The following is a 144,179-nucleotide window of genomic DNA, read 5'->3' as shown; positions in this document are numbered from 1 at the left end:
GGGATCACTGCATTAGAATGACCATGCAACTAAGACTTTCAGGTCTAAATACAAAACTGATTCCACCCACTTAAGTTTTCCTTCAATAACTTCATTACACATCCAACACATTCAAACACAGAAACATAAATTACCATCCCAAAATACTGAAAGAGCTGGCACATGAGATTGCTAGTCCAATAGCAAGGCATTTAATAAATCCATCTGTTCAGGGGTAGCACAATATGACTGAAGAGTAGCTAATGTCATACCTATATTTAAGAAAGGGAAAAAAGGTGATCTGGGCAATTACAGACCTGTTAGTATGACCTCAGTAATATGGAAGGCTTTAGCCCTTCCATATTACTGAGGTCATACTAACAGGTCTGTAATTGTGAAGGAAAGCAGCATAGTTAAATTAATGCAGGTAAATGGGAAAGGGGATATAATGCAACGTGGGTTTACCAAAGGTAGATCATACCACATTAACCTGATTTACTTCTTTGAGAAAATAATTGATTTTTTTACATAAGGGAAATTCAGTAGATTGAATATTCCTGGACTTTAATAAAACGTTGAACATGGTACCACATAAGAAATTATTAGTTAAATTAGAGAACATGGGATTAATACAAGAATTATAAATTGGATAAGGAGCTGTCTAAAGAGGCAAAGGCAATAGGATGTGGTGAATGGTGAACTATCAGACTGGAGGGAGGTTACTAGTGGAATTCCTCAAGGATAGGTCTTATTCAATATTTTTATTAATGATTTTGACACAAAAAGTCAGAGTGTGCTAATGAAATTTGCTGATGATACAAAGGTGGGAGGCATTGTCAACACAGAGGAGGATCGGAATATTACACAAAAAGATCTGGACGATCTTGCAGACTGGAGTGACAGAAATGGGATAAAATGCAATAGTGTAAAGTGCAAGGTCATGCACGTAGGGTCTAATAATAAGAATTTCCGCTACAAGCTGGGGGCTCATCAGTTGGAAGCGACAGAGGACGAGAGAGACTTGGGTGTGTTGGTTGATCACCATTGTTATGTAGCTCTGAAAAAAAGGCAAATGTGATTTTAGGATGTATCAGGAAAGGCATTACCAGTAGAGATAGAGACGAATTAATGCCATTGATAATCATAATGGTCCCTTCTGACCTTAAAGTCTATGATTCTATGTCATCTGGAATACTGTGCACAATTCTGGTCACTCAAGTTCAGGAAAAAGAAGTTACTTACATTTACAGTAAAGATGATTCTTCGAGATGTGTGTCTCTAGGGTGCTCCACTGTAGGTGTGCTTGCATTCTTGAGATGCTAATCGGAGAACTTCTATAGTAGTGTCCATTAGGCCCACATTGGCTGACCCCCCTCAGCTCCTTCTCTACTGCAGAGCCATTGACAAGAACTCTGAAGTAGAGGGGAGGAGGGTGTGTTGTGAAGTACCCATAGGGACACACAACTCGAGGAACCATCATTACTGCACAAGGTGAGTAACTTCTTCTTCGAGTAGTGTCCCTATGGGTGTTCCACTGTAGGAGACTCCCGAGCAGTATCCCTATTGGTGGGTTGGGACTTCAGAGTCAGATCAGTTACAGATGGCAGTTCTCTGGAGCTGAAGATGGCATCTGAGGTGGAGTCCACAGTGATCACATAGTGTTCTCTGAAGGTGTGGACTGACACTCACATTGCCGCTCCACAGCTTTCTGAGATAGGGACATTCTTGAAGGACGAGGAGAGTGGAGTGTGTGCAAATAGTATCTAGAGAGCTCATATTACAAACTTGATAAAACATTGTCTAATGCAGTTCGAGACCCTATTGGAGAGTCTTTGGGCTGACATAGCTGAACCCTTGGATCTCTCCGTAACTGAGAGGAAAAGTTTAGGACATCCTGAAAACCTTCATCCTATCCAAATAAAAGGCTAGGGCTCTTCTGACATCTAGTGTATGTAATATAGCCTCCTTATTGTCTCAATGAGGCTTGGGGTAGAAGGTTGGAAGGTGAATTAATTGGTTCACGTGAAATGGGGATGTTACCTTAGGGATGAATTTTGGGTGAGGCCTTGGCATAACCTTATCCCGAAAGAATACCATGTAGGGGGGATGTGCCATCAGGATCGCTATTTCCCCTATTCTCCTAGCTGAGATATTTGCTATCAGGAAGGCCATTTTCATTGAGAGGTATGTAAGCAAATAGGTGACGATGGGTTTGAAAGGAGGTCAGGTCAGTCCTTTCAATACCAGGTTTGGGTCCTATGTAGGAGTAGGAAGTTGAGGTTTTGGGAAGAGGTTTATTATAGCCTTAGGAAACCTTTTTGTGGTCAGATATGATAGTGCTGAGTATCCCTCTTCTGGTTGGTGGAAGGCTGTTATAGCCGGTCGACTTTGAGAGAGCTTAGAGATAGTCCCGATCTTTTTAGGGTCAGAGCATAGTCTAAGATATGTGGAAGAGTCACGAATGTCAGGCAGGTTTGTTGGGAAGTACACCAAATCTGAAACCTGGACCATTTTTGCAGGTAAGTATGTTGTGTCGAGGACTTTCTACTGTGTAATAATACCTCTTGCACCTCTGCTAAAAAGGAGCTTTCTAGGTGTTGGAACTAAGAAGGAGAATCTCCTGGCTGGGATGTAGGGTACATCCACTGTTCTGTGAAAGGAGATTGGAGTGGCTGGGAGAGGGATTGGCGGGCATGTTACGAGCTGTGACAGATACATAAGAACATAAGAACGGCCATACTGGGTCATACCCACCACCTCTCTGTGTATTCTCTTTTTTTTGTCTCCTTCCTTTGAAGAACCATAGATGGCCATGGCTGGATAGGGGGCAGTAGATAGGGAGGGCCAGGAGTCTGAGATGGCACCGAGCATTCTCTCTCTCAGATGTTTGGCAGGCTGGTTCTTGCTCACATGTTCAGCGTGTAACTGATCACCATATGTGGGGTTGGGAAGGAATTTTCCCCCAGGTCAGATTGGCAGTAATCGGGGGGTGGGAGGAGGTGTTACCTTTCTCTGCAGTAGAGTGACCAGATAGCAAGTGTGAAAAATCGGGATGGGGAGGTGGAGGGTAATAGGAGCCCATATAAAAAAAGCCCCAAATATTGGGACTGTCCCTATAAAATCGGGACATCTGGTCACCCTACTCTGCAGTGTGGGATGTGAGTAACTTGCCAGGATTATCTGGGTGTGTTTTACTTAATCACTTCCCTGCCATTGCAGGGGACTGGGCATGGTGCACCCGAGTCCCTCCTATTCTCTCCCTGTGGCACATAATAGCCTAGTCTCCTGTGGGCTGTCATACTTTTGTCTAATTTCAGTTGTTAGCAGTGTTGGTGGCTTGTGATATGCAGGAGGTCAGACTAGATGATTTGGTGGTTCCTTTTGGCCTTAAACTTTATGACTTTATAAACAAGCAAACAAAGAAAAAACTGAAAATATTCATGTATTTCTCCTACAGGCTGAAAAGGAAGGAAGACAGTATTTTTGTTGTGTGTATGTTTAAATAGATGGGAGGTATTTAGATCCTGGTGATTAAGGCAGACAGTGAGATAGTGTGATTTCACAAGGACTGGGACGAAATTACCAGAAGGATTGTGAGATGTCAGGTCCTCTAAGATAGTGTCAATCAAGGCACCACTATGTTGCTTCTTCCATATTTGTGTGTCTATTAGGTCTCTCTCTTATGTAAAACAAAATCAGAAACCCTAGAAAAATAGTGGTGAAAAACAAGACGAGCTAGAAGAAGGGTCTTCAAGTAACAAGGGAGAGGGGTTTCCAGAGATGCACCATATCATAGAATCATAGAATATCAGGGTTGGAAGGGACCTCAGGATCTAGTCCAACCCCCTGCTCAAAGCAGGATCGATCCCCAATTAAATCATCCCAGCCAGGGCTTTGTCAAGCTTGACCTTAAAAACTTCTAAGGAAGGAGATTCCACCACCTCCCTAGGTAACACATTCCAGTGTTTCACCACCCTCCTAGTGAAAAAGTTTTTCCTAATATCCAGCCTAAACCTCCCCCACTGCAACTTGAGACCATTACTCCTTGTTCTGTCATCTGCTACCACTGAGAACAGTCTAGAGCCATCCTCTTTGGAACCCCCTTTCAGGTAGTTGAAAGCAGCTATCAAATCCCCCCTCATTCTTCTCTTCCGTAGACTAAACATCCCCAGTTCCCTCAGCCTCTCCTCATAACTCATGTGTTCCAGTTCCCTAATCATTTTTGTTGCCCTCCGCTGGACTCTTTCCAATTTTTCCGCATCCTTCTTGTAGTGTGGGGCCCATACCAGTAATGGCAGTGGCCAGAGGCAGAGCAGAATGTATCCATGGATGCTGCGGGCAGTGTGCTGAAAAGTGGTTCATATGCTTCCTTTCAGATGTGTTGCAGAGAATCACCTTAAAGCTCCAACCTTGAACCAGTAGCCCCTGTGCAGGGGAACTGGATCAAGACAACCCTACAGCCTGTTATGCAGGAGACTAGATTAGATCAGTGGTTCTCAACCTATTTACCATTGTGAGTCGCATATGCAGCTGTCTATGTATTATGTGGGCTGCATCCACATGATATATATACTACCTGTACATCTACAAAAGGAAGAAAGAAAAATAAAGCAGGTCAGATATTACAGATTTTTTCTTTAATAAACAGCTATTTTAAACCTTGGTATTAATGGAGTCACAGATTCCAAGGCTATTCCATCAGACTAGACACCTTTGTGATCACCTACAGCAGTGGTGGGCAACCTGCGGCCTGTGGGCCGCACGTGGCCCGTCAGGGTAATTCACTGACACGCCTCCAGACAGTTTGTTTACATTTGCATGGCCACCCACAGCTCCCAGTGGCCACGGTTCGCTGTTCCTGGCCAATGGGAGCTGCGGGAAGTGGCAGCCAGCACGTCCCTGCTGCCCGTGCTGCTTCCTGCAGCTCCCATTGGCTGGGAACGGCAAACTGCGGCCACTGGGAGCTGTGGGCAGCCGTGCAAATATAAACAAACTGTCTGGCGACCCACCAGCGGATTACCCTGACAGGCCACATGCGGGCGCAGGTTGCCCACCACTGATCTAGAGTCTAGCCTTGTACTTTTCTGCCTTCTACTACCAAACTGGGATGCTTCTTTCCTTCATATTCCTTTTATCTTTCATCGGTTTCTGAAGCTTCCAATGGTCATTTCTCTCCGCGAACAACAAAGTGATGGGTTGCCAGATTTCTACAGCATTAATAACCCAAAGTGACTTAAAAAACTAGCCCCAAAGTAGCCAGTCTATTTATTGAAATGAAGGGTTTTTTTGATTAACACATTGGTCTGTAGAGGTGTGGCTGAGTGAGTGTGCATGTGTATGAGAATGAGCAATAAGTGTGTATAAGTGCATGTGTATAAGTGAAAGTTGTGTGAAACAGGCGGGAAGTGTGTGAGAGCCAGTGTGTGTGTGAGTCATGGGAGACAGACAGTACCAGTGCCCATGATGAATCAATCAGTGTCTGTACAATAGTCAGGATTGTGTTGATCACTGCACAATAATTGTGAATCCCCGAGCTCTGTGATTAAAGTGGCCTGGAAAAATCGTGTGTGTGTGTGGGTCTATGATAATCCCAGCTGAAATAAATGTTCATGAACTTGGTAGGGCAGCGCTTAAGGAGCACCCCTCAGTGACCCGACTCCATTTTTAATTCTTTTTTGCCAGGACTGTGACCCCTTATGACTCTGCCCATTTTAAGCCTTGCCTGAGCTGGACCCACCAAACAGCTGCAGTGTCAGCTGTGTCAGTTCTCCCCCGGGCTGCTGTGCTGTAGTGCCAGGGGCAGCGTGCATGGCATGTGGCACACACTAGCTCTGTGCCCTGGGTGCCTCTCACCTGGAGCTCATCTGAGACGGGGGCAGAGCCCTGCTGGAGGCTGCCCAGCTGCTGTCTCTGTGCGTGGGTGAGCGGGCACTGATCTCTGATTGGCAGTCGTGCCTATGGAGGGAGTGCAGCGGGGATGGAGAGGGCTGCTCCGAGCTCCGCTCAGTGCAGCAGGCACCAGGAGTGTGTACTCAGACCCATGTGGGGGTCAACACTGGGGAGCTGTCCAGGCCAGAGAGGGTCACTGCTGCCAAGGGCATTAGAGCCCTGGAGCAGAGATTGCACGGGAGGAGGAGTGGGAGAGGGCTCCTCCCCACCCTGCCTGCTGTGGTTGCCTGGTCATGCATATGTCCCTCCCCGGCTGCTCCCAGACAGTCAGCGGCAGGGGTGATCCCACCCACTGAGCCATGGGGAATCCTACCTGGGAAGCCATTGGACAAATTTGCACCCCGCTCCAGCTCTCCCCCCCAGAGACGGGACTTGGAAGGCAGCCTCCTGCTCTGGCTGTGAGCTCCGGGTCTGGATATGGCCAGGAGGGGACGGCCAGCCCAGGGCTGGGCCAATACAGGGAGTGCTGCAGCCCAGAGCATGCGCATCTCCCTAGGCAGGGCAGGGAGTGAACATAAGAACGGCCATACTGGGTCAGGCCAAAAGTCCATCTAGCCCAGTTTCCTGTCTTCTGACAGTGGCCAATGCCAGGTGCCCCAGAGGGAATGAACAGAGCAGGTAATCATCAAGTTCCCCTGTCACCCATTCCCAGCTTCTGATAAGAACAGGGCTTTGTGGTGCTGCCTCCCCCTCAGCCAGCCCTGACCCTGCCAGGACCCAGGAGTGAGGCAATCTGAGTGGCAGTCTTTAAATTATTTTAGCAAGAAGTCACGTGGGCCACAGCTGTGTGCTGAGTGGGCTGCAAGCAGGCTGCAGGTTGAGAACCACTGGACTACAGAATCACAGTGGTCCTTTCTGGCCTTAGAATCATTGAACGTTTTGAGGATATATCTGCCGCCACTTCTATCCCTTGCACACCTCTACAAGAGCAGCTAGATCCTGCCCTAAAATTATAAAGAGCTCTCTCTCTCTCTCTCTGTATATATATATGTAAGAACAGTGGTTTTGTTTTTGCAACTATATAACACACACATGAAAAAAAGATTTAATTGTTTACCATTTCAGCAACATAATGAGGGGCATACCATGCAGGGGACTAATTAATCATATATGAGACATGGCCAGCCTGTGAAATATCACAGAAGAAAAAATGGGCCTCTTTATGTCTGCTTATCCATTAACCTATTATTTTCCCGTTTCTGTCTGTAGCTACAAAACATTGTTTTTCCTGCTTGCTTATTGTGCCTTGATACTGTGCATATAATTCTATCAGTGCTCTAAAGTTTGGCAAGTCTCCAACAATACTCATGTCATCTTTAAGAAATTCAAACACATTAAGGGTGTACATGTTATCTTCTGAAGTGATGATATGATTCATTATTCTGCAGCCCTTGTTAACCACATGAGTATAAGAAATTAGTATTATGTAGAAATTCAACTATTTAGTAGTTTGTCCATAGAGAATATTAGTTTGAAGTTAATAATGCAGACCTCTTCCATCTTTTCTCCCCGATCTCTCCCCACGCTTTTTATTTACTGATTGCCCTGTATGAAATAGAAGACACTGTACCTTTCATTTCTGCTACCCGAAAAGTATAGATTTAACTGAAATCTTCAGCAAATAGAACAGATCCCAGTGTATTCTTTCAGGTGAAATTCACAGCTGTGTAGATAGCTAGCACAAGGAGTATGAGAAACATAAATCCCACACAAGTCCTCAATGTAGGGCATAACTGGGGTCTTCATCTAGTGCCCCCTGTTTACATGGGAGCGAGTATATTAGGCCAGGGGAGGCTAAAGCTCCCCTACCCAGGCCCTGGCCCTGTCCATGCTCCACCCTCTCCCCTGACGCCAGTGGGGGATCAGCTCTGGCCAGAGGTCAGCAGGCGGCTGGGCCAGCGGGCCAGGCCAGCGGCCCGGCTGGCGCTGCGGCTGGTTGGCGGCCCAGTACGGGTGCTGGTCGGTGGCCTGGGGCAGTTCGGCCAAGGGTCTTCTGGCTGGGGAGTGGGGGGAGGTGTCTGTGTGTTTGGGGCTCAGGCGGATGAAGGGGGGCGGCAGAGGCAGGGCCTGGGGTGGAAGGGGCGGGGCTGAGTGGCTGGCCTCCCCAAAGGGAGGGCTCATGCATCACCCAGGCCTTTTTATCTCTTCTTTGGCTTCCTGATGTCCGGTTTCTATATTTCTGTCTACGTCTACCATGGTCCAGTCTTCCAGCCAGGTCATCTCTTAAGGTCACTCACCTTCCAGACAAAAGTCCAACTGAAAATCTGAATAAACATCAAAATTAAGGTTCTTCTGCCCATTTAGGGCTACCCTGAAGTTCCATGCTCATTGCCCCCACTCCGAGACCCTGCAGAGTTCCTCTGTGCTACTTAAGCTGAGCACTGCCTCCCAGAGCTCTTCCCCTGGAGTTCCTCTTTTTCAGCAGGTTTTCCCCACTTCCTCCCCTCTGTAGGGATCCTGGCAACTTCTCCCAAGGACCAATCTGCTTCTTACAGGATCTACTTCAGGGCCTCCCATAGGCACCTACCCTGTGAACCCTCTTCAGCCTGCCTTCACCAGGTCTTTGCCAGAGGAAGGGAGCTTCCGAGCTCCTCTCTTCTGAATCTCCCTTGGGACTAGGATTGTCAACCCTAGAGGATTGGCCTGGAGTCACCCAGAATTGACATCAATCTTCTGCTGACTATTGAAAGCAATCCAGGAGATTTTAATAGGATATTTTAAGAAAATGACATTACATCATGTTGGGGAAAAAAATCTCTCGGAATAGCTTCAGTCAGAGTTGGCAACCCTACTTGTGACTGAATTGTTCTCGCTCTATCTTTGACCCTTTTCACAGCCAGGATCACTAGTTGTAATTAAGTCACTAGATAAAGATCAGCTGGGGGGTAGCTGCAGTGTCACAGGCAAGGCAGAGCCTAACTCTCTTTAAAGGACTAGCCAGCTTGTGACACCTCATACAGATGCAATTATACTGGCAGAAACGTGTTCTTATCGGTAAAGCTTATTTCATTCAGTGAACGAGTCTAACCTATACCAACTGTTTTACTAGTATAGTCACATCTAGACTGAGAGGGTTTGCTGGTATAGTTAGACCTGTATAGTACAGCTGGCCAGGAAATGAGTTCTCTGTCATGCATTCATTTTTTAGAAGTTGAATAATTTTCTTCTCCCAAGTTAGGACAAAAAGTCAAAACGTACATTTTTTTTCAAATTGAAAATCCCCCCCCAAATTCAGTTCTGGTCAATTGTCATGTTTTATTATTTTCATAATTTTGACACACTTCAAGTTCAACCATTTTTTATTTTTTGTAAATATAATTAGCTTAAATTCCTAAAAAAAAAAAAATCATTTCAAGCTGGATAAACCAGAATTTTTCATTTTGAAAATATCAAAACAAAATGTTTTAATAATTTTGAAATTTACTATCCCAAAACTGTTTTTGAGTCAAAAATTAGTCAGAACCAATCTTTCCCTGTAAACATTGAATTGTTTTAACAAAAAAATGTGTTGTCAAAAAAATTCTGACCAGCTCTACTGTATAGCCTTTTCTAAGGTAGACTCAGAATATTCAAGCAAGTGAGAGTTACATGTGTGAATAAGGGTTGCAGGACTGGCATATTTTTACAGGACTAGCTGTTTAGTATTTTGATAAGCCTTGTTTTCTTCTTTATCTGTTGGAGTTGGATGTTACATTTTCTTTTTTGATAATATAGGGGCCCATATTTGCAGACATTACTCACATGAATTGGATTCAGTACTGTTGCTCCCATTTATACATATACATATTCTGGATAGGACGGTATTCAGAGTTTTGGAAGATAGACGGTTGGAAGGTTAGTTGGCTTGAAAAAAAAACCTGAAAAAATCCCTTTTTAGTGGTGTATTGTTGTTGAAGTACAAAATTTCTACAAAAATTCAGAAGTTTGAGTTCAGAAACATTTTGAACATTTTGACCAGCTTTAGTGGTATATAATCATCTTGATCTACAGTGTGGTTTATTCTGATATACGTAAATATGCACCACAACTTAAAAACGGCCCTACTGGGTCAGACCAAAGGTCCACCTAGCCCAGTATCCTGTCTTCCGACAGTGGCCAATGCCAGGTGCCCCTGAGGGAATGAACAGAACAGGTAATAATTACATGATCCACCCCCTGTCATCCATTCCCAGCTTCTGGCAAACAGAGGCTAGGGACATCATCCCTGACCATCCTGGCTAATAGCCACTGAGGGACCTATCCTCCCTGAATTTATCTAGTTCTTTTTTGAACCCTGTTATAGTCTTGGCCTTCACAACAGCCTCCAGCAACGAGTTCCACAGCTTGACTGTGTGTTGTGTAAAGAAATATTTCCTTTTGTTGTTTAACCCCTGCTCCCTATTAATTTCATTTGGTGACCCCTAGTTCTTGTGTTATGGGGAGTAAATAATATTTATTTACTTTCTCCACACCTGTCATGATTTTATAGACCTCAATCATATCCCCCCTTAATCGTCTCTTTTCCAAACTGAAGAGTCCCAGTGTTGTTAATCTCTCCTTGTATGGAAACTGTTTGATACCCCTAACCATCTTTGTTTCCCTTTTCTGAACCTTTTCCAATTCCAATATTTTTTTTTTGAGATGGGGCGACCACATCTGCATGCCGTATTCAAGATGTGGGCGTACCATGGATTCATAAAGTGGCAATATGATATTATCTGTCTTATGATCTAGCCCTTTCTTAATGATTTCCAACATTCTATTAGCTTTTTTGATTGCGGCTGCACATTGCGCCGTTGCTATTTGGAGATTGTGAGTTAAGTTTGGAACAACTGCTCAATCACCATTGATGAAAGCATTTTGCCTGAGCGTGGGGCCATCACAAAAAATATTCTCTTGGAAACATTAGACATCACTCTCTGTATCTGGCTGTGAAACACTTGTTCCTATATGCACATTGGTAGAATTTCTGTAGTATTATATTAATGAATGTTACTATTAACCCTAATTGAACCCTATTATAATCTACGCTTCAGGTTCCTTAGCTCTTGTTTTATAACTGCTAAACTCAAATTACATTACAAGCTGAAGAGAGAATCTTGGGGTCATTTTGTTCTCTGATCCTTAATGTTATATTATATACATATAGAAATTATGTTAGCTAAAATCTCCGCTGAAGTCATGGGCAGCCTATTGTTTAACAGGGTCTGCGAATGATCAGATGTGGCCACATGGCAGGTCACTGCAGTCAGAGCAAATGACTGGTGCAATTCAAAAGAGATTATTTGAAAGGTATATTAAAATATTTTCTGAAGAGAAAGATATTAAAAATCTCATGACCATTAATAAACCTTTCTTATGGAAACAACTTTGAAAACATCTCTACAAAAAGAGATGGGCCCAACCCACAAAATACACAACTAGATTTTGAAATTTGGGATATTTGGATCTGAAGTTTTGCTTCTGCCAATTATAAAAAAAAGGGTTCATTTGCAAAATTCAAAGCTAGAGCTTGGTTTGGATTTGAAATTAACATAAAGTATGGGTGTGTTTGCATCCAGACAGTTTGGTTCAAACCCATCTCTAACTATTGTTCAGATTGGTGAGGCTTTTATTGCTAGTACATGTCATTCAGGAACTCTCTACCAAGTCAATTCATGTATATTTTTTGCAGAGTTTTTATTTTACCAGATTCAAAGCAAATGCAACTCTTGCAGTGAGAATTGAGTTGGCCATAAAGAATGTAAAATTACTATTTTAAAGTCTAAAGGGTTTGGTTCTTCATGCAGTCAAAAGGACTTACCCCTATAATAGCCTTGTTATGACTGGAAAATAGTGCAACATAAGCCCATTTTAAATCTGAATAAACTGTAATTACTAGAGCAGGGCAAATTTCAACATTTTTGCTTGGCTCCGGTTTATGTGACCATTACCTTCTGTTTTGGCCCTTGTTGGTTTGCACTTTTCAGAGTTTGCTTTATGTTGTGAGTGCAAATGACCCTAACACTAGAAGTGAAGTTTAACTCAAATCACCAAATTTCAACTGGTTTTATGTCAAAGCAGGAGCTGGTTGAATTGTGGAGATAATTATTAGCAAACAGGTTTCTGAAATATGAATCGTGTCCACCAGACCATCTTTTCTATTTACTTTTCCACTAATGTCTACTTTTACTCATACAAGTGTTTGGGGGAGGAACTCTAATTCATGTGAATGGGGTATAAACAGGAAAAAACTGCAACTGATCAAGCAAATTCAGACTGTTTTCTCAGCCACCGCAGCTACAGGGAAGGAATGTGTCAAGAGAAACTTAAAGGTGAAATCTTCTAGGACGCCAGTAAATGTGGTTTACATCATCCCTCCTCAGATAAAAAAAGAATTCAGCTAATTTTAAGTCTGAAGTTCATGTATGTAGGAACATTGGCACTGCTGTAGTGGATCAGAGCTGTGGTCTGTCTCGTCCAGCACCCTGTCTCTGAGAGTTACAAGATCCTTCAGAGGAAGTTGCAGTAGGCCTATAGGTGGGATAATCTGCCCCACCTTCATGCTCATCTCTAACAGTGAAAAATTGGCTTAAATCTTGGAGCCCTGAGGTTTAATATGTCGCCCAGTATACTGATCATCCTTGTGCAAAAGAGGACAGAAAAAGAATAGTTTTCAAAAACGCTTAATGTTGGACTGAGCTGAGTTTTTTTGAAAGCTCCACCACAAACAGCCTAACATTCTGCATGCGTGCTTATCTCCAGCTACGGGAGTACCATTATGGTCTCAGGTTTTCTTGCAAACATTTCATACCATACACCTTCAGGTTAGGTATATTTATAATCTCGAGATCATACAGTTTCAGATCATTTGTATAAGCCCCCTCCTTGCCCAAGAAAAAGGTACTATCTAAAACCTTTATAAAATAATTATACATTGTACAGAGGCTGTGGAATCTCTAGGTTTTTAAGAACAGGTTAGACAAACACCTGTCAGGAGTGGTCTGGTTATAACATAGTCCTACCTTGAGTGCAGGGGACCAAACAAGATGACCTATTTAGATCCATTCCAGTCCTACACTTTCTATGATTCCATGAATCCTTCAAGCCTTTGCCAAGTAATGTAATACTGAATGACCACTGGGTGGCCACAGTGCCCTTGATATATGGGTCCTTGATCCATTCCTGCCATCCCAATATATATTTGTTAACATAAGTGATGGGAGGATACACCCAATAATCTGGAATCATTCAAAAACCAGAATGTACCACCAATCTCATATTTGTGCAGTATGACTCATCGCCTTGTATTTTGAAAAAGTACACTGCTATAGGAAAACATCATCAAACAGCAATAAACATACAGCATAGAAAGGGGAATAGAGAGAGAATTAGGAATAAAGAAAGCATATTTTGCAAGTGTAGCATGTTAATCTCCATGTCCTATCCACATTCCAATTTGGGTAATTCAGCTTGCCTACCCTAGTTGTTCTCACCATTTCCCATCCTCCAACACCTTTTCCATCCCAGAATCAGCCCAGGACTCTCCTTCCATTAAGTCAGATCTGACCAGGATTCTCCTTCCATTTTGCAATCAGGGAAAGGGAGTTTGGCCATAATCCCCTGACACATGTTCACAACCCTACTTAAGTATCCCCAGCAATTTCAGTTAGATAAGTCTTCCTCTTCACTTTGTCTCCTAGTTCCAGGCATGATCCTGCAAACACTTGCTACTCAGGAAACCTCTGCAAATCAGCTCGGTGAACAGCCTCCATGCTTCACCCCAGAAACACCTGCATTTCAGTAGACGTAAATGTATGTGAAATGATCAGTCTATATAGTTTGCATATCAGTCTAAGGGCTGACTCCTTCAAAGACTTTTTTCTGTTATAAGCTCTTTAGGGCAAGGCCCTTCTTTTTGGTCCATGTCCATACAGCAGCTACCATAATGGGGTCCATGTGCATGAGTGGGTTCTAGGAACTATTGCAATACAAATAATAATAAATAAATACATCATTTATATTATTTATGAACATTTATTTTTATTTGTCATTAAGACTGAATACTGCGGACTGCCATAAGCAGCCTCATTGAAAGCGGTGGGAGCTTTCAGGATGAAATGTAAATTCCATATGAATATATGTTAGTAGACCACATCCTGGGAGGTGTTGACCACTGGGAATCCCCATTGCGGCAAACTGGTTCTTAGCATCTCCTATGTTTTGTCCCATTTTATGAAGCAAGAATGGAGAAAGAGCTAGAAACATCCTGCTGAACCAAGTAGATTTTTATTAAAAACAAGCATTGCCTTTACACAGAGAAGATTATCTTGAAAACAGAACAAGACGAAATGTTTTGGAATTGCCAGATCTCAAATTAAAATTAAAGCCAGCCAGCAGACAATGCAAGTCATCCATATAAACCCAATGAATGGACAGATGTGCTAGGGAAATGCTGCCAGTCAACATAAAACCAGCAGACATATTTTCTATTATGGCTGATAAAGCTCAAGATAATGAGAAAAAGAAAAGGAACAGCTGGCAGCCTGTATATGTTACATTAACCAAAGGGGGGCAAAATTTATAGAATTTAATACACTGGGCAAGTTTAATCAAGTATGACTAGTATGAAAGAGGAATGCCAGGATAAAAAATAACATTGGTCAGTTACCATGTCCTGTGCAGTCCTGCCATGGCGGATCATTCCTGTGTGGCTATGTGCGTGGGGCACAAGCTCTTCATGTTTATGCCCGGGTGTGTGTTGGAACTTCCTGGTGTATTAAGTACTACACACGTTGAGCTGCAGAGGCTAAAGATTTATTCCAGTCTCTCGAATCCATGCATGCTCTCCTTGGTGTCTCCAAGAAAGAAAGGACATTTAGAATGTGTTGATTAAAGGCACTGCCACTGACCGATTTTCTCCAGTCCTGCATTAACTTGTGAAAGCTTCTGTCTCAGAGGTCATTAGTATTTTGCTGTCCCTCAGTTGATGTTTAAAATATTTCTTGGGCAAGTCATTTAACCCCTCTGTACCTAAATTTTCCTGAGTTGCAGAATAAGGATAATGATTCCACCCTTGTAAAGTGCTTCGAGGTAACTGAATGAAAAGGGCTACTTAAATACCAAGTCCTATTATTAGAGAACTGCAGTCTGTCCATACCAGATGCAAATATTTAATGCTACAAAGCTATCATTTCAATAAACATTGATACTTCCAGGATAAAAGCCTGAGTGCTGAGGGATGCAGACTCTGAGTTACCAATGTCCCGTCCAGCTTCTACTCCTATTGGAATAGTGCATATTGAAGACATGGAAAATATTATTTCTTGCCTCCTCCATGCTTCTTCATTGATCTTCTTTGCTTTTTCATCTATTAAATGAAGCAAATCTTAAAAAGAGGTCAATTTTTTTTTTTAGTTTTGAACCCAAGAATCTCCCAAGTTCACACGACAAGTAAGAGCAGTGCCAGAATGCTTCAGCTGTGCACCACATGTGTAGGGGGACGGAACATGTGATTGTGAAGAGTGTGATGACATGTGAGTCGATAAAACATTCGGCCCAAGGTGCACTGGTGTATCTGTTACATATTGAGGTATTTTCCTTTACCAGAGGACTTAGAGCAATTTAAAGCATAAAACCATAAAAGGAGAAAAGATCATAAAGAATTGTGATGAGGAATGACTGCAGTGGAGGGGAGTGCTTATCATGAGCAACAGCGATGAAAAGACTGGGAAGTATATAAATGGACTGCAACCATTCTAAAATTCTCCCTCTTGCACATAAAATACACTAAGAATTGCTGGCTTTTCAAAGACATTTTTATTACTAGAATTATTTGTTGGTTGCCTCTTAATCCCAGTAACAATCCTTTTGTTCACATTTTTTCTCCCTCTTTCTATATCTCACAATCCTCCCTCAAGAGCACCTTCTAAAAATGGCACCAAGTGAGCATGACACTTAAACGGACCAGCTCAAGATATCCAAGAAGACAGACGCAAGTAGCCCTGCATAAAATAAACCTCTCTCTCCCTTTACCACTTTTTCTCTCAGGGTGAAATTCACCTCTGTGCAGAGGGCCATCAAAAAGCCTATTCACCACTTGATTCCTACTTTAAACCCTCCTAATAAGACTTGACTGGGCCGTAAGTGGTGCGTAGGCATTGTGCTGGCCCTTTGCATATATTGAATTTCATTCTCAGTGCATCTCTTTGGACATTTAGAGAAAACAGTTGCTTTTGCTAGGTTCTTTAAGAAGTGGTACTGATCAGCTTCCTGTGTAATCTTGACTTCCTCAGCTCAGCTCTGATGATTATTGCTTGCTATAGTGGAGTTCAGTATTTCATGCATGCTCCAGGCACTTTACATGATATCCTGTGCAAAAAGAGCCTAACTGGAATTGGTAGACAATGGGTCTTTTGCCACCTTGATTTTCCGCTACAACTTATTTTGGGAATATGATGGTTCTGGGTGTTTGGGTTATAGGAGGGGTTTGAGGGAGTTATTTATTTAGTCATTTGTTATTTACTTTTTGCGAACAGTAACATGGATCATGGCCAATATTTGTTTAACCAAGAAAATAACTTCTTTCCAAGAGCAGCTTTCGGGGGATTTAGGAGACCAGTGATGAAGGTTTAATAGCAAATTGAAAATATCAGATAATTGACTGAATACTCAACAATTAATGGTTCAGAAACAATCTAGAGCTCAAATAAGTTCATAAAAATTATGCATTTAAATTTGAAACAAACTTCTTAAAATCATGATCTCTTTGCAGATAGTTCACAAACAAAAAGATCGCAAATGCAATTAATACATTGTTTGCAATGAACACTTTGATCTGTGTAATAATAATAAGAAAACCGAAGAATATTACATCCAACTGAAATTTCAGAAGGAATTTGAGTGTGTAGAATATTCTGTGTTGAAGATATTCCCCCAGAAAGTCTTCCTGTGTACTTTTCAGATCCCTGATAGTTTCTAGTGAGTGTCTTTTTGAGAAACAAAGGTCTGTGTGATCACCAAGAAAATCCTGGTATCATAATAGGATTATATATTTTTATTCAACATAGTTTAATACTGTCATAATGCCAGACATAAAAGTCTGAGATAGCACATCAGCCAGTGGTGCTTCATCCTTTACTAGCCATAGTGAAATATACGAATTTGTACTGCTACAGTAAAACTTAATTGGCTGTTGCTTACTCTCAGAACCTCATCAGTTTTAAGAATCAGCATGTCCCCAGTTTTAAGAATGGATCCATAAGGACATATTTCATTGATAATGGCCTGAGGAAGACTCTGAGATAGACTTTTAGTGAAAGATTAAAAACTTTTCCAGAATAATTTATGGACTTCCTATATTTGTAAAGGTTACTTCATGCGTTACTAGTCAAATGTAATTAATGTACCATTACAATGTACAGTGGTGAAATAAAAATGGATCAAAATTTCATATTAAATATATAGTACGCATATATAAGAAAAGATATTGAATCTGTTTTGAACCAAAAGTGCCTGATTAAGTACTCAAGCTTCTTGTTGGCCAAAACTATTGTGTTGTACATTTTACAAAGTTTTACACTTTTGTTTGCTATTAAAATAAATAAATGTATTAAAATACTATAGTTTCATAATAATGCTAAGTACTTATTTAATATTCCTAGCATATCACCATCATCAAAAAGCCTTTGTGAAGGAGGTAGATATTATTATTCCTATTTGACATCTGGAAAAAATAAAGGCAAGAGGTTTACAGGACTTGCTTAAAGTTGCACATCAAGTGAGTATCCAAGTCAATGAAACCCTGAATTCCTGATTTCCAGAACTTTGTTCCAACCACTGCATGCCATTGTTTCTCCCCAACTAGAGTGATGTGGTTAGAGGAGTTGAGATATACCACTTTTATTTTAAATATTTCATACATCTTCCTTTTTGAAATATTTCTGAAGTTAGGAACCATCCTGCAACATGTTGCATGAGGACAGACTGCTAAGCCCTTCCCGAATACCAGTGATGGCAACAGAGCTCTATGAGGGTGAGGCAGTCCCTGCAAATGCAATGACTTGAAGAATTAGGTCTTTTGAGAAGACTGTTATTATAGGCTTGATGTCTGTAGAATTTAAGCTTAAATCTTGGCATTTATACAAGTTGAGCTTGTAACTAATATTATTTAATTAGGGTTTGGAATGTCACAGGCAGCCAAAATTAGTCTTTCCTCGTAACAAACCTTTAAGCCTTCAATCTTATTAAGTAGGGGAGAGTAAAATCAAACATTTACCAGTCAATACACCACTGATAGCAATGCTATATTTAAGTGAAGTTCAGAAAATTGTGATGGAGAAGCAATTTTTATTAAATAAAACTGCTGTAATAGGAATTCCTTAACAAAATCCAGGTATTTAACTATTCCCTTGGAATGAGAGCTGACAAATATAACAGGGCACTTACTGCTAAAGCCGTGCAAAAACTATCATTAGACAACACAATACTACAAGAAATGTAGACTCCAAAATTGAAAACAATTATGGTTAGATTTAAATGCAAGTAAACCCATAAATGTCAGTGACATTGTTCATGTGCATAAAGTTAAGCACATGTCTAGTTTTTTTCCAGAATCGGACCATATTTTTTTCTACTGGTTGTTTTGTTTTTACTGTAAATGTGAATTCAGCTCCACTTTATCACAAGGCTCGTGAGCCTTTTGATAATTGGGGGCCCAGTTTTGGGTACAGAAGGGACCAAACCAAAATCCTGGATCTGAACATTTCTGAACTTTGCACGTGGTTGATCAGTTGGGCCTCTCTCTCAAAAATATAAATGGGCTGAACCAAAATCACAGATCCAAACGTCTCTGATCTTCTGGAAAAAATCATGTCACAATATTGCAGCTCAGACCCATCTAATTTTGTGTGAATCTAAGCCCACTTTGAGAGAATCCTGGCCAATTTGTGGATATATGCTGAAATTATGCAAAACTGGTTTCAGCATGAAAGCAAGTAAACACAAAAGTTTCAGTTTGAGCTTTTGGTTTACTCTAAATGCAAAACTTGAAGGATATGAATTTAGCTGAATTGAAGCTGAAGAAAATGTCTGCACAGCTTTTCCTGTATCTTTTGGACTTTTATTTTGAGAATTGCAGATTATTGTCCCTGATCCTCCAAACACTTAAGCATGTGCTTAATTTTGTGCACTCACATTGATCCATTGAACTCCTGGGGACTACTCCTGTGTGCTGTTTGTAGCACTGTGACATATTTACTTTGTGTAATCAAAGATGACACAAATAGAAGTTGAGGATTTCACATTCTAAGAATAAAAAGGCAAATTCTCCTCTTGGGTGCATATATTAGATCTCAATTGCCATGTTCTCCTCTTCCTCAGCAATACAGTCAGCCCAACCTCCAGCTGGTACAGGTGACTCTAGGGCAGCACATGTGTACAAACTGTCATGGCCCATTCTGTACCTTTTCTGTGGTAAAATGGAGGACTTCAATCTCCAGGGCAAACCAGCACCTTTTATTCACATTAAATTCTTGTCAGAAAATGCCCTGGAGTGGTTGTCAGAAGCTGGAATCACACACAGGACTTCTAGATCTAAAACCATAACTACACTGTGTAAGCATGGTTTACCTTAATGTAGGGTGACCATATGTCTCGTTTCAGCCAGGACAGTCCCCCTTTTAAGCTCTGTGCCAGACATCATGACTTTTTTGGCAAAACTGAGCATTTGTTCCATTTGCTCTTGCCCTAAGGAGCTGTGGAGGAACATCCAGGAAAGTGCAAACAGGACAAATGCCCAGTTTTGCCAAAAAAGTTGCAATATCCATGACGTTGGCTCGGGCCAGCCCCACACGGTGAGCCACCTGGCATCCCCACTTACCCAGTGTCCTGTTTTCAGTTAGGAAAATATGGTCCTTATTACCTTCATGTAATATTTTAAAATTATTATTATACAAAAGAGTACAAACAAACAAAAAATTCTATGCTGATTGCTACATCTGTGGACACTAGGCAAGCTGTGACTCTAAACAAACCACATTGATAAATATCCTTCTTACACTGCTAAAACCCCACTTGTTTAAATAACTGCTGTTTGTTATTAAAGCTTTGTCCAGTAGAAGGTAGCATTTGTTATAGATAGAAGTGAAGCTTTTAATTAAAATAAATTCTTAGAATGTTTCATTTGATAAAGAACACTGCAGATAACTTCATTCCTCAATGGGGCAGTTCTGTCAATTCTGTATTAATCCAATGGATTTCTGTTACTTAAAAGAAAAAAAGAAAAGAAAAAAAGAGAAAAGCTATAAAGGTTTGATTGTCCTTTTATCTTTATTCCATTTGCCTTTGGCTTCATTTTAAAAAATAATTTCCTTGTCCATGCCACAGCCTTTGTCTCAGTCTTTATCAAAGAAGTGTTTCTTGCTTGATGCTATCAGCATTAGTACATTTGCTGAAGTTAAATTATATGTGTTGACTAGAAAGTGTTACTTTGCTGGTTCTAAACTTAAAAGAAAAGAAACAAAATATCTTGATGAACTGCTTATTAAACCATGTCTGGTTTAACTTAGCATTCTTAGCTAGAAAGAGTGTAACATTAAAGGTGAACTAAAAAACTAACCTGAAAATTGAGGTTGTCCCAGAATTACATTGTAGCCTGTTCTTCTGAACCAGTTCCCCCATTTTGACACTAACAGTGCCCTTTTGCCAAACAGTAGCAGATGTATAGGGTCTTTCAAGTCAGCTTCCTAGTGAAGGAGAAATCAGTGATACAGTTTGGGTATAATTGAAGAGTAACTTGTTCCTTTTGCACCAATTCTGGAACAGAGGTGGTCAATCAGCATGCAGACAATCCTTTTTTTCAGAAGTCTGAGCCCAACTCCAGTGCACGGTTCCCCAGGGACAACTTTCCATCAAGAAATTATTTAAGTCAGAGAACAAGGTAGAGAACAAACTCTTTGGCTGCTAACACTGCTCTCTCTTCAAGGACCACTGCTTCTACACAGAACTGGGTATAATGAAAAAGAAACACACTATGTTTTCCCAAGACTGAACAATTGCTCACATGCAAAGAAAAGGAACTCAGAAGACTAGTGTAACAGTGCCATCTAGTGACATCTGCCATAACAATAGCATGAACTTCCTCACAGAGGTCCTGATGCTGCCCTGAACTCAAAGCAAGCAGACTCTGATCAATGGGATACATAGCATAACTCAGTGAAGGATCAGAGACTAATCAGGACTCTGTAAAATCAGGGGCCTTTCAGGATTGAGCTGCTTGAAGGACTGGGAACTGTGGGAATAATTCAGCATAGAAATATGTTTTTAACATTTAAAAAAATGGAAAATTCTTTGCCCTCCATGAAACCCACTGGCACTTGCAGACTAGAATGCATCATTCTGTCACATCATCTGTCATAAACATAAAGAGAAGGGTAAACCCCTTTAAAATCCCTCCTGGCCAGAGGAAAAATCCTCTCACCTGTAAAGGGTTAAGAAGCTAAAGGCAACCTCGCTGGCACCTGACCAAAATGACCAATGAGGAGACAAGATACTTTCAAAAGCTGGGAGGAGGGAGAGAAACAAAGGGTCTGTGTCTGTTGGTATGCTGCTTTTGCCGGGGATAGAACAGGAATGGAGTCTTAGAACTTTAGTAAGTAATCTAGCCAGGTATGCGTTAGATTGTGATTTTTTTAAATGGCTGAGAAAAGAATTGTGCTGAATAGAATGACTATTTCTGTCTGTGTGTCTTTTTTGTAACTTAAGGTTTTGCCTAGAGGGATTCTCTATGTTTTGAATCTAATTACCCTGTAAGGTATCTACCATCCTGATTTTACAGGGGTGATTCCTTTACTTCTATTTACTTCTATTTCTATTAAAAGTCTTCTTGTAAGAAAACTGAATGCTTTTTCATTGTTCTCAGATCCAAGGGTTTGGGTCTGTGGTCACCTATGCAAATTGGTGAGGATTTTTACCAAACCTTTCCCAGGAAGTGGGGTGCAAGGGTTGGGAGGATTTTTTGGGGGGAAAGACGTGTCCAGACTGTTTCCCAGTAAACCCAGTTAGAGTTTGGTGGTGGCAGTGGTTATTCCAAGGACAAAGGATAAAATTAATTTGTACCTTGGGGAAGTTTTAACCTAAGCTGGTAAAAGTAAGCTTAGGAAGTTTTCATGTAGGTCCCCACATCTGTACCCTAGAGTTCAGAGTCGGGGAGGAACCTTGACATCATCAATACAAGTAGACTCATGGCATCTGCTGATGTATTCCCCATCATTTTCAGCAAACCTGGAAATCCTGGCACATTTCATAGAGGGGAATAGGAAGTAATTGGAGGTTCTATGCAAAGTGTGGTACATCTCCCTAGAAGAGACATCCACTCCCTTCCCTGGTCCATGCCCAACTGAGCTACAAGGCCCTCCCTTTATACTTCCCGTCCCGCCCCAGTACTTTTGGTGAGTCGTGTGGGGTGGGTAGTGGTCTCTCCCCCTCAGGTGCAGAGGAGGCCACTCTGCCTCACTACACTGTCCCTCAGCAGATAAGCCCTTGCCATGATTGAATTTAGGGATACTCCAATAAAGTCTAAAGTCTGCTTTGGAGTCAGGACAGATTTTTGTGAGTTTACACTGACCCAGGGAAGATAGGAGTAGAAACATTGACAAAGTTGACTCATAGGCTTCTTGATGTGTCTTGGCAACAAGAAGCTAGTCATGGAGATAGTGGAAAACAGGGTAGCCACCACACCTGATATGGGCTGCTACTTCAGAAAATACCTTGGTAAAGACCCTGGGGGGGGGTAGCAAGTCCAAATGAGAGCACTATGTATTGAAAGTGGTCAGAGCCCATCATGAATCTGAGAGAACGTCCATGTGAATGTCCATGTTAAAGTGTGCATCCTTCATGTTGAGAGCTTTTCTAAGGATGACCTTTTCTAAGGATGGGATCATAGATGCCTATGTGACCATGTGAAACTTCAGTTTGCGAATAAAATGGTTGAGATGGCAGTGATTAAGATTGGGTATCCAGCTGCCTTTCTTCTTGGGTACTAGGAAATAAGTTGAGTAAAAACCCTTTGCCTGGTACTGTGGAGGCACCTGCAATATTGGTCCTCAATGCAAGAGGGATTCTCCTTTTTGTTTGAGAATTTCTTCATGTGAATCGTCCCTGAAAATGGGGATAGGTGTTTTGGAGGGGGCAAGGAGGAAAACTAGATCATATAACCAGAACAGATGATGCTTAGTATCCACTTGTCCATTCTTATTCCATTCCAGATGCGGAAAAATGAGTGCTAGACAAAGGGTGTGGGGGAATCAGCAGGTGGTTTGCAGCTCTTGAGCACCCATCAAAAATGACACTTGGCCCAGGGCTAGGGTGATGATTCTGCCACAGAAGGTGCAGGGAAATGGGACTTCTGAACTCTTTGCCTCTTCCGGGGGGCCCATAAGGTCTCTGGTGGTAGAATTGTTGAGCCATTGGCCTAGCCCAGTATGAGTGCCTATAGAATTTCCTCTTTGGGGCAGATGTATATATTCCCAGGGAGTGGAAGGTGGCCCTGATATACTTCCGGGTGTGTAAAGACTCATCTGTCTTTTGATTAAGCAAATGAGTTTAATCTAAGGTCAAGTCCTCCACAGTGTTCTGGACCTCTCTGGGAAACCCTGAAGTGTGAAGCCATGATTCTGGGCACATTACAATGCAGTAGCCATTGCTCTCAAAGATGTATCCACTGTGTCCACCACTGATTGAAGAGTAGTCCTGACAACCATCTTGACTTATTCTATGAGAGTCTGAAATTGAGCTCTGACCTGATGAGGAAGCTTGTTAATAAAGTCCACAAATTTAGAATAGTTCAGGTAATCATACTTAGCTTGGTAGCTATCTATCCTGAAGAGTGGTAGAAAAGAAAACCTTCCTTTCTAATAAATTGAACTGCTTGCCTTTGTTGACAAATGGAGTAGATCTAAGTTGTTGCTGTCTCCATATCTCTGTGGCAGCCTGGACAACCAAGGAATTAGAACGAAGATGGGAAAAAGAAATTCTGCCCCATTGGTTGGGACAAATGTTTTTCTGTCCTCTTAGGGGTAAGGGCGCAAGTGGATGGTGTATGCCAGTCTGTTCTGGCTGGCTGTAGTCTGGCTTTGTCAATAGGAAATGCTATTCTGCTTGAACTGGAGGATTGAGGGATATCCAGGAGCTTATGTTGAGGATCCTGAACTTCCTCAAGACAAATGTGTAACTCCCCTGCAATTCAACATAACAGATCCTGGAACTGCTTATGGTCATGAGTGGGAGATGGAGGCATCTGAGCCACTGCTTCATCTGGAGAAGAAGAGGACAATCTTGTTAGTACTGGCAGAATTTCTGGATCCAGCACACAATCCTCCTCTTCAATGAGATCAGGAGGAAGCTCTGGCTGACCTCTTGGAGGGGAGGGATGGATAGACTCCCTAGCTGATCAACCCCATGTGGGATGGAATGAGTCCCACAGTCCCCAGTAGGGCCAGTAAGATGAGTCAAATGGAATACCAATGGCTCTGAAGTGGATGTTGAGATGGAGGTTGGTCCCAAACTAGTCCAGGTCGCTTGTTGGGAAACATGCCTCAGAGGAGGAAACATTATTCAGGTAGTTCAGAGTCTCCCAATGAAGAAAAAGCTGATTACAAATCCATTGGAAGTACCCATGGTCCCTCTGGAGGAAAATCATAAGCAGAGGATGGAATGGGAGACAGACACCTCCTATAAGTCGCATCTCCCAGTGGAGTCAGGATCTCCGTCATGAGGGAGGGACCTGATGGAAAAGGAGACTGAGGATCCATGAGAGCAAAAATGTCCTCAGGTGGAGTGTAAGACTCAGATCTCCCCGGTGTGTGAGGGGTCCTGTCCACCCTGGATTGACAGAGCCAGAATAGTTATAGTCTTTGCAACAGTTGTGCAAGACGGAGTTGGTACCATCAGCAGTCAAGGCTCTTGATGGTTGACTTTTATTGATAGTGCTGTATCCTGGAGTTTATCCTTGGATGGTACCAGAGGCACTGTGGTTGCTGGATCATCATGATCAGGTACCAATGGAGCTCTAGATTTATGGACTTTCTTGTCATCCCCTTGAGACTTAGGAAATTCTTGAGCTTGAAGACTTGCTCATTTTAGGCAGGGTTGTATCCAACTTCTTCAAAGTGGATTTGGACGAGGATTGACTCTCATGTTTATGAGAGTGCTCCCTGCCTTCTGACAAGACATCGATGAGGGATCTATGGGGATAGACTCCCTCGCTCCTGATTTGGACTTTCTGGCAGGAGGGACACTTCCTTCTGAGTCAGGCCAATGTACAGTGTGGGGAGGTCCCCTGACTTGGGTCTGACTGTGGCCTCATGGCCTTTCCATTAGGTGCTTCTAAAGGCCATCACAGGTATGATTGGGGAATGAGCAGCAGATACTTCTTCACCTTGCTGTTATGTGGGCTTCCCCAAGGCAATACAGGCAGCATTGATACTCATTGCTGACTGAGAAGGAACATGGACAACAAGCACAAATCCTAAAACCCAGAGCCCTGGGCATAGGCCAGTACCCAACATGAGGCATGGGGGGAGAGAGGGCTCCCCAGGATGGGGAAGCTAACTAAAAAGTCTAAGGAAAACAAGTAAAACTAAAATTCTAAAAACTATTTGTAAATAAGTATTTACAGATAAACAGATAAAGAAGACAAAGCTCTTGACACTGGAGGTTCCAACCTGGGCCATCTGGTGGTAATAAGGAACTGGAGAGGTGGTTCGTCTGCCCCGCACTTTATCTCCTCGGTTGGAGGCACAAGGAGAACAAGGGTGCATGTGCAGACCAACAGATCTGCTTTCAGGATTCTCCAGTTATGAGCGCGTGGAGCACATGTGTATCCATAGTGGAATACACATAAGGACCAGCACTCAAAGAAGAAAAACTTGTTATATTTTCAAATTAGCTCTTTTAAAAATTTCAGTGCTGAATACTCTCTCCAGTATCTTTAGGGAGTCATTTTAGCTTTCCTGGATATGTTAGTAGTAATATAGCCCTTTTCCACTATTCTTCTTGGAGGGTCATGTCATTCTTTTTGGAACTTGAATTATAAATCAGATATTTGTGTTCTCTTGCATGTGATAATAATAAAGAAATAACTTTACTTGTACTTATGTCACTCTTGCTCTAGGCGCTGATCCAGTAAATTGCTTTACCTTGGAGGGACTACTGTACTCAAACAGATTCTAATGGAAAGGCCAGGCACTTTAGAACAGTAAAAGCAAATTATAGTTTCAAGCCTTTGATTGGATAATGCTGTAATTTTCCATGACTGAGCCTTATTCAAATAAACCCACAAAACTGAAACCACCTCAGTAGTAAGAATCTATAGCACATCTACACAATAATGAAAGCTGAGACTAGAATGATGAAAATCTTCCTCAAGACCCAGCACAGAACTGCACAAACTGAACTCTCACATATAAACAAGACACATATGAAAATGCACCCACTCCTTTAGAACAAACAAACAAACAAAAAGGAAAACATAACCAGAATTCAGAATTCCACCTGTAGGAAATGGAAATGCAGCAGCCATTTGTAAAGTGGCCACTTTAGGGCTGGATCTGCTTGCCTCTACCAAATGCAATGGGCCCAAAAGGCATGCTGGGAAATAATTCTTATAAGAGGCAAACCTCCAGTGTTGAGACTCAGTAAGGACCAGGCAGTTATAAAGGAAGGTGCTAGGGGAAAGGGTTGCTTTTGTGTACCATCTGTAGATCAGAACTGGTATTAACTAGAATTAAGCTTTTCTGGGACAATACTAGATATGTTGGCTAGTGCCTCCAGTTCAATGGTCAACTTATCCTTTTGTATGTGTAAGGGGACTGTTGCCCCCTTACTAACATTCAGTGGGGGTGTTTTAGTTTCTAGCTCCCAGTACTCAAAGGGGAAGGGTCAATGAGGAATCAGGACCCTGAGACTGACAGTCCCCAGTAACAATGGGGAAAGGCCAATGCTCCAAGTCAGCCTGAATAACAGGGCGGGCAGGCTAATCAGGGAGTCACGAGGCCAGGGAGGTCTCGTCCTCCATGTGAGCTGGAATTGCCTGGGTCCGACAGAGTGGGGCCGAGATAAGAAGAAAGCAGGGGCCCGAGCTGAGCTGGGGAGCAGAGCTGTGCCAGGGCCAGAGGGACCAGAAATGCAGCCCAGAGAGAGCAGACCCTGTCCTGGAAGCAGAGCTGCAGCCCCAAAGCCAGAGGCACAGCCCAGAGAGAGCAGACTTGCCCTGGGAGCAGAGCTGCAGCAACCAGAGCCAGAGGGGCCAGAGAAGCAGCCCAGGGAGCTGGAGGCAGAGCAGCAGCTGTGCGGAGGTAGTGTGGAGCTGGAGCTAAGACAGAGTGGAGCTGGAGCTGGAGCTAGAGCTGGGCCCGGAACAGTCCGGGGCCAGGTGTCGTGAGCAGCTGGGGAGAGCAAGGCGGGACCCTGGGCAGTGGGCCCAGCACAGGGAGATGCCTCAGCCAGGAGGCTCTGCAGGCCACACTCGAAGGGGGATTGGTAACCCCGACAGGGCGGGAGCAATGCTGGGAAGAAGGGCCCTGCCACCTAGAGCCTGTGGCCACCATCAGAGCGAGTGTCCAACCCACAGCATCCCTGCAGCACAGCCAGAGCCTGAGAAGGAGGCCTGGGATTTACGAGGAACAGACTGTGAACTGCCCGGACATTCCAGAGACTGTTTGTGATGTTCCCTGCCACAGAGCAGGGTGATGTGTTGCCTTTAACCTTTCCCATTTCCCCTTATTCTTTTTAAAATTAATTGTTGATTAAATAACTTGCATTTGCTTCAAATTGTATGTAATAATCAGTGGGTCAGAGAAGTGCCCAGTGCAGAGAGAGTACCCCGGAGTGGGGACACCCTAGCCCCTGTCCTAGGTGACCGCAGCAGGGTTGGGGGGTCGAGCCCCCCAGGAATCCTGGGCCCAGCCTCATTGGGGTTACGAGGACTCTGCCAGACAGGAGAGTGGAAGGGGAGTCCTCAAGGGCAGGGAGGCCACTGGGTAAAGAAAGTGGGAGCGAGGACTCAGATCCTTTCGCTAGCCCACTTTCACTGGGGTAGTGCAGAAGCCAGGAAAGTTCCCCACAATAGCGGGACTATTCCCCCGCTTACATATGCAAGATAATTAATTTTGCTACTAGATGAGAAAAATAATTCATTTGGTTTAGAAACATAAACAGTTTGCAAAAAGACCAATTCTTAGGGATTTACAATCAAGTAATTAACACTGGAAAAAACCCAACTGTGCCCACTTAAGATGTCACAGCAGTAACGAATAGGAGCAACCATAGTCAATCTGGGACATCATGCGCAGTGGAGACAGAACTAGAGTTAGTGGAAAAATAGGACAATTTTCCACAAACATTTTGTGGATTTGTCCCCTCCCCTACTCCGTTTTCTTTTGGTCGGCCAGTTTGAAATGTGAAACTTTTCTACCAGCTCTACATAGAGCACAGATCCGCATGCTCCAAAGCTAGTGTGTGTACCTCTGGAGCTACCAGCGAATCCCCATTCAGTGGTGTTAGCCGTAAAACGGTTGAGAAATTTGCATTCCATCCAGCAGAAGTCAGTCACAGATATGAACCAGTTCATTACACAGTTAACCAGAGCTGTAGAAATCTTGGTGGTTTCCTTTCACAGGAGTCTGGCCCCAGTCCAGGATGATATCAACATCAGTGCAAGTGCAGTACCAGAAGTGGAGTTCAGAGCTCTCCTTATGACGTACAGTGAAGTGAGCCTAGGTAAGGTGAGGTGACCCCTATCTCCGCAATGATGATTCTTGATAGGAGAGTAGGGAGAGAGAGAATGGGTCTACCTTGCTGAGGAAGGTGGGAAGCAGGCAAGACAGCTGCCACTGAAGAGCAGAAGAAGTGGAAATAAGCTAACTGGAGACAAGATGGTTGGGAGTTGGTTAGGGAAAGAGAGTGGGAATGGGCTGAAAGGAGGCTGGATAGGTGAGTCAGGGGGTTTACACAGAACCTTTGAAGTGAGAGTGGAGAGCTTGAATCTCAAGTGAAAAGAGATGGAGCAAATGAAGGAATTTCAGGACAGAGAGAGACAGGAGAGGAAGACGACTTTAGCGGCGATATTTATAAAGGCTGTAAGAGAGGTAGGTGATGAGGAAACGCTGGAAAGGGAAAAGCTAATACAGGTGAGAGGGGACCATGGTGAGGACAAGGGTTTTATCAAGGGAGAAAGGGGCAGGTGTTTGAGATATTAAAGAAGAATAATTGACTGGATTTAGCAACAGATGTCAAAATGGGAATAAAAGTAGTATACTCTCCCAAGCTCTGTCTACAAGACTCAGCCCCCGCAGCTTAAAGGGCTGCTAAACGTAGTTCACTGGTACTAATACTCCATCATTTTAAGTCTTTAATACAAGATTGGATAACATTCTAAAATATGACTCAAACAGATGTTAGGGGATTGATGCAGAAATTACTGGGTGAAATTCCATGCGTCATGCAGGTGGTCAGACCAGATCATCATAAAGGTGCCTTCGTGTCTTGAAATCAATGAATCTAGGAAAATCAAATGTCTTTCACAGGTGGTTGTGCAGATGTTCAAAATATGATACTCAGGCTCTGTTGGATTTCTCAGGCTTGGTTTTTCAGCAGGTTTCAGGTATATCCAGGTTTCAGAGTAGCAGCTGTGTTAGTCTGTATCTGCAAAAAGAAAAGGAGTACTTGTGGCACCTTAGAGACTAACAAATTTATATGAGCATAAGCTTTTGTGAGCTACAGCTCACTTCATCGGATGCATTCAGTGGAAAATACATTTATATACACAGAGATTTATATACACAGAGAACATGAAACAATGGGTGTTACCATACAGACTGTAACAAGAGTGATCAGGTAAGGTGAGCTATTACCAGCAGGAGGGGGGGGACCTTTTGTAGTGATAATCAAGGTGGGCCATTTCCAGCAGTGGACAAGAATGTCTGAGGAACAGTGTGGGGAGGGGGGGCAGAGGGGGAATAAACATGGGGAAATAGTTTTACTTTCTGTAATGACCCATCCACTCCCAGTCTTTATTCAAGCCTAAGTTAATTATATCCAGTTTGCAAATTAATTCCAATTCAGCAGTCTCTCGCTGGAGTCTATTTTTGAAGTTTTGTTGTTGAAGTATTGCCACTTTTAGGTCTGTAATCGAGTGACCAAAGAGATTGAAGTGTTCTCCGACTGATTTTTGAATGTTACAATTCTTGATGTCTGATTTGTGTCCATTTATTCTTTTACGTAGAGGCTGTCCAGTTTGGCCAATGTACATGGCAGAGGGGCATTGCTGGCACATGATGGCATATATCACATTGGTAGATGTGCAGGTGAATGGGCCTCTGATAGTGTGGCTGATGTGATTAGGCCCTGTGATGGTGTCCCCTGAATAGATATCTGGACACAGTTGGCAACGGGCTTTGTTGCAAGGATAGGTTCCTGGGTTAGTGGTTCTGTTGTGTGGTGTGTGGTTGCTGGTGAGTATTTGCTTCAGGTTGGGGGGCTGTCGGTAAGCAAGGACTGGCCTGTCTCCCAAGATCTGTGAGAGTGATGGGTCGTCCTTCAGGGTAGGTTGTAGATCCTTGATGATGCACTGGAAAGGTTTTAGTTGAGGGCTGAAGGTGATGGCTAATGGCGTTCTGTTATTTTCTTTGTTGGGCCTGTCCTGTAGTAGGTAACTTCTGGGTACTCTTCTGGCTCTGTCAATCTGTTTCTTCACTTCAGCAGGTGGGTACTGTAGTTGTAAGAATGCTTGATAGAGATCTTGTAGGTGTTTGTCTCTGTCTGAGGGGTTGGAGCAAATGCGGTTGTATCGTAGAGCTTGGCTGTAGACAATGGATCGTGTGGTGTGGTCTGGATGAAAGCTGGAGGCATGTAGGTAGGAATAGCAGTCAGTAGGTTTCCAGTATAGGGTGGTGTTTATGTGACCATCTCTTATTAGCACTGTAGAGTCCAGGAAGTGGATCTCTTGTGTGGACTGGTCCAGGCTGAGGTTGATGGTGGGATGGAAATTGTTGAAATCAGGGTGGAATTCTTCAAGGGCTTCTTTTCCATGGGTCCAGATGATGAAGCTGTCATCAATGTAGCGCAAGTAGAGTAGGGGCATTAGGGGACGAGAGCTGAGGAAGCGTTGTTCTAAGTCAGCCATAAAAATGTTGGCATACTGTGGGGCCATGCGGGTACCGATAGCAGTGCCGCTGATTTGAAGGTATACATTGTCCGCAAATGTGAAATAGTTATGGGTGAGGACAAAGTTCAGCCACCAGGTTTGCCGTGACATTATCGGAGATACTGTTCCTGACGGCTTGTAGTCCATCTTTGTGTGGAATGTTGGTGTAGAGGGCTTCTACACCATTAGTGGCTAGGATGGTATATCCATGCATATATCCATCCATCAAGGCACAACCACGATGGGCACAGGCTTTGAACACTGGTTCCCAGAGTCACGTGATAATGAAAGGATCAGAGCTTTCATTAAAAAAAATATCTTGCTAGCTTTCATGGTGGCAAGGAAAAGCTTGAAAATGTGAACCAAGTATAGCTGATGCAGAGATGTCTGCCTGAGTCTGCAGAAAACCTCAGTCAAGAAGAGCAGCAGCAGCCAGTGGAGCCAAGGAGGAAATGCTAGACCCATGAGCATTGCAAAATCCAATTCCTAGGTGCCCTGCCACCCATCGGAATTCACAGCCCTGATTTAGGCACCCAGGCTCCCCAGACAATGTCTGGACAGTTGGGCCCCGAGGAAAGGGATTCACAGAAGCGAACAAACTAAGCTAAACTGGGTGCCTAAGCTAACCAGTCGGAAATGCTGAGAAGAGGGGTGGGGTTTAAACGTACATTAAATTCAAATGTAATTGGGTGCCTGGGTCTGGGCCAGAGCAAGGTGCACCCTGGCGCTCATGATTCACAACAGTGAACCTTCTCCTGGACTTAGGCACCTAAGCCAGGTCAGCCACTTAGGTAGCCCATGCCCTAGCAAATGAAACACAGACACTTAAAGAGAGATTCACCCCAGACTAGCTAATAGCTAAGTGGACAGGACTCCCTCCTGTGATGTAGGACACCTCTTTTCAATCTCTGGTTTGGAGCCAAGCCTTAAACCTGGGTCACCCACCGTTCGGGAAAGTGCACTAATCACCCAGGCACTGGAGTAGGTTTCTATCATTCTCTCTTATTGGAGCAGTTCCATTTGTAAAAATGATTAAATATCCATTGGGCCAGAGAAAGAGAGAGAGTGACCCTATCACCTTTTGGTTAGGTCACTGAATTGGAACATGGGAGCATCAGGTCCAAGTCCTTGCTCCAAGGAATATTTAATTACTCGTATAAAGTGGAACAGTTCCAACAGCAGAGAGACCCTCCCCCAATCCTGCATATTCTCTGGCCTGGTGGTTAGGGGGCTTACCTGGGAGGTGGGTGACAGAGGTTCTACTCCTATCAGTCAGTTCCCCACATCCCAATTGAGTGCCCTAACCACTGAGCTCTTGGGTAGACTAGGGCACCCAATAGCTCTCTCGCTTTATTTCTCAATGTGTTAGCCCCATTTTGTGTGGGTTAGCCATGCTCTGCTCAGAGCATGCCTACTGGATCAGGATCCACAGGTGAGAAAGGCAGGGGAACGCCTACCTTGAGAATCCTGCAGAGGTTTAGGTGCTAGCTAGGGCACCAAGCTGCTCAGCTTCGGCAGGATTGGGGTGGTTTTGCAAGTATGCACAAGCAGAAACTTAGGCACTTAGGGAATTTAGGAGCCTCCTGAGTAGGCAGCAACTGAGAAGGGATTCTGAGGTTCTCAGTGGTATATAAATGTTAGATTTACATGCCTAATGTGGCAGTCCCTTTGTGGATCTAGCCCAAAAGCACTTGGTCCTAGACCACCCATCTCTAGAGTAGACTAGGCCCATATAGGACTTTGAATCATCACAAACCTCAGCAAATCCTTAAGTGAATCTAGTCCAAGTTTTTGGTTCATAACTAAGGGTTTTGTTACGAAAACTTTCAAAATACTAATATTAACTTCTTAGTCATTAATAGAACTTGTAGTAGCCATTTTTTCTTGGAGTCTGGTATTTGAGAAATACTTGTCACAATCATATAAGATAAGGAAAGATGGTTGTTTAGGATAAATTCCAATTCAATGAAAGTATCTTTCCAAAAAGCTGTACATTTTGGACACACCCAAACATCTCAATAAAGGAACCCCATGAGGGACTTCAAGTGCCAAAAAATGTGGTTCTTTGAGAGTCAGGCTGAAAATATTTTCTCAGGAGTCCAATATATTTGAAAGATAATTTTTGGTGGATAAGAGCTGAATTACGTATCTACAAATGAGTTATTAATATTTTAAAATACATAGCTCTGGATTGTCTCAGAAGGAACCTAATATTTGCCTCTTCAGATCTATATTGCAACATTTTCTAGTTTTCTTTGGTTACATTATTGTTATGAAATATTTTAGTGGCTGGAACATAGCTCAATTTCTTTTTATTTTGTAAAACATAATTTTTATTGTATATAAAATCAAAATGGAACAGAAACATAGCGAGATTAAACAATCTGTTTATGGTCGCATAGGGAGGCTCTGGAAGAACCAGGAAATGAACCTAATTTTCTTTGTGCCTTAATCAGAAGACCTTCCTTCTTTTTTTCTCTCTGTTTATCTAAGGTGCCTATCACCTTAGTGCCTAAGGTAGCCTTCTCTACTTTGTTAACCTCAGGAGATCAGGGAAGGGTAGAAAGATCTTGCCACAAAAGTGTGAGAGAGGGCTTTGACAACTGGGGTTGGGTGTGAAATTGGGGGCCCTTCTAACCAATTTGGCAGCTCTTCCTTCTCCTTGGTCTATGGAGACAATGTCCAGGAATGTAGAACCTCCCCAGTTGTATGGTCTGATGCATCTGCACATGCCTAAACCCAACCCTGCAATAACAAATAAATTACACAAACTATTCTGTTATCTATAAATCTAAATCTATAAAACCCTTGAGCCCAATATAACCCACAATGGAATCCAAATACGTATCAATCTTATGTCTGAGTAAGGTTAGCAAAAGGGAAAATAACCATTAAAAAAAATCTTAAGCCAATTTGTGTGAGAATAACAAATATCTTTCTTGAAGTTCAGGAAAAAAAAGATCTTGGACCACTCTGAAATGTGGCATTATCTCAAGCTAAGAAATAGGGTGATGAATTTGTTGGGATACTCGCTAGAGAAACCCCTTGATTGCAATCTGGCCTCTGTCTTAAAGAAAATAAAAATTGTTCTCATCAGGCAACCAGCCTGTTTAAGTTAATGTGCTTTAATAATAGCACCTCATTACATTTTAAAAAAACTGCCTGGGAAATAAATGCTGGACATACAGTGGAAAGCTCCATGGGACCATAGTTACAAAGCAAAGATAACACAGTCAATATTACAGCATTTCAAAATAATGCACACACCATGTTCGATACCACACAGAATTCAGAGACTGGGGTTAAGGCCAAGTAAGCTTCATTGAATGGTTGTCCAAAGCAGATGGGAGACCTGACTCATGTTCTGGAATAAAAAAAGATTTTTGGGAAAAGGTGTTTGGGAAGAATGTTCTAAAAATACCAGGGTATTAGGCTTGGCAGCCATGTATGTCTTATAAGAATAGTGTGGTCACCGTTAAAAAGTCAGCATTTCCCCAGAATGAATTACCTGGCTCTGGTAGCCAAGATACCACACTTATTTCTTCTGGATTTACAATACCACAGTGCAGTAACTGTTGACAAATGTTTATATTATTTTTAAAATGATGATCATTGTGTTTATGAACTTGGAGGTATTTGTCCCACCCCTGGCCCCACCAGCTATTAATCAATTTAGTGGTGATTTAGTGAGACACTAGCAGGACAACACCAGCAGAAGGCATTTCTGAATAGATAACTTCACTGACCCAAATAGCTTTGCATGAGAACACCAAGTAGATTATGGGACAGAATTTATTTTTACTCTGTAGGCAACTATTAATGCACCATGTGCTCAATTCTGCAAAATGCAGAAGTCATTGGGAGTTAAGTATGCTCAGCACTGACCAGGAGATGCTCAGTACATTGTAGGATCTCATCTGACCCATTATTCACAATGGTATCAATATATTTTATTAGTAGATACAATAGACCAATTTGCCACTTCCAATTTTAGAGTGGGGATGTAGCCGATGGTACCCCTCAATATTTACCCACCTCTTAATTCCTTTAGGAAGTGGGCAAGTCTTACCTCTATTCTACTCGAATGATGCTCCCATGTGAGTTTCTGACATCAGCTGTCAATGTGGAGGACAACTCATGAACTAATGATGGCTGACTATATTAATTGTCAATTTAATAGATTCAAAAAGTGATGAACTCAAACCAGAGCAGACTCCCTTGAATGTTGGACAAGTCACTATTAGCCCAGTTTTGGCCTCAGTTACTGTGAAGGGGCACACCCTCACTCTGGTGGAGAGGAGACTAATGAGCTCTTTTGGGTTTGTATAACACCAACGAAGCACACCTGCAAGGCTTGTTCTGCCTGGGGAAGGGAGGAGCTTAACAGGGAACACCTTTCACAGGAAGGGCCAGTGAACAGGAAAAAGGCTGCCTCACCTCAGACAAGAGACATGCCTGCTAAGAGGGAGACAGTGGCAGACCTCAGTGCTTCCCAAGTGCATGACCCAGGCTCAAAGTAGTATACACCAAGATAAGTGGCTGGAGGTAGACCCCATTTTAGACTAAGCCCAAAGGGCTGACCCAGGAAGACTGCCTAATGTCCAGATCATCCTTGCCTCTCTTGGTTTTCTCATGGACTCCCCTCTTTCATAAGGGAAGGAAGAAAGGAGAGGACTTTCTTTTGTTTGTTTATTTGCTGTAAGGTGTCTCAGGCATCCACCCGAGAGGGAAAAATACATGATAAAGGACTGGACGTAGAATCTGGAGGGGACTTGAGGGAGCCTCTGTCCTTCCCTCCCCCTCTCCACAGTTACAACAATAACTCCTGTTGAAGTCAACTGAGGACAGAGTTATGCCCTGAAGCTGTAAGCTTTTGGAAGGTAGGGTTCATGTCTCCTTTGGGTTCAGTAAAACACTGAGGGGAATGTCAGTATAATAGTATAGAATGATATTATATAACTATAATAATATAGTTCTAATCTGGATCCAAACTTCTCAGCTTGCACCATTCCATCTAAGATGGCTATGAACTGGAACATTGATCAGAAACCCCTTGAACTTTGGAGGAATTTTGGTTTTGGATCTAAAGCATGAATTCAGCTGTGTGTGTGTTGAAAGAAGGACTTTCAGTTAAAAGAGAAACATAGAAGGAAATCCTTTCGGATTATTTTTGTAATATCTTGGAGAAAATAGCATAGAAATATGCTTAAATTGTTTGTGATTTGTAGTCTAATGTCCCATAATTATCTTAAAATATAAAGAAAAAATATGGAACAGGCTCATATGAATACATTTCAACTACTATTTCACATAATTTTTAACTGGAGAAAAAATCTTTACAACACCACCTGCTGTTCTGCTGGTTTTGACCTGACCCCTTTCTCCTTTTCTTGTTATTATAAACAGTGAGCTCTTTAAGTGAGAGCTGTTTAAAGGGTAGGGGGCTGTAAGTGTTCCATCCTAGATCCCAGATGCAGTGGGAGACTGATGGGCTTTTGATCTTTATTTTATGAGTGCCTGATATATTGCCTCTGGCACCTGGCAACTGAAATTTCACTATCTGAAAACTAACCCTTATGTCAAACAATTTGGCCAGTCTCACAGTCTGAGTTGAAGAGCGGCATGTATTTAAGTACAGGATGTTTTCCAACATTTAGTACAGTATGCAGTAAAATCCCACACCACATATTATTATTATTATTAGACAGTCCTCAGCTGATGTAAATTGACATAGCCCTATTGAAGTCAAAGGAGTTACACCAATTCACACAAGCCGGAGACCGAGCCCAAAATGTAAATTATATGCTTTTTAGTTTAAACTAGAATTTGTACATGATCCTTCAAAAGTTGGTATTGCTGTGTTAGTCTAATACATTTCTCTTTGGCCTCTGTTTTAGGTTTACATAGCAAGTCAAATACAACCACAGAATATAAGAGAACAGCATTATGTTCAACTGTGTTTTTTAAGAGGAGAACTGAATTCTCAGAGGATTAGAAGAGTGACAGAAAGCCTTTCACCCCTGAGTCATTGGCTCAACTGTGGCCCAGACCAGTAATGACCAAGTCTCATTACTATCTGAAGACTTGTTGATAGCCCATGTGAGAGAGTTGGTGGCCTTGATTCAGCTCCTAGCACACAGGTGTCCATTACAGAAAAAAACTAGCACTGATTGATGTCATCATTGAAAGTATCAGTGATAGAAACTACCTTTCCCATGATGTAACATGGTCACAGAACTCCCAGACAGAGGCACTTCAGTCAGAGGGGAGTCTACGGTGCATCATGGGAGATGTAGTCTGGCCAGGGCGCGTAACCAAGAAGGCCAAAGGCATTTTGGGATGTATACGTAGGGGCATTGCCAGCAGATCGAGGGATGTGATCGTTCCCCTCTATTCAACACTGGTGAGGCCTCATCTGGAGTACTGTGTCCAGTTTTGGGCCCCACACTACAAGAAGGATGTGGAAAAATTGGAAAACGTCCAGCGGAGGGCAACAAAAATGATTAGAGGACTGGAACACATGACTTATGAGGAGAGGCTGAGGGAACTGGGATTGTTTAGTCTGAGGAAGAAAAGAATGAGGGGGGATTTGATAGCTGCTTTCAACTGCCTGAAAGGGGGTTCCAAAGAGGATGGATCTAGACTGTTCTCAGTGGTAGCTGATGACAGAACAAGGAGTAATGGTCTCAAGTTGCAGTGGGGGAGGTTTAGGTTGGATATTAGGAAAAACTTTTTCACTAAGAGGGTGGTGAAACACTGGAATGCGTTACCTAGGGCGGTGGTAGAATCTCCTTCCTTAGAGGTTTTTAAGGCTCGGCTTGACAAAGCCCTGGCTGGGATGATTTAGTTGGGGATTGGTCCTGCTTTGAGTAGGGGGTTGGACTAGATGACCTCCTGAGGTCCCTTCCAACCCTGATATTCTATGATTCTATGATTCTAACCCATAGGGGTGAATGGGAGCAAGCAGCAACCCAACAGCAACTCCCATGAGCCACTTTGATAGCTCAGGCCGACACGGATTAATATTGATCTGCCCTGACACTAAACATTTTGATTCAGTTTGAGAAACCGAATGTTTCAGTTAATGATGACCTGACCTGAAACTAAATACTTCACTTTCTCATGAAAAATCTCAATTTTGCAGAAAGCACATTTTCCAAAAAAACACCACAAAACATTTTGATAGGGAATTCCCAAATATTAATCATCAGCTGGGAGACCAAAGACTCAGTGGATGTGAAAAATTACCCAATCATGTTTAGAGGTGATTCCCTTAGAGCTGTACTAAATTACATTGCCAGGGCAGCAAGGGAAAGAGTTTTCTCTCTCTTCCACTTGCTCAGCCTAAGGATAGACATTTATTCTGACAGCATAACTGAGCACTAAATTGACTTTAATCCCAAAAATACAAAAGGCTGTGTGGACACTCTTAAACTGTAACAAGCCTGTTTTAAACCAATATAACATAAATCAACTAAGAAGGGGTTTAAACTAAACTCAAATTATCCAATCATAAAGTAAAATAAGTATGTACACACAGGAGTTTGCAGCAGTTTAACTAAACTCATACAAGCTTGTGTGCAGACAAGGCCTTAAAATCCCTGCTGAGGAGTTGGTAGCAAAGCAGGATACTGAGTTTGGAGGGGGAGCTGAGCTCTGTTAATCCACTCCTGAAGAAGCTGAGAACCAGCATTCCTTCTGAAGTGTCTTAATTTTTTCACTGGAGAAGGAAAAATGTGGAAAATGTAAAAGGATAAATGTCAAAGTTAAACCTGAAAGGAAGAAAGAACAGTTAACTGGAGAGCCTGATCATATGCTGCAGGCTTCAATGCAGAGTCCTTCTTGAATGGTAGTATATACTTCCTGTGCTCTGCTTCCTACCTCACGCCTATACTCCAGCATAACTTGAATGTCCTCAATGTATCCCCATTGAGGATGTTTCAAGTATTAAATTTTTACCAAAAAAAAAAAAAATCTAATTATACTACAGTGTTGCTTAGGCATTTTTAATTGGTTTTACTATTCAGCTTTCCTTAGTGCCATAGAATGATTGAATGTTTTACTGGACTTGGTAAAATCTCCTAGTTATTCTGCAAAAAGAACAAGGAGTACTTGTGGCACCTTAGAGACTAACACATTTATTTGGGCATAAGCTTTCGTGGCCTAAACCCACTTCATCAGATGCATGCAGTGGAAAATACAGTTATTCTGATTATTTTATGTGTTGGGTTTATATACTGAGTCAAACCACATAATACATCTGGTAACTTTTAGTTATATTATGATTGTCTAATAAAGAATAACTATGAAAGAGGGTTTGTTCCTGTGGAGGACAGGGGAAATCATGGAAAATGAATGAAGTAAATATAAATATTTGAAATTCTCCTGAGAGCTGTACACCTATCGATCTTGTGCCATTCACTATGATAAGGAGTGTATTACAAGTTATACATTTTTTTCACAAGTTTCTTGTTGTCTATCAAGTTTCTCTCCCTTCCCCACACGGAGGTTTTCTGAAATCAGTTCATTAATCAGTTTACTGTGGAAAAAGTAAAGTCAAATAAGTGAATTAGAATGTTGCTCTGAAGATTGATGGGATCGATGGCCATTTTGATGTATTCCAGGAATTGAAGTCTACTGTCATGGGCCAGCTATCAGGAAACATCTCTCCCCCACATTCTTATGTCTCAACTTTCTGCTTGACAGCTCCATGACTCTAGTAGAACTCAATTGTCATAGGAGTTTATGGTCTGTAGGAGGAAACAGTTCTTCAGGTAACCTCAGCCACTCCCTTGGTTGTTTTGACTATCAGGACCAAACCCTCAAATTTGATTCTGTATTCTAGTCTTTCTCTCCAATGTGTGTGTGTGTATGCACACACACATATATAAATAGGAACATAGAAACTGCCAGACTGAATCAGACCTGAGGGCCATCAAGTCCAATATCCTGTCTCTCATAGTGGCCAGTATCAGATACTTCACAGGAAGGTGAAAGAAACCCCCCTCCTCCTCCTGTAGGCAGACATGGGATAACCATACTCCTCCTCCCCCCATTAAGTCTCTTTGTAATCCCTTATAGTTAGAGAATGGTTAAAACCCTGAAACTTGTGGTTTACTATCTCTTCCAAAATTAATGTTAGCATTGAGTATTATAACACTGGCTAGATATGACAGATATTTCTATGATACAGAAATGTGCCTAGCACTTTATAGACAAATACAAGATGAAAAGAGGCTTCATTCACTGCAGTCTTAAATACACTTCCGTGGCAGTGTAAAGGGGTCCTAAAATGGGTGGTAATGGCCCCATGAGAATAGCTACTGTACAGAAGGCCTCACCAGTCAGTGCTGAATTAGCATAAGGACTCTACACCCAGACCCAGCTCCCAGACCCAGTTTAAGAGGGAAAAGGGGTCATGTTGGGAGTACACTGCTCTGTGTTTCTAATTGTGGAAGAAAATAAATCTTCACTCTCACTAGGATCAACAAGGAGGCTGTGAGAAGCAGAGCATAAGTTAGAGCAGCCCTGTGGTTGTTCTAACTTAGACTGTCGGGTAGGCCCCTTCATACCTGTCGCCCCTTCACACCTCTCTCCTGCATTCCTTCCACAAGTGCAGGAAGAGAGGAGCTGAGAGTCAGCCCCAAAGTCTCTTACAATCTGATGTACAGGGAAAGTTGCTGGCTCTAATGTGACCCCTTTACAGGGATGAATCCCCAAATGATGTAAAACTAGCAAAGGTCACATGCTAATCCATCCCACTCCCCTTGATATCCGGGGTGTGCTGTGGTGTGGCTGATGGAGGGCTTGTGACAAGAGCGCTGCTGCGCTTCAGCAATCCCTGGTCTACATGACAGCCCCTTAGGTCTGTTACCAGACAGCAGAAGTTGAGTGGCTCTGAAGTTGCTTTAACTTCTGACAAGTGCCAAACCAGTCCCTGGAGGCTCCAGGGATAGAAAGAGTTCAGAGGTGGCACGTCTTCTCCCCTTGTACTGCCAGGTCTAGTACTGAGTACAGTTCAATCAGACCCAAGGACTGGGGCAATAGTATTGCAATGATAGGATTTCTGGAAATCTTCAATTATCTCCCTTCCCTATAGTTCTGAGACTGTGTTAAACACTCTTTCCCAATAACAAGAAACCCTGTCTGTTAATTGCAATGTCTTTGATGTTCAAGCCAGATAGATTTTTTTTTTCATGATTTGGCATTATATTTGTCAAAGAACACATAATTATTCTGCAGAGCCCTTTTTATTCAAAAAAGTGAAACAAATGTGAAAAATAAGTAAACGTGTTATTAAGCATAAACATTTGATAAGTCTACTGCAAATATATAACTTCTAAAAAGTATAGCTCTATTTATTAAAAACATAATAATAGAGCTTTAGGCATATATGTGACCTATCTTGCTCAGATAGAAAGCCCACATAAATCAGTTGCATGGAATAACAAAACAAAATGTACTTTAATCGAAGACTGCACTGTTAATCTCTGCCTGTTGAACAAAGAATGTACTGCACTCTTTGAACAAGATAGTTTGGCAGTAAAAGGGGTTAAAAGATATGTTTTTTTGGTTTGTTTAATATCGAAGGGCAAAATTCTTCTTTTGGCTCTGCATTATAGATCTCTCATCCTCAATATGGATCTCTATTGCATGTTCTTTACTCAGTCGCACGTGAAATTTCCACTGATGTCAAAAGATGTTCCATGCAGAGAACAAGTGTAGAATACGCTATAGTAATCTGGGGTGAAGATAAAAAAACACAGTCAAAACTGGAGAGAAGAATTTTTCCTTAAGAAGGCCAGACGAGAGGCTGCTGATTATTAGTCTAAGCATGTGAAATATATAGGGACAGGTCTGAAATATACAGAGACAGATTCTGACTCCCAATCCTGTTGCTTTGCACTGCTGAAAGCAGCTAGAAAGATAGCAGAACTAGCCCCCAAGAATTGCCAGTTTGTTCTCTTACTTTTAAAACTCCAGCAGTGTACTAGATGATTTTCTTTGTGAGAGTTCACAAGGGCCACAAAACTTTCAGTGACCTAAGATCATACTGCAGGGAAAGGGCGTTGTGACCAGTTCTGGTGTCAATCATTCAAGAAGCATGTTGTTAAATTGGAGAGTGGCCAGAGAAGAGCCATGAGAATGATTAAAGGATTAGAAAACATGCCTTAAAGTGATAGATTCAGGGAACTCAATCTATTTAGTTTAACAATGAGAAGGTTAAGTGGTGATCTGATAACAGTTTATAAGTATCTACCTTGGGAACATATATTCGATAGTGGGTTCTTCAGTCTAGCAGACAAAAGTATAATGCAATCCAATGTCTGGAAGCTGAAGTTAGACAAATTCAGACTGGAAATAAGGAGTACATTTTTAACTGTGAGGATAATTTAACAACTGGAACAATTTACCAAGGGTATTGGTGGATTCTCCATCACTGGCAATTTGTAAATCATAGAATCATAGAATATCAGGGTTGGAAGGGACCCCAGAAGGTCATCTAGTCCAACCCCCTGCTCGAAGCAGGACCAATTCCCAGTTAAATCATCCCAGCCAGGGCTTTGTCAATCAATACTGCAAAATACTGCAAGTTTTTTTAAAAGATCTGCTATAGGAATTATTTGGGGCTATAGGAATTATTTGGCCTGTTTTATACGGGAGGTCAGATTGGATGATCTCTTCTGGCCTTGGAATCTATGAATCTAGGTTTGAAAATACTGAAGCAGAAAGAGGTCTAGGATGTCATGTTTAAGACATTCCCCCCCCCCCCGCCCCCAGCATTCATTTGCTATAGTGCTAAATTTTGCCTGTATATAAATAATATGGGACTCCCACTAGCTTAAATGGGAGCCCATGTGCACCCTTTGTACAAAATGTGACCCTAAGCATATAACTAACCACACTGAGATCTTAATTCCACAAATACTTACTACTTGATGTAGCGCTTATTGCCAGGTCTGAGTTTATTGACTTCAGTGGGACTTCAGTGTAAGCACTACAAGCAGCATCAATTGTTTGCAAGATCAGGCTCTGAAGTTGCATATCATCCATGCACACCATGCTGCATGGATGAAGTGGGATCTGTTGGGTCAGACACTTGGGAGGCAGGGACAGCAGCACCTTTATGGCAACAGACTGTGGAAGACTCACTTCAAGAGCCATCTGACCAGTGCTTTGCAGCTTCAGGGTGAGTAGGGGTAGATCTGGGTTACAGCTACTCTCCAAATCATGCTCTCCTCTATGTCAGATGGACTTACACTAACCAGCTTTCACACTTTCAATTCCAACTCACAGTAGGGAAACGAAGGGAAGATTGAGGGGTAGCATACTTGTCTCTAAGGAAGTTGTGCTACCAGGGCAGAGGAGCATGGGAGAGCTATTGACTGGGCCATGGAGATGGACACTGCTTTCCTTGTGTAACTTAAGGCCCTATGAGGATTCCAGATCTCCTGACCTTTCTGCCATCTCCTCAATCCCATCGCCAGTAAGTGAGCTTTGGAATTTCCTGAGTCCACCCCTTCACCTCACAGGGTTTTCCACAGTAAGGGAGTACGAAACTTATGTTTATGTTGGTTCCTCAACCAATGACACTCAGTGCAGCAAGGATTGTTGCAAAATAGGAGCCAGCGGCTACATTATGAAGTCAACCTTTGATCCCTTCCTTGACACCACAGGTGATGTTGTAGCACAGAGCCATAGACTGAACTTCTTTGTCAGGGGTTACCTTTAATCTCTGATTTGGCAAAACAAAACAGAAAACCCATCTGAGGCTTTTCACTTTGCCTTTAATGTCAGAGGGCTTAAGCATGGCAGTTTGGTGATGTGTTATGCAAATTAAAACTGTGAAAACACAAAGCTAGTTAAACGTAAGATTTTTTTTCACAGGTAATTATTCTTCGCTGTTTCTACATGCCGCCTCCCAGCCATGAAACCCTGGTACATAACGATGAAAGACTAATTTCAGAACTCACACATTCACTATTTTGTTAGCAGTGGAAGCACAAGCAGAACATCTGGGTGCCAAGTTCAAGCAAAGTGCAGGGTTTTGATTTTTTTTTGGAATTCAATGTTGGTGTGTCCCATCATGTAACTATGATATATGATAAAAGGAAAAATCACAGCCAAACTGAACTGTGTTCAAAGCAAGGTGCTAGTGAAAGGATGGGATGGAAAATAAGTACTAACGGATTAATGTTCCATGATAAATGTTTTATTATAAAAGCTAGTGAGTGATTAGATAATTCTTGCTTCCAAAAGTAGGATTTAAATATTTCTATCTGGCTTGCTACCAAAATAAATACATCACTTTGCTATCTAGCTTTAGGAACATCTCTATGAACAATAACAAAAAATAAAGACATTTTCTTTCATACAGTAGATGTCATAAATAGTTATTTACAGGCATAACATTAGTTAATGTTTGGAGCTGTTATAATACAGAATAGAAAACTGATATTCAAATAAAAGATGTAACCAAAACTCTTTGCTGTCGATATCCCACTGACCTCCTGCAGAATGAAAATCTTTCTGCTCTCTGATTTTTCAGACTAGACATTTTCAAAATGAATTTGTTTGCTCAGATTTTTAAAATCTATCCAAATATTGGATACAATTCTACTCTCAATTGCATGATTGCAGCATCCATTAAATACAATTGACTTGTTGTAATAATAATACCCCTATCTCTTATATAGCACTTTTCATCAAAGTGCTTTTATAAAGGCGGTCAGTATCATTATTGTTTACAATTTACATATGGGGAAATTGAGGCATGAAAAGTTGAAATGACTTGCCCAAGGTTGCCAGCAGGCCAGCGGACAAGCTGGGAATAAAACCCAGACTTCCTGGGTCCCAGCCTAGTGCTCTATCCACTATTGCATTGGTTGAAGTTAGGTTCGTTGACTACACTTGGCATGCACACTTGTGTTTAGTGGACTTATTATTTTACCTTGTTTCCACTTGGGTGCTGCCTTCAATCAAGTCAACCACTATGCCTTCTGGGTATTTATCCCAGACCACCCACCATCCAACAGCAGTGCATTATAGGTGATTTCAAACAGTCTTCTGCGAGCCTCATGGATGCCTTGGGGAATAGTGGGAAGTGAGGGAGCTGCACCCATCAAAATGAGAGTAGATTTTGGCACACTGAGCCAAGTTCAATGGTGGCTTAAATGTTACATGGGGCAAGTGGATCAGAAAACAGTGCATGGGGTAACTTGTACCAATTTGGCATACAGTAGGTATGCAAAATGAGTGTGAGCTCTACACTGAGGGGGCATAAAGTGGGATGTAACAAAACTAACAATTAAAAGGAAGATGGACGTTAAAGTAAGGGATACAGTTCACTTTGTCTGACACCCTTCTGTGAGCTGCTGTTCCCAATAAACGTCTCTTCCACCTGCTGGTATCTAAGCCTGCTCTCACACTTGTGTAACTCCATTGACTTCAATGGGTTCTCTGACGATTGCTCAGTGTAAATGAGGGGAGAAATGGGTCCAGAGAGAACAAAAGGGGAGGTAGATCAGTCAAAGCAACTAACGGAAGGATGTAAGGTCAAAAGTCCCTCCCCCACCCAGCCCAACTTGCTTTAATTTTGTACGTTTAATACCTTAACTGTAGAATAGTTTCACATAACGTATCAAAGACTGATTCTCAGCATCCTGATTAATGCAAATCTCCATTGACTTCAGTCAAGGACCAGGCCTTATAGGAACACACGTATGCCTCTACATTTTTTCTTCTAGTTGTTTAGGACATAGTATATTCAACAGATTATGTTATCTGAGGAAGGGATTGTGGACACCCTAATTCCAAATGGATGCAAACATTCACCTAGCTTCTCTGCTGTAACCAGGTTGTGTTCAGCAAAGAACTGGAGAGTGAGAATGAAGGTGCCTACACTCTACCTTAGTCTTCTTCCTATTCTGGGTCTGGCCAGAGATTATTCAAGTCCCTGGTGTAATTTAGAGCACATCCCAATCAGATATTCCAGCATCCAGAGATCACTGATGAATGAAAATATTCCAGCCACAGATCCTTTGTACTGGGAACACCTCCTAAACTGGAGAACCGGGGACTGAAATGGGTTGGTGTAGTCATTGAAGTATGATACTCATATAAAATAGTAGATGGTTAAACTCAAGGAAATATTGCTTTACTTGTTAGAAAGGCATGCTGCATCTTAAATATCCTACGCCCTCTGCTGTCATTGACGTCATTGGAACTAAGATTTGGCCCAAGATGCACTACCCTACAGTAGTTTTATAAACTCTGCAGCTTTGCATGGTCTTGGAAGTAAGCTACTGCTGTGAAAACAAGTGCTTGGGGAAGTGTTTTTTGTGGCTACGGAGTCATAGTGATTTCTTTTTATATATAATGTTGAGGCCTCTTTAAGGCTGCTTTGAGCATGGTACCTTTCCATTTCTGCTGAGAGAGGGTGGTAAAGAAACACTTTTATGGAACAATTCTGATTTAATATCCCAATCTTACATGAAGCTCCTGCGTGAAAGGATCTAAATTAAACTGTGTACAGGAAGGTATACCCAGCAGAGAGAACCTGACCTTGAACTGAATCACCTTGAATGGATAATTTAAGTAAGCTGCAAACATAAGGGGTTATTTTATGTAACTCATCCATGTATGAGTGAGCAAGCATCCACAGCCACAATGTGGAGTTAACAGAAGGCATTTCCACTAAAACTAAACAAACCTTCCAATGATGTCTCTAACTGCAGCTGGTCTAATCACCCCAGAATGTTGTATCTGCTGAATTTTACAATATTTTCCAAATATGCTTTTTGACATTTAAAAAAAAATTGTTTGCCCAGCTGCAGAGATGAGCTGATAAATGAGCCATGGTCATAATGTTTACGAAGAAAATATTCAATGAATTCTGCAATATTTTTAGAATAATTTATGTTATGTGGATTTCTTTGTAAATTACTTGCCCGTTTTTTTTTTTCAGAGGCAAAGTGGTGTCCATGCAAGGGTATATGGAAAATACAGCATTTACTTGTGGAAGCAGGGAGGTGAACACTTCTTTGAAACGGATACATGTTTGGGGGACAGGGAAATCTTAAAATGTTTAGCGCAAAATTCTCCTCTCTCTTGCACTCAGTGCATAGTTTGCCATTGCTCCCAAACCAGAACTTCCACCAATATCAGTAAGCACAGTGCACATGGGGTGACTGCAGAATAGTCAACAAAGCTCTGTGCAGTGTGAATCAGAGAGGAGGCAGCCCAGTCTATCACTATTGATTGTGTGCCACAATCTTTGTAAAACTCCTCTTAAATGTTGGGTTCAGAGGATCACTGCCTCAGTTGAAATGCACTTGGGGGAAGGGGCAAAGTGCAGGGAACTTCTTCCCCTCCAGTGCTTCGGTGAGGAGCATAATGTAGGTCTTTGAGCATAGGCACTGGGGCAGGAGGTGAGGTGCTAGAGCTGTCACTAATGTTCATCCACCCAGAAGGGGACTGTCTGAGCAGGATGGGGATGAAGCTATGGCTCTTTCTCCCCCTAACACACCAGCTAGCAGCTGCATGGCTGTGCTAGTTGCATGGTCCACCGGTTCCACAGGGTTAGTAAATCCCACTGATGAGCAAACCACTCCCTGGAGGCGCCACACTGCTGCTTCCAACCTAAGCAGAGCCCAGAAAAACTGTGAATACAGTGAATATAATAGCATAAAGGGGCAAAGCCTGCACCTTCCCACAGCAGCCCCAGAGGGCCTTTCATGTAACAGAATTAGTGTAATTCTGCTTCAGCTGGGTGTAGCATGAGAGAGGATCTGTATCGTCTTCATGCCATGAAGTGGAGCTCCAAAGGTCCTCCCTGCACTCAAGGGAGAGCTGGCCAGGGAGTTTCACCAGTTACTCTGGTGTTAAGACCAATAACTTGTGTCTGACTAAAGCACATATTCCAGAAAGACATGTAGTCTGGATTTGAAGACTTCTCTGCCTCTGGATCTGTGCCTGTGTGCCTCCACTCTCCTGGGGTTAGGGCATAGCATGCCTGGAGGCTACTGGAGCCTTGAAGACATAGTAATGGCCACCGAGTGCCAGAGGGGAAGGATTTGTTCCTTCTTGACTTCCTGCAGACTGACCACATTAACTCCAGCTGTGCTACTGGGAGAGGTTTTGCCCCAATGTAAACTCAGAGTGGAAGGTTTGTTTACATCTAAACTGAATGAAAAGTTCCATAGAGTGTAGAGCCATGTGTAAACTACAGCTTTGGCTCTTGGGAGTCTTGGCTTACAGAGAAGCTCTTCTGCAAAGAAAAATGATTTGTCTGTAAGAGGGTTCCCACTGGATTAAGAAAAGGAATTCTGGCAAGGAGGGTGCACTGGGCAGCTGCTCAGCCCCTGCCCTCATTGATTTTCATTGTAGGGAAGATGCCGACTTCTCATGAGGTTGGTAATGGAGTAAAGGAAAATCCCTTTTCACACCTTGAGAACTTGCCTGTGACACTATGCAGAAATTTATAGTTTTTTTTTTTTTTTTTTTTTAAATATTACCTTCCAACATCCATAAAAGAGACAGGCCTGTTGGAATGGAGTACCTCCCAAGGATGGTGCTATTGGCTGCCCTGCCAGCCCCAGGATGTAAATTACCTTTGCACTTTGTAATAGAGTCAGCACCATGACAGGAACTCACACATCACTCAGCTGGCTATGGGTAATAAGGAGGAAAATCAAAAGGAGTGTGAGTTCATACTGTAGGTATGTGCAATCAGGAAGGGAGATTTATGACAAAAGCTGAGTTATAATATTAAAAGGTATAAACAGCTTCTTACTGTTTTGATTTCATAAACCCGTTTGGTTCAGTAAGCAGGCACAGTGTTAGGCTGGGGGAGAGCTCAATACGAACCACCACTTTCTTAGAAAGCGTTTCATAAAAATAAACTCACATTTGTGTGGCATAAAAATAATTGCAGGGGTTCATCGGCGTGGATGCATGAGAGGAAGATTGTCTTTGGCTAACTGACCTAAAGACCTAAAACATTTTTTTGAAAAGTCCAACTTGAGAATCATTTTTAGGCAGCATCTTGGCATTTATAAAATACACTTACTTTGCTTTAGCTGGCTGAACTACAATACCCCACCCCATCAGTAGCTGTTAGCTGTCTTCTAGATATGGGGCCAATGCCACATCCCTGCGCACAGCTTGAGCAGACGGGCTGCACTGACAGATGTGGAGGAGCACACGGTTTAGGCGGAGTCATCCCTGAGGGATGAATTTATTAAAGGGAGAACTTTATATCCTAGTAAAGAGGACAGAAAAAAAGCTGGGAAAGTACAGGTAGGAGGAACAGTCAAACATAAAAGAATCTCATGTAAATATAACACATGAACGCAAGCCACTGAATATGGACAAAGTGCACAAGTGCTTGTATACAAATGCTAGATATCTAAATATCAAGGTGGGGAATAGAATGTGTGGCATTAAATGAGGACATGGATGTACTAGCCATTGTGGTAACTTGGTGGAATGGGGATAATCAATAGTATGTGATACCAGGGTACAAAATATATGGGAATGACAGGGCACGTAGTGCTGGTGCGGCAGTGGCACTGTATGGGAAAGAAAGCATAGAGTCAAATATAGTAAAAATCTTAAATGACTCAAACTGTTCCATGGAACCTCTATGGATGGAAATTCCACCTTTGAACAATAAAACTATAGCAGTAGGAATATACTACTGACCACCTGACCAGAATGCGGAAAGTGATTGTGAAATGCTTAGGGAGATTACAGAGGCTAGAAAGGTAGAAAAACACAATAATAATGGGGGGATTTCAACTATCCTCATATTGGCTGGATATATGTCACCTCAGGAACGGATGCAGAGATAAAACTTCTAGACGCATTAAATGACTGCTAACTTGTCCTAGAACCCCTCAGGATGAGAGACAGTTCTTCATTTAGTCCAAAGTGGAGCACAGGATATGGTCAAAGAAGTGAATATAGCTGAACCACTCAGTAACAGCAACCACCATGTAATTAAATTTAACATCCTTGCAGGGGGAATAAAGCCAAAGAACCCACCACGGTAGCATTTTAACTTCAAAAAAAGGGAACTACACAAAAATGAGGAAGTTATTTAAACAGAAATTAACAGGCACAATTACAAGGGTGAAAAGCCTGCAAACTGCATGGAGACTAGTTCAAAACACCATAATAGAGGCTCAAAATAAATGTATGCCCCAAATAAAAAATAAATTAATAAAAGACAACAGTTAGAGGACCAAAAATTGACAGGATGGCTAAACAGCAGAGTAAAAGAGGCAGTTAGAGGCAAAAAATCATGAACAGTGTAGACAAAGTGAATAGGTAAGTGTTATTTATCCCTTCACATATCCCTTCACATATCACAAGAAACAGGAATCACCCAATGAAATTAATAGGCAGCAGGTTTAAAACAAACATAAGGAAGTACTACTTCACACAATACAAAGTCAACTTGTGGAATTCATTGCCATGTGATGTTGTGAAGGCCAAAAGTATAACTGGGTTCAAAAAAGAATTAGGCAAGTGCATGGAGGATAGGTCCATCAATGGCTATTAGCCAAGATGGTCAGGGACACAGCCCTATGCTCCGGGTGTCCCTAAACCTCCAATGCTAGAACCTGGGACTGGACAACAGGGGATGGAAACACTTGAAATTGCTCAGTTCTATTCATTCCCTCTGAAGCAGCTGGCACTGGCCATGGTCAGACACAGGGTACTGCGGTAGATGGACCATTCGTCTCACCCACTACGGCCGTTCTTATGGCTGTGCCTGAGGAGATCTGCTGAAGATCACGAGAATGAAATCTTTTCATCTTAAATTGTGGAGTGATATCAAACAATTCTATGGCCATTACAGCAGCTGTATTCCTCCTCCTCTATCCAGAGGATCTGCATAGCCCTGAATTCACAAGGCCCTCTGTCTATAAGGGCTTGGGGAGGACTTGCCACATAGCATACTCTTTTGGGCACAGAAGTTTCAATATGTGTCCAAGATATTATCCCAGTGTAAGAACTTGAGACAAAAATGTATATTTGAATATGATAATATAAAAACTGAAATGCTGGTGAATAAGGATTATATGACATTGAGTGTTGTGTATTGAAAATCATATTGGAATTGCAAGCTATCATGTTAAGAGTTGGTTGAGGATGGTTCTTGGTCCTGCTTGCTGCGTAGGAGGCTCTGCAGTGATATGCGTGACAGTGAGATCAGAGTCAGTCTAGAAAGAAGCAGCCAAGAATAAGTTGGGGTGACTTGTGCCTCTCTGAATTCGGGAACAGCCTGGTTTGTCTCTCTCTGTTTTTGGTTACTATTCATGCGGTGAAGGAATTATATCTCAGAATCATCACTCTGAGGCACAGGGTGCTCTGAATTATAAGAATAAAAGTTGTGTTACATTGCAAACTTCCAGCAAGAGTATTTACTATATCTAACTTCTCTGTGTTTATGTCCTGAATATAATGTTGATACACTTTCTAGTTGTTTACAGCAGTATGTAGTTGCTGCTCTTTGTGGCTTTTCAAAGATCAAATCCTCAGTCTAGTCTGCAGCCTAAATGGGTGGGACATGAACTAGGTGTCTCTGTAAGGAGTGGGAAAGAAAATCTCCCTTCCCTCCCCAGGTCTCAGAGCTACTCTAGTGGTCTTTATGTATGCTTCTTCATGGGGAAACATGCTCAGTCGCATACCTATGCAGTAAGAGAGCCACCAGCTCCATCATTGCTTGATATGTCCCGTCTCCATGCTGGGTTCCAGGATGCTCTGTAAGAGCAGAGTTTCACAGCTGGAGGTATGTGGGCCCTAGGATTGCCACCTGCCCAGGTAACCTAGCATTGTCATTTTTTGACACAGCTGTCCATAATCCACAAGGGTGCTCAGTACACACTGCCAGCTGTCCAGTTTTATGGGCAACATCCCAGAAGTCCCATTTTTTTTTGTTCCTCAGAGGCAGCAATCCTACCGGGCCCCTGCAGATGAGGGTCCCCATATCTTCTCCTTTTTCACCACAGAACTGCACTGGTTCTGCTTGGGTCACAGCCAAAACTTGGCCTAAAGTAATTACATTCTCTCATTGTTTGACACAAGAGTAAAGGGGAAAGTATGGAAAACATCAGCTCACTTTTTTATGTTATACCATAAAGGATGTAGCAGATGTTTTTAAGTAAACATGGGTTCTTGTTATGCATTTTTGAGAAGAGAAGCTTTTTCAGAAGCAGGAGTAGCCCATGAATTTAAAGGAGTTTTAAATACTGTACTTTCCCATGAAGCCATAAAATGCTGGCAGAAAGCTCAGCAGCCAATCACTGAGGAATGAACCTGAACATGATATAACTCAGATTACCAATAAAAATGTCAGGCTGAAATTAGAAGTGGGCAGTTTTATAATCTTGAACTGAAAGTCTTTTTTTAATTGCTTTCAAATGAGGAACTTAACAATATAATTAAATACATATATATTTATATATGATATAAAGCAACAAAAAACCCCAAGGTGCTACAATCTGCTTTACTATCTGAGCTTGTTAAGATGACAATTACTACAATAGGGGAAATGGTGGATTTGAATGTCCTTTCCCTGGCACTGCAATTTCCCACCTGGTTTATTGGAATTGTGTTAAAACTAGACAAAATGGACTCTGCTGCTTCCATAAAAACCAGTCAAGCACTGAGAGTTAATACCAGCATTTTAAAGTCATTAAAACAAGCCCATAGCTGTAGATTAGTGTGGGGTGAGAGGTATTATTTGAAGCAGGTGTGATCTGTCAGGAGCAGTGTTTTGGCATTTTACAACCAGCGGGGCTACGTGTGCAGCTGTAGACTGAAGAAAAATGGACCAACGGTGGTACAATGGACTGCTTTGTATATAAATCTGCTATTTTGCTAATGCACTTTTAGCATTATATATAGATAAACTGTTCAAGATGCAAATATTGATTAGTATTTTCTCCTATTAATTGGCTCTCTTTAATCTAGACTAGTCTGCAAAGTGTATTATGTTGATCAGTCATCACTGATGTACTTTCTTGGTGAGACTGAAGTTTGCTCTTATCCCAAGGATATGGGTATAAACACAAATGCCTGGAAGTACAATTTGGATACTGAAAGACAGCTGAGAATCTGGAGATCAAGTGTGAACTACAGAAAAAAGCTGTTACTGTTCATGAAATATGAACTGCTTTGTATGGAGCAGTATTGGAATAATCTGATAAGCCATTTGCCTAAGCTTGCAGTATATAAATATTATGTAGCTTGTGCCTATCTGGACCTTCCCATAGTGCACATATCATTCACAGAATTGGCTGCCTAAATGTTATTCAGGATCAAGGGTACATATTGGTATTCTGCTATGTACAGTATCAGGATGCTGCAACCAACATCAGTCAGCACAGGAGAGATTTAGCTGATGCTACCTTTTTCTATAGCATTTATTTAATATACAGTATTGTAAGATAAACGGAAATGGACAGTTTTGAGCATATATGGTGAAGGCAGAAACATTCCAATATAGTTGGAGTATGTTTTTATTCGATTTCTTTATGTAAGCAGCAAGATAAACAGCACAAATGGTGAAAAATAAATTGGATTTTAAGAACAGATGCAATTTTAATAGTCTAAAGGTGTCATAAGTAATATGTATAATGAAGAGTGTTTCCCTGTTTATTTGTTTTAAACATAAGGCTCTGATTTTGCTGTTTCTTACACTGATTTTATACCAATGTAATTTCATTATTTCATTTACATCAATGGAGTTACTCCTGATTTATACTGGTGCAAATGAGAGCAGCATTAGGAGCATTACTTTCAAGCCAACAGTGTCCATTTAACTATCACAGTGGGTAGAGACAAGAGCTCTCAGAGAAGGCTATTCATACTTATGGGTAAGGACAATAAAAAAATTTCAGGGGATTTTCCCTCTTACCAGGGTGGAACTTTAAGGGATGGAAAAGGGTAATTTCTAGTCTCCATTTTAATTGGCCTTCCTCTTTGATATTAGTGCCAGATATCAGTGTAAATCACAAGGGGCTAAAGTTAATGGAATTACGCCAGGAATGGCTCTTCCCCAAGGAGTTATTCAAACATACTTGTTTTATTATTCAAGTGGCCAGCATTCAGGGCTGGTGAATCAATTTTTTGATAAAACCCACAGAAACGCAGAAGCCACAGTTGAGACTCCGCCACTTTGTAGCTAACAGTACCATAAACAAACTTCAATTCAGCATTCATGTTTACAGATAGTATCACACATTTCCATTCACAAAACATGAAAGAATAGATGATACCTAGCTATCCAAGCTATTGTTATTCTGAAGCAAAGTCTTTTCTGTTGAGTGCAACACAGAACATGTCTAGGAGCATTGGTGCATTAGCGGAATGATTCTAATTTAGTATAAAACAGTCTCTTAAGAATTTAAATCCAGTTGTGGATTTAAATTTTGACCCTTTTACATCCTCTGTGGCTGTGACAATCACACAATGCATGGTGACTCCAGGGACACAAATTGCATATCCTGTGCAGCCAGAGGAGAAAGGCCAGTACTGTGACACCATAAACAAAACTACAGAAGCAGAAGATCTATATATGGTGAAGTAAGACTTAAAGAGAGTGGATGTAGTTAGAAAGGTCTGTGAAGCAAGCCTGAGCACAATTAGGTATTTAGGCTTCTGTAAGAACAAAAGGGAAGTTTTAAGGCATTAGTTAGGAGAACTTCACAGATGGATACAAAGATGGAATACTACCAGGACACAGAGGTTACTGGATGAAGGACATCACCAACATTTATCAAGTCTCGGGTGAAGTATAGTGACTGTCATTTAAAAAAGAAAGTCAAATACGTATTAGGCAGTAGCGACCACAGAGAGGTATCTGAGACTATCATAATCCCTCTGCCTAGAAGATTTTTTTTTTCCTGTGGTAGGAGTTGACTTTGAAGTGGGTGTTGCTGCAACCTGGACTGTGGGCATGGAAACTGTCCAAGGGTTAGGGTTGAACAACTGCAATTAATCATTGGTAAATGGTCTTGGTTATGTACAAAAAAGAGTTAATGAGAGAAAATGCCTTTTTACAAGCCAATGGCAAAAAAAAAAAAAAGAAAAAGAAAAAGAAAAAAAAGAAATCTTTGTACATAGGGTGGCAAGGGCTGAAATAGCATTAAAAAGGTTGAAGATTTGCTATAATATAGCATCATTAACACATTGTAAACACATCAAGCTAACTATTAATAAAATGGCATGTATTTCATGGGCCAGATCACTCCCCTCCTGTGGGAAACCCTGCAGGAGCGGAGAAGTGAGGGATGGAAACTTTGCAAGGATCATTCCATTGGGCAAGATGATGTTTGTCTCCCTGTGACCCAAAGATCTCTTGATGCCAATTGGCAGAGAGCATGGGGTGAATAGAGGTTCCAGGGATCCCCTGGACCTGGAATTTGCATTCTAGTTCACCAAAGGGCATCATGTAAGGTTTCTGCTGAAAGCCTGTGTCATACTGGTCATCATAATCCTTGCAAAATGTATGTGTGGATAACATGTAAGTAGATACGTGTATATATATATTGGCAATTGTGTTCTTAAAGCCTTGAAGTTAAAGGCAGGTCACCCAGCGGTGATATGTGTTAAAGCATGTTCCACCACACAGAAGATGGGAGACACTTATCTCCTTGGTTGACCATTGTGTATTGAGTATCTCACAATGGAAGTCTATTTCCATATTGAGACAAATGCTAGTGAAGAGGTTGCAGGGACTTCAAGAAAAGAAAATAACAAGAAGAGGTGAATAGTGGGGGAGGGAATCCAGTTTACAGGTAAAGAACAAAGGGCTGGTTTTAGTGCTCTAATATATCTAAGGGTGCAGAAAGAGGCCCTGGCATTGTTCATCTGGAGAACTTACTTGGTCTCATGGAATGAAGGTGTCAGCCACCCTGGTTGTAAAATGCTATCAGACAAACTTTGGAGTAAGTAGTACTTTATTTAAGAAAGGGCATCATGTTAGTTATGTTTAGACTCTAGAATGCACGTTATGATTTTATTTTACATGTAACCCTTTGTTTCCAGGAATTCTATTTGCTTCGTCTCAAATCTCTATTCCTGTTTAAATAAACCCATTCTTGTTTTCACTCTATATACATCTATGTGGTGAGAGACAAGATGGGGTGAGGTAATATCTTTTAGTGGACCATCTTCTGTTGGAGAGAGAAATAAGCTTTTGAATTTACACAGAGCTCTGAAGAAACCTGAAGAAGTGTGAAAGCTTGTCTCTCTCACCAACAGAAGTTGGTCCACTAAAATATATTACCTCACCCACCTTGTCTCTCTACTATTCTGGGACCAACATGGTTACAACAACACTGCATACGCAGTAGCATGTGTTAAGCAGAGCAGTGAACCTGATATGAAACAGACAGGCTACTTCCAAAGGAATAGTACACACCAGCTCATCTGTGAATTCTATGAATATCCAGTGGAACAGGGTCTGGACACTCCAGGGGGATGCTCGGAGGACTTGGGGGTTGGAGTGTGTCTATCGCTAACCTGCAGAAGGACAGCAGAGCCTGTGCTGGCTGAGAGGGGAGTGCTTGGGTTGCCTGTGGGTGGTGGAGTCAGGGACTAGACAAGGCCTAGACAAGGCCTAGACAAGGCTTCCTCGTACTAAGGGCAGGTGGTAGTGAGGTGCCTCATAACCCTGGGTACCCCTGGGAAATTCATACTCCCCACATGGAATAAGCAGAGAGTTCAACCCCCAGAATCCAGACATCACCAGGATCCTTGTGGGTGCCAGAGGGATCTGCTCAGAGGCCCCAAGCTTCTGTAAAGACTCTGTTGTTCCGAATCTTCACTATGGTTACCTGGCAGCATGGCTACAGTAGAACCACACTGCTCTGATTCCCCAACCCACTATTGTCCCATAGCATTGGTCTGCATGAAAAACTTGTGAAAGCATATCTTCTAGATCCATTTACTTTTCTGAGGATTCCTTGTGTGACTGGGGGTGGGTGGTGGTGTGTCTCGGGGGTACAATGTGCATCTCATGGACCTGCATACCTATTATTCACACAATCTTGGACCCACTGAATGGGAGCGGGGAGTGCCATCAAAGTAGAAGCCTCTCGTTTTCTCTTGGAGAGGATAATATCGGTGCCCAAGCCTGAGTGTGATGATGTGGCCCGAAGTAAGGAGGGGTACAGAATATCAGTAGTTCTAAATTGTCCTCCAAATGTTGTACAAGTCATTATACAGTGAGAGTAAATAAATACTCTCAACACTAGTGTCACAGATATACATTGTGCAAAAAAGCAAAGCAAGCCACATAAGTCACAGAACAGCCATTGGAGTAACAACTCAGTTATTCCTGGGGGTGGGAAAAGCAGTCTGGATGAAATGAGGATTGATCTAAACTGAAACCATTTTTGAGGGCTGCTTCAGCAGTTGCCATTTTTGTGCACCGTTGCACTTCCTGATTCAGGCTGGGATTGGACACAGAAGTGTTCAAGGTTCTCCTTGCAGGGTTTTCAGTCTGGAAGCAAAACATAACAAAAATCACACTAAAGCAGCAATATGCTGCTGACATTTGAACTCATCCCACCCCCCAAAAAAGGTATCCATCTCTGATAAGACCCATATCATGGACTGCTTGTGCTCGCACAGAGACAGGGTGAAATACTGAGGAAACAATTCATTTTGTTTTTCTATTTCAAGAAAAATGCTTTGACATATCAGATTCACACTCCAGGAAGGAAGTAGCACCGCACAGCAAATACACATATGTCAGGTGCACTGAACTGGAAATTTGCTCTTATGAGGTATGTTAATCATCCCCTTGGAAAATCATTTCTGGTAGAGGTGGCTTAGCAGAGAGCTGGTGAGCTCCAGGTGGGGCAAGGAAGCCATCACAACCTTCCTTTAAATTATGGGCAGAATTTTAACAAGGGATCCCAACATCTCTCTCCAGCACATCACTGTACTAGGAAGCCTGTTCCTGTGAGATTTCAAAGCCAGTTTAGCAAGCCCAATAAATAATGCCAATGCAGATAATCATCCAAACCTCTTGAGGTTCACTGTCAGCCCTGCATTGCTTCAGACTCTCTAACTAAAGATGGAAGGCTCTTTATCCAACGGTTAATTCTGTTAACTATTCTATCCTCTTCTGGGTAGAGGCATGGACTAATGATCTGAATATAGGGCTGTGAGCAAGGAGTTCTTGGGTCTATTTTCAGCTCTACCACTGACTTGGTCGTGGACCTTGGGCTGTAACCCATAGAGCTAGCTTAGCCTTTTATTTTACTTAGCAGTAACACAAGGAACCTACAGGTCTGTATCCTGTAAGACACTGGCTTAAGCAAGTTAGCATAAGTAAAATAGGTCTATGACCCTTAGCTGTGATGGGGTGAGCTCACCCCACAATGGATGGGGAAGGGTTAACTCCTCATTGTGCGCAGAGGAAGTCACAGCCCTACATCCCTACTGGGCATGCTCCAGGTATAGCACCAGTATAAGAGGGAGAAGCGCAGCTCAGTCTGGGTGGACTGCTAGGGAGGAAGAATGCTCCTTGCTGTCTCCTGCCCAGAACCACTGAAACCGATGGACCGCAGAAGCCAGAGGCGCTGAGACCCAAGCAGACACCCAGCTACCTGTGGATGCCCCAGGAAGGTCTGAGCTACAGGGAGTTGCACCAACCGAGGAACCCGGAGACCCCAAAGATGCGCAGACTTCCACCAGGAGTAACATGGTAGGAAGTAGCCAAGGGGGGAATAGCCATTGTCCCGATGATGGTCAGCATGTTGTAGATGGATCCCCACTGACCCAGTGGTAGACACATTCTCCACTGACAGGGCCCTGGGCTGTGGCCCATTAGAGCAGGGAGGACCCGGGTCTCCCTACCTGGCCGCCACGCCCTCACCTCCCGGGTGGCAGCCCACACACTCCAACTTGCTGCCAGGCCTTGCTGCCCAGCAAGCCCATGTTATCACTATTGACTCTGGCTGCCAGGCTTTACTGCCCTGCAAACCTGGGGTATCTCTATGGACTCTTGCCGCTAGGCCTTGCTGCCCTACAAACCCAGGGTATCTCTATTGACTCTGGCTGCTAGGCCTCACTGCCCTGCAGAGAAGGGCTACTTTGCTGATGTAAGTCATGTGACCCTACTGCTTTGTGGGTAAGGATGATTACATAGACTCTGGCCATTTGGCCTTAGAGACCTGCGGATCAGGGCAACTCTATGGACTTCAGCCCTTAGATCTCATGGCCTAGAGACAAAGGGCAGCTCGAAGCATGGGGTGAACTCACCCTGCACTGGATGAGGTCTCTCCACCCTGTCACATTAACATATATAAAATGGCATGCCAGTTACCCTAGATTTTGGGGAACTGGGAATAGCTTCCTTAAGACAGGGACTTGGTACATAACAATACCAGGCAACAGCAGGAACACTGAACTGATACTGGGCTTGGATATTTTAGGATAGAATTGTTGGCAGATGTTTAACCACAAATTTGCTTTAGCAATAGGTGACATATGATAATGAGAAAAAAAGGCATTAATATGTTAACCTATAGGCTAAGGGCACTCCAATATTATGAGGGTGAGGAAGTTACATTTGGACATGGGAGGCTGGGTATCTGAATGAATATTCATGATAGTACCCAGGCCCTGTAATAGGCTGACTCACCATGTAGTGGGGGCTAGCTTTTCATTGCTGACATTTCAGCTTTACATTGTTATAATCTAAAACTGACCTTTTTGGTGTTGTGGGTCTGGACCATCAGACTCATTGGGCATGCCAGGGACAGAGCTAGACCTTTGTCTCTCACCACCAGGTCCTTAGGGAAGGGTGTGAGTATATAAGTATATCAGCATATATAGGGGATGACACCAAAGATATCCCTAATACTATATTACTGCTATTTGTTTGTGTGATTTGCAGCTTTGTCTTTACTGATTGTTTTACTAAAAGTGGCTAAGGCTTTGCTTTGCCCTCAGTGTGAGTGTCTTTGCCATGCACTCCGGGATTCCCTACAATATATTTAATATGTTAGTTGTAATTCTGTGGAGCCTCATTCTGGAATGAAAACCCTATTGCCCCCAGCTCATTAAATTAGTACCAATTGGCAATCAATACAATTATTAACCATTAATGTAACTTCTTTGTTTTGGTTCCTGCACCCATAAACTGAGCCAGTAAGGGATACCTCACAAGGCTATAGTGAGGATTATTAAATGTTTGTAGAGACCTTTGAGATACTCAGCTGAAAGTTCCTAAGTACAGTCAAATAATATATAGCTTATTCATTGATAAAGAGCTATTTGGATATCTTCTGAGAAGATGTGAACATCTGAAAAGACGCAAATACTTTTATTTAGAGGATAAGCAATGACCGTACATTTGGACATATTGTATGGTCCAATATGGTCCTATAGGTTACATGAGAAGAATGAAAGTGTATCTGTAGAGTAAATTACTACATTTGTAGAGCATAAAAATAGGACACACTCATAATCTTCCTTTGAGTAGAACAGGGGGAAAAAACAGCTGCTATATGAAGTTTTCAGGTGCGCAGTTGAAATAAAACCTTCATGTATGTATGACGCATAGGAAGAATTGAGCCTGGATATATTAATCTCTAAAACCCTTTATTTCAGAGCCAAAATATGCCTACATGGAGTAGATTAAGAATATTTATACCAGGCAAAATTCCAAAGAGTGAATATCCTGTTGCCAAGACCATTTTGTGGACAACAGTATATCATTTTACCACATACAGTAGTTCGTGCTTTCAAAGTGAAGGGATATGATAATATATAGTTATATGCACAGTCCTAAAACTACATCTGTACCCATAGGTTGAATGAAGCATCTCATATAGCCAAGTAGGAGACCTAGCCTTAGGAGTGACCTTATATTCCCTTTCCTTAGCCTGGGAAGAACCACTGGGGCCCCAGGGAAGAGCTGCTTAGACCAAATTGTTTTTCAAAAGGTTAACTCAGGAGACCTACAAGATCTGAGTTCAGTTCTCTTCTCTGCCACAGATGTCCTATGTAACCTTGGAAAAGTCACTTTGTCTCTCTGTGTCCTGGCTTACCATCTCTGAAAGGGGTGGTGAGGATCAATACATTGAAGATTATGAGGTGCTCAGATATTGTGGTAATGGTCAAAAATTTCCAAACATGAATGCCCTAAAATAAGGTGCCTAAATCCAAAGGGCCCCAATTCTATTCCATTTTAGCTTTGTTACATTATTTTCTTATGCTTCTAATGGGAAAGACGGGGAGAGGGGAAAATCACAATCCCATAATGGGAAATATGGGGCATTACCCACATATAGAGAGCCTGCTCCCTCCTGCTCAGTTAAATAAGTAAATAAATAAATAAAATTACGAAAATAAAAGAAATTTGCCTTGTGGAGAAACCATCGAAGGAAAAAGAGCATATTTAAAAATCAGTTTAACGTCATGTGAAGCCACAAACATCAATATGCATTAAACACAATTGCCTGACTATGACATAGTGTCACTACAGGGCAGAGTTAAGGTTGTTTGGGTACCACAGCTGTGTGCCATTACCTTAATGTGTTTGGATTTCTTTTAAGTATAACCTTAATTCTGAATTTCCTGAGTTTACAATGCTCTATTTTGGGATAATTAGTGATTGCTGTTGTGAGCCAAACCTACCACCAGACCAGGGCTGTTCACTCAGCTACAATGACTCATCCTTAGGCATGCTGCAGCAGCCAATCCCTGGGCTGGGCCCAGGTGAGATGACTCCCGGCTTAGGCATAGGCACCACAAATTAGTCTGTGCAACAGCACCACTCGTCTGCCACACGGTGTTACAGACTCCCTAAGCTTCCAGCCTGCCCTCAATCCTGTCCGGTCCAAGCCTTGTTCCAGCCTTGTCCGTGCCCTATTCTGATCTCTTTCCAGCCCTATTCCTGACCCGCTCCAGACCTGAGCCTGCCCCCTGGCCCCCCAGGCCCTTAGAATGACTCCAACCCAGCTTCAACCTTCAGCCTCCATCTGGACTCTGACTACAATCCGGAGTTGGCTCATCTACAGACTCTGACCTTGGTTCTGACCCACAGCCTGCCCCTGAATCCTGGTTCCGGCACTGCCATCCCAACTGGTCCCAACTCTGCATCCAGCTTTGACCTTTGGTACCTGTTCTTGACCACAGCTCCAACTAGCAGGCCTGACGACCTAGAACCCAGAGACTGATACCTGAAATATTTTTTAACATTACGGAGTTATTCTCTGAATCTGAACTCAGTCTTATTGTAGACAAAGCATATCAAACATAAGCCACTTGTCTTAATTTCAAGGCCTTTCACAATCTATCCTCCCCATACCTATCATCTCTTATCAGGATTGAAAGTTCAACTTCTGCCTCCACTTGGCCCATGATGTCAGCCTCCATTTCCCACTTGTTAAGTTTTCAAAAAAAGCACCCTTGCGCTTACTCCCATGCTGCCCCTCACTCTTGGAAGGAGCTCTCCATAAGCATCCACAAAATTAACCCATTTATCCTCCTTCAGATCTGAAGCCTATAGGTATAGGTATTTGCTAGGTAAGGCAGGGTATAAGTTAAAGCAGCAATGTAAAAAGTCTACAAGGCTTGTAAGACAATAGCTTAGCTAAACAAGGAATAAAGTCCCAAAGCTTTAGCATAAGCAGCTAACCAGGAGTAACTCTAGATCAAGATCGAATGCTACTGGTAGGTAACCACAAGATGTTAAGTTACACCAGCTTGGGATATTTTAAGTTAGGAACATCAGCCGATGTCTGACCACAAGAGTGCCATGGTAACTAACTGATGTATATGCTAATAAGCTTGAGGTAAATGGACTAGTAACCTATGAGAGAAGGTCACCCCAACATTAGTAGGTTGAGGAAATACAAATAAGGAAAAAGGGGGTGAAACCCCTACTGAATATGTATTAGGGATAGTGGCACCAGCATAACACATTATAGAAGTTGTATACCAGCCTGCGGGCCTTGGAAAATGTAACTCCTGGGAAATGCCCAAATGGTAACCACTGGTGGTGAGGATGATGAGGATAACTTTGGGTCCTTTTGCAAGGGATGGTATGAGCATGTGAATGCTCAGACTCACATTCTATATTATCTCTGTCTCCCTTGCTGGGTTGGAGCGTTTGTAACTTTGCTAACTGTTTTAATAAAACTATTATAAATACAGAAGATTTTTTTCTAAATGTGAGTGTTTCAACTGTGCATGCTGGGGTTCCTAACTAAATTTTAATTTTAATACAGGGCCTGATCTTTGGAAAAGAACCTACCAAACCTCATAGTGTTAACTGGAATTTCTCAAGTAATCAATATAATAAATACACAATAGGTCAGGCAACAGATTCCTCCTTAAAATGCTTTTCTGTCATGGATCCTAAAAAAACACAGCAATGGGTAGGTTGCTGGTATGCTGACACTGCAGCACATCACCTTGACCAATATCGTCTCATTGGTTCCTTATAGTCCTCCATCAGTGTCTGTATTCATATAATTGTCTCTTGTCTTAAACGTAGGTTGTAAGCTCTTAGATGCAGGAACTGTCTTTCTGTTCTGTATTTGTACAGTGCCTAGCACAATGGGCTCATCACCCATGTCTGAGACTCCAAGGTACTATGATGATACAAATAATGATAAATAACAATAATACTAATACACAGAGTAAAGGGGCCTTATAATGTAAAGGAGAATCAGGCCATTAGAGTTTTGTCACATGGTGTAGTAAACTACTGAAAAAAAATTGACTGACAACAGAGGCACGTATGTACTCCATGGTACCCATCATTGTAGACTTTTTCAGTTTCCTGCACATTCCAAAGACACTGTATTGACAGTGAAAGAGAATTTACCTCTGCTTTCCATCTCTGCCAAGCCTTCAACCAGACTTCCTAAACCTAAAACAGCAGGAGTAAAGTACTGCAGAGGAGATGAGAACCTTGCTATTCTGTAACACAATCTTGATACTATTATTGGTACGAAAGTCATGTTTACAGACCTTACTATCCAGGACAGCTTTTATTTTTCCACCTCATCTATTCTTTATCTCTTTTCCAGTTTGATCCCTACCTGCACTGCTTAATTCTTCTCTGCCTTTTATGTTTTATTTGAAGAGTAACAAGTCATGGAAAATAGATCCTGTCAAATTTGATCTCTTTTTTTGATGAGATTACAAGTTTGGTTGCTAAATGTAATAGTGTTGATGTCATAGTTTTCTGGAAGGCATTTGACTTGGTACTGCATGACATTTTGATAAGCTCAAAATACATACAATTAACATGTGTTAGAGTAGCAGCCATGTCAGTCTGTATTCGCAAAAAGAAAAGGAGGACTTGTAGCACCTTAGACTAACAAATTTATCTGAGCATAAGCTTTCGTGAGCTACAGCTCACTTCATCAGATGAAGTGAGCTGTAGCTCACGAAAGCTTATGCTCAAATAAATTGGTTAGTCTCTAAGGTGCCACAAGTCCTCCTTTTCTTTTTGCGAATACAGACTAACACGGCTGCTACTCTGAAACCTGTCAATATTATACAGGAGGTCAGACTAAGCTGATCACAATGGTCCCTTCTGGTCTTGGAATCTATACTATTGACTTTTAATTGCTTACAGTAGAGTGTTTTGGTCAGAAACAACATAGGCCTATGTTATTTAATTTGTACAATATTTTGGAATATGTGAGCTAATCCTGAAATTTGGTGAGCACCTCCAATAAGGTGTTGAATACTTGGAAGTCAGTGAAGCTGAGGGTATACAGGCACCAGTTCAGCAAGCACCTAATTTCAGGTAGATGAGTAATCCTGTTGAAGTCAATGGACTTCTCAGATGCTTAAAATTAGACATGTGCTTAAGTACTTTGCTGAACTGAGGCTTTTAGTACCTAGCCGAAAGAGACCCACAGTTTGTATGAAAGTTGCTATATAAAATAAGACCTTGATCCTGCAAACAGTTAGGCACATATGTAGTAATATTGATTTCACTAGGATTATTCATTATGTAAAGTTACGCAAATGCATAAACGTTTTTGGGATTGGAAATTAATTTTGCATTGTATGTATTATCTGATCTCTCCCCCTTCCAACTCTGTCTTCTGCATATTGTGCCCCCTCATGAGTTACTTTCGGTTGTAATATCTCCCCTTCCTCATCACCCACTATCTTCATTGTAGACTTCCTCTTTCAGGTATTCTAAAGCAAAACCTTGATTTTTTTGCCTTTCTAAAATGAGAAAAATGAGTTTAATACAGTGCACAGAGGGGCTGTTGATTGGAAACCATTTCAATGGACTTACACACATGAAGATTCTTGGTTTTCATCTCTATACTCTGTATTCCAAGAAAAAAATGTTCTTTAGTCTCTCTCTCTTTTTAAGTGCAGTTCAGTCCATTCTTTTCAAATCTGGCAAATACATGTTAGTAAAATTATACTCTTTGATCTCTACCTAACAAAGCACTGTATATCGTTAAATCAAGTGCAAGCACAGCTACATAATTTGTTGTGGACGCTCACTTCTGGAATCAATTATCTATAGATTTTAGAGACACACAGAATTTACAGACTTTTCAAATAAGAACTGATGGTGAGTTGAAGGAAAAAACACAGATGTTTCAGAGTGATGCAGTGACAAGAAAGAGATCAGTAAAACACTATGAGGAGAATTATTAAAGGAAATCATAATTCCAGATTTATGGGTAATATTACCCTGAGCATGAGCACTCCAGGGGGAGATAATTCAGTTATTTGCAGAGAGAAATTTGCACTACTTTTGGAGTATTTTTGTCAAGATGTGTTACTAATATAATCTGGAAATTTAATTGTGGTTTTAATGCACATATGTATTAAGTCATTACTGTGTATATTAAGTATTATTAGCAGCAGTAGTGATATAATCAGATTCTCTAATCGGGTCTGGGGCCCATTTTACTAGAGATTGTACAAATATCACTAAAGGTGATTAACAGTGTTGCATTGCTGTGACAACTGCATCAAAATGGACTGAAATCTGTATTGAAACACACTGGATTTTCCAAGATTACCATGGCAAGGCAAAACTATGTAAATTGACCTAGTGGAACAAAGGAAGTTACCATCCCTGCTCTAAAGATTTTACAGTTTATGACCCCAATCCCACAAGTGCTTGCATGCAGATACACTGAAGTCCACAGTAGTCAAGAAGTTGCTGGATTGGGGTGTAAGAATACAAACATATGGAGGATATGGGGAGAAAGAGTCAATCAAATATATATCATTTTTATGTATGCGTTGTATACAACTGACATACCTTTTAAAACAGCAAGTAAAAAACTATATCTATCCTCAACATATTCTTTATTGTAGGCATCATGGAAGAAGTGAGTCTTGAGCAAAGTTTTGAACCAGAGGAAGCTAGTGGCCTTATGAATCAGCTCATGGAGGACATTCCATGAGAAGGTGAAAGTATGGAAGAAGGCAAAAAGATGGCTGTGGGAGAAATGGACAAGTGGGCAGTCAAGTTTATTATCATTGGCAGAGAAGAGGGGACAAGGGCTGATATGAAAAGAAACAAGACCAGAAAGGGAAGCAGAGCTATGAAAGGCCTTCAAAACTGGCAAGAAACTTGAGTGTGATGTGATGGAAAAGGAGAAACTAGGGAAGGGATTCAAAGGAGGGAGGAAGGGTGATGGAGCCAGAGTGATGGGGAAAAACGATGATAGCAGCTGCACTTGAAATAGTCTGGAGTGGGGTGAAGAGAAAGATGGGGGGAAGGAGCTGCAATAAATGAACTAGAAGACGATGAGGGGCTAGAAAAAGGTTTTCACCATATACATAGGAAGGACAGATAGGATCCTGTAAATAAAGAGAACATTGTAGATTCATTCTTTCTTCTCAAAGAGAAGATACAAGGATGTTGTGATGCAGGAATGCAGAGGAGCCCAACTCTATCTTCAATGTCTTCAGTCCAGCATTCTGCCGCAGGAATACTTTCTCTGCCCCTGGAATATTTAGAGAAAATCTTTCATACCAGAGGTGCTGATCCCACATCATAAAAGTCTCGTGGTGGACCCAGATAAAAGTGGTAATGTTACCTCTCTTTTGCCTCCACCTCTGCTCCTGGGGTTTCTTAGAGCATGCTGTAATTGACATTTTGTGGGGATAGTGAAGATGAAATCACTCCTGCCGGTGGATTTCTGGTCAAGATCAACAGAGCTTCAGAGTTATCAGACCTCTTCCATCTTCAGTCCTGTGATCACTTGTCTTTGTCCAAGTCCATCCTTCCTGTCTTGTAAATCATTTCACACTCTCCTAAATGCCACATAAGCATTTACTGTTTGTACTCTTGTTTAACCAAACTTGGTGATTACCACAGGTGTCACAAAAACTAGACATAAGTGTCTGTAACTATCAGTTTATTCCATTCTATTTGTGAATGCTAAACCAACAGACAGACACATTTCTATATGCCTTTCCCCCCAGACACCAGGGTTAATAGTAAATCACTCCACTCAGAAATATAAACATACACATATACCAATTCCAAAAAAGCAAAAAACCTCAGGGTTGGAGTCCTGATCTTGCAGTTCTCACTCCAGTTAGAGATTTCAGCCTAGACATTCAAAGCTATTTAAATATCTAACTCCCCATCAGAGGTTGTACCTCTAGGGCACCCCCATGGTGCAAAGGTTAGAACCTCTCTCATCACAGACATCCTTGTCTGGCTGTAGGCATCGCTAGTTAAACCAGTTTAGACCACGAGGTGTGCTCATTTGGCCATAAGTTTTAGGGAGGTGGCAACCCCCTCTCTAGCCATAAAGCACTCCAAAATGGAATGGGAAAAGCAAATAACACTGCAGAACACAAAGCAATCCTGGCTCACCCAGCAGTTCCCCAAAAAGGTAAGAGGTCAATGGTCTCTGTGAAGGTGGTCTGGGCCCCTACACCTCTTGAGTCTGAAGGACCCAGGTGAGTACCCTGGGTTCTAAACAAAAAGGGAAAACAATGTAAAGGCGGTCCCTCTCTTCTTCAGAGGGTCTGGCTCAGAGAGGCTCTTCAGCCATTCTCCTAGTAAACAGCCTCTGCTCTGTGGATCTCTAATTCTGTTTATCTCCAAGTGGCACCTGGCACTGGGCTTGGATCCTCTCTTTTAAGGAACCATCTCTCTTTAGATGTGACAGAACTCCCAGGCGGTCCTGACTGTGCTCAGAGAAGTTCTTTTGCCTCTTCCTGACTGAAGAGGGAATCTCTCCCAGCACACTCCCATTGGGAATTAAGTGCCTATATATCTTTGAGGATCTGGGCCTTAGTTCTGTGGATGTGGGTGATTAACATATGGGAAGTGGACATATCAAAATGGTGTTTACAGATGCTGCTCCTGTTTACAGCACATGCATATGCCAACCACAGCTGCACTAGACATTTGTCAGTAAAAATGAAACCTCCAGCTGCCCTGTTGATAGGCAGTAACCATGCATTGCTGTGCTTTGTAATAGACTGTATAGATCAGTTATAATCGAAACCAGTCCCTCGTCGCCGACCCCACAATTTGCTCGCCTGGTTTTGACCTGCCCCATCGCCAGTGGTCCCTGTTGGACAGGTTCCGGACTGGGCAAGGTCTCTGTGCAGCCAGCCAGTATCGCTGGGGCCTTCGTGACAGCCCTTTGTGCAGTGCGGCGCAACACAGATGATGACACACGTTGTTGAGGAATGCCTGCTGACTAGGGTCAGTGGTGGCCTAGAAGAACTGCATCACGCCACTGAAGATGCCATCGCTTGGCTAGACGGCTAGGCACATGCTAAATAAATAAACAGACTGCATTTATAATCAGAAGTTAAGTACCCTCCTACCCCCATTTAGTCCCCCACCCTTTTTCCTCTTTAATCTTCTGCATTCATGTGTCCATTCAATAATTCAGTGCTCAAGAAAGTGACCAACTCATGCCACTAAATAGAGCAGTTCCTTGTGAAACTCCCAATACAGCAATCCTGTTGCACCTTACGCCTGTCCTGCTAGTCTATTAGTGAGACACTGATAAGATTACATGAATGCACATGGAGCCTGGAATGAGGGCATACAAGCCAACGTTTCTGAATGTGGGTGCCTCAAGTTTTGCACTATTTTGTCAACTAAGTAACAGCCTGATTTTCAGAAGTGCTGAGTATCCACAACTCTACTGTCTAACGAGTTAAGTCTCACAACAGTCCCTTTAGGTAACTAAGATTATGTCTGTGCTACAAAATTACGTCCACCTAACTTACATTGGCATACAGCCACTGCTGTTATTAAACCGCTTGTGTCCGCGGTGCATGTCCTCACCAAGAGTGCTTGTATCAATTGTATTGCGTGACGACTCCTAAAAGTCCATACTGGTTGACATGAGCAACACAGTGTCTACACTGACCCTGTGTTGACATAATTACATCGACTGTGACTCTATGTTGCTCAAGGAGGTGGTGTTACTAAATCAGCATAGAGAGGCATTTACATCAGTAGGAGCCAAATTTAAGTGAAGATACTTCACAGCTAGGTTGACACAAGGCAGCCTACGTCGACCTAACCCTGTAGAGTAAACCAGGCCTAAGTAATATGAAGTCAGAAAGATTTAGTGACCTGCCTGTGACCACACAAATTAGAAGCACAGTCAGAAATAGTTCCCGGCACTTAGGACTCCCACTCCTTCACTCTAATCATTAGGCAGTACTTCCACTTTAAGCCTCTACATAAACCTTGCATAGAGAACTGGATACAGCCAGCAGCAGGCAGGGTCAAAACACAGACATGTATTCACAAGGGATTCGCCTAAGTAATATCAGACTGCATTGCACCTAACTTCCCAGGGTGATTTCACAGATTCCCATTATTTCACATAGTATCAAAGCCAACATCACCCTAGTAACGTCAGTAACATGAGCATTGCCATGGTAGGAACATTTTGATCATACGGTCACAAAACTCAATTTTTTATGTTGTTTCTGTAAAAATTATAGGTCATTTGTTCCCAGCCAACATTTTTATCAGCAAAAGTTATTTGATACCATTTTTGTTTTCATACTGAACACTTAGTTTTGATTAAAGGGGAGGGGAAAAAAGAGCCTCATTTCATTTTCACAATATCTGTCAGGAGAGCAGGCACTCCTGCTTTCCACAGTGGGATTTTGTTTTCCTGTTCAGTATGTCTTGACAAATAGCCCTCTCTCGTTACTCTGCCTGCACAAGATTTCATTATACTTTTGATAACATGCCACAATCTGTAAATTTCTGTCTGATATCAAGAGTTTGTCCCTGAGCAGTAATCAAATGAGAGTGGAGAATTTTGAGTGTTAGAGTTTCCCTATTTTACGAGCTGCCAAGCTAAATGATTTAGGTCAGAGAAGCCTCTATTGGTAGCAGAGCTCAAGCTTAATTGCAGCAAGAGCTGACTAGAGGAATGTTGTGGGAACGCTGGTTTAGGGATATTTGGGGAAATTTAAACTTTAAGGGCCAGATTCTTGGCTGATATAAATTCATCTAGCTCTACTGACTTCAATGGAGTTATGTCAGTTTACAGCAGCTGGGGATGTGGCCCTAGAACTTGTTCTGCTTGCTAAGAGACCATTTCTGTGTGACCACTCTCTTAAATGTGGTCTCCACAATTTCCACCTTAGGCGACCCTGTGCAAGTGCCACCTGATCTGCTTACAATGTTTCCCCAGCTCCCAGGCTGCTTCTGATCCTTGTCACACCAAGCTCAGATCTAACTTCAGAAGTTATCAGTCAGGGGGGAATCAAGTTAATTTTTAAACTGTGGCTGGCTGCATAAGTAATATACTAGGATCAAAGGAAAATATTTTCCAAGGAAACCTTCCCAGGGAACTCCCTTTGAAAGATGAACCTATTCCAAGGACCCCACAGACTGAAAAATCTCTCTAGAGGTCAGAACTGCCCATTTGCAGAATTTCCATTTTAACAACATTTAGTTCCCTGTTTGAACAAACTTTGCTGTGTCATTTATTGCCATGTTTCCCATCATTTGAACTTCCTTGCATATGGCTCATATAAAGCAACTGTACTACTATGTATTTCTGAGACTCAAAGATGTGTGAGCACCAATAACAAAGGTTTTGAAGGTCAATTTAGATTTTCAGGTGAGTTAGTCACATTCCATCCCTCTTCCCCATGCAACCACATTGTCTTCAAATTAGGCTTTCAGTGACACCGCCGCACTCCTGTTGACATGGAGATGGCTTAACATGGCCTGATTTTTTAGAGGAAGGTGCTCAGTACTTTCTTAAAACTAGGTTCCTTGAAGATGTCTTTAGTTAAAGATTGAAGTGGAAAAAAAGGTAGTGGTATTTTTCCAAGCTCTGTCCATAAAATAGGCTTGATCCACTTCAGACACCAAAATGGGATAGTGCTTGCAGTAGACCGTGCAGATACTTAAAATATGCTTATGTGTGCTCCCCGGTCACAGCTTCGCCTCCCTGGGGTTCAAATCCACCAACGGGCTTTTGCTGGGCTCCCGAGACTTGGCTTCTCCTCGGTGAATGTTGTTTGCTCTTATGACTCAGTTTTCTTGAGGGAGGAAGCATAATGAATGCTTTCATGAATGGAAGTGGTGGCACTTCCTTAGCTCTTGGTACAAGATTCTGACATGTATACCTTTAAATACTCGCTTGCAGATGAAATATGGAACATAAGCTTTTAAACAGAGAAATATATTTTTTAAATAAATTCAATAAAGCTGGATAGAAAAATTTTGCTGCAGCCATATACACCGAAATTTTGGACCAAAACATGTTGATTTTGGGGGGTTTTGAAATACCTTTTCATTTCAAATTTGTTTTATAATATAATATAAAAAGTCAAACTCAAAATGAAATATTTTGATTTTGTCGAAACAGAATGTTTTGATTGACCAAAACGATTTTTTTTCTTCAGCATTTTTCTTTGAGGAGAATTTCAAAATTGTGGGATATTGTTTCCATTTGGAAGGAAGCCATATTTCAAAATCTCAAAATGCTTTGTGAAATAGAATTTCCATCAGCACAGCTCCAAAATTCAAGTAACTCTCGGTCTATTCTGAGCATGGACATGAAACAATGAAGAAAGTAAGAAGTTACAGTAGCCTTGCAAATATGTAAAAGATGTAGCTCATAGCAGAGCGATAGTAGGATAGTAAAAAGAAACGGAGTACTTGTGGCACCTTAGAGACTAACCAATTTATTTGAGCATAAGCTTTCGAAAGCTTATGCTCAAATAAATTGGTTAGTCTCTAAGGTGCCACAAGTACTCCATTTCTTTTTGCGAATACAGACTAACACAGCTGCTACTCTGAAACCTGTCAGTAGGATAGTAAGCAATGTGTGATAGTTTGCAGCTGTGGCCTAGCATATAGTGCAGTACATGAACAGCTCATGATCTAGACCGGATTGGCGACAAAAATTAGTAGACCAACCCATATACTTGATCAAGCTTGATGCGATGTATTAACCAATAATATTAAGTGTAAGTGTATATATAAGCTGATTCATGATAATGTATATTGGATTTGTGGTATACTCTGTATCTGCCCTCTAAACTTCAGCCTGATCAGCTCAAGTGTAGTTTGATCTTATGACAATAAAGAAACCTCAATGCCGAGTTGAGTTCTTGGGAAACAAGTGGATAAGGTCTCGGAGGCTACTCAGTGGGTTAAGTCTCAGAAACCATCCCAACATACTCCATAAGATCTCAGAGACTAGCCCAATAGTAACAAGCATTTTATATATCTACATCTATCTATGGATAGATAGATACACACAGAGAGACATATATATAAAATACATGTATCCCCTTTTAAATCACGTATCAGTTTCCTACAGCAGAAGCCAGTAGTTACTGTCAAAGACATAGGTGTGAAATTGCAGTGATGGGGCTGAATCTTGGGAACTTTCTGGCTATTGAGTGGGAAGTCTGACTGAAAAAAATCCAAAATAGACTGAAAAATCACAGGATGGGTTGTATTCCTGTGAAACCTGGAATATAAGAAGGCCTGATCCAAAGCCCATGTCTTTCCACTGATTTTCATGGATCAGGCTCAGCTAGAGCTGCTAGAATGTGGAAACTACCCTTGACAGCTGCTACTTCTAAGGAAGGAGATTCCACCACCTCCCTAGGTAACGCATTCCAGTGCTTCACCACCCTCCTAGTGAAAAAGTTTTTCCTAATATCACAACCTAAACCTCCCCCACTGCAACTTGAGACCATTACTCCTCATTCTGTCATCTGCTACCACTGAGAAACAGTTTATATCCATCCTCTTTGGAACCCCCTTTCAGGTAGTTGAAAGCAGCTATCAAATCCATCCTCATTCTTCTCTTCTGCAGACTAAACAATCCCATTTCCCTAAGCCTCTCCTCATAAGTCATGTGTTCCAGTCCCCTAATCATTTTTGTTGCCCTCCGCTGGATGTTTTCCAATTTTTTTACATCCTTCTTGTAGTGTGGGGCCCAAAACTGGACACAGTACTCCAGATGAGGCCTCACCAATGTCAGATAGAGGGGAACGATCACGTCCCTCAATCTGCTGGCAATGCCTCTACTTATACATCCCAAAATGCCACTGGCCTTCTTGGCAACAACGGCACACTGTTGACTCATATCCAGCTTCTCGTCCACTGTAACCCTAGGTCCTTTTCTGCAGAACTTCTGCCTAGCCATTTGGTCCCTAGTCTGTAGCGGTGCACGGGATTCTTCCGTCCTAAGTGCAGGACTCTGCACTTGTCCTTGTTGAACCTCATCAGATTTCTTTTGGCCCAATCCTCTAATTTGTCTGGGGCCCTCTGTATCCTATCCCTACCCTCCAGCGTATCTACCTCTCCTCCCAATTTAGTGTCATCTGCAAACTTGCTGAGGGTGCAATCCACACCATCCTCCAGATCATTAATGAAGATATTGAACAAAACCGGCCCCAGGACCGACCCTTGGGGCATCCCACTTGATACAGGCTGCCAACTAGACATGGAGCCATTGATCACTACCCTTTGAGCCCAACAATCTAGCCAGCTTTCTATCTACGTTATAGTCCATTCATCCAACCCATACTTCTTTAACTTGCTGGCAAGAATACTGTGGGAGACCGTGTCAAAAGCTTTGCTAAAGTCAAGGAATAACAAGTCCACTGCTTGCCCCTCATCCACAGAGCCAGTTATCTCGTCATAGAAGGCAATTAGATTAGTCAGGCATGACTTGCCCTTGGTGAATCCATGCTGACCATTCCTGATCACTTTCCTCTCCTCTAAGTGCTTCAGAATTGATTCCTTGAGGACCTGCTCCATGATTTTTCCAGGGACTGAGGTGAGGCTGACAGGCCTGCAGTTCCCCAGATCCTCCTTCTTCCCTTTTTTAAAGATGGGCACTACATTAGCCCTTTTCCAGTCGTCCGGGACCTCCCCGATCACCATGAGTTTTCAAAGATAATGGCCAATGGCTCTGCAATCACATCCGCCAACTCCTTTAGCACTCTCGGATGCAGCGCATCCGGCCCCATGGACTTGTGCTCGTCCAGCTTTTCTAAATAGTCCCAAACCACTTCTTTCTCCACAGAGCACTGGTTACCTCCACCCCATGCTGTGCTTGCCCAGTGTAGTAGTCTGGGAGCTGACCTTGTTCGTGAAGACAGAGGAAAAAAAAGCATTGAGTACATTAGCTTTTTCCACATCCTCTGTCACTAGGTTGCCTCCCTCATTCAGTAAGGGGCCCACACTTTCCTTGACTTTCTTCTTTTGCTAACATACCTGAAAAAACCCTTCTTGTTACTCTTAACATCTCTTGCTAGCTGAACTCCAAGTGTGATTTGGCCTTCCTGATTTCACTCCTGCATGCCTGAGCAATATTTTTACACTTTTCCCTGGTCATTTGTCCAATCTTCCACTTCTTGTAAACTTCTTTTTTGTGTTTAAGATCAGCAAGGATTTCACTGTTAAGCCAAGCTGGTCGCCTGCCATATTTACTATTCCTTCTACACATTGGGATGGTTTGTTCCTGTAACCTCAATAAGGATCCGGGTAACTACAGGCCTGTTAGTTTGACATCTGTAGTATGCAAGGTTTTGGAAAAAATTTTGAAGGAGAAAGGAGTTAAGGACATTGAAGTCAATGGTAAATGGGACAAAATACAACATAGTTTTACAAAAGGTAGATCGTGCCAAACAAACCTGATCTCCTTCTTTGAGAAAGGAACAGATTTTTTAGACAAAGGAAACACAGTGGATCTAATTTACCTAGATTTCAGTAAGGCGTTTGATACCGTGCCACATGGGGAATTATTAGTTAAATTAGAAAAGATGGGGATCAATATGAAAATTGAAAGGTGGATAAGGAATTGGTTAAAGGGGAGACTACAGCAGGTCCTACTGAAAGGTGAACTGTCAGGCTGGAGGGAGGTTACCAGTGGAGTTCCTCAAGGATCAGTTTTGGGACCAATCTTATTTAATCTTTTTATTATTGACCTCGGCACAAAAAGTGGGAGTGTGCTAATAAAGTTTGTGGATGATACAAAGATGGGAGGTATTGCCAATTTAGAGAAGGACAGGGATAGCCTACTGGAGGATCTGGATGACCTTGTAAACTGGAGTAATAGTAATAGGATGAAATTTATTAGTGAGAAGTGTAAGGTTATGCATTTAGGGATTAATAACAAGAATTTTAGTTATAAGCTGGGGACGCATCAATTAGAAGTAACAGAGGAGGAGAAGGACCTTGGAGTATTGGTTGATCATAGGATGACTATGAGCTGCCAATGTGATATGGCTGTGAAAAAAGCTAATGCGGTCTTGGGATGCATCAGGAGAGGTATTTCCAGTAGGGATAAGGAGGTTTTAGTACCATTACACAAGGCACTGGTGAGACCTCACCTGGAATATTGTGTGCAATTCTGGTCTCCCATGTTTAAGAAGGATGAATTCAAACTGGAACAGGTACAGAGAAGGGCTACTGGGATGATCTGAGGAATGGAAAACTTGTCTTCTGAAAGGAGACTCAAGGAGCTTGGCTTGTTTAGCCTAACTAAAAGAAGGTTGAGGGGAGATATGATTGCTCTCTATAAATATATCAGAGGGATAAATACCAGAGAGGGAGAGGAATTATTTAAGCTCAGTACCAATGTGGAAACAAGAACAAATGGATATAAACTGGCCACCAGGAAGTTTAGACTTGAAATTAGACGAAGGTTTCTAACCATCAGAGGAGTGAAGTTTTGGAATAGCCTTCCAAGGGAAGCAGTGGGGGCAAAAGATCTATCTGGCTTTAAGATTAAACTCGATAAGTTTATGGAGGAGAAGGTATGATGGGATAACATGATTTTGGTAATTAAATATTCATGGTAAATAGGCCTAATGGCCTGTGATGGGATGTTAGATGGGGTGGGATCTGAGTTACCCAGGAAAGAATTTTCTGTAGTATCTGGCTGGTGAATCTTGCCCATGTGCTCAGGGTTTAGCTGATCGCCATATTTGGGGCCGGGAAGGAATTTTCCTCCAGGGCAGATTGGAAGAGGCCCAGGAGGTTTTTCGCCTTCCTCTGTAGCATGGGGCACGGGTCACTTACTGGAGGATTCTCTGCTCCTTGAAGTCTTTAAACCACGATTTGAGGACTTCAATAGATCAGACATAGATGAGAGTTTTCTGCAGGAGTGGGTGGGTGAGATTCTGTGGCCTGCGTTGTGCAGGAGGTCAGACTAGATGATCATAATGTTCCCTTCTGACCTTAGTATCTATGAAAATACAGCCAGCTCTCCTGGACTCCTTTCCCCTTCATGTTATTCTCCCAGGGGATCCTGCCCATCAGTTCCCTGAGGGAGTCAAAGTCTGCTTTTCTGAAGTCCAGGGTCCGTATTCTGCTGCTCTCCTTTCTTCCTTTTGTCAGGATCCTGATAGCTCACCTTACCTGATCACTCTCGTTACAGTGTGTATGGTAACACACATTGTTTCATGTTCTCTGTGTATATAAAATCGCCCCACTGTATTTTCCACTGCATGCATCCGATGAAGTGAGCTGTAGCTCATGAAAGCTTATGCTCAAATAAATTTGTTAGTCTCTAAGGTGCCACAAGTACTCCTTTTCTTTTTGTGGATACAGACTAACACTGCTACTCTGAAACTAGTAACTTCCGTTAGTTGCCGGAAGAAAGCCTCGTCCACCTCATCCCCCTGGTCCGGTGGTTTATAGCAGACTCCCACCACGACATCACCCTTGTTGCTCACACTTCTAAACTTAATCCAGAGACTCTCAGGTTTTTCTGCAGTTTCATACCGGAGCTCTGAGCAGTCATACTGCTCTCTTACATACAATGCAACTCCCCCACCTTTTCTGCCCTGCCTGTCCTTCCTGAACAGTTTATATCCATCCATGACAGTACTCCAGTCATGTGAATTATCCCACCAAGTCTCTGTTATTCCAATCACATCATAATTCCTTGACTGTGCCAGGACTTCCAGTTCTCCCTGCTTGTTTCCCAGGCTTCTTGCATTTGTGTATAGGCACTTGAGATAACCCGCTGATCGTCCCTCTTTCTCAGTATGAGGCAAGAGCCCTCCCCTCTCGCACTCTCCTGCTCGTGCTTCCTCTCGGTATCCCACGTCCCCACTTACCTCAGGGCTTTGGTCTCCTTCCTCCGGTGAACCTTGTTTAAAGCCCTCCTCACTAGGTTAGCCAGCCTGCTTGCGAAGATGCTCTTCCCTCTCTTCATTAGGTGGAGCCTGTCCCAGCCTAGCACGCCTCCTTCTTGGAACACCATCCCATGGTCAAATAATCCAAAGCCTTCTCTCCGACGCCACCTGCATAGCCATTCGTTGACTTCCATGATTTGACGGTCTCTATCCAGGCCTTTTCCTTCCATGGGGAGGATGGACGAGAACACCACTTGCGCCTCAAACTCCTTTATCCTTCTTCCCAGAGCCATGTAGTCTGCAGTGATCTGCTCAAGGTTATTCTTGGCAGTCAGGGTGTGGTTTTTTCACACTCCTGACAGACACTGCAAAGTCGACCTAACTTGTAAGTGCAGACCAGACCTAAGAAAAAAAACTGAAGTCAAGGAAAAAAGCCAACAGAACAGAGAGGAGTTATAAAAGAGCAAACAGAAATTACTAGTGCACAGTGTTTCATAAATAGCATCTCCAAAGTCATATCTTTCAGAAGCTGAATCTGGAAAACACCATTTATTTCTCAGCGAGCCAGCACCATGGGAGCAGAAAGTGATTCATTTGACACAGCCGAGACAGCAGACATCTGTGGGATGGACTACGAGCATCCTGCCTCTACATACTTGTTATCTAATGGCCATTTGGAGAATCTGAATTGAAAACCAAAGAGATATTTATTTTGGGGACAGCTCCACTAATTTTTTCCAGCCATCCTCCCTACTGTATGTTAACCTGAATTCAGTTTGTGCCAGACACACAGTAAATTATATTGTACAAACAATGTAATAAATTAATGTGGAAAAGGCTCATTTTAAAAATCAGTTGCAAGAAATAGCCATGATTAACAACTAAAGGTTTTGGTTATAAACTGAACTGGCTAATAATTAAGTACATAGGATTCACTTCCAAGAAAAGAAGGTCAAGTAGATAAAGGAATTCTGAAGGTCTGACTGGGGTTTATGTGATTTCCCAGTGTTTCTCTCATCAGTTGTTATAAACATATATATATCTATATATCTATATATATATATCTTCAAGTAGATACAAGGAAGGCATGCCAGTTTAAGCCAGGAAGGATAGTCTAGCAGATAAGAGGTTTTCAGGATTCAGGAGACCTGTGTGCAATACCTGGTTCAGCACAGACTTTCTGGGTGACCTTGATAAGTCACTAATCTATCTTGTGCCTCAGTTTGCCCCTACCACTGGCAAACTGTAGATAACAACTCCCTATTTCACAGGAATGTTGTTAAAATAACACTAATTAACAATTGTAAAGTGCACAGATACTCTATTGATGAGCGACATATAAATACCATGGCTAATAATAGGCAGCTTTGTTCAGAACAAAGGAACCTGTCATGGTTGTATAAGGCTTCAACCCTGCAAAGTCCTGTGAGGGACTGAGTGACCAGAAGTCAGGTGCTTAGAACCTTGGAGGATGGAGCGCTAATTCATTTAGAAAAGTCAAACCTGTCTGTACTGAGGGGGCGCTTTGCTTAGTGTGATTTCCACTCCACCTGTCTGCCACTTTCTTGTAGAAAAAAATAATAGTGAGTGTCAGGAACGTGCCTGGGAAACAAACGTACCAACCTTATTGCAAACATAGCACTAATTTGGTTTCAATCCAGTGGCGAATTGTTCTCATTTTAAAAAGGCAGTGCAAAAGTATTTTCGCTTAGAAAAAAAAAATGTTTTGCAAAAGGTGAACTCAAGGGTCCTGACGCAAATCCTGAACAAATTACAGGGAAGCAGAAACAGCTGCTGGGAAAATACCACAGGAGTAAGCATGCTGCCTCAACCAGTGCTGCCAGCATTCTTCAGTTTGCAGCTTTACCATTTCCAAACACCCTGGCAAAAATAGGGAGAGTGTGCAGAAAAAAAATACATTTGTTCAAGAAAAACAAGAGAAGATCCAAGTTCTCTTTAGGAAAGAACCTGAAGAGAACTCTTGGGTTTCTAAGTTAGCTCACTGTGTGCTCTCACTCAGAAATGTATTGGTGCAATTGGTAAAGAGAAACTTACACCTAAATGATCAAAATGGTCTCTTATGGACTTAAAAACTATGAATAATATGGCTCCATTTGTGAGCAGTTTATAAATTATTAATAGATGTTGTAAGAAAAGGCTAATCAAATGTTATAGATTCAATAGATCAGTAAGTTGCTTAGAATATTCTGTAACACCTTCTACTGTTGTACATGCAAGCCAGTGCACCTTACCCCTGACCAGGGGTGATCACTTCATGTGAAGGTGAGAGTCCAACATCCATTCAGTGCTCAGCCTTCATGCTGAGGCAGCAAACAAGGATTCCAGGGCGGATGGTGGTTTTTGTCCTGTGCACACCTCTCTTCTAAAATTTGTACTCAGACCACTAGTTTCATATGGGATATAGATCAAATGATAATGTCTTTGGTCACTACTTGCTACCAATTTAGATTCAAGATGATGACCTGGGGTGCCTTTTCAAAATGATCTCTACTTTTGGGAGCCCAGCATGAATCTGATTTTCAGAGACACTGAATATTCACAGTTTCCACTGGCTTAAGTGAGAGTTGTGAATGCTCAGCACCTCTGAAAATCAGGCCCTAATGGTCTCAAGTTGGACACCCAAAAATGGAGGCAACCTAAAAGGAGAGGCCATTCCTGAATATACTGGGCCCTACAAGTATTATAGTGAGTCAACTACCTTTCCAATGCACTTCAAGAAACTAACCTTAGACCAAATAAAGTTCAAAAACAATGGAGAAAAGCCTAGTTGTTAGCCTTTTTGGTGTTGTTGAAAAAGTGCCATATCAAGCTGCCCTGGGGACTTTCAAGAAGCCAAAGTGTTATTAATTACTATTATATTTATGTGCTAATGCCGGTAATCTTAAGTAACTGTTTGTGAGAATGTTTCAGCCTGGATGAATACAGAAGTATTGTATAGATGCAGTAACTGTCAAGAATATGAGCTGTGGAGCAACAAAAGCCACCTGCATGGCTCATGAAGGTCTGGAACCAAAGTACCGGAAAGACGAGGTTACGTGCCAAGAAAGAAAAATCAGTGTTGTATGTTCTACATATGGACCGAGGCACGAGGATGAAAAGCTGCTGCTAATTTTAGTGGGATGTTTCTATGACTGATGGGCTGCGTCAATTACAGGTTCTCGGGATATGTCACAATGCCTGTTTGGAATGGGAGGAGAAACGTGTGATTCCCAGATGGATACACTGGAAAGCTCTGACATGCCTTTTAGGCAAGGCTGTAGCAATGGCGATGAAAACAAAAAGAAACAAAATAAAATGCTGCATTCTCAAGGCTGAAGGCTGTAATCAGTGACCCAGCATGTTGTCAGAGAGCTGAATTCATTGCACCTTGGCAAATCCGTGCAGCAAATCTGAAATCCAGGTATTATTAGCTTCAGTCAAAATTCCAGCATCTGACATCTCTTGCTACTTTTCAAGCAGCCCAGAGGGATTAGCCAATGCTAAAGGACTTTGCCATATTTTTGGGAGCAGAGCCACTAAAAATAGTCAAGCATGTGCCTACAAGATGGCTTAGTCTGAATGGGGTTATAAAACACATAGCGGACACGTGATTTGCTTTGCTGTCATATTTTCTGACTTGTGAGCAGCAGGCTGCCAAAATAGAACTCGTTTGCTGATTTCTTCAGAGCCATGAGCTTAAAACTGGTTTTTCTGTTCTTAATTTATGTCACAGAGTCTCAACAGCAATTTAATTTGAAGCTTCAGAACAGCAGAAAGCCAGCTACTGATGACTGCAGGCTGGTTGAATGTGTGCTGGCAGAGTATTGGAGTCAGAAGCTGCAATTCAACTGCTTCAAAGAAGTGACTTGTCAATTCTAAGGCATTTTATGCCAGTAGGTGACATGAAAACTGGAGCAGAAGTACAGAAATGTATAAAGGATTATGTAAAGAGTGTATGTGAGACTCTGAGAACATACAGACAGCAGCTCACAAATATATATATTTTTGTATTACACACACACACACACACACACACACACACACACACACACTGTATAACTGCAATGCCTGGAAAGATATTAACAAAAATTTTACCTCCAGAAAAATAACTCATTTCTGTCTTGACTCGTGCATAAAATGAGAGCGAAACACGTCAGATGATATATGAACCAACTCTACCCTAAACTTAAAGAAGTCTTTTAGTTTGGCCATTTTTTTTATTTTTTATATTTTAGTCAAACACTGTTTTTTTCTACTGTGTCCAGTTCTAGCTAAGACTGGAACAAGCAGTGCTGATCTACTCTGTGTGTGTGTTGAGTTGTGGGGGAAGGAAGCTCTTGCAGTATTTTCAAGCATGACCAGAGGTAGGAAATACCAAAAAATCTCCAGAGAGAAGTTTTTCTCACAAGATTTGCAGCCCAGCTTTTCAGATTCAGGGGTTCAGAATCAGTATAGTTAAGCATCCAAAATCTGGGGTGCTTATCCAAACAATACTCAGACTTGTAACCTTTTAAGGGGTCTCCTATCTTTACCCACTTAAAGTAGGAACTGTTTTTATTTATTAATGTACATGGTTTGGAAATAGCTATTTCCAAACCTACATAAATGAATAAATCTGTTGTCCAACAAACATCTTGATATTGTGCCCCCCGCCCCCTCCCATTGAAAGGCAGCACATTTCAAAGCCTACTATTTTGTTTCCTGTTGGAGGAGAAATTTTATCTTTGAAAACTCGTGGCGAACGGGGGAAGTCCCAGATGACTGGAAAAAGGCTAATGTAGTGCCAATCTTTAAAAAAGGGAAGAAGGAGGATCCTGGGAACTACAGGCCAGTCAGCCTCACCTCAGTCCCCGGAAAAATCATGGAGCAGGTCCTCAAGGAATCAATCCTGAAGCACTTACACGAGAGTAAAGTGATCAGGAACAGTCAGCATGGATTCACCAAGGGAAGGTCATGCCTGACTAATCTAATCGCCTTCTATGATGAGATTACTGATTCTGTGGATGAAGGGAAAGCAGTGGATGTATTGTTTCTTGACTTTAGCAAAGCTTTTGACACGGTCTCCCACAGTATTCTTGTCAGCAAGTTAAAGAAGTATGGGCTGGATGAATGGACTATAAGGTGGGTAGAAAGTTGGCTAGATTGTTGGGCTCAAAGGGTAGTGATCAATGGCTCCATGTCTAGTTGGCAGCCGGTGTCAAGTGGAGTGCCCCAGGGGTCAGTCCTGGGGCCGGTTTTGTTCAATATCTTCATAAATGATCTGGAGGATGGTGTGGATTGCACTCTCAGCAAATTTGTGGATGATACTAAACTGGGAGGAGTGGTAGATACGCTGGAGGGCAGGGATAGGATACAGAGGGACCTAGACAAATTGGAGGATTGGGCCAAAAGAAACCTGATGAGGTTCAATAAGGATAAGTGCAGGGTCCTGCACTTAGGACGGAAGAACCCAATGCACAGCTACAGACTAGGGACCGAATGGCTAGGCAGCAGTTCTGCGGAAAAGGACCTAGGGGTTACAGTGGACGAGAAGCTGGATATGAGTCAGCAGTGTGCCGTTGTTGCCAAGAAGACCAATGGCATTTTGGGATGTATAAGTAGGGGCATAGCGAGCAGATCGAGGGACGTGATCGTTCCCCTCTATTCGACATTGGTGAGGCCTCATCTGGAGTACTGTGTCCAGTTTTGGGCCCCACACTACAAGAAGGATGTGGATAAATTGGAGAGAGTCCAGCGGAGGGCAACAAAAATGATTAGGGGTCTGGAACACATGACTTATGAGGAGAGGCTGAGGGAACTGGGATTGTTTAGTCTGCAGAAGAGAAGAATGAGGGGGGATTTGATAGCTGCTTTCAACTACCTGAGAGGTGGTTCCAAAGAGAATGGTTCGAGACTATTCTCAGTGGTAGAAGATGACAGGACAAGGAGTAATGGTCTCAAGTTGCAGTGGGGGAGGTTTAGGTTGTGATATTAGGAAAAACTTTTTCACTAGGAGGGTGGTGAAACACTGGAATGCGTTACCTAGGGAGGTGGTAGAATCTCCTTCCTTAGAAGTTTTTAAGGTCAGGCTTGACAAAGCCCTGGCTGGGATGATTTAATTGGGGATTGGTCCTGCTTTGAGCAGGGGGTTGGACTAGATGACCTCCTGAGGTCCCTTCCAACCCTGATATTCTATGATTCTATGATTCTATGAAATTAATGATGCAGAGTTAGGGTATTTTCTTAGTATAACTTGTTTATTGACACTACATTAACTAGTCCTTGAACAGACGTGGTCACAAACAGCACTCAGACAATCCCTACTTTCAAGAATCTCAGTGCAAATGGCAATATACAGTTCTCAGGAAGAATTCTGCCCACTGACTTGACTTCAGTTAATTGATGAAGACAGAGAGCAAACTCTCTTGCTGTTTGTAAGAGCTCCCCTTAAAAGATTTACAACACAAAGCCACCAACAATGCACCCTTTCTTCAAAGACTGTATACTGCTCTCCCTTAGGGGAAAAAAAAAAAAAGTAAAACGATATGACCAGTGCCACCTGGTGACTTCTGACATAACAACAGCAACGGTGTCCTGGTAAGAAATACTTTGAAAAAGAACAGAACCCTAGGTCAGTCCTCAGCTGGAATAAATTGTAGCTCTACTGAAGCCAATGGAGCTATGCAAATTCATGCTAACTGAATATCCTACCCAATATGCTGGATGTACAGTGGTGCAGAGAAGCATCTGACAGTCGCCTAGCTAGAGTCATAGGAAATTTTATATTTTTGGTCAGGAATTTTGCTGATCTCCCCAGTTTTTCAATCTTTTTTCCATTTCATGCAAATTCACAACCATCCAAAGGTTGCTTTTTGAAACATGTCAATGAAATGAGTATTTCACAGCAAAAGCATGCAAAACCCGTGACTTCCCACGTTTTCAAGGCCAAGTCAGGGTGCCAAAATTAGCCTATTTGCAGCTAAAAAGTATATGCGCCTTTGCAAAATGTAGGAGAAAAGGACCCATTTCGGGGAGCTTGTAAACCCATCCCCTCTCTTCCAACCCTAATTTCCAAGCGGACAGTCGCTACCTACATGGCCTGTCTGTCCTACTTTCTGTACTCTACTGGGTGAATTCCCTCCCTGCATGCTGTTTAACTGACAATCACTGGCACACACACACACAGTAGAGTTCATTTGCATGCTTGTTTTCCAGCAACAACTTCTATTAGGGCTCTGTCCTGCAATGAGCTCCTTTAGAGGCAGGCAGGTTTCATAGGAGGCTTCTTGTGAATACCGTGCAAGTGGAGCAGAGGCATGTGCACCAGTGATTCAGTTCTCTAGTGTAGGTAGTGTAGGACAGCCAGACTGTCTCTTCTCCCCAGTGCACTTCTCAAGCAGCAGAGAAGGAGTCCTTCCTAGTTCTCAGAATAACACTGTGGGAGAGACCTTGCTTTCAAGCCTGCTGATGCATGAGAACACCGTGGAATAGTGCACAGTCATTTAGGGACTATAGCTAGGCCACTAGCTGAATTCTCCAGTGTGTGCTAACAGGGGATCCAAACTCCTTGTTGGATCAATAGTAAGAAGCTCCCCCTTTCTTCAGTTGCTCAGGGTCATTCTAGCTAGGTCACAAGGATGGCTCTGGGAACTACTGGGGCTGTCCCAAAACAGTAAGAGCAGGACACCTCAGATCCTCTATATTCCCATCTGAAAAAAACGTATTTACCTGACATGTTGTGGTGTTTAATGTATATGATCTGTAGAGGGCATGGGCAAAGCACAGATTCCATCACCCTGACAAACGAGGAGCAGCTCTTTACTTTGCAAACAGACCTACTGAAATCTAGAGGGATGCTAGTGGAATAAGTTGCTGCCCAATGTGCAAAAGCGTGTCAGCTGTACCTCTCAAACCTTATGAGCAAGAGCAGCTGACAAAATGTACAGGCAACTCAGCAAACTTCTTCCCCAACATGCTGGGGTGGTACAGACATGACACATAAGGGTGATCACTTCTTATTTCCATTCCTTAGCTATTCCCATGCCCAGCCCATGGATTCACTTCTTTCTGCCACCTAGGATTTATGTGCTATGACTGATTCATGCGTTATTTGCTGCCAGCCATCCTGTGTTAAATAAATATAGAAAGCAGGCCACATTACAGCTTGGGAAGTGTGATATCAGAAATATCCATGTAAGCGAAGGATCACCTCGTAATTCATGTGTGAGGGAATGAATACAGCATGTCTAAGGTTTTTCCATTGTTAATTTTTTTGAAATTCATTTTAATTGTTAACATGCAGGAGTCATGCCTTTGGGTGGTCTGTCCTGCTGGACTCTTTTGGCAATTGGATGGTGTTGCTAAGAGGAGTTCAACTTGAGTGGACCCCAACACTCTCCATTCACCCATATGTGCAATTTATAGCCATGGAAAAATAAAGTTAGCTAACATTCTACTACCAACTGACAGTTGCAGCTTAAGCAATGATGTTTCTCACTGCAACATAACTTCACAATCAAGATTTATGGATGACAAGGAGACATTGAATGAAATTGAAGAACAGGAAATTTGAAGCTGATAAAAAATATTTTTACTCAACCAGTAATTCACCAGTGGAACTTGTTGCCACAAAACACTGTAGAGGCCAAAAAAAAGCATAGCAGGATTTTAAAAGGATTAAACATTTATATGGACGATGAGAACATCCATAGTAACTTTAGAGAGGATAAAATCATAGGAATTTAAGCAGTCATGGTCCAGGGCATAAGCCAATCACTAATTGATGGTTATTAGAAGGAAACTTTCGCTACAGACAGGTTATTCCATAACTGCAGAGTTTAATGAATTTGCCTCTGAAGCAGCTGAGAAGGCCAATGTCAGCCACAGGATACTAGGCTAGATGGACCATGTTTCTGATCCTGCATGGCAGTTAACATGCAGCATCTATTCATATTTCACCTAACTAAAGACAGAGGAAACCCTGGACCTACTGAAGCCACTCACAAAACTCCCATTCACTTCAATAGGACCAGGATTTCACTCATGTCTTTAGCTAAGGGAAAAGGGAATCGACGATGCCTGACGTTTGTGAAGAGGCTATGTATACAATGCCTACACAATGGAACCTCCAATTAAAGCTGCAATTGTGCAACTGTATTTCCAGCTGCTCCTAACTGTCTGGAAAGATCTCCTTTTGTGCTCAAACTTTGCATGTTTGGTTTCTAGCTGAACACTTACTGAAAACCATTTTTTTTTAAAACAGAAAACATTTAAAAAACAACTTTTTTTGGTTTTCTGTTTTAGTTGTTTGTTGAGAAACTAATTATTTTAGCCAAGAAATTTTTAAAAACAATTTTTAAAAACTCCTGTGAAAAAGATTGGCATTTTCCAACACCTTCATTGACAAGGCTGCAGCCATGCGAGCCTTGTCTACACTACACTAGAAATGGTTGGAAGTTTTTAGAAAGTTTTCCCTAGTGTAGACAAGGCCTTAGTGAGCAACGGAGTCTTTGCTGCTAAGATTTTTGCTAAGTGTTATTAAGCTGCCCCACACTGAAAAGTACATAGGCTACTGCTGGGAAAATGTAAATGATAAAGATAGTAAATGTCTTATTGAAGCACCCCCAGCAAAATCCTCTAGTTGCTGCTATGAAAATATTTTGGGGGGTTTATGGTTTTATGCAGTGTGTGCAGCATTCTGCAATATTTTGCAAATTATAAATGGGTATTTAAAGAAAATAGGATGATCTTTTTTACATTGTAAATATACGACCATCAAAATGTAATCTGATGTGATGTAGCCCCGTGAACAACCTGGCAGAAAATTGATTAGAGTAAAATAGTAGCCTTGGGAACGTTATTCATTCTTCCTTCCATTCACTCCAGTGATGTGTGAGCTTCGAAACTTAATTGGGACTATTTAAATGCTGAAATTATTAACCACAACAATTCTTTCCTCCATCGTTCTCCCCAACCCACACACCCCTTTTTAAAGGAAGTTAAATGCACTATGAAGGTTTAACAATTAAAATAAAAGATCATGAAATTCAAAGACAAAGGTCCCTACAGCATTGCTGTTTGCTGCACTGAATATTCTGTACATGTTATACTATACCGATCCACGTTACAACTTTTAACCAGGGATTGTGTAAAAGGTTAGAGGCAGAATCACCGTAACCAGTTACAAATAGCACAGTGCAGTGTGTGTGTCCACACAGCAGCATTTCTGCCACGACAGGCATGTTTGTGCAAACTAAAGCTGATCAGCAAAACAATGGCTTTTTGATGAATGAAGTGTGGGGGAGGGGAGTTGTAAAAAAACCTGAATTTTTCAGTTTTTAGTTTCTGAACGAAAACCTGAACATTTGGACAAAAAATGAACACTTTCATTTTCTTCTTCTTTTTTTGCACACGTGTGTGTAAAACAAAATATATTTTCCAACCAGCTGTAGTGCTTGTGCACTTGCCACGCTGCTTAACTGTGTTTTAAATCGGTGCATTCTGGGAACATCTGGACAGCTTTGCTATCCCAGCCTGCCCCGGCAGGGCACAGAAGGGCTGATCCTGCAAGGTGCTGACTGTCTATGAATCTCATTGACTTCAGTGGGAGTTGAGAGCACTCCCTGGCAAGGTCATAAGCTGAGTGCTTGGAAGACATGCAACGAACAGCATTAGCAGCACGTTGAGCAAGGCACTCTAAGATGTCCTACAGTACTGAGAGGGTGGAAGATGGTCCAACCGATTATGCAAACATAATCCTTGATGCAGAATAATACTTAACCCCCTGTTTAACTTTAGGTTAACCTTAAAAAATAAGCGAATGTGCTTAAAGTGCTGTCCTCAGCAGGGATGCTTTCCTGAATTTGGCATTAGGTAGGGAATTCTATTTATACTGCCAAAACGGCCTCCCCCAAAACAGCCAGTCAACCAACCAAACCCAAAACACTATGCTGAACTAGTTCCAGGAGGACAACCATATACCAGCCAACACACCCAGTCAAAGTGAAACGCTGTTAACTGCCACAGCTACTAAATGACACAAACAATGGCCAGAGTCAGCCACACCAGTAACTATTTACAAATGCCATTAGAAGTTTCAGAGGACGGGGTCTTAGCAACCTAACTAAAATATATATGAAACGACTCAGTTAACAAGCAAAAAGGTCTGTACATGCAATACGGCCAAGTTAAAGGGAAATCATTGACTCCCACTCGTATTTGATCATTTTTTACTTTCTCTTATTACAACACCTACGACTATTATAACTGCAAGTAATTACAGAAAAAATGTTTCTTACTCACTGCATTTGATGTCACTTGTTTTATAACCGATTTCATTCGTTTTAATATAGCCGGTTTCCTGTGTATTTTGGGTGCCTCTTTCACAGAGTAGCAGAGAAAACAATTCAAAAAATAGGAAATCATCATTGTAAAGCCATAAAAACTGGCAGAGAGAGTCAAACGTAGACGTAGTAACTGAAGCTGCTATTTGTTTCATTTCATTTCAAACTGACTGGATTGCAAGAGCGCACCGCACCTCTCAGGAGAATAACAAGAAGGGTCGATAGGGGCAAATATGCAGAAATTGTAGGTCCCAACACAGGGGGGAAAATGTGTTGGGGATGGTGTGGCTCAAAATTCTTCTTGCCATTTCACTTGGGTTAGTGCCCTCAATTGTTGTATGCTGCTGCCGAGCCCCTGTTTGCCACAAGCTGGGAATGGGCGGCGGGGGATGGGTCACTTGATGATGACCCTGTTCTGCTCATTCCCTCTGGGGCACCTGGCATGGGCCACTGTCGGAAGCCAGGACACTGGGCTAGATGGACTTTTGGTCTGATCCAGCGTGGCCGTTCTTATGTAACATCTCCTGAGCGCTATCTTTGGTCTGGAGCGAGAAGGGGAAATGGCTTTGCAGGATTCGTGAACAGCTCCCTTCCATATAGGAAATGCAAGATCCCCGCACAGAAGATCTCCTATAGCTTGGATGTAGAAAGAATATTAGGCCTCTGGTTTTAGGGACTGTCTTTAAGGGCTGAGCTTCCCGGACAGGGAGTCTGGGAAGTGTGCTGTGAAGCTCTTGTTGTTATGCACAGGTAGTTGGAACCAGATATCAAATAAAGTAGTGTTCTTGCAAGTGCATTAATCACTGAAGACCATGTGGTACCAGAAGTGAATATGAGTGGAAAAATGGAGCAGTTAAAAGCCCTACCAGAGGTAAAACTCTCTGGAAATGTGGAAGACAACCGGAGAAGGTGTAAATAGCACTTCACTCCATGTCAGCAAGCAATGGGTGCCCAGCAGAAAGGAAGACTGTCAGAAGGTAGCCTTATTTCTGACAACAGCTTGTTCTAAAGCCCTGGATGTGTTTAATGGTTTTCAGTTAACTCAGGCAGAGGAGGCTAACTATGAAACTGTGGTAGCCCCTCCCTGAGGGGTGGCTCAAGTCTCCTTCCTGGTGCTTACTACTTGGAGTGGCTTATATAGGTTGAGTCCTGGGTTGTTTTTTGTGAGATCTGATGCCTCCACCCCTGGTGGCGCCTCACTGTGCCTGAGACACAAGGGATGCTGTCCCCTGGGAAAATGAATAGTGCTACCACTGCCAGCAAGAAGTATAAAACCCAGCACACAAGAAACAATAAAGTACATGAACACAGACCCCATCACAGAAATGACACATCCAAAACCAACAATATAACAAAAGGGGGGTCTTTGGAAAATAGCATCCAAGGGAGGAAAAAAATAGGGTTAACTAATAAGTACTAAACATAGGTCAATCAATATATTCCCCACCTCCCATCATTCACAATTTATCCCAACCCCCAGCTGCCTCCCTGGTACCTTCCTGGGTAGATGGTACAGTGAGGATAGGGGCAGGGCCGAGTGGTGCAGCACTGTGAAGGTTAGCTGGCTTCAGCAAAAAGGATCCTCTTACTACGGCTTCTCCCTAGGTGGGGCAGGGTCCTCTCTTTGCTCCCTGGCTTGGAGTCTTGTGGAGGTCTTGGCTGGCTCTCAGTAGTTGTTGCTGGGCTGGATCTCTGCCACTCTAGATGCTGGTCACGGCAGGGCTGGAACTGCCTGCCCCATGCACTAGATCCAACAGCAGTTCAAAGATTCCCTTTATGAAGAGTGACAGTTAATCAGAGACTCCCTGAGCTGCTCTGCTTCCCTTAGCTCCAGTCCCAAACTCAAAGCTCAAAACTGAAACTAATACTAATCTCTTCTTCTTTTTAAGTCAAGCTATCCCCTCCCACTGAGGGACTGAGCAGCTCTGGCTCATCATTGGCCCAGCAAACTGCCTTCGCCGCAGGCAGAAACCTCCTTATTGATGTCAAGCAGGAGTTTCTAGTACATTCTGTCCCCATCCTTGACTCCAAACATGCTGAGAAATGGTGTCAGAGGACTTTGGTAAGTGGTGACCATTACTGTTGTAGTCCATAGGGTAGGACCCTCTGCAGTCCAGAGTCCCAGGAGCTGGCAAACTCTAAGTGGTGCTGACACTGTGTTACAGAAATTTGAGGAGTACTGCACTCCCCATTAAATGAAACATGGGAGATGTTTTTACACAGACAGCACAAAAAGAAGGTGAAACTACAGAAGTGTTTGTGGCTGATATAAGGCTGAGGAACAGATACTGCAGTTTTTGAAGGGCTAATGCAGTTGCTGATAACAGGCCAGATTGGGATTGGGAACTGAGAGAAAAAACTCAGGGACTATTGGAAGACCCAGAATTAACCCTTGACTAAACAATTAGAATTGGCTGAGTAAAGGGAGTCACCCAGTTAAGACTGAAGCTGATGGAGGTTGGAGAGTGCTCTAATGCTGTAGACATGATGGAGAATCCAAAATACTACAAGAAAAGAGACCAGAGGCAGAAAGGGATGCAGAGCTCAAAATCAGAGTGCAGCAAAACTGTGGACAAAAAGTAGGAGGATGCCTTCCAAGAGATAGGGAACCTCTCAGAGTACAGAGTAGAGTTGAAAGATCCCAACCAGTCCACAAGTCTGACCCATAGGAAAGTGCACGTTGCCCTAAAGCAACGATGGAAGGAGGAGCCAGCTATACTCATTGCTCTTGGAATCACAGAGCAAGTAGAAGAACCAACAGACTGGGTACACTTAGTCACTGTAGGAAGAAAAATGAAGGAAGCTTTTGTTTATGTATAGACCGAAAGGTATTAAATAAATATATAACAAGGGAACATTTTTCACTACATGGGGAGAACACTTGGGGGAGATGGCTGATGCCAATATTTTTCTACACTGGATGCATCAGCCACTTTCTGACTGGAGCCCTTAAATAAACAGAGCATGCATTTGTGCACACTCAGCACTCCCTTTGGGAGTCATTGTTTCACTCTTTCATCATTTGTGGAATGGGTTCAACGAGAGATATTGAGGGAGCCCCACATCAGAATAGCCCATAGCTTGGTGGTTAAAACACTCTCCAGAGAGGTAGGAGACCCCAGTTCAAATTCTTCCTTCCCCTCTGGCAGAGGGGGCGGGGGATTGAATTTGAGTATCCCATGTTTAGATGGGTTTAGACACCTAAGTTGCTTTGTAGATTGCACACTTCGTGACTGAAAAATGAACAGTGACATTGAGGATCCTTTTAAGGCTTTTCACATATACTGAAAATACAGGCCAATGAAGGTAGAAGAGCCCATGTTTGTGGCACAGAACAAATTGGCTACCACAGCAAGGTAGGCATACATCTGTTCACATTGGCTGGAAAAAACCTGTATACTTCTTCTGGACTATTATTCTCACTTCCATGAGAAAGCCTCCTTTGATAGTGTCGGAACGGGGGGGACCAGCTGGGTGTACTGGATCAACAGTGCCAGCCAGTGGTGGCGTTACAAGATTATAACACACAACAGCTGAGAATCCCAGGGGCCACCTCGACTAGTGGGAGAGGCCAAGGGGCCGCATCGCCTAGTGACAGTATTGCCCAGCGGTGAGAGGCCAAGGGGCCGCCTGACCTAGTGGCAGCATTGCCCAGCAGTGAGAGTGCAATGGGATGAGATGAAAGTTGACCCAGACAGAGGACTGAGTCACAAAGCAGAAGGGGACCACCAATGGAACTTGGTGGCACTCCAGAGAAGAGTCCCTTGCAATACCACGACTGGCCACAAGGAGGTGCACTGGCTGGTGAGTCACTTTGCCACACCTTCCTAGAAGATACTATAGCCAAACAGGAGATCCTGCACATCAAATCTATCTTTACTAGATAAGGTGTATCTGACATAGTAATGTGTAACAATGGGTCACAGTTTAGGGGATCAATAATGTAAGCAGTTTGCAGTGAAGTACTGGTTTAGACATGTAACTGCTAGTCTACATTATCACCAGTCCAACAAGTTGGTGGAAAATGGTGTCAAAATAATGAAGTGCCTACTGAGAAAGCCTGATGAGTTAGACTCTGGTCTGTATTTAGCATTGCACATCACAGACCAGCACCAGTGAAGCCTGGATTGTCACCGGCTGACATTTGGTTCAACAGGAAATTGAAAACAAGAATGCCTGAACTACTAGCAAGAGATACCTGAGTTACTGGGGAAACCTCAGTGTGATTTGGAGTCTTGGGAGTTGCCACCATGTTATGAAAACGATGCTGTGTTTTCCTCTGATGGGCCACAATGGTCACAAACAGCAGTTTGCCTGGCAGGAGAATGAGGTTATCAGGGCAGACAGACACACTCTATAGTCAACAGAGGAAAAGGCAACACCTTCTCCAGATCCCAGAAGGGAGGGAGATAAAGGGTACTGAGCCTGCCATTTTATCCAAGACGGGCAACAACCACACCAGCTGAGACAACAGAGTCCCAGGACCTGTATGGAACAAGTAGAACAAGTGGACTTGCTGCCTCCTGACAGCAGTAGTGCTAATATTCTAGGGTTCAAGTGATAATGCAGGGCACCTCAGAGACTACTTGACTATTGTTAGACGGCTAAGTTATTAGGTAGCTTATAGGTATTTGTAACAGTATGTTGGGGGATTTTAAGTGTATTGTTACCTTTTTTATTTGGAAGGGAAGATGTGCGGTCTCAGGGGTTGTGCCTTTAAGGGCTGAATGTCCCAGACAGAAAGTCAAGGCGAGGCTCTATTGTCATTCACAGCCAGTTGGAACTGGACCCTCAGTAAAGCAGAGCCCTTGCAAGCACCCTGCTAATGACTGACTTTAAACAAGGCATGTTAATGAATGCAAGCCTCATTTGTCTAATTTCATTGTAGAAACTCTACTGTAAGCTTTTAAATCCTATTTTCCTTGGCTGGCAGGCAGGAGGCGCCATTTAACAGCTTGTGAAGTAAATAGCTGAGTGAGTAAGCATGCAGCGAATCAAGGTTAGAACAGAACTTCTGCTAGGAGAATACTGAATAGAATTTACACACCCCATTGAACGCTACACCGTAACTTTTTAGAAGTTAGTTAAAAATAGAGTGTTTAGTTCAAAAGTATAATCTATAGCAGAAAAATGAATGTGTGTTTTTGAATGATAGATAAGAGATTTTAAGGCTGCAGGAGACCATGGTGATCATGAGGTTTGAGCTCCTGAATTCACTCAGTAATTCCTGCACTGTACCCCAAAATTGTAGTTGAACTAGAGAATATCTGTTTAACACGTCTGTGTTAGAAATGTATACGAGGGACTATTAAACGTGGCTTTGGTGTATTTTCTATTCTTCAAATATAAACAATGAAAAGCCCCAGAATATTAGGGAATAATGGGATATTCATCTAAAAAGTATAATATATATTCATTCGATGTATGTTTTTAAATTATGCAAGATCCCTATAATACGGGATAATTTTGTAGAATAAATATTAAGGGAAGATGTTAAGTGAAACCCTACTAATTGGTTATAAAAAAAGCCAAATGTGCCACACTGATGGCTTAGAATGAAATGAGATTACATCATCTGCACTGCAGCATTGAGTCTGTTTTTCCTTACCCCAGGGTGACACCCTGATACTGCCAGATGGGAATTTCTTTTTCTTTCTCACATAAATTTTCAGTGAAACCAGAGCTTTCTGTTTTCTTTGAAATTTTCTTCAAAAACATTCAGATTTTTTGTTGAAAAAACCCAAACTCAAAATCAAATGGCGAATGATAATATAGCAAAAATAGTAATATTTTGGTTGCCAAAAATTAAAATTGGTAATTTTTAAAAGTTTGGGGGTTTTGACAAAAGATTAATCTGAAATGGACATTTTCATTTTGACAGGAAAGTCATTTTTAGCTGAGAAAACATTTTGAATTAAAAAATTCAACCGGTTCTAGCAAACACTTAAACTACACAAGTGATTTTACTCACATGAGTAGTCCTTTAATTTGCCTGAGTGAGTACATTTGTTTACATGCTAAAATGTACAAAGGATTCGTCGGTAATAAGAATTTACACAATTTAAATCAATGGGGTTCCACTGGTGCGAGATCAGGATTAGGCCATTCCATTGACTTCAGTGGGGTTATTCCTGTTTACGTCAGTGAAAGCAAACTCAAGCTCTGTGATACTAATTCTTAAACATTCTTTCATGTGACCATTAGTAAACTGAAACAGGCTCACAAAAGTGCACTATTTACTAGTCCTGTTTCCAGGCCACTATTCCAGACAGTGTCAAATTCTGCCCTCAGATATGTGCAAATTACTGTGATTGTCTTAAAAGAAAGTTGGATGTGTGTGTGTATTTGAGGGCAGAATTTGGTCCCATAAGAATTATAAATCAGAATTCTTAACAATTTATCCGGGTATCTGCAGTATTTTAATCAGATTCATTTCCTGAATAAAAAAATGCTAGTTGATTTTATAGCGCAACAAACCCATGTGAGAAGAACATATACTGGACCCTTTGGCTACTTTATCTTCCTGTTCCACGCACAGTTCTTTGCTGGGTACTTGCTATTCTGGGTTTTCTACAGCACGAAAACCACTGAATCTAATAGCTGGCATTCTGTTGAGATTTTGTAAGATAACATTGGTTTTAGAGCTAATGTTTTGGGATCATTATAAAACCCGAAAAATAGAGCTATGAAGAATATGGGAATTTGCAGCCATTGCTGAATGCACTTTGGGCTTGAACCTACTCCCACTGAAGTTGCTGACAAGAGTGCAAGGTTTTAATGCATGCAAGATCAGGTCCATTGTTAGCAAATCTGCTAACTATTAATGGCTCGATCTTGCATGGTGCTGAGTATTTTCGCAGGATTGGGCTCCCTTATTGCACAAGAATATAATTTAGAATAAGGCTCAAACTCATCCAGGATTGTTTAAATTTAATCAACTTTCAAATGACCTAAAGGGGGAGCTCTAGGCTACCTCAACTCTTCCAATGATCCGATGGATGCTAGACAAATTTAAAAGGGCATGGAGATGGTAAAGAGAAAAGTCACTTTTTTAACGGGTCAATCCACTGCTCTGAATATGCAATGACAAAACTGTAATCCAAAAGACAAGGAGTTGGAACTCCTTTCCCACCTACAGCTGGGAATTTGTTTGGTAAGAACCACCTATAACATGTTGCAGAGGATACAGATTGTTTGCCTGAGTGCGACTTTCTTGGCACAAGGATTTTTCTTAACTTATAACGATTATGTAAACTCCTGACTTCCAGATTCACACTGTGAAGATATTCAAGATGAACGTAGTCACTCTGGAAATCTTAAATTGTTTCTGCATGGTTTACCCACCATCCGGCAGTGAAGAGCAAACAATATGACCCCGGTGGTGTTGACATGATGCTACCTTATTGAAGAAAATGATTATATTGAAGAAAATTATCCCGGCACTATAAGTGACCAAACCAGGTCTTTTACATAAATATATTTTATACCATTTTGTACCTTTTCTTTCTTGTTGTAAGAAAATAAAAATGTTAATGGTAAATTACTGTTTTCTCACAACATTTATCTTAACTAAATTGGAACATGGGTTAGCTGCTCAGATGCTGCATTTATTTCCACTGCTAAATAATGATAAAAAATTATCTATGGAGAATTGTATAATTATGATACTGTGGGACATTTCAGATGGTTGTTTTTCTCAGAATAACTTGGCTATAAACTGCGAATAGCTCTGGAAATGCAGTTTGCACATTCAGAGAGCATTGAAATGCTATTTGATTTTCATTCTGCTCACGATAAATTGAGTTCAACTATAGCAGAGTTTATTAAAACCAGTTTGCATAGTATTTCACTGGATTTGAAACTCTGGCACTCACCAATATTTTGAGAGTTAGAAAACAAAAGGGATAGTCTGACCAGTAATAATGACTAGTCAAGAGCGCTGGAGTTTTCAGTAACTTCAGGGCAGACATAATTTACATCACTGTCCTTAATTGTGTCATGTTTATCACATTTCTATCCACATATCCGTAATCTGCATCCTTATAATTCACATACAGAAATGCCTCAGAAAATTTAATAGCAAAGTACTATACTGAGATCTCAACATCCTAAAATTTTATTATTTTTACAACAAAAATTACAGTACCTTAAATTAAAATTATATTAAATTAACAAGGTGCTGTCTATGTGCTCTCTCTGATATTTCGTTTATTTATTCACTTGAAGTCAGTGTGATCTGGGGCACAGGTCCAGTTATAGGTTCTGGCCCAAATTTGCATAATTCTGTAGTTTGCAGTTGACCTTCAACTGATCAGTGTGACTTAGTGGGAGTTGATTCTCCCATGAACATTTTCCAGCCAACACAGGAATTATTATTTTTTTCATGTATTTTACTTTGCATTCCATTTTTTCGAGTAAAATTCCTGGATGCAATGTTTTAACGTCCACCTTTTTTTTTTTTTTTTGCAAGAACAACATCCTTGTGGCTTTGTCTTCCAACCCAAAGTTTAAATGTGTTTAGCAAACACTTAAAAATTATAAGTAAAAAGTGAATTTTCTTTCAGGCTAATTTAAGAGACTAAGCTAATACATAATTTGCATTAAAACTCTGGTTTTTTGATACTGTTCTGTTTTAAGTAGTACCACATGTGTGTGCTATATGACTTGCTTATATTTAAATGGTTTTCTATTGCTGGTTCATCACATTCTTAGCTTGGAGATTTTAAGAAGTAAATGAAAGAGAAAGAAAAGAAGTAAAGTAAAAAGAAATGAAGTAAAACCCCATACCTAATATTACAAAGTTTGGATTCCATTGAGAACTGGTGACTTGGGATAATCATATTGAAAATGAGATTTTTGATTGTTTAACTCAGAATTAGATTCAAAGAAACAAAGAAATATAGCCTGTTGGGAAGCGATGCAGTTATCTACAGAAAAACTCGAATAGCAACATTACCATTGACTTCGATGGGAGGACTGGGGGTCAAAATCTAGAGGAAAAATGGGAGATCTCAGTCACATGTGAAAACCTAAAACCTCTAATAAATATTAGTGTCTGAGAGATCCCAGGGATTTTAAGGACTTAACAAAGATTTAGGAATTTCTAAAATTGTGGGTTTTGAAAAATGGAAGAAGAAGAAAAGAAGCCAAGGTTTGCAAAACATTTCCTCCTTACCTTAAAACCTTGTTTTATATGAATTATATATAACTAAATATCATGGCATGAAACTATAAAGAATGCCATGTAAAAGTAATTATTTCCCTGTTTATAGGGTTACCACATTAATAATTAAAAACAATCGCAGAACTCATTTTTTGCCAGAGCCAAACAGAACTTGAATTGCAAAAGTTGATGTTTTAAACACAGTTTCCAAGTGGGTTTTAAATTTGGGGACATGAATTCTCTTATCACGTTTTATAGGAAACAAATTCTGGAAGAAAAGCAAAACCTGGGGGATGTCAAATCTGATGGCAGACTCAGTGTTAATTTCAAATCTTTTACATGCAAAAAAAAAAAAGAAAAGAAAAAAAAGGCGGGGGGGGGAAGAGGGAGGAAGGTAAACTGCTGTTTAACAGCTTCCCACTGTTACATAAACTTTCAAACAGCCATGAAATGTAGGTCTCTGGACATCAGTTAAAAGAACCACAAATAAACAGAGGGTCCTACCACACCTCTGTTCCCTAATATGTAACTAAAAGGTTTAATTGAGAACAGAAAGTGACTAAAACCCTTTTTGTTTATCTACTGCCCTGTGTACCATAAACACAAACAAACAAAGCAGGACCAGAACAGTGAGGTAGAGTTCTCTGTGACATTGTGAATGTACGTAAATGACTGAGAAGCCGGTTAATGTCTCTCATGGGTTATCCACCTTTGTACATATAGCAGACTTGGTCATTTTTGAAGCAAAGAATCGCCTACTTAAAAAATAAGGATGCTGCATTTAACACGGCTGTGCCAAAGCATCCCAGGGGACTTGTATATCTTTCACAAAAATTTGCTCAGTGTAAAGGTTTAGCAGTTCCTAAAGAATTAGCAGACGGGTGTCCTTTTAAGATAGCAAAGACAAGCATAGCAACATACCTTCTTTAATCCTGCTTTAAGGCTAAAAGACTCAATCCTCTTAACATTTATGATCATCATTAATATTAATGAGTAGTAGCTCTTACTCATGCAAGCAATTGCATTGGAAGCAAGGGAGCTTCTACAAGAGCATAGATTTTCAATAGCAGTCCAAATCATTGTAGCTATGGTACTACTATTGATTATCTGAATGCAAAAGAATTGTGACAGTGGCCATACAGGTGCTGATTGAGGCCCCATCCTTGGGTGATGGCTCAATCCCACTACCAGAAAATCAATAGTTTTGCTACTGGGTCAAATTCTGCTTTGTTACACCACTGTAAACTTGGATTAACACAAATTAAGTTTTTATAGATTTATGCCAGTGTAGCTGTGAGGTTCCACCATTGCTTGGATTGCAAACTCTTAGGGATGGGGACCATCTTTTTGTTCTGTGTTTGTACAGCACCTAGCACAATGGGATCCTGGTCCATGACTAGGGTCCCAGGCGCTCCTGTATTAAAAATAATAATAAGGAGCAGAATGATACTCACAACACTGAGAACCCCTCTAACCCATAACCCACAGCAACCAGATCAATAAATAAAAAAATAAAAAAATAAAATGTTTAAAACAAAACCAAAAAAATCCCGATGCCAAGCAGTTTTAATCCCCAAAAGGGAGATGTGCCACAGTCCCCATGAAATCCTGTAGGGACTTCACTTTTGCTATTGATCTTACATTGCAGAGGCTTAACTACTATGATGTATAAAACCCTAAGATAGATAGATAGACAAATTTAGCCCCTGATTTGAATGAGAGCAGAATGGGGCCTCTAATTTAGACACAGAGATGAATTTCTAAGTCTGTAAACTGCCTTAGAATGCTCGTTATGTCAAACTGGTTGCTTACAAAAATTGTTTAAATATGTTGCCTTTCCTTTTTTTGTGGTCACTTTAATATAGGTGTGATAAATTACCAACATACACAGAAAGTTTAAATGTGTTACTAATCACCATGCAGGTCCTGTAACATAAGAAGGAACTATGGTGTACGTTTTAGCAGAGATGATTATATAATATGGTTGTTGAGAGTACAATGTGTTACAAATGTCACTTATATTACAAGAATTGAAGTTACATTTGAACATTTTGACTGTAGTTCTGTTAGCAGATCAACAGCTTTCATTTGTACTATTAAAAAAGGTGTGGGGTATTAATCAGTGCATTTGTTTGTTCTCTTTGCTCCTATAAAACAGAAACATTTCAAAGCAATGATTTATTGGTGAAATTCCTAAGGCAGTGGTGGGTAGAGAGGAAACATACAAAGGGTCACAAGTTGTAGAATGAAATAAAAAGCATATCAGCTATTTAGCAGATAATAATGCAAATATATAGAGGAGATAATAGCAAGAAAAAGATGGGAAAAAATACAGTTCCTGGCTGGGAACTCATTGAATATTTAGGAGCAGGAAACATATACTATGGGGTAGAGGAGGGATTTTCCTGGCTTCCCGTGCCCATCTGTTAGTTTGTCTGAAAGTGTGTATAAAATTTAAAGAGCTGTCATGCCATTCAGAAAATGAAAATGGATCAGAGAAATAGAACCCAAGATTTTAAAAAAATGACTCATGGTTCTGGGTCTCTCACTTGAGATAACTTAAAGTGGGGAGAGTTTCAGAAAGTGCTGTGTACTCACCCGCTGAAAATCAGGCGCCTTTAGGGTGTCTCATACTTCTCAATTTGCTGAAGACAGAATGTGTGACAAAGACCCAGAATGAGGGACACAAAGAAATTATTTGTGCAGGAAACTTAAAATCCGGTAGGGATTCATTCCATTATAGCAAGTAACTCTATAACGTCAGTCTCATGATTCTTACTTATTAAATAATTTTCAACAATAAAAGCAAGGGAATGCCAAATTTGTGTGGAACATAGGGTACTTTTGGGACCAAAAAGAGTACTATCCTTTGAAATAAGGAATATTTGAGAGATGTTTTGGGCATCCAAAATCACTAGTTCTGGACCATACTGACTAAATTTCTGGTGTGATGTAGACTATAGGAGCTCAGATTCTCTTCACACTCCTCACCCCCCCACCCCCCGCCCCCCAAATAAATACTGAGGTTTTGGTAAAAAATTGAAATCCAAAAGCTTTTGTCCAAAAACTGAAATATTTTTATTCTGAAAAATCACCTCTTTACCTCATGGATGTTGTATTTCAGGTGTATCACGCCTCCATTCTTCTTTATGGGCTGGGCTCCCTGGTGAGACGACATCTCCCATCCTAGCCGAAGTGTTCAGCTTTTTTGATGAAAAATTGACACTTTCCATGGAAAGAAGGCACTTGCAAAAAAAAAAAAAAAAAAAAAAAGCTTTGACAGAAAATGTTCAGGGAACCCTAATAGGGACAAAAAACCTAAATTTCTTAGCCAGCCAATCCAAGAACCTGGACCTGAAAACACTTGTGCACACAAGTAACTTTAGGCACATGAGTAGAGTCAGTCTGTTCACTGGGACTGCTCGTGTGCATAAAGTTACTCACATGTGTAATTGTAGATTCAGAGCTTGGATCGTAAACTCTTTGGGAGCAAGTCCATATGTTCTAAGAAGTCAATTTCCACTAAGCTACAATGGCTTTATGTAGTCTGCCCAGTACGTGAGTGATTGGATGAAAGTTAATATAAGTCTAAACTCTTGCTTGTTTCTAGAGTCTGCAGTGCAGTTTCATTTGTGGTATATTTAAATGAGTTTCCCACATTATCGTTAGTGTATTGGTATGAGAAGGGTCACATGAGCCATTTGATCAGTAAGAATGAGGTGTGCAAGGGTTTTCCGATGGTTAGAATCACAGCTGGTTGAAATGTTTTGTTTGAAACATTTTTTTCAATGAAAAATCACCTTCTTCAAAAATTTCAAAGAAAAAACTAATTCAAAATTCTCCATTTTTAAAATCCCCCAGAACCTAAAACATTTTCAGTGTCCAAAACCTTAAGCAAGCAAACCCCAAAAGTTCCGTTTCAAAAACCAAACACTGAAATTTTTTCAATTTTCAGAAACCAAAAACAATTGAAAAAATTCAAAACATTTTCATTTTTTTGTCAAAAACAGGAAAAAAAATCTGTTAAAAAATTGGGGAAATCCCCCCCACCCCAAAAAAATCTCATGGAATATACTTAGCATTTTCTGACCTGCTGTTGTCAGAACTGGAGCCATAAGTTTGGAGTTCTATTCTTGTCTCTCACTTTACTTCTTGCCTCATTTGACCATCTGTAAAGTGGTAGCAATATACTAACATATAGCTGGGGCATAGTTGAGTTTTGTAAAGTGTTTTAAGGCTAATGGATATGAGAGTGTTATATTAGAGCAGGGCAGAGCAGAGGCAGGAGAGAGAGTTTTGTGACATTTCAAGCCCTCTCACACATGGTAGTTTTGAGCATCTGAACTAAGCCCCAGCATTTTCAGGTGCACATTCTACTGAAGGCTGTCAGAATGCCAGGCGACTGCTGAGTGAGCACTCTTAGCTCTGCCAGACTTTCTCCTGATTAGTAAGGTGTATAGGATGGGGGAGAATGCATGTCCCTTCCCGTTAGCCCTGCACACCCCATGCCTCTTGCCCTTGTGTGGAAGAACCTTGCTTAACCCCATTCCTAAAAATTCCTGCCTCAAACATCTCCCCAGATGACTCCCCTAAAAAGATTCTCCTATTTACTTTGTCTTCTTCTGGGGGCCTGGAGGACTTAACCCAGCAGTTCCCAAACTGTGTGTTGCAACCCCATATGGGGTCCAATCATCAGTAGATGGTGTTGCGGCGATCCCTAGTGTGTGGAGGATGCCATTTTGCTCCACACAAAGTGACCTTGCACACACTGTACATGCAAGGTCATGATGCATGGAGGATGCCATTTTGCTCAACAAAATGGCATCCTCCATGCCATCTGGGGTCCCAGGAGGGAATAGTTAATTAACATAAGGTTGTGCTGGCAAATAGTTTGGGAATCCCTGCCTTTACCCCGCTCCTGCAGTGACTTCAGAGGGTGGTGAGTGGCCACCCCCCTATCATTATCAGTTTCCACATGGCTGCAAAATAAGCACCAGCCAATTCTCTTGGATGTCTTGATGATTCCATGCATCAGTTGGACTGGAAGAAACAAAACTTGCTCCAGCCTCTTATAGCCATCAGTTGCCTGATGTCCAAGGATGTGCTGAAGCATATGATAGGAGATGAACCAGGAAAAGGTTTTTTTCTCCCCCCCTTAAGAGGAGCCACCAGTGAGAGACAGAGTGTAGGACACATAAGGAGGGACAGGGGAACTCAGTCTAGGTGACTTCCTCCCCTCAACAAATAGGAGACAACCATGAGAAACACATCTTCATTGGGAAAGAAGGAGAGAAGCCCCTCATTAGTGAAAGAAAAGAAATGCCTCTTATGCATACACGTATGCATACACACACACCTGAACTGTACGCTATTTTTGAAATGTTGGTTTTCTCTGCATCCTGATATGTATTTTCACAACAGAGCTGTTTGTGCACATACTCCGATAACATTGCTGTTGCCTATATTGTGTATTTATTTTTGTCGTCTCTGATTTCAGTCTTTTTATTATTATTATTATTATTATTATTATTATTATTATTATTTATTATTCCCCTGATATGCATAGCACAAGCTGCCATTTCATTCAAAAATATGGGCCTTATTCTCTACTGCCCTGCAATTTATGTAGTCATTCACACCAGTGACAAATGAGTGCAAACTGGGTGTAAAATGCTACCACGCCCAGAAAAACAGCCCTCTCCACTCTCCTTGCATTTATTTGCATACAGTTAAATACGGCCACAAGGTGCAGGGCTGCAAATTGGATAGTAAGGATACACTAACTTTGAAAGCATTCCAATTTTCTTTAAAGCGGAGCTAGCCTACTGGTGGTGTCATCATAAAAGCACTGTCACCTAAAGCAGTGGGATTTTGTTGCCCTGGTTATCTCAGCTACATCAGTCAACAGCTTTACAGTTTTGACAGTTGGGAGAAACAGTTGTAAGATTTTAATGAGAGCAGACACTTACTACCCCCAAGTAGCTAAATGGGCTAAAAATATCCCTTGTTTTGGTATTTCTAGATTCCCTGAGGTTAGTGATATGTTTAAATTGCTGTCTGTTTGAATACAGGAACTCCCTTGACAGGTTTTTGACAGCGGAGGGTTTTGTAGTCTGCTGCCCTCTTTTAGCTGCCCTTAAAAGGCGATTGCACCCATTTTGCTCACAAAAACATAGATGTTAAAATTGAAATGATCTGACCTTTGTTTACTGTAGTTTATTTGTAAACTGGAATTATTCCTTTCATTACAATTTTTAGTGTTTTGACCAGTCTCATTTTCAAGTCTATCGAACAGTGGGCTTCCACCCTTTCCCATTGAAGGTCTGTTCTACTGTCTTATAGCACTCACGACTAGGAAAATTTCCCTCAGAGTTTACATTTTAGTTTTAGTAATTCCATCACATTACTGAGTATGCCTTTAGGTCCTTTGCTCAACGAAGTGTTCTGAACACCCGAGAAACAGGCTTGGAAGGATTGGATTTTTATTGGTAAATGTTGGTAAACGTCAGCTTCACCGTCTGCACACCAACGAAAAAATATTTCCATCGATCATAATAGAAATGTACAGATAGGTAAAGCAAGAAAAATGCTGCTTGAGAAATTATTAGAGACAAAATTCATTTATTTAGCCTTTTGAATTAGGCTTGTTGCAAATGGAGTAATGAATGAATAGTAAAAAACAGATATGATGATTTCAGGATATTCACTTTGTATATTTTGACATGTGATGCTGATCATTTTGTATTTTAACACTTTATTATGTTTTAACATTTTGAATGTCTGTGTCTACTGTCATTAAATAATCATCTGATCCACCATAGTAGCCCACCGCTGTAAAAATTTAAACAGATAAAGACTTAAAAATTGCTTAAACTAAACATCAGTATTACCCATTTAAATTATATTAAAAAACATCAAATTCAAGCCTAATGATACAGTATAAAAAGTTAACTGTAGTTGAGGTTAAAACTTATATCAAAATATGGGCATTACAAAGCCTCCTTCTAATTGCAACAACCATCCTGCTGAAATGAAAGAGACATCAGTCATGAGGCTGACAGCAGTATGGGAGGTCAGGGAGAGAGATTTGTACATCAATTTTATTCTAGCAGGCTTTCATAATGGGCTAGTTTCCAGAGCAAGGGCTAGGTTGGTGAGAGGAAATATTTTGTTTAACTATCAAAATTGTTTTTCTGAGATAAGATGCATCTAAGTCATTTGTATTGATTTTGTCATAGTGAAATATATATACTTGGCTTGGGTTCCTCAGCCAGTCTGATTCTTCTTTCAGTCCAATCTAATACATTGTCTTCCACAACTTTATGTAAAGCACCACATATCATGCAGCATCATTGGACTGAGGGATAGTCTTCCATTGAGGAACTAGTGGAAGTGCCACTATATAGAGGTACATTGATTACTTGACAGCTGCCTTCTGTGATCAGCCACAGGGGGGGTCATAGACGCATGTGGCCAGTGTGTTACACTATTATCATATTCCACCACCACCTCTTTTAGTCATCAGCCAGTTTATACATACTTCGTTTTTTTACTCTATCCTCCTAAGTCATCACTCCAGCTGCCTGGTGATTTCTGTTGCTCTTCTCCACCATTTGTCAATATTTTGGGGGAATGTGGTACCCAGAAATGAATGCAATATTCCCTCTGTGGTGGCATCAGAGCCATATAGAAAGGGACCTAATTTGTAATATGATGCTTTCATTTGAATCTGAATTTTGGCAGCCAAATTACAATGCAAACTCATGCTCAATTTGCTATTGGAATATTTGAATCCCATTTCAAGCTATTAAAACCAAGAGGACAGACTAATAGATCTGTGTGTCCATCTTACGTGTTCACATCGTCTGGCTCGGAAATCAGCCAGTTGGCTCATTCTTCTATTTCGGGTTTGATTTATATTCAGAAGTTTAGCTGAGCTATTTCATTTTTTGTTTTTAGATTGGCCCAAGAACCCTGATCCTTTTTCAAGAGAAAGAGCTTTATTCTTGTGCTACTACTTTATTGAAAGTGAACAACAAGCTTTATTAGGAAAATGTAATCAGGATGACATATCTTTTAGCCTCCCAAAGTCCAAGTGTGGGACGCAGCATGTGACAAAGACCCAAACTGAGGGACACGCAAACAGTATTCATTAAAATACTATTGGATCCATTCCTTTAGTGTAAATAATTCTTTCTGTAGCCTCAGATTCATGATTCTTTATTTCTGATGTCAATAGTTTTCCACAATAAAAATGTGGAGAAAGCAAATTTGTGTGGAGCAGTGAGAAATTTAGAATTAAAACTGGAGATTTGAGAGGAATGTCAGGATGCATGCTACCCCATAGTAATTCCTGTTGTTCAACTGCCACAGTTATTACTTGAAGTATAGAAACAGACTTCTGATTCTCTTACTAATTGTGTGCTGGATCCTCAGCTGATGTAAATCAGTGTAGCGCTATTGAAATCAACCTGTCAAAGTCCAAATGAGGGTCACATAGACTTCAATGCAGCTATGCTGATTTCAATGAGCTGAGGATTTGGACCTTTGTTTTTTGTACAAGAAAGCTTGTTTTTAATTATCCAAGCATCAAGATGTAATTAACGTAGTAAACGTATTATTTATGCTAAGCTGATTTAGTAATATTTACTCATTGTCATCGAGATTACTGCAATTAGCTATGTGGCTAATATAAACCAGTCAACTGGAATAAATGTTTAGGTCCTGAATGCTGATGCAATCTCCACTACAAAATGAAAGAATGAAAGTACTGCTATAAATATAGCTAACAAGCGATATTAATTGTTTAAGTTACTAAAGAGCATTAGGTAAAATCTACAAGAATAGACACTAAAGATCTTTTTTTCCACTGACAGGTTTTACACTAGAGTAACACAACTGATTTAGTGGAATCCCTCCTGACTTACATGGGTGTAAATGAGAGGAGACTAAGGCCCCAAATGTTACACTTTTAATGGAACCCTTCTCTTCTTGATCCTGTGTCTGACCTCCCATATTTTATCTTCCCAGGATCAGCTCTGTGGTGTTAATTATGGGGTAAGTAAGCAGTTACTTCCTAGAGCAAATCAGCAAAAGTCCAGGTTTGCTCTAGAGGTCCCAGAGATCATAGCTCTGTGTTTCTTCAGGTTTCAATTTACCAGGCTCAAAACACTTAAAAGCACAAGGAGGAGAGGCTGGGGAGTGATCAGTTTACAAGTGACCTGGGAGTTCACAGGCTCCATCCCTTGAAATTACAGCCCATATAATAGGCCTTGTGCAGACAAAACTGCAACAAATTAACTCTAGCATCTTTATGGAGGGGCGGGGGGCGGGAAGAAAAACACCTCTTAGACTTTATCAGTACTTCCCATGTTGTCCTTCACTGAAGTTTCAAAGTTACATACTTCAGAAGGAGGCTTTGGAAGTGGCATACACATTACTATCACTTTGAGCAGACATGCTGTACTTAAAAGTGGTGCTACTTGACTTAATGCCCCAGCTCTGGAAACACTTATGTGCATGAGTAACGTTACTCATATGAATAGTCTCATTGAACTTAATTGCCATTTATGTGTTAACTTGCAGCTGAATCTGTACTAGCAATTCCATTGTAAACCTGTTTTCAGGGACATAAAACTTTATTCCAGTTGATGTACACTTAGTCATATGTGTTGTAGTGGTAAGAGGACTAGGGAGCCTTCGGTACCTCCCTTGAGGCCACTAGCAGGCATTCCTGGCACGAGTTACAATAATTCTTGATGTCCTGATGCACCCCAGGCCAGAAAAAACTGCGTCAGGACTCAGGCCAGAGTCCTCTCGTGTCCCAGGTGGCCTGTGACGGGGATGTTCTGGACTAGTTTCAAAACAGCACAGAGGTGACACCAGGGCACCAGCAGGGTCTGGGTTTCTTGGGTTTGGGGGTCCCGGTCAATGAGATAGAGATGGTCATTGGTTAGCTCAAACTGGGGCCACTGGTTTGCTCGTTGGGGGTCGGTTGCCCCTCTGTTGATCATGGCTAGCTGCTCGTATGCCCAGCTGAGTGTGGGATCTTCCCTCTGATCCCGGCTAAAGTCAACACCCATGTTGGGGCCCTCCTCGTCAGTCAGTGGGGCAGTTGCGGCCCCTCTCTGCCCAGGTCATTGAGGTCATGATTCTCCTCCGGCTCACGTCTTACCTCAAGGGTATCCCCTTCCAAAGCCATCGGCATGGCGGGGGGGGGGGGGGGGGAGGAATGTCCCAGGTTCACAGTGTGCAGGATTTTGGTGAAGTCAGGCCAGTTCCTTCTCAGGATCATGGGGAAGGCGAGTCTAGGTGCCAGTCCTACCGTCTTCGGTCAGTGGGACCTGGGCACCAGGGTACAGCTTCACATCACCCTGAATGAACTGTAGGTGGATCACCCCAAGGTACAAGTGTTTGCCTGCAGCCTGAGTCAACAATGGCAGGGACCGGTAGTCCACCGACCACCATCAGGACTGTAATTTTTGCAGTATGCTGCTTGCAGGCATGGGATTGCTCCCTGAAGACCTGGCTAAAGGTAGAGTCCATCGGGGGCACTCACTCTGCAGGTGTCCCAAATGGCCACAGGAAAAACAGGGTTCCAGACGTCCGGGCTGCATCTCCTGGAGTTGTGGGTGTGGAGGGGGGGTTCAGGTTCCAAGGCCTCCTTTCCATGGGGGACGCCTCAGGCTCACCTGGATGTGTTCCAGTTGCGCGGCAGGTCTTGGTGCCACTTCATTTGCTTTGACTCCCTGGGGTGGGCCAGGCGTCAGCCCATGGGCTGGAGCTCTTCTCTGGGCTTGTCAGGGTCGACCTTGATGGTGTGGCTCGGGCCCCTTGCCCAACCAGAGCCTTGTTGGCCAGGAAGACCTCCACGAAAATGATTGCCACATTTAAAAGTAAAAGTGGCAAAGAGTCCTGTGGCACCTTATAGTCTAACAGACATATTGGAGCATAAGCTTTGGGGGTGAATACCCACTTCGTTGGACATGCATCCAACGAAGTGTGTATGAACCCACGAAAGCTTATGCTCCCATACGTCTGTTAGTCTATAAGGTGCCACAGGACTCTTGCCGCTTTTACAGATCCAGACTAACATGGCTACCCCTCTGATACTTGACACTTAAAAGTAGTGAGGCAGTACCCGAGCACCCAAGCCCTCCCTCATGGTGGAAGGATGTAGGTGAACTGTTCCAGGGCAATCTGTTTGGCAGAGTGCCAGTCAGTTTTGAGCTACCGCTAGCAGGCATCCTTCATCTCCTGGGAGACAATCTGGGGTCAGAAGCCCAGCGAATAACCCTTCCCCAGGGTGATGTCTAGCATGTCGAGCACTGCAGCCTTTACTCTCCTGTAATCCCGGCCTCAATGGTGGGGAGCCCATGGTAGGCCGTTTGGGCTCTCCCTGTTAGATACGGGACCAGGATGGTGGCCTGCTGCTTAGGGGGCCACCTGGTGGCTGAGGCAACCTGCTCAAATGTCAGAAGGAAAGCCTCTGGGTCACCTTCAGGTCCCATCTCTGCTAATCATATGGACATGGTAGGTCACAGTAGGGTCTTGGGCAGCTGGGACCGGGCAGCAGGGCAGCCAGCTGTTGGAGGCACTGCTGCTGTTTCCTCTGATGCTGGGCCCCCAGGAGCAACTATTTCTGTTGAGCTCCCAGTTGCTACACGAGTTTCTGTTGTTGCTGGCTCTCTGCCAGCCACTTAATCAGTTTCTCGACCTCAGTGTTCAGAGAATGCTCACGGGGCAGGGGGGATTTTCTGTCATAGCCCAGGCCCCTTGGCTCAGGGGTGTGGTCGTACCCCCATTCTCCACTAAGTGTAGTGGCTTGGAGTGGTTCCTCTCTGTCAGCATCAGAGGGAGGCCACGCTGCCTCCCTATGCCATCTATGCCAATCAACAGGGAATTAGCATCATCTGACTCAACCCTCTGGGTAGGGCAGAGCAATCACAGTCTGGGACCCAGCTCCTTTGGCAAGGCAGAGCAAAAGCAATCTAGAGCCCAGTTCCCTGGATGGGGGCAGACAGCAAACCCATGCAGGCCATTCAGCCTAATGTGGGGAGACTGCCACCCCAGGGTTGGGGTTGGCAGCAGGGGGGTAGGGAGCCCAGGCCCACCCTACTCCACCAGGTCCCAGCCCAGGGCCCTAAGAGCAGCAGGGAACCCCACCACCCCACCAGTTTGGGATCCTGCCAAAACACGCTGACTGTGGTGTTAGCAACACAACTGGACTAATGTCTGTTTTCCCTGGGCTACTTCCTACCCCTATCTGTTCACAGGGCTTCATCACTCACGGACCCTCAGGCTCCTCGGGGTACTCAGCAGCCAGCAGTTCTTCTGGGTATCCACTGGGCAGCAGCTCCTCCAGATAGTCCTCCAGAGGCAGAGGTCAATACAGCTCAGTCCCTGCTTCAGGAGGCAGCAGCATCCAACTCCTTCCTTGGCTATCCTTCAACTGAATTGGAAGCCCCATCTCTTATACTTCCCATTCCACCCCTCCGCTTCCGTTCCACCCTTCCCGCTTCCACCCCTCAGCCTGGTGCTGCCCACCGGGGGTGAGTAGTGGTTCTTCCCTATCAGCATCAGAAGGAAGCCGCTCCACCTTGCTACATATATAAGTACTGGCAAGACTGGGGCCAAAAAATACAGTCAGTCACCATGTATCATCAAATAATGCTTTAGTCCGGTATATATTATGACTGCATGAGACAATCAGACTGTTTTGTTGTTATTGTTAAAATTCCTCCTGATATTTAGCAAGTATTAGAAAGAAAGAAAGAAAGAAAGAAAGAAAGAAAGAAAGAAAGAAAGAAAGAAAGGAAGAAAGAAAGAAAGAAAGAAAGAAAGAAAGAAAGACGTATTTGTTGCAAAATTGGTAATAACTGATGTTTTTGTCTTTTTCAGGTCATTTATATTTTTGCTCTTTCCCCTCCAAGAGTGAGTTTTGCAGATGAAAAACTGTTTTCATTGTGAAAACTGCAATATTTAATTGCAAATGGAAGTGATTTTATTCCCTTGGGTTTGAGGATTTGCAGTTTGCTTTCTGTAAAGAGGTTAGATGGAAATAGTGAAAGTCTGCCCTTGTTGTCTTGCAAAAAAGCTAGATGTATTTCTGCAACTTATGTAGAGAACAGTGGGATAAGAATTAGGTCTCAAATAATCAAAGATTCTCAGGCCACAAGTTCAAATCCTACCAGGGTCAGTTCAATCGTATGCAAAAGATAAATTCAGCAAGCTGTGTGTCCTGCAGAGGAGAATTTAAATGCAGAGGAATTTTATGCTTTGGGTGGACATTAAGGAACCCACAGCTTTCTTTTTTCAGAGTGGTAAGTTTGCTCCTCTGTCCTTAGGCAAAACATTCCCTCACTTACCGGGGAACCTCCTTGGCAGGGTGCCAGGTGGCAACTTTTGTCCACCTGTAAAATGACATATAAAGATATTTAAGCTAATGCAGTGGGGCTAGATGCTGCCTGGTCCTGAGGTGAGTGTGTGGTGGGGAAGGGCAGGGAAGGAGCTGCTCTCTACTTGTGCAGCTTGGTTAAAAGCCAGGCAGGGGAGTGCATGGACTGCTCCATCCCTGTTCCCCAAGGAATCCCCAAATGGGTGGGACTGTATAGGGAAGAAGGAAGGGCATGGCTCTCCACTCAATGCTCTGACCAGCTGAAACCCCTGGCTGTACAAGGTTTAATAAATTGCACCCCACAAAGAGGTGTGGCATGAATCTTCATGTACCTGGAAACTCCAGGACGTGCTACAGATAGCCTTCCACTGCTCCCAGCCAGGGCAGTGCTACTTCCTATCATGCCTTAATGTGGGCTGTCCTGACTACTGCAACCTTTTTCTCTTTGGCCTAGACTACTGAGAACTTGCCCTCCTTAAGTCCATTCATAATGATACTGTCAAAATCATCTTCATCACTTCAAACATGTCATTTCCCCTCCTCCCCATGCACACTTTGAATCCCTCCATTCTCTGCTCCTTCTCCACTGCATCAGGCAGAGTCTTCTGGCTCTTACCTTCAAGACCTTCATAATTTAGCACCTGTCTACTTATCTGATTTTATGTCACTGCTATACACTGTACAATACATTGATATTCTTGTCTCCTCTTCCAACACCAGTGTCTCATTCTGTCACCAGTCTTGGCCCACTACTGAGTAGTAGCAGATGTCTGAGGCCTTTCAGGTCAATCTCCCAGAGGAGAAGAAATCTGGCCTGGAGTCTGGGTGTATTCTAAGCATAACTTGCTACTTACGCATCTACACCAATCCTGGAACAGAAGTGGTCAAACAGCTTGCAGGGAAATCCCTCTTTTCAGGAAACTTATCTCAACTCCGGTGCCTAGTTCCCAGGCAGCAACTCTGCCTCAAGAAATTATTCTAATCAGAGACCAAGGCAAATAGCAAATTCTCCTGCTGCTTGCACATCTCCCTCTCCAAGGTCCATTGCTTCTACACGGAACCTTGCCTAACAAACTCTAACAAGAGTACAGCATGTCTTCCCAAGGCTGAACATTTGCTAGCATGCTAAGAAAACGAAGTTTGAACTTGGAAGATTATGTATAACAGTGTGACCTGGTGACACCTATCATAGCAGTATAATTCTAGGTCTCCTTATAGGAAATTAATACACATTTCAAAGATAAATCCATGTTAAGGTTGTTTCAGAGGATGTTTTGACTTCAAATTTCAGTATCTTTAAAAGATCATCTATATATTTATTTATGCAATAGTGTTTATCTTTTATATATTTCCAAGTCCAGCTATCTTTGCCAGCAATGCAATAGTGACATTCTTTGTTATGTGCACCTAAACATAAGTAAAACATTCTCTTCACATTAATGTAACTCCCAGCTTTCATTTCTTCTCAGAAGCGTATGAAGAATCTCACTTTGCTGCAGAATAAGTTCTTGGATACCTTCATCTTGACTGGCACATATTTTAAATGGAAGAAGTTTCAATTCCACTATCCGAAACTTGTTAAAGAAAATATTATTAGTGCAGAATATATATCTAGAACACAGAACATATGGAAAATGAGATTGGAGGCAGAAAAGAACATTTTAATTGCTCTGTAAACTAGATTGTATGACAAATATTAAACAATGATAATGAGGTCCAGAATACAGATGTCTAGAATTCTGCAGTCTCTGTTAAACACAGTACAGCCAGACACAGCAGTTAAAAATACCTAACCACACAAGTTCCCCATTTTCCCTCTTTTATTCACTCTGTGTTTTCAATCTGTAATCACAATTTTGTATCAGATCAATAAACCAAAAGGATCTTCTTTCTTTTGCCAGCTGAGGCCTGAACGAGTAGAGTTGACTGTCCCATGAATGGAAAACAACAAACAAAAAACTTCAAAAGATTTCCATTTGCCAAGTTTTGCAAAATTCTGACATATCTTGACAAAATATGTGTATGATGTGACTGTGTCCTATTATATTTAGCTCTCCTCTGATCAATGATACTTTCTTCTGCTTTGTCTAATTTCGAATATTTGGCTTCAATTAATATGCAAAAGCTTCTTTCTTTTCTAGTAGTTGATGGGGACTTGAATTAAATCATTACACACTGCATGCACTCTAGTCAGCATTTTCTATACAAAAGGAACTGGAAGGCCACACCTGTCATCCCGGGAAAGAATCTCATAAAGCTGCCAATAAAACAGTGTAGCTGAATGCACATCTGTTAATAAATTCCTTTCATCATATCCTAATCAAATGGCATTTGTAGTTTATGACCCTGCTAATGAAGGATTTGAGGTGTCTGCTCACGAATGTGATTTTATCAAACACTAATGTGTACGGCCAGCTTTTAATTGCACCTCTGCTCCAGAAAAAGGAGTGTGATGAAACAGCAAAAGAGCAAGAAAAGAAAAATGCAACAGTTCATTGAAACAAAATATTGGGTTTCATCTCCTTCATTTATTAATGGGTCTGCTTTGTTTCTTTCCATTTGCAAAGCATTCATGATCTGGTCTTTATTCCTGCCACTGTGCTCCTCCTTTGCAAGTAAGTATTCACTAAACGGTATAGATGGGTAGTTTTCAGCCTATCAGCATTTATTATTCATGGCATTCATGACTCATGTGAGTCATCGTGTAAGTCACATGGTATTGTTTCTGCTATCTGATTGGATGACTGGAATTTTTTAAAGGAAAATCCCGAACTGCGGTGTGCTTTTGTTTGTGCATGAATATGTCCATTTGCATGCAAATATGGACTGTAATGTGAAGAGCACACATTGCCCTAACATTTATGTAAACACGAATGTTCACTATTAATGAATAAAATGGGGGGATGAACACAACTGAGCTTAATAAATATTAGGAATTAAAATTAATGTTCATGGAAAAACTTTTCACTGCCCAAACTCTGAATAGCTCTAATTCAGGATGAAGTCCTCTCTGGTTGTATTTATGTACATTCTGGACCAGAATGTTGTCCTCTTCATAACCTAGGAATGTGTTTGAGTTTTAGTTTAGTTTGTCACATGGCAGAATGACAAATCAGTTATATCTAGATGCTACAGTGAGACATATAGAACAATGCTTTATGTAGCCAGAACAGATGTCTAGGTACTTTGTGTCACCAATGCATTCAATTTCCTGGAATTCTGGAATCTTCAGTAGCTGGATTATTCATTCCATTTCTCTTTTGGTCTTAATGATCTGCAGCAGGTGTCTACTGCAGGTTTTTTGTGTTTTGGTCTTTTTTTGCTTTGGTTACTTAGACCACTGTATTTATATATCACCAAAGTACTTCACTGTGAGATTATAACTGTCTCATTGGTTTAGCATAGTGACACCCCGCCCTGTCTCTCTTATTCCCTTTCTGGCTTTCCTATAGAAATTATTCTCTCAGCCCAGGGCTGAAAGTAACATAGAAGTCTTATTGGTATGGGGCCCCAGCTCCGGGCCCACGGGCAGAAGGGGTGGGGTGCGTGGTCAGCCTCCCCCAGCCAGCCCATCCACGCTGCCTGACCTGCGCCGCCTGGGGCTCCGACGGCAATTTAAAAGGGCCCAGGGCTCTGTCCGCTGCCGTGGTATGGCAGCCAGGAGCCCCGGACCCTTTAAATTGCTGGCCTCGGGACAGCTACCCCTTTTACCCCCCCACCCCATTGGCGGCAGCAACATTAAAGCACTGTGTATGGGCTGGTACCGGCGGCCACTTCTTACTAATATGCCGTATCAGCCCGTACTGGCCTACTTTCTCCCCTGGCTACATGTCATATATGATGTCTGGTATCATTTGTAGCCAACTCATCATATTTATATATTATGTATAAGCACTTACATACATTGATACATTTTGTTTTAGTCTTATATTTTATCTCTTCTTGCAAAACACCTTCATTGCTTTACATAGGAGTTATATGTCATAATTATTAATTTAAATGAAAGCTCAATTTTAACCCCTTCCTACGTTGCCTAATGTAAATCTCTCCTAAAAGGGCCGACAATTTTGAAGCCAGGTTTGTATCTAAAGAGTCCATGTAAGGAAAACTATCACCTCACTATCTCTGATCACAATATAATGCTCCATGAAGCCAAATCCCATCACTCTATTCCCCATAGTATGCACATCAGCTGAGCTCCAGATTTCTCTTTTCTTGACTTGTGGATTGCACCAGAAAGGTGTACAGAAAATCCCCATTTCTCCTTTCTTAACTTGTGGTTGGCACAGAAAGATATACCAGAAGATCCTTTGCAGTAAACCCATTTTCAGTTCTTTTCCCAAGTTTTTGCAGTTGTCCTTGTAACTCTGATCTCCCTTCACTCATGTTGTTGATTTCCATGCGGTCTACAATAAGTGGAAATTCCCCAGCATCTTCAGGATATCCTTTGCCCTTTTAGTCACATCAAGCTTTTGAAATATCATACAAATGAAGGTTGCGTGGATGAATCAGCTCTGACTATATATTTTCAGTGTCATCTGCATTAAATTTTATCTTTTTATGTTGTTCTTTAGTTTTGTGTTACATGGTAAACAGCAGGAAGTTTCACTCACCTTGTATCATTGTTTCCACATTTCTGAGTTATGGTTATACAGTAGGACTATTATCTTATGTGAATCTAGCTCTAAAGAATCTAAAAAGGAAGGAAAGAAAAACAAAGTCAAGACAGTGGCAATACCATATCACTTCCTTTCTAATTACAAAATACTATGTTCATGCCATTTCCATGTTCCACATGAAGAAAAAATTAAAAGCTTGCGTAATAAAGTATTTTACACAGCGGAAAGAGTACATTCTATATGTTTTTATATGTACTAAAACCTGAAGATAAAAGTTTTCTGTATAGTTGGCTTAAAGAGAGTTGCTGCTACAGTTTAGTATGTGTTATTGCCTTTCCAAAGACAAAGAAAATGCAAAAACTAGAACTAAAAGAGGAAAACACCCTAGTATTGTGTCATATTACAATGCATAGCAACATGAATAACTTTTCTAATACAATTTGTAAATTGATTTCAAAACATTGTAAAATAAAATAAAATAAAATCCCTCATTTGTTTGCCATCATCTCAAAATCTGGATTGTTTTATATGGAATAGGAGTTTTCATTAAAAGACCACCATCAACCATTGTTTTAGAAAAAAGAAAAGGAGTACTTATGGCATCTTAGAGACTAACAAATTTATTTGAGCATAAGCTTTCGTGAGCTACAGCTCACTTCATCGGATGCTGTAGCTCACGAAAGCTTATGCTCAAATAAATTTGTTAGTCTCTAAGGTGCCACAAGTACTCCTTTTCTTTTTGTGAATACAGACTAACACGGCTGCTACTCTGAAACCCATTGTTTTAGAATTGACCTAAGATGTTGCTAGAGGGTACCATATTGCCCTAACCCCCTACTGATGGGGCTCTATTTCCATAGCCCAATATATCTCACTGTCAGGAAGTTTTTCCAGATATTCAGCCTATTTTTTTAATTATTTCATTATTACTAATTATGTTCACTTGTATCACAATAGATATTTCTTCTCTATCATTGAAGTTTACACCCTTCACATACTTGTCACTAATAAATATTTTTTTTTAAAAAAAATCTGTCCTCACAAATAACCCCCTTGATCATTTGTGTCACTATCTTTCTTGCAATATGCTTCATAAAAATGCTGAATGTACAGCTGCACCAGAGCTGATTAGAGACAACTTAGTGTCTCATTGTTCTGTGATGTGATCTAGGCTTAAATTCACCGAAGGGTACTTAGGTGTTGTGACATTGAGCAACCACCAGCATGCCTGACTTTTATGTGCCTAGAAAATCACAGGAACAACACTGCAATTGACAACACTTCAGTTTCATGCCTAGGCTCCCTTTGTATTGAGTGAGGAGAGATAGGCACCTTAGACTGCGATTCACAAAAGCCAGAAGACTAGGTGGAGGGAGCCACCTAAACTAGCCAGTGGGAGATGCCAGTGAGACAGGTGCCCTTCTCACTGATAGAGGCAGCTAAGGTGTTTTTTGCAAAAAGCTGGGGAAGAAATAAGAGCTTCCTCATAGCTGTAGTGGTTTGGGTACTATACTGGAGGCCTCCAGTTCAAGTCCTCCCTCCCTGGATGTTTATGAAGATGTAATACAGCAGACCCTGGACACCTGAGGGAGAGAGAGGTTGAAGATGAGTAAGGGGATGGCCCTTGCTTGCTCCCCATTCACAGGAGCTGTTCCCTTCTATGCTTCAGGGAGAGCACAGTACAGGGGAGGTTTCCCAAAGTGAAGAAGCAGGGGAGAACTCAGCATTTCTGGGTGATAAGAGGGAGGCTGCCAATTTTTGTTATTATGAAGGATATGATGAAATATTTGGGCAGGTTCGTATCCTGTAATCCTAGCTTCATCTTGAGAGCAAATGCAGCGCCATTACACTTGTCCATCTCCCCCCCTCCTTCTGATCAGCAGTTCAAAAATGGAGGACAAACAGAAAAAAATGCAAATTGGCAACTTACAGTGCCTCAATGTAGTGTCACTTTTGGTTTGGTTTTGGCCTATAAGACTAGCTGTGGCTTCAGCATGGGTGGATGCAGCCCCATTACGCTTGTCCATCCCCACCATCCCTCTCAGTTCCCACCCCCACAGTTCAAAATGGGCGACAAGCAGAGAGAGAAAAAAAGCAAAGCTGAACTTTACGGTGGCTGAATGCAGTAGCTTTTTAATGAAAACATATTCAAAAGGTAAAAGCCTTGTGGCCATATCACAGCCAAAATATCAATTGCCATAAAGCTATGCTTAAAGGCACTCGTTACCATCCCAAACCATCTGGATGTTAAGACACCATGCCACTAGTACAGCAGGTGGCTTATTGATGATCTGATGTTTGTCCATTCCTGGAAAGTAATAAAAGAATTTTTCACTCAGGCAAAATTCTAGGTAGTCTGAGATTCCTTGATAGGGCAACTTTTGTAACTTTAAATCCCTGTCCAGTCACTTATCAGTTCATCTTTCCCAAGATGCAGAAAGATTTCCTGTCTCATCCCCAAAGCCTGAAATAACTTCTCATTCTTCCATTTTGGTATCTGAAGCAGCAAAATATCTAGCAAGTTGCAGCTGCCTGCAAGAGCTCAACATAATCACTGCTGCTGCTGCTATATCTTCTAGTAACTCCCCTCCCTTTTATTTGTTTTATTTTTTTGGATATTTGGAAGGTAAAACTAACTCAATATTTCATTTCTTGGGATAACTCCTTGAAAAAAGTTCTCAATAGGAAGAAGTTTGGTGTTAGAACAAAATGAAAAAGCCAAGGGAGTAGCATTCTTTTGAGATAAAAATTGTTATTTTTCACTTGCATCTCTGTAGACCAAGAATACAATTGTATGAAATCAAGGGCACTCTCCATTTCTTTTTTCAATTTGTCTAGCAGGAACAAGTGCAACAGACTTTTACTCATCAAGAGATGACCTGTGCCACTCAGTGTTAGTAACAGGATTCAGAATTTGATGGCATAGTGACAGAGGAGCAGGGATGACTTGATAATGGAAGTGCAGAAGGAGGGCTCCAGAGGGACAGAAAAAGACAAGGAGTTGAAGGAGAAGTGAAGGAAGGAGGAGGAGAAGCAGAAGATGGAGGACAAGGAGGCAGAGGAGGATCAAAGGAAAGAGGAGAAGGAGCTGTTTTCACGTATCTCCACCATGATTGTGTGATTAGGGAGTGAGACATGGAGTTTCACAAGGACATGGCGAAATTGTTCAAGGCCATGAGCCATGGGGCAAACCGCATTGGAATCAGGAACCCGATGAAACCACCTCAATGTTATCATCTATTATAAAATATGCAGAATAATTCCTTGGGCAAGCCAAAGAGCCCTGATCACCACCACATCATCAGCATCAGCTTCACTCTACTCCTGATCCAATATGCTAGAAAGGTAACTAATACACTAATGATTTTTAAAGTCTTATACGTGACACTGAGATGTTTGCACACACTTTCACCAAATTTTGGCGACTCATATGACCACTTTTTTTAGCATCAAGGAATTGTAATAAAGTTGAAGGTGTGTATAAAAATCACATTTGAATATGAGTCAACAGCCTCTACATACCATGTAACAGTCCAAATGAGCCATGAAACCCTATTATTCAGCCTTTTCTGTAGCAGATCCTAAAGCAGTAACAGGTTCATTGGGCGGTTTCTGAGGGTATACTCCAAATCATAATTGTCGGCAATCCAGTCCATCCCTAAGTACAGTCCCTTAAGCTCACAAACATTGTGAAGCACCCAATATGCCTGATGTTAAAGACACTATAGTCCAAATGAGTCAGTAAGTAGTGTTGCCTTGGCTTTAGTTGGCCAAAGGCACATCCCATCACCATCCTGCGCTTTCTGAGTGTGTAGTTAAACTGCCTCTTGTCCTGTTGGCGCACATCAGGATCAGGATAAGGTTGCATCAGCCAGGGCAGCAGATAGTATGTTGGGTCACCTAAAATCACAGTTGGATTGGACACACCATTGATGAGTGTGCTGTTAGAGAGGAACAACATTACCAGCTTGCCCATGTAGAAGCAGGTCAGATTTATGGAGCACCCTAGCATCATGCACCTATCCACTGTATCCAAAGTAGGTGTCCATAAATATGCCATAGTGCTACACAAGGCCCTAAATAATGATGGAGCTGTATCCTTTCCTTTTAGCATGATTGAAATGGGGTGGGTGGGGGGGGGACATATGATGTGTATATGTGTCTGTGATGAGATGTGTATCCACACCAGCCTTGATAAGGTTAATGAAGGCATGAGAGACCAATTAGGTTACTTGGCGTCACCTACAAGTGGGAGGGCTGGGGTTAATTCAGAGTGAAGCCCAGCTAGGAAGGGCTGGGACAACACAATAAAGCCAGGAGGCTGAAAGCAGAAGTGGAGCTGGGCTGGGGGCTAAAGGACAGCTGGGGGAGAGAGAGAGAGATTGAGAGAGAGAGAGAGAGAGAGAGAGAGAGAGAGAGAGAGGTGCGGTCGCTTGGGTTCAGTCGGGCTGGGCTGGAGGAAGGTTGGCAGGGAACCTGAGCTACACTTCATGGGGAAATGGAAGATATAATGAACAATACTGAAAATGATGAAGGAGATAACAGAGAGCAAGACTGGTCACAGGTTAGGAAAAAGAAAAGGGTGGACATGCCAGAGCTAGAAGAAGAAACAACAGGCAGAAAGACAGGAAAGAGTAAAGATAGCTATCCAGCTGTTACATTAATGAAATCACTAGTCAAGGAGGTGTAGTTAGGGTATATAAACCCTCACTACTGGCAGTGGATTGAAAAAAGTGCTGGAGACCTAGGCAGAGCTAGAAAGCTACAACAAAGAGATCTATTAATTGTATGTAAAAGCAAGGAACAAGTAGGGAAACTATTGAAGACTAAAATGCTAGGAAAACTGAAAGACGTTGCCAACTGCCTAAGTATCTGATAGATACAAGAAGAGTTGTATATGGGAGCCTATTGAAATGACTGAAAACAAACTAAAGCAAGGCATAAGGGATAATAAGGTACTGTATGGGAAGTGGCTAATTAGCAAGAGCAGAGGGGAAAGAAAGCTGTTAACAGCTGTGCTAGTAAGGAGACACCCTTCTGGATAGGGTCACAATCGGATACCACATTTTTTTTGACAAAATCATATATCACACCCACAGTGAGGTGCTACAGACGCCAGAGGTTTGGACATGTGGTAAATATATGTAAAGGAAAAAATAGATGCAGTAAATGTGGAGGGGAGCACTCCTCTGATAATGGTGTGGAAGGAACGTAATCGAAGTGTAGCAACAGTGGAAAGCACATTGCAGCATATGGAGGTTGGATAGCAGCAAAACAAGCAAGAGAGATACAAAAGTTACAAATAACATATCATACGTGGCAGCTACTAGGAGGCATCTAAGACCAAAAAGGGAAAGAAGAAAGGAAACGCAGAAAGGAGAAAGAGAAGCACACATCAGAATAAATCAAAGGATATAATGAGTGATACAGGGAAAATAGGAGAAGACATATGTATAGACAAAGAGAGGTTCACAGCTTTTATGACTGAAATAATAAACTGCCCCTCACAGATAGAAAAAAACCAGAAAATGAAAACTATAGTTAAAAGCAGCAGAAAAGTACCCATGAGTTAGAAACTTATCAGTAGAACAATTCCATGCTTTTTTAAGTGAAGGAAATACTGAAGTATACATAGAATGGTACTATTTACTCAGTAGCACATGGACAGGGACTAAAGAGAAATATCCTTGACAAGGATATTGAACCTGATATCATTTGTATACAAGAAACATGGTTAATAGGAAAACTAGATTTCAAATCTCAGGATACAGTGTCTATAAACTAGACAAAGATGTAGGAAGAGAAGGGCGAGTTTGTACATTCATGAAGGAAAATCTAAATTTCCTTGAAATTGAAGAAACTAAATATAGAGTATAATGCTACTGAGATTCCAAAGTGAAATAAATCTTCAACTTTCAGAATACATAATGTATACAACCCCTCTGGAAAACTGGAGATTAAGGATTTGACAGAGATAGCTGAAGATGCAACAGGTCCATATATTATATGCGGAAACCTAAACAGCCATGACAGATTGTGGGGAAGCAGAAAAAATGATAAGAACAGCAAATGTCTAGAACAATTCACTGATGAAAATAATTTACTAATGCTGAATGATGATTCACCTACCCTAATTTTAATACAGCCAATGAATATCAATCCTGTTTAGACCTGGGAATTGTGTAAAATAGTATAGCAAATACATGCAGCTGGGAAGTCAAGAAAGAGGACGGAATGGGAAGTGATCACCTCCCTGTACTTATAGTATATCAAGGCAAAGGCAATATTGAGGCTGGAGGATGGCCCACTACTTGGAATATATATATAAAAAAAAGCAAACTGGGAGCTATTTAAAATGAATGAGTCATGACATTGAGGAGTTTGGTAGCAAAATATCTAAGGGAATCATGATGGCAACAAAGTTAACTATGCATCAGATATCAAGTCACCCTAGCAGTAGAAACCATGAATAAGGAATAGAAAACAGCAATTAAAGAAAAGAATAGGGCATATAAAAAAGCAAAAATAAAATTACAATGAATAATGAGGACTTAATGAAATATAAAGGAAACCAGGTAATTGCACAAAAGGCTATTAAAAAGGGGAAAAAAGCTGGAGAAAGTACTGTGGGAAAATAAAGATACTAAAACATCGAAGGTATGTAAGCAGACTGGGACAATGAATGGAATATGGAGCAAGAGTAATTCTATGCCAGGCCTCATGGTAGAAGCCCAATGTTTAAAAAGCTCTAATGAAGAAAAAATGGAAGACCTAGCAGAAATATTCCACAACGTTAATAGTGGTGAAAATCAGAGTATAGAAGTTCATGTGAAGAAAAGAAAAGCATGGGGACTAGAAGAGGTGGGAGGAAGATGAAGATATGATATTAAATGAAAACTTCTATATGAGGGAACTTCCAAACGCTATGGCTAAAAGCAAAAATTCTGCATCAGGCAAGGATGGCTTATGTAATGAAATACTAAAACACCTGGATGAACGGAGTCTGAAAATACTGCTAAAACTGTACAGCACTATATGGGGAAAATGTGAGCCATCAATGAAGTAGAAACTCCCAGCTGTCACCCCGCATAAGCTGAGAACAATAGGGGAATAGAACCCAGCTTTATAGAGCCTAAGGCAGCTGATAGCCCCACCAGCAGGTCCTGTAGCATGTATTCTGGTAGCAGTGTGGAGAGTATGCACCACAGGAAGTATTGCCCAAGAGACCCAAAGTGACAGTACCCTGTGACCCTCTGATTGGCCAAGTGCACCTACTTAACCCCAGGAGATGCACCAGGAAGTTGTTTGGGTAGCTACACAGACTTTGGCTTGCTACAATGTCAGGCTTTGCCTTGTTTCCTGATCTCTGACTCCAGCCTGACCCTGACCCTGATTCCTCCTTCTTGAAGCTAACCTGGCACTACCTCTGATATTTCACCGCAGTCTGACTCTTGTTTATGGGACCTGGCCTTGCAATTCCTCCAGCTCCTGCCTGATGACTTCTGTCCCTGGTGGGCAGCCTTTAGCCCAGCTGTGACTGCTAGGCAAGACTGCCTGTGCCCCAGTCCCTTATGCATGGTATGTACAGGCCAATATTCCTAACACCATGTTTGGGTAAAGTCATGAAAAATCTGGTGACTGAAAAAAAAAACATGTCTCGTGGGCCACTATAGTGGGTGCCCACCCGCCCCTAAAAGCCAGAGGCACCTGCCAGGGCGTGAGGTGGGGACTCCCGGCAGTGCTTACCTGGGGCAGCTCCCAGGAAGCATCCGGCAGGTCCCTCTGGCTCCTAGGGGTGGGGTAGCACAGCTGGGGGGGAGCAGGGGGAGCGGCCGCTCCCCACACTGATCACATCAAAAGTGGCACCTTAGGCGTCGACTCCACGAGTGCTCCGGGGCTGGAGCACCCACGGGGAAAAATTGGTGAGTGCAGAGCCCCCACCGGCAGCTCCGCGACCGGCCCCAGCTCACCTCACCTCCGTTCCGCCTCCTCCCCTGAAGGCACCACCCTGCTCTGCTTCTCCGCTCTCCCCGCCCCCGGCTTCCCTCGAATCAGCTGTTCACGTGAGAAGCCTGGAAGGGCTGAGAAGCAGGCAGCGGCTTCGCGCTCAGGCCCAGGGAGGCAGAGGTGAGCTGGGGCAGGGAGCGGTTCCCCTGCGCCCGCCCCCCGTGTTACCTGCTGTGGTACGGGTGGCCCTCCTCGCACCCCCCTGCCCCAGCTCACCTCTGCTCCGCCTCTGCCTCCCTGGGCCTGAGCGCGAAGCTGCCGCTTGCTTCTCAGCCCTCCCAGGCTTCCCACGCTAACAGCTGATTCGCGGGAAGCTGAGGGGGGGTGGAGAAGCAGAGCGGGGCAGCACGTTCAGGGGAGGAGGCGGAGGCGGAGCAGAGGTGAGCTGGGGCGGGGAGCTGCCGGTGGGTGCTCTGCACCCATCAAATTTTCCCCGTGGGTGCTCCAGCCCCGGAGCACCCATGGAATCGGCACCTAAGGCACCACTTTTGGCCGGTTGTTAAATTTAGGAGCCCTTTTAGAACCAGTTGTCCTAAAAGGGCTTCTAAATTTAACAACCGGTTCTAGCGAACCGGTGCGAACCGGCTCCAGCTCACCACTGCATATACACAATCACATATGACACCCCATAGTGCTGTCAACCCCGTCCCCACCTTATTCAATGTAATGATAATGTCCCAAAAAGTTGAGTAAAGGAATAGCATTTCCTTGTTTGCAGATGGCTATGCTATATGGGCTGAGAACAGGACATAGCTGAGAAGCAAATTAATGAAGCACTTCAGGAAAGTGTGGAATGGGGAAATGTGGGGCTTTACATCTTAAATTGTCAAAACCAAAGAAATGATCTTCACTAAAAAGAAAAATAAAAGAGATTGTAAACTGTCTCTTTATGGACAGCAAATAGCTTTGGTTAAAAGCTACTAATTCCTGGCTGTGATATTTGATAGCAAGCTAACATGGAAGGATCACATTAAAAATATTGTAGATAAATGTAAAGGTAAAATGGATCGACTTAAAAGTATTTCTTGAACCACCGGGGGTGTGGATAAGACAACAGTGATAATGCTGTATGGGGCATTAATAAGACCAGTCACTGCGTATGAATGCCAAGCTTTTAGTACAGCATCAGAAATGAATCTAAGGAAGCTAGACTCAGTCCAAGCCCAGGCATTATGCCCTGCATGTGGTGCCTTCGCCATAATCCCTTTGTGTGTAATGTTGGTAGCTCCGGGTGAAATGCCTGTAGTGTTAAGAATGAAATTAGTGGACTTCACCTTTTAGGCAAAAGTCATAAGGAAACAAGGAAGATGGAAACGCTAAACAAAAATATGAAGAATGCTGGGAATTCAGTGGTCAGCATGGTTGGAAAAAACCAAAAATGCCTCATGTTAATAGGATTAAAATAGGGACAAAGGAACGGAGAGAAAAGAAAGAGCTAAACGAAATTAGCATATTCTGCCATGGGAAAATGTCTGATAGGTGGAAAATCACCCCCTAATATAAATGTGGAACTAAACAATGACATTAAAAGGGGGAAAGGAGAGCTAAATGTATTAAACAGAGCAAATTGATTTCTATGTGATAAATGGGGTAAGCGTTGTCAAATATTTACAGATGGGTCTAAAGATGAGAGAGTGGGGACAACATTCTGCATCCCAGGACTTGGAATAAAGAAATCAATTAGACTATTAATGTTTTTAGCCATTCTGATGGCTGAAATAGCCAGGATGATGCTGGCACTGTAGTGGATACTGGATGTGCGACCTACCTCAGTTGTCATCTTGTCAGATTCATTATCAGGACTACAGGCAATCAAATGGGAATTCTGATAGAAGAAATGATATAATTAATGAAAGACTGTTACGAACAACAGAATTGGCACCAATGGAAGTAAACATTAAAATAGCATGGATCCCAGCGCATGTTGGGATAGCAGGAAATGAGGCAGCAGACAAAATAGCAAAAAATTCTGTACAAAGTGAAAAAAATTATAGAGATTCTCCTAAGTAAACAGGAGTTTAAAACTCTAATTAAAATGAACGAAGAGAGGAGTGGCAGGAAATATGGACAAAAGAAACAAAGAGGAAAAAACTTCACAAAGTAGCCTCTAGAATAAAAATATGCTGACATACCGCAAGAACCTGAGAGAAAGAGTGAGGTACTGGACACCGTGGCTTAAATAGTAACTTGTCCTTAATTACTAAGCACTAAGATGGGCTGGGTGAGACATTCAAGGTCAAAGAAATGGTTGATCACATCCTCTGGGAATGTAGAGTGTAACACCGAGAGGGGAATTTGTATGACAAACTCAGCCACCTAAAAATGACAGTTTACACTAAAGTACCTGCTAAGAGCATTAGGAAAATGAGGCACCATTTCTGGCCAAAAAAGTGGCAGATGAAATTCAATGTTGATAGATGTAATGCACATTGGAAAACATAATCCCAGCTATACATACACAATGATGGGGTCTAAATTAGCTGTTACCACTCAAGACAGAGAACTTGGAGTCATTGTGGATGGTTCTCTGAAAACATCCACGCAATGTGCAGCGGCAGTCAAAAATGCTAACTGAATGTTGGGAATCATTAAGAAAGGGATAGATAATAGGACAGAAAATATCATATTGCCTCTATAAATCCATGGTACACCCACGTCTTGAATACTGCGTGCAGATGTGGTCGCCCCATCTCCAAAAAGATATATTGGAATTGGAAAAGATTCAGAAAAGGGCAACAAAAATGATTAGGGGTATGGAACAGCTGCCATATGAGGAGAGATTAATTAGGTAATTTTCAGCTTGGAAAAGAGATGACTAAGTGGGTATGATAGAGTTCTATAAAATCATGACTGGTGTGGAGAAAGTAAGTAAGGAAGTATTATTTACGCCTTCTCATAACAAAAGAACTAGGGGTCACCAAATGAAATTAATAGGCAGCAGGTTTAAAACAAACAAAAGGAAGTATTTCTTCACACAATGCATAGTCAAACAGAGGATGTTGCTAAGGCTAAGACTATAACAGGATTAAAAAAAGAACTAGATAAATTCATGGAGGATAGATCCATCAATGGTTATTGGCAGGGATGGTGTCCCTAGCCTCTGTTTCCCAGAAGCTGGGAATGAGCGAAAGGGAATGGATCACTTGATTACCTGCTCTGTTCATTCCCTCTGAAGCACCTGGCACTGGCCACTATTGGAAGACAGGATACTGGGCTAGATGGACCTTTGGTCTGACTCAGTATGTCTGTTCTTATGTTCTTATAGACTCAGACTGTGACTCTGCTACACCATAAAGAAGGAGAAAATTGCAGGGGAAGGAGGCTGCAGTCTCTCCCTGGGATGAGGGAGACCTTCAGGGACAAGGAGGAAGTCCGGGGGGAGAGTAAGCCCTGAGATCCTGCCCTGGAGCAAGAGTCTAGCAAGAAGCTATCAGGGGGTGAAGTAACCATGGGGAGTAGACTAGGCTCATATGGTAAGCCCGGAAATAGGCAAGGGGAAAGAGAGAGGCTGGATAGGAAGGAGTCCCAGGAAACAGCACCAGGGATGGGGACACAGCAAACTTTTCTGGCTGGTTATAGAGTCCGTGGGCCAGAACTCAGTATAGCGGGTGGGCCTGGGTTCCCCTACCACCCACTGGTACAGTGGCACAGAGCCCCAAGTTGGGGCTGAGCCCCATCTGGAGAAGGCATTTGGACAGTGGTCCTGTTGCACTTCGTACCCCCAGAAGGGGCGGACTAAATAGGGACCTGGTGGAGGGCCAAGTTACCAGGAGAGAGACTATCAGAGTGATCAGAAAGCAGAAGGGAGCACCTAATTCTGTGAGAGCTACTTATCTGCAAGTATCTAGATCTGGGAACACCAGGGGGAACCCCATTAGTGTCTCATCAATCACACTTGCACATTTTGGGAAGCTGATACATGCAAGCCCTGAAGTTATTTAATTCATATTTCTAATTCCGGCCAGCCTGGGGGACAACACAGCCTGAATTGCCTTGCAAATCTCAGTGACTACTGTGCCATATATAGTTTGTTTTTTCCAACCCCAAACTGATTGCCAACAGCTTTTATAGCAGTCTGGGGTTACCAGCTTCTATAGGATGATCGCGACATGCTTCTGGTATGCATTGGGTCTCTCATCTGCCCATAAGGGCCAGGGCAAAGTCCTCACATCGCTCCAGGAATGTGTGTCTTCATGTGACATTCTGGACGCAGTACTGCTCATCCCATGTTTCCAGTACAGTGTTATCCCACTGGCATGTTTCTGCGTTCTTGGCCCAGAAGGGGGAATCTAAAAACAGTATCCGTTCAGTCCACAGCTTCATGTCCACACAGTCCCATTCAGTTGCTGTGCTACTCCATCCCAACAGCAAGCCCCTGCCTCCATCCTCCTCATCCCCCAAACAGCCTCTGAAGCCCCTCCCAACATCTCTTGGAGCAGCTTGTGCAGAGGCATGAAAAAGAAACACTGCCTTCCTAAAAAGCAGCAGCTCTTGGTCCTGGTAATGAGGAAGAGCAGGATCCAGATACCTTCAACATGTAACAGCACACCAGTGTCCCAGCTGGGACAGGAAACCAATGTTATGAGCCTAGATCATTTCTTTCCACAGTCCCCGGAGTGAACAGACACGTGGCTGCACAACGCCAGCAAATGTGAGCATAGAGTAACCCAGTCTGTTGTGGCACTGTGAATCTCAGAATACAAGCCCAGATAGTTGCATTGCTTTTCGCAGCCACATACTATGCCAGTACAGGTGCAGGGCATGACGGCCATATGCTAACATGGACAATTTGGTCATGCAGTAATGGGATAGGCTACCATGTGTTGACAAGTATGTGATTACTTACCCTATGGTTTGCGTGGAGTGTAGACAAGGTCTTAGTGAACTTGATCCCTCCTGGGGCTGTACTCTGGCTGTAAAACATGAAGGAGATACACTTAATTGAAGTAATCAGAGCCAAACTGGGATTAACTCTGAGTAAATATATCCTGAGGTGGCTGCTAGCAGTAAACCTGACTGCAACTTCTTAGTGGGGATCTTGTTGGTAGGATGCACACTCTTCTTTTCACTTTGTGCAGGGACCAAGAAACAAGGTAAACAATGACTACATTAACGGAGTTGCCAAAGGGGAGCGAGGAGTGACTAAGCAGAAATAGAACAAGGTTTTATAGCTTTGCAAACTGAAGGTTCTCTTGTTTTGTTTCAACAGTTAGCAAAATCCTATGCTGGCATAAATGGGCATAGCTCCATTGATTTCATTAGAGTATTATTCACTTATACGAGCAGAGAATTGGGCATTGTATCTGTCAGAGTTTTCATAATGGTGTACTGAACATTTTATTTAGAAATCAAACTAGGGAAAAATAAAAAGTCCACCTTAATTTTGATGTTATAAAGCATTTGAACACAACCAAAAGTGTCTTGCATATAGGAATTGCCATACAGGATCAGACAAATTATTCATAAAGAGCCTGATGTAAAGTCCACTGAAGTCAATGTGATTCTTTCCATTGACTTCCAGGGACACTGAATCAGGCTTCTACTCCAGTATCCAGTCTCTGGCAGTGGCTGGTACCAGATGCTTCAGAGGAAGCTGCAAAGAAATTCAGTAGTTGACAATTAGGTAACACCCTGGCCATAGGACGAGTTCTTTCCTGTCCCAAGGTAGTTAGTATTTTGCTTCTGTTCTATTCTATATAGGTTCACATACTGTGCTAATCATTATAGTTTCCGAGCGTCTTCCTTACAACACAGGAAGAATTGTGTGTCAGATGGAGGGTTTTGTTTTGGAAAGTTTTCACTTTTTGTGGGTGTCATTAATATGCACACACTGTGCTGTGCCTGTGTTAATGAAGGCGGGCCAAAGAAGCACGCCTTGCACTTGGAGTAGATGGTGGTGATAATGAGCCCTGCAGGTTAATTGTTGCATTTTTTTAAAAGGTATTTCCTTTTATCATTTTAAAATGTATTGTCTTTCAGGGTCATTATTTGGGAAAGGATAAATAGGACCACCCCATTGACTTATCTCTATAACATTCATTACTCTACACAGCTAATGTATGCTCACTAGAGTAAGCAGTCTTACACTTTTTAGCCTCTCTGTCCACGAGTGCCTCTCCATGTCCTCAAACATGTTTATTGCCTGTACAATTTTTTTTATGTATGTAATTATTCTACCTAGCAGACGCATTCTGTATTTTTTTAAATATTTGTAGGGGAAGTGTATTTTGCTACTTTTTAAAAAATTCCTTAACAAAAATAAAAATAAAAATTACACTAATAAGTATTTAATGAGAAAGCTTGGTCCAAGCACTGTATATGCTAGCTGTTCTTAAATCACTGCAGAAAAGTTTTTGGATTGCAGGTTTTCCATTCAATTTAAGCTGGTGAGCAACCAAGTTATAATCAACATTAATAAAACATACAGGCTAGAACAGTAAAAATAATGTTGAAACAAAATAGCTCATGTCAGTTGAAATATGGAGATTGATTCCCAGGTGGCTCATAAGGGAAAGGAAAATTGCCACAATGAAAAGAAAGATTGAGTCCGACCTTGTAGCCTTTTATCAGGCAAATCTTCCCTTGAAATCACGCCCCTGCCTTTTGCATAAATGTTGACCAGGATTTGGTGTGGAGGCACAAATGCCAACTTTCTTCGTTCTGGGTGATGCTCCACCCCTGATCTGCCCTGAGGCTTTGCCCCTTCCCTTAAGGCCCTACCCCAGTTCCACCTCTTCCCGCCCCCATTCCAACCCTCCCCTGAGTGCACCCCGCCCTCACTCCACCTCTTCCCACCCACACTCTGTCCCCTTCCTCCTGCCCCTCATGCCTGCCACCGAACAGCTGTTAAGTGGGTGGCCGGTGAATGCTGGTGGGAGTCAGCACCCATGGGTGTGGGAGAGCTTGGGAGACCTTGGTTAGTTGTTTCTAACTGCAACAAACCTCAAAACTCCCAATTCCTTTAGTGCTAGGGGTGTGTGTGTGTGTGTGCTCCCAGAAGTTGTCTTAATTTGGGAAAATAATGGGGGAAATTATTCAGGGGCCACATTCTGATACCTTTGCTCAGTGTGAGTGTCAGTTTTCTCTACATGTAGTCCCATGCACTTGGACTATTCATGGGGTAAGGTAATATTCAATATGAGCAAGGGTAACAGAAACTTACCCTGAGTTGTTAACAAAATTAAATTCCCCATATTTACACCCACTTTGAATTTTCTTTGTATGAACATTAATGCAGGTCTCTTTTTGTTAATTTTCAGAGGGTAGCTGGCCCTACAAAACCCATGCTCCTCCATCCCTTTCTCCCCAGGACTGACTGGCACCATGCTGTCATTCTCATTCTTATCAATTCCCTGAGAAGAGCATGCGCCATCCACAAATGGTCCCCCCCCCTCCCCAGGACATGTTTGTACAGGATATGCATCATCCACTGCTGCCTCTTGTTCACTCTCTGTGCTGCAGGCCATCAAAGGTAGATACACAAATAAAACACTACTTAACGAACTCAGCAAGGAGGCAGCCTTGCTGAAATATTTCCAGGCCTGATATGGAGCTCCAATTGTGCCTGTCCCACAAGGACCATGCACGTTCACCCATGCCCCTATTACCAATTTGTCTGTGGCTATGACTTTGGTGAACGGTGACAAGTGAAAGTAGTGAGCAAATGATTCAATAACATAATTGGCAGTTGAACAGAGATATTTTAGAATGGGCAAGCTGCCTAACCTCAGCACAATGGGGATAGTTTTGTTTCCCAAAACTCCAGGCCAGACTCCCGACTCTTATGCAGTTAATTGAGATGGATAAAGTTATGTGATTTCATCCTTTGCAACTAGGGTGACACAAAAAACCATACCCAGAGACAACTGAATAAGCCAGGCAAAGGCCTGGTTCCAACCTTTGCAGCAGGAATGAGCATGCACAGGTTTACAGTGTCTGAGTATGAGAACATTCATTGTGCATCTGATCCCATCCTATGACATTACCATTTTCTCAGTGTTGTAGCAGTGGAGTCTCAATCAAAGCCACAAAAGTCATCCAGAGAGGAAAAAGTTTAAAATGTCCTAAATATTCCCAAATCCTGCCAGCCTAGCAATTCTGAACTCCCTAACCTGGTTCCATGCTCAACCTGGGTGAATGAAAAGTTCAGCGACTTACTTATAGTTCGTTACAATCATTTAGTCAAGAATGGGAATAATACCACGTGACTCATCACAACAAGGTAACAATTAGAGCTGGTTGAACATTTCAGAATTCTAAAATTTTAATAAAAAGGATGATCTTTTTCAGAAAACCATTCATGAAAATTTCATTCCTTCCTTTGACCAGCTATAGAGCTGCTTAAAGTTCTCCGAATTTTGAAATTTTGCTGAAAAATGTTTTCAAAGAAAGGGATGAGTTTTTCACAAAAAATGTTTGTGAAAAATATTTCGATTTTTCAGTCATCTCTAGTAATGATGAATAGTGAAAACAGGTGGACAACCAGATTCTGCAGGAGGTGTTCAGGGACCAATTATGAAGGAGGAAAAAATTCACTATCTATTCGCAAATTATTTGAAGACAGACACATGAACTATGCCATTATGCCAGACATCAGGTCTAATTACATAACAAGGCAACTAATATGTTTTGCTTGGATGTATTGGACTTTTTTTAAGGAACAATTGAGATAAGCATGACTTTAACAGCTGTAGTATTTTAAATAGCCCTATCGTGGGTAAATATTACTTACAACAAATCTGCCTAAAACAATAGACTTATTAAAAACAAACTTCGTCTGTGCATTAAACCAGGCATACGATATCTCGCACAGCAAAGTCCTTTATGCCTGATAAAGGGATAAACAGGTTTTTAAATAACTAGAGCTGCATTGAACTTTGACAAACAAGCCCCTTAAAGCTTGTAAGTTTTATTGCCATTTTCCAGGTAGGCTCATAAGGAAGAGTGAGGCTTAAAATGACGGAAATTACCCCAACCCACTGGAGGGTAATTCAGAAAGGTTTAAGTACAGGAGTCAACGCAGCAGCTGCGCTGTAGGATACCATTCAGGACAGAACCGCTGAGTCTCGATTTTAGTTTGAAATATGAAGAGTTATTTTTTTTCACTGTGCAATGTGAGAGAAGTGGCAGTTAGAACTAACAGAGAGAAGTCCTTGTCAGGACTGATGCCTGAGAAAAAGAGGACCGGAGAAGTGAATATCAACGAGAAGTGCTTTTAAAACAACTGGGTAGGGAGCGGCTTTAGGCTTCTAAAGCTGGATACTTGGCTTAGGGCTAGATTGTGGTTCTCTGTTAAACCATATTAGGGTGACCGGGAGTCCCGATTTTATAAGTACGGTCCTGATATTTGGGGCTTTTTCTTATATAGGTGCCTATTACTCCCTACCCCCGTACTGATTTTTCACACTGTCTATTTGGTCACCCTGAACCATATGTAAGGGGTAGTGCCACCTCGGAGCAGCATAGGGAAGAAATCCTCTCCTTGCTTCCCATTCCTCTGAGAGGGGAGGAGATGCTTGTAATTTTCTGCAAGACTATACCAGCAGCTTGTTCAACTCAGTGGTCAGTGTTTTGAGGCACTGAGTTTAGGTTCCACCCACTCCCTACCACTCTCATCTGGGGGGTTGTTGTGGGTGTACAGGATCCACTTACTCCTGCACACTCAGTGGCAAAGTCCAGGTGACCCACGTAGGGGCATAAGTGGAGGGTGGGGGGCTTTATACCCCTGTGTTTATTTGTAGTCCAGGATGCAATCTGGTCCTCTACCTAATATCTGAGTGCCTCCCAGTCTTCAATGTATTTATCCTGTGAAGTAGGGAACCACTATTCTACTGTATAGATGGGGAACTGAGGCTCGGAGAGGTTGACTGACGTGCCCAGGGTAACACAGAAAGTCTGTGGTGGAGTTGAGAATTGAATGCAGGTCTCCAACTGCAGGAAAGATTGTGGGGTGTGCGCACACACACACATCCATTTCTAGAAAAGGATCTGAAAGACTAAGAAGAGAAGAGAAGAAAACATTTCATAACTTTTCTTGGCAAATTTCACTTTTGTTTTATTATGTGATCTGAAAGGAGCCAGTCAGGAAGAGATGATAAAGTGCAAAATCCATTGGAGTTTTTTATTTTAATTTGTGGTGTAACTGATCTCACTGGGATCACCCAGAGTAAAGTAAACCTACTCTTTCAAATGCTCTGATTTCCTGAGAGATCTATTTTGTGTTCCTATGGAGCTGAGAGTAGTCAGTGAAAGCAAATACTTTCAAAAACAATTAATCTTTTAGCTCAAGTGGCAGAAGCCTGTGCTGGGTATCTAAAGGGCCAGAGTCAAACCCTGCTGATAATTCGTGTGTGGGGTCCTTCATGTTGCACAGGAGAGAATCCTTAAATAAATAGTTTTATTTCATCCGCACAGTGAGAGAATATCCTTTAATCAAGTTTCATCATTAAAAACCATTATAACCTGTCGTTTATGGCAGGAGACAAACAAAACACGGATGTTCTGGTCAATTTGGCTTTTGTTGCACATGAGCAGGTCTGCAGGTTGGGAGGGGTGCTAGCCAGCTAACATTCGCACTCTATCAGCTGACATCGCACTACATGGCCTGATAGATGACCCAATAATTATTCAAGTACCTTTTTCTTTGTTATTCACTATTATTAGCAGTAATCTTACTAATTCTTTAATTGTAGATAAACCAATTTGGGATCACTTTGTGAGATTCAGTTAAGGTAAAAATCAGACCCTAAATGGTTACCATGTCTTTTCATGTGTATTTTTGTTCTATCATTTGGCAGTGTGTCATGTACCAATTTAAAACAGCTGGTGCAAGTGAGTTAAACTGAGTTTAATATCCGGGATATATCACCAAGGGGATCACTCACTAAATTGTAGAAAGTGATCTTCGATTTCAATAGTGGTTTATTATTCAAAATAGTTTTGTCTTGACAACAAATTGTAGTTTTTGACCTCAGTTTTTGTCTTTCATTTTAATACTGTGGTAGTTTATTAGAATCATAAATATTAAGATGTAAAAGTTTATTATCTCAAAATTTCAACAAAGCCTTATTGGAACCTGTTATTCCCAAGCCCTCTTTTGATGACAGTAAAAATATAATGTAAGCTAAGTGAAAACTTTTATACAATAGTTTAACTACAATGCTGAAAAAAAAAGACTATACCATTTCATTATAATTAATGGGCATCATTCAATCAGACATGCAATTTAGTCTAAGCTATTACTTTTGGAGACCTAAACCCTGGTTCTCACCTCATGATAAGATATCTCCACTGACTTCTGTGGTTTACACTGGTTCAAGTGAGATCAGAATCAAATTCCAATCTTGCTCAGGCATTAAGGGAAAATAAGATTGGTAGTCTCATCAGAAAACCACTGTGCAATTCTTTTTGGGACTGTAATCTCTGCACAAGGGAAATACAAGGATGGGAAAGTGAGAGATGCAATTGTGTGAGAAAGCTCAGATACTGCCCGCTTGCACTATTCTTGGTTAGAGTCCATGTCTCACTTTCATGGACTCAAAATTCCCCATGCCCCCAAAATTGCCTCGAAGACTACATCTATGGTACGAGCTAGGGGTCTGATTCTCTTGCTCGTGTCCGCATACTTTCATTTCCTCCCATCAGTCTAGCATGAGTATAAATAGCAGCGTCGCCATGGTAGCGTGGGTAGCAGCGGTGGAGGCAGGAGTTAGCTGTGTCAAGCACATACCTACCTGAACCTGGAGGATCGGTACTCAGCACGGCTAAGTTGTGCTTCCACCATTGCTTTCCAGGCTACCATGGCGACGCTGCTACTTAGACTCTTGTGAGCTCAGTGGAAGCTAGCAAGAGTGCATGTACACGAACAAGGGAATCACACCCCTAGCTCAGTGTAAATGTGGCCTCCAACATGGTTTTTTGGATATTTGGGAATTTAGTTGGGCTGCAGCTGTACCACACGGTGCTGTGATCTGTTCTATGTCAGGGATGATCTAGGTTTACTTGGTCCTGCCTCCATAGAGTGAGAAGAACTTGGTCACGTCTCCAGGTCCCTTCCAGCTCTACATGCCTGGGATTCTACAGTGGATTCTCCATCACTGGTAATTTTAAAATCAAGTTTGGATTTTTTTTTTGAAAGATCTGCTCTAGGAATTATTTTGGGGAAGTTGTATGGCCTGTGTTATATAAGAGGTCAGACTAGATGATCACAGTGGCCCTGGAATATATAAATCTATGAATTAAGCAAAACAAATCAGAGAGGCCAAAGGCTTCTGGTTCATTAGAAAGAAAGAAAGAAAGAAAGAAAGAAAGAAAGAAAGAAAGAAAGAAAGAAAGAAAGAAAGAAAGAAAGAAAGAAAGAAAGAAAGAAAGAAAACACTTTCACCTTGTGCCAAAAGATCCCCCTGTAGGGCACATCTTCATTGCATTATTAACTCACATTACTGGCACCCAGGTTAGCGTCGCCCAGGTGTGATCGTATTAGTCCTTTTGGCCACAGCATTGCACTAGGAGCTTATATTCAGCTGGCTCACCACCATGACCCCCAAATCTTTTTCAGAGTCACTGCTTCCTAGGATAGAGTTCTCCATGGTATATGTATGACATACATTCTTTGTTCCTAAATGTATACATTTACATTTAGTTGTATTAAAATGCATGTTGTTTGCTTATGCCCCAGCTTACCAAATGATTTCATTATTTACCATTCTCCCAGATTTTGTGTCATCTGCTAACTTTATCTGTGGTGATTTTCTTCCAAATCATTGATTTAAAATGTTAAATAGCATGCGGTCAAGAACTGATCCTTGTGGGACCCCACTAGAAATACACCTGCTCAATGACGACTCCCCATTTACAATTACAGTTTTGGAAAGCATTATTTCCTCCCACCACTAGTATTTTTTCCTCCTTATCCATCTCCTCTTCAGATTCCTCAGTCTATGATTCATTCTGTGGGATGTGTTCTGGGAGTTCTGAGTCAGCTTTTCTTCTCTTTTAACCAGGATGACTACTGTTGCACCAATCCCTGCTACTGGATGGGCTATTAGCAAATATGGTAATAACACCTGCTCCAGATTCCATTGTTCTCTGCAACAATTCTTGCTTGCTGTTTAAATTGTCTCTGATCTCCGTTGAGGCGTTAGAAGAGGACAGAACAGTAGTTCTTTGATGTTGTTAAATAGTACCATTGATGGTTTTGTCAGGGTGACTTCACAAGCAGTCATGTTGTAGTAAGTACACTGCTTTAAAATGTTTCTTGAAGGTAGTTTTAAGCTGGGTTCTAATTTTTTCTTTCCAGGTTCCAGATATAAAGTTTAATTGAACTTTATTTATTTTTATTTTGTTTTTGCTTTCCTGATTTGCATTAAGAATAGACAATAACATATTTATTAGTAGTAAAAGATGGGTAAAAACAAGGACATTAAAAGTTAGAAGGAATAGTACAGAATACCATATAGCATACCTGAGGAATTCTGGAAAATATCAGAGTAAGTTGTCCATCAGTTTAAAATCCATTTATACTTCCATGGTTGAACGTTTGTAGATGACAGCATCACGGTCAAAAGATGATTTTCATTGCATTCAGCATTGCAAATTCAAACTGAGATCTGAGATACAGGCTTTGTTCTTTCTCCTGACACTTTCATTATCACTAAGAATGGTTCTGCAATCAAAATATGTATGACAATTTTGTCAATACACATAGCAGAATGGAGCCCATCTTGCTCTTCAATATATGCGCTGGTTCCTTGGTGCTGACAGTAGTAAACAGTTTTGTCAGTCAAAAAAAACAGATATGATTCAAAGACATACTGGAAGCAGATCTGATGAATAACAGATTTTACATAAATGTACTTTAAAATTAATAAAAGTCAAGCAAATCTAATGGGGAAAAAGTTTAAATTTAGCTGACAAAACTTCCATTCTTTTGAATGTAGCACATGTTTTCAGGTCTTGACTTTATGAACTTTAATAAGACAGCCAGGTTTCCATTATAATTTGTCACATCTGTTTTATTTACAATGGGTAATTTTTCCATTGGCGATAAAACAATCTTTACTGTCAATCACTCAAGGCTAAATCCTGGGTCATCTTATTTTAAATTATTTGGGATATATAAGACAAGAAGCACCTGTCTCACCCCATACATGTCCCTCATAAGTAATTAAAAAGAATCAATGCAATCAATTTAACAAAAGAAAACCAGTTCTGTGCACCTATGGAAAGCACAAAAAGCAGCTTAATGGCTGTGGATTCTGTTCAAAGGGACAGTACTAGCAGAAAGCTAACAAATAAGAACTGCACAGAATGGAGAAAATTGCCACAGTTCTCTCAGGATAGGAGATTGTGTCAGTGCGGGGATGTGACCAGTGCACTAGAGGAGTCCCTGATGTCATATCCCCACATGCAGGGAGACAGCCACATTTGCTACTGTGCCCTATGCCCTGAAATAGCAGTGGAAACATGGCTTCATAGGCATCCTGGCAGCGGACAGTGTGACAGCTGCCATCTTGTTCATCACTAGGAATTGAAGCAGGGAACTCCAGAGGAAAAAGCTTAAATTAACCTACAGCTTAAAGTAAAGCTTAAACTACAGAGCCAGTCTTCTTGGATGAGAGTTGTAATGGATTCACATCTTCTGGGTTTCAGGCACAGTGGGCTATATCAATCTATTTTTGTTTTGAGAAGAGCATTGTCATTTTTATGCAGGTTTTCATCTGCTCCCCAGTATTTGGCTCTTTGAATGTGGTGAGCTCTTTCTCATTGTTAACTATGTGCACTTGTCTCCTTTCGTAAGCCTATGCAAAAAAGTGTTTGCTATATTGTCTGACCTTCTCAAAATAGTAAAAAGATGGACACTTTCACTACAGCCAGGGCTGAGGACTCTGGCCCCGATGCAACCTGCTTAAGTACATACTTTTGGTTTTATGGATTTTCACCACTATATTTTGCCCAGCCATAATTCCAGTTTGCAGAAAAAAATTGAATAAATTGCTATTTTCACATCGAGATCATGCACATATGGGAAAGTCTGCATATCGTTAATGTGAAGCCATTTTAATAAAAAGGCACTCAGCTGAAAGATGTCTGAAAGATGAGTAGAAAGTTGTACTGTAATGTAAATCAGCTACGGTTTAAGGACTAATAATATAATACTAGTCAACCCAAAGGATCCCAAAACACTGGAAAGTCTTTATAAAAAGATATCAGTTCTCAGTCACTCACTGTTCATCTTTTAGGGCAAAGCACAGCAATGATTTAACAGTGCATAGTAATACTAAACTACAATTTAGAACAGGAGGAGAAGGATTGTTATCTCTGATTTAAACAAGAGAGAATTTTATGTACTGCAGACAGAATAATTATCCAAATTGGAATTGGGCAGGACATCGGGGGGGGGGGGGGGGCGGGGAAGGAGGGAAGGAGGAGAGGAGGAGGGTGAACAGAAGGTCAAAATGAAGAGACGGTTGACTACCAGAGGGCCATCTGTCACCTAAAAGGGGAAAAAATAGCTGAGAAGAATTATGATTCTCTGTGGAAATCAAAGCAAAAGTATGCATTCCTGCCTTCAACGTCGTTGTGTGGTAATATAAAGTTCTGGGGAGCTTGACGGAGAGCCAGAAATAAGTTTCTTTTACCCGGAGAGACAAGACAGATATATCTGGGAAGGAGGCTTGGGAGCCCTGTAACTTGCTGAACGTGAGCCAACTCTTGCTGGAAGGAACCGTGAAGCAAAAGAGAAACTCCAGGCGCTGCACTGGTTTTCTTTGCTGGAACGATCAGATCTTTTTTTTGTGTGAGACTTCAGATGTAAATATATATAGGGAAGCAAGCAACTTTGTACCAGAATTGACTTCAACCAGGACTTTGGAAATCTCCAGGCCTCAGAAAGGTCAGCAGAGACTTCTCAGAGATAAGCTCTTCAGGCCAGGGATCATGTCCCTGTATGTATGTTCAGCACCTCACATAAATGGGACCCTGATCCTGACTGGGAGCTCTGGATGCCCCTGTAATAACCAAATATCAATAGTAATCATGCATGTTTGTGGCATCACTTATTTCATATGAGTTAGTACCAGAGAGCAGACACAAAGACCTGTCTGTGATGTGAAGGTGAGCACACCCTTTTACTAGTTTGGGTACTGGAATGTGATTAGACAGAATAATCTGATCCTTGATTCTTGCTGAGGTCCTTGTGCGTGGCCAGAGAAGCAAAAAGGGACTATAAAATACTCTTAAATGGAAAGCTGAGGATTCTCCCAACGTGGGGCAGTCCTCAGGTGGCATAAAGCTGACATCAGCAGCTTTATGTCATGTGTTTTTTCCCTTTCCCCTCCAATACGGGGGACTTGGACAGAGGAGGAAGGGTGGTTTGCCATGGGGACTATTCCAACTAGTGAAAGTTAGAACAGGCCAGAAACTGCTCATAGTTGCACTGGAAACCAGCTCAGCATAAAGACAATCCCTGAATCAAGGAAGGTAGAAAAGTGCCTTAGAAAAGAGCCCTATTTTTGCTTTCTCCCTCATCTGTGCCAAAGAGGGTCTAGCGCAGGTGAGGATTTAGTCTGGTATTTTAACAGATTCTGGACCTTTCCCATTGCTTGCTGTGTGTTACATTTGCAAGGAGAACTGGATAATTGAATGGGACCCCGTCCCCTTATCAGACTTTTATCTGATCTTTGCATGGATTCACCAATACCATGCAACACAAAGGTTTGGCAAAACCAAATGTTTTGCAATTCATACAGTTGCATCTATATAGTCCCTATATTCATTCCCATTTATTGGAGAGGAATTATTTGTCAGTACGTAGCAGAGCTGGTCAAAACTCAGAATTTCCAGTGAGTGGGAAATGCCAATATTTTGACTTTTGTTTGTTTTCATTCCAAATAGGAACAAAAACTTTCAAAATTTCCTGTGACGTGAATTTTTTTAAAAAAATTGTTACAGGTTAATCTCAATGTTCAATTTTGATACACTTGAAATTTTTAGTTCTGATTTCAACTTTATTATTTTACCTTATATGATATTTATATCAAAAATTTATATTTTTGAAATGAAAAGTCATTTTGCAGTGAAACACTGTATTGTTCCTGTCAAAGAGTAGTTGGCCCTTTAAGAGGATCAGGGACCCAATCTACCTGTGACAGACTCTGCTAAGGAGAACAAGCCAACACAGATCCACCACTGAATACTTAATTGTCCAGGTGGCTGGGCGGCAGATAATTAGTTAAGGAACATATGGGCCTAATAAATGGGGGTGAGGGCAGAACACAGGAAGCTCCAGAGGAGAGGGACTTCTCAGGGCCCTGCTTAGGTAGGTCACCAGCAGAGGGAACCTAGGAAAGGTATTCCTAGACGGAACATGTTCCAAAACGGGAGAGCTATGAGTACCAAGCCCTAGGAAGACCTGGTCCCAGTGAAAGGACCTTGATAGACAGCATCAGGTAGTCCAGATCACAGAGGAACTACATTCTGCTCTGGAGAAAAGCTGAAGTGGTTAAAGTTCTGCAGGAGCCCAGAGTCCAGAGAGAAAATGCTTCCTGGGTGATGGCAAGAGGCCTAACTCCAGAAAGGAGCCCTGGGTTGAGGGAGCCTTATGAGTAAGGAGCGTGGATGGAGCAGATGGATGGACACAAGTGGGGCAAATAGACTAAGATTCTCACCCTTGCCCCCAACCCCAGCTAGGATGCTGGACTGAAGGCTTGCTTATGTACCATGTTTTGGATTTTGGTTAACGAAATTAGATTCCAGAATGGGCACTGCTGATCACATGAAAGCCTCACTGAAAGCCCATTAGGGGAAACTGAGGCAGGAATGCAACAGTGGTTCCACACTGGGCCACCAGGGAGCACTCCTACCATAAGAGTTCCTTTGTGTTTTGACCTTACTGAAACATTTTGTTTCAATTATTTTTTCAGAACAAAATTTCATCAAAATCCAAATGTTCCCATGGAAAGTTCTGAATTTGATAAGATGCCATTTTCAGTGCAAATATGTTCCATCAGAGATTTTTTGACCAGCTGTAGTACTGAGCATGAGGAAACCATGCCACATAGCAGAAGGATGTAAAAAGAAAATTTAAAATCTGCTGGGATGCAAGGGTTAGATGAGAAGACCAAGTGCTTTTATAGCAGTGCTTCATCTTCCCCTCACTGGGGCCCTAGTCCTGCATATGAAGTCAATGGGAGCTTAGTCATTGATTTTAGTGGTCAGAGACCTTTCAGTAAACTGAGGCTATGTCTACACATAAAAAGCTACAGTAGCAGTGTAACATTCTCCTATTACTGTAAAAAATACACCTCACAGAGAGGCGGTAGCTAGATTGATGGAAGATTTCTTCCATTGACCTAGCAGTGTCTTCACGGGGACTTAAGTAAGCTGACCTATGTCACTTGGAGGTGTGGATATTTCACACCCATAAGCAACACAGAGGAGACAATCTTATTTTCTAGTGTAGGCAGCCCTTATATTGAAATATTTGTCTTTAATTTACTATAATTTTCTTAGCATTGAAAACATTTTTTGCCATTGGATGACTAAAGCTATTTGCCTGACTGATAAGGCCTTTAAAAAAGGGCACATTCCCCCCCAGGCTATATGCATATGTGTATATATGTATATCTATAGGTATAAATATACACACACATCTTTTTAGTGTAGTTTCTTGTATGTAATATATGTTGTCACTCCTTTTGTGATCTGAGCAGTTAGCCAATTTTCAGTCTTGTGGATAGTTTTGATTAAGAAGAGAAATTGATTATGGATTCAGGGATTTCTTTGATGTTTATTTACAACCTACATACAAAGTCCTATTTCCCTGAACAGAGGAGGAATCAAACAGGAAACAATTTCTCTGCACACAATTCCAAACCTCTTTCAGCCAGCACTTTATGCTAAAACTCTCTCTCTAGGTTTTTTTCTCAGGGCTTCTCTGGCTGTGTCTGGGGCTTCTTTGCTCCTTCTGTTTGCTTCTTGTTTGTTGCTCTCTCTCTCTCTCTCTCTCTCTCTCTCTCTCTCTCTCTCACACACACACACACACACACAGAGCTGCGATTAAATTAATCCTCCATTTTGTGTTTGTTTTTAGGCCACAGTGGAACCCCCCTTGAACCAGTTATGATGGAAAATTTGCTGTATCTGAATAGACATTGTCTTTTGCAGAATAGCAAATCCCTTTCACTGGCAACCACGGCTGATTATACATTCCTCTAAAGTGTTCTTTGAGAATTCTGCTCAAATGATCACTTCCTAGTGTAGCCCATCCCCTGAGGTGTGGCTTAAGCCTCCTCCCTGGTACTTGCTACTTGCAGTAGCTTCTCTGCTTTCCTCACCTGGCTTGAGTCCTGGGTTCTTTTTGTGATGCCTGGTGACTCCACCCAAGATGACTTCTTACTGTGCCCAAGATACCAGAGTTTCCATCCCCTGGGGAAAAGAATTAATAATGCTATAACTGCCAGCAAGGAGCACAAAATCTAGCATACATGAAACAATAAAGTACATCAGCACAAACCCCAGCAAAGATATGACACACCCAAAATAACAATATAGTGAATGGGGATTTTATTTGGACCAGGTAAATAGGATCTGGGGAAGCAGAGGATCAGGGTTAACTAATAAACAATAAACATTAATAAATCAACAAATGTCCCACTTCCAAATTGATCCCAACCCCCAGCTCCCTCCCTGGCACCTTCCAAGGCAGATGGTACAGTGGGGATGAGTGCTGCATGATGTGAATGCTGGCTGGCTTCAATAAAAAAAATGGATCCTCTTATAGCGTCCTCATCCCTGGGTGGGGCAGGGTCCTCTCCTGGCTTTCTGCTCTGGAGTCTTATGGAGGGTTTGGCTGGCTCTTGGTAACCAGTACTGGGTTGGATCTCTGCCACTCTGGATGCTGGTCTCTGCAGGACTGGACCTGTCTGACCCAAGCACTAGAACCCACAGCGGTTCACAGACTCCCTTTGTGGGGAGT

The sequence above is a fragment of the Natator depressus genome, chromosome 3, assembly GCF_965152275.1.
Source record: "Natator depressus isolate rNatDep1 chromosome 3, rNatDep2.hap1, whole genome shotgun sequence".
In the NCBI taxonomy this organism is placed as follows: domain Eukaryota; kingdom Metazoa; phylum Chordata; order Testudines; family Cheloniidae; genus Natator; species Natator depressus.
Note: the sequence above shows the minus strand (reverse complement) of the source record.